Source organism: Leopardus geoffroyi, chromosome A3 (assembly GCF_018350155.1).
Source record: "Leopardus geoffroyi isolate Oge1 chromosome A3, O.geoffroyi_Oge1_pat1.0, whole genome shotgun sequence".
In the NCBI taxonomy this organism is placed as follows: Eukaryota; Metazoa; Chordata; class Mammalia; order Carnivora; family Felidae; genus Leopardus; species Leopardus geoffroyi.
The window spans coordinates 133,258,617-133,375,088 of NC_059336.1; the positions used below are offsets into that span (position 1 = coordinate 133,258,617).

General features: G+C 43.7%; 1 protein-coding gene, 2 long non-coding RNA genes and 1 other non-coding gene across 11 annotated transcripts; 2 read left to right on the forward strand and 2 right to left on the reverse strand.

The window, feature by feature from the left end:
• Positions 1-16,248: 16,248 nt before the first annotated feature.
• On the reverse strand, positions 16,249-85,284 carry TAF1B (TATA-box binding protein associated factor, RNA polymerase I subunit B). Of its 8 annotated transcripts, none has more exons than XM_045447760.1 (15): positions 85,155-85,284; positions 83,004-83,102; positions 79,695-79,782; positions 76,128-76,225; positions 73,241-73,330; positions 67,821-67,974; positions 60,851-61,007; positions 54,802-54,901; positions 33,247-33,394; positions 31,282-31,459; positions 30,668-30,714; positions 28,006-28,096; positions 23,406-23,476; positions 22,513-22,735; positions 16,249-16,688 (listed from the first exon to the last, which is right to left on the reverse strand). In XM_045447760.1, the coding sequence occupies exons 1-15, from the start codon at positions 85,170-85,172 to the stop codon at positions 16,484-16,486; spliced, it is 1,767 nt and encodes a 588-aa protein (XP_045303716.1). In that variant the 5' UTR covers positions 85,173-85,284; the 3' UTR covers positions 16,249-16,483. The 8 variants fall into 8 exon arrangements, with proteins under 8 accessions (XP_045303716.1, XP_045303718.1, XP_045303720.1 ...); XM_045447762.1 differs by lacking the exon at positions 85,155-85,284 and adding an exon at positions 84,732-84,740; XM_045447764.1 differs by lacking the exon at positions 85,155-85,284 and adding an exon at positions 84,695-84,701.
• On the forward strand, positions 56,233-56,317 carry TRNAQ-UUG. The gene has a single exon. It is a non-coding gene; the product is annotated as a tRNA-Gln (tRNA).
• On the forward strand, positions 83,057-83,473 carry LOC123581613. The gene is made up of 2 exons (XR_006703860.1): positions 83,057-83,170; positions 83,400-83,473. It is a non-coding gene; the product is annotated as an uncharacterized LOC123581613 (long non-coding RNA).
• A 22,937-nt stretch (positions 85,285-108,221) lies between the features above and the next one.
• LOC123579787 lies at positions 108,222-109,966 on the reverse strand. The gene is made up of 2 exons (XR_006702953.1): positions 109,897-109,966; positions 108,222-109,842 (listed from the first exon to the last, which is right to left on the reverse strand). It is a non-coding gene; the product is annotated as an uncharacterized LOC123579787 (long non-coding RNA).
• Between the last annotated feature and the right edge of the window lie 6,506 nt (positions 109,967-116,472).

The window sequence follows — 116,472 nt, forward strand, 5'->3', positions numbered from 1 at the left end:
GCCTGGGTGAGGACCTGCCGAGTGGCGGCGTCAGCCTCGTCCTAGCCTCCTGGTCCCAAGTGCCTGCCCCTCCCCCTCTCCTGCGCCCCCACCTCACTGCCGGCCCCCCATCACCTCTAGTCCCTGCGCACCCCTTAGCCCTCTCAGAATCCCCATCTGGGCTTCAACCCCTTCACCCCTCACTCCCCTCCCCACCCCCCCCCCCCCAGAGCTCCTTCCTGGGGCTCCATCCCTAACCCACTGCTGAACCTTCCAGCATTTCCAGCATTTCCACCCCTACCCCGGGCCCGAATGGTCCTTCTGAGCGGAAGTTCCCTTCTCCAGGGTCAGCTGGCTCGTTCAACAAGTATAGGGAGAACTCCTGTATGCCAGGCATTGTTCTAGACGGGGAGGTAGTGAGCAGATTTCCCTGCCTGCCTTCAGCATCCTAGGGGGTAACAGACAATAAGCAGTATGAGTAAGGTGTGTTGGAAACCGTGCTCATGAGACGGGCAAGTTCTGCGGGAGAAAAAGCAGGCAGCTGGAGGGCACGGGGTGGAGCTGGGGCTGGAAGGCCTGAGGAGGAAAGGGCTTCAAGGAAGTGGGGGAGGAGTGGGACAGGCACACCTTTGCAAAAGGTGTGGACAGTGGACATCAGGAGACCGGTGACCAGAGGAGGACAAAGCAGGAGGACAGGGGAGAGGGGTGTGGACTTTGGTTTTTACTAAGACAGAGGCTTTGGAGCAGAGCGGTGACCTGATCTCCCTCACGTCTTTAAGTAACCTGGGCGGTAGGAGCACAAAGATGGGAGCAGGGGGTCCCGACCGAAGATGATAGTCGCGTGGCCTCGGGGGGTGGAGTGGAGCAGTGAGAAGTGCCTGGATCTGTCCTGAAGGTAGAGCCAGCAGGATTTCCTGACAGTTGGATGTAAAGTATGAGAAGAAGAGAGTCGAAGACAGCTACAAGGTTTCCGGGTAAAAGCTGGAAGAGTGGGTTGGATGTGACTGTGGGGTCCAGGGAAGAGGGGGCCGAACGGACATGTGGGAGTCATCAGCGCAGAGATGGTCTTGAAAGCCTGGGGATAAGACGAATCTCCACTGCAGGGGGAGGACACAACAGGCGCCCCAGGGGATCCTGGAGCCCCCAGTGCAGAAAAGCTGGGAAGAAGAAGATCCAGCAGAGGGGGCCAAAGAGGGGAGATCGCCGAGGTGGGAGGGAAATGGATTCGTGGGAGCTGGGTGCAGAAAGTGAGACAGGAGGAAGGTGCGGTCAGCTGGGGGCACATGTTGCCAGGAGGCCACAAAAGATGAGGATTTAGAAACAGGGAGGCCACAGGGTGGCAATCATCAGAGTTGGCGCGGCTTGAAGCAACCCCAAGTGGGCATTGTCCCCACCTCGACTTCTCCCTCTGCTGCATTTCCAGAGGTGGCCAGAGTGAACCTTGTTAAAGCACACATTTGAGATCGTGTCACTCGAGTACACTCCAGATAAAGTGCAAACTCCGTAGCAGGGGGTGTAGATGAAGAGCTCAACCTGCCCTTTTGCTGTTCTCCTCCCGATGCACAGAACTAAGAACCACCCCGTGCCCCCAATGCCCTGCTCCTCCGCTCCCCACTCGGCCAACTTCACTCAACCTTCCAGACTCGGCCAGGACTCCCCTTTCCTCCGGTGGGGCTTCCTTGACCTCCTAGGCTGGGTTAAGTGTCCTGTGCATCCCCACAGTCCCTTCTGCGTCACCCCATTACCACATTTACCACATTCTGTCTGTATGTGATTTTCTGTTTGCATCTGTCCCCACCATAGTGGGAGCTCTTCGAGAAAGGGCGGGGGTTGTATCGCTTTCGCGTGTAAGTCCCCAGCCTCGTGGTATACACACAGGAACTATCCAGTAAGCGTCCGTTGAGCCTGCAGGCATCGGTTCTGCCTCTCTTCCCTTCTTGACCATGACCGGGGTTGATCTACGTGGCCTTCCTGAGACAGAGGACTAAAAGCCTCGTGCTTCACTCCCAGTGCCTGGGATTTGGTAGGCACAAAATAAATATGGGACAAGTGAATATCAAACCATATAACCAAAAACAAAAATAGTAAGGGCCCGAGGTTCTTAGACCCTAGAGGTATTGATAAAAAAAAAACAACAAAAAACATTGGGTCTGTTTTTATAAATTTTCATATAGGCTATTGAGCTTGTCTCCAAGAGTTCTCTAAAACAGAAGTTAAAATCCTTACCTCTGAGCTCTCCACCTATCTGTTGGTAATACCTTCTCTATTTTTTTTTTTACTATTTTTTTAAGTTAGAAAAATACTATGTGGTCATAGTTAAAAAGAAAAAAAGCAGAAAAGGAAGGGAGACATAAAGGAAAAACTACACGCAAATTTAAGTAACACAGAGGGTTTAGAGCACAGAGTGCCTCCCTCCTCCATCCAGAGACAATTGCTGTGAACGGTGTTTGGGGATCTTACCAGGTAATGCCCATGTATCTACAAGTATACGTATGTTTTCTTTTCTTACACAAATGGTATTCATACTGCGCACAGCCCAACTCTCAGCTTGCTTCCTTCCATCTGCTATGTCTTAAACATTTTCCATGTGAGCACATACACATCTACTGAACTTAAGAAAAAAATGGCTGCATGGGGCACCTGGGTGGCTGAGTGGGTTAAGCGGTCAACTTCAGGTCTGGTCATGATCTCCCGGCTCGTGGGTTCGAGCCCCTCGTCGGGCTCTGTGCTGACAGCTCAGAGCCTGGAGCCTGCTTCGGATTCTGTGTCTCCCTCTCTGCCCCTCCCCCCTCCCTCTCTCTCTCTCTCTCAAAAAAAATATTGAAAATAATTTCAAAAATAATTAAAATTTAAAAAATGGCTGCATATTATTTCTTTGTATTGATATGTGATAATGAGACTCTATGGGTGAGCAATTAGGGTTTTTCTCCTCAGTTTTTCACAATTGCAAACATTCTGCACCAAACAGCTAACTATGCACGCTGCACACTTGATTGAGTCTAAGCTTAGGCTAAATCCCTAGAATTGCACTTCTATGAAAAAGACATATGCACAGTTGCAATCTTTACGGATCTTCCCAACTCGTTTTCCAAAAGGTCGCCCCATTTAGACTCCAACCAATGGGTTATTGGGACACGCTGAATCACCAATGATGGGCATTCTCAAACTTAGCCTCGCCAGTCTGTTAGATGAAAACTAGCGTCTCATTGTTTTGATTTGCATTTTTTAAAATTACGAGTGAGGTTTAGGATCTTTTTGTTTGTTTGGCAATAATTCTTCTTCGCTAACGGATGGGGTTGTGGTTTTGGTTTTGGTTTTTTTTAAGAGAAGGAGGGTCTTTGAGGCACTTTCTCGAGTCGTGGGCTTCCGAGTAGGGAACGTGGAGGTAAGGAGGCAGAGCCAAGTAGACTGAGAGAGGTCTAGCCCAGGTTCTACTGAGCTCAGTGGAGTTCGTGCTTTCTGGGCCTCAGAAAAAGGAAGAGGTCGAGCTGGTCATCTGGTCCCTTCCAGCTCCAGGGTCTCATGACTGCAAGAATGGTCGCTAGGAGTTCTGATGTTAGCTACCCACAGCTTACAGAACTGAAGTCCAACGTCCGGAGCCTGGCATTTAAATTCCTTATCCATCTGGCCCCGATGGATACATTCTAAAGTTTGTCCCAGTTAAAAGCCCCAGGGCCCTGGACCCCATCGCCGTGTTCCCTGAATATGCCCTGCAGTTTCAGGCCCTCGGTTGCCACTGCCATTCCTTTCCTTCTCTCTACCTCACTGCCCGCATCCTGCCTCTGCTTTCAAGGCCACCTCCAAGGCCATCTCCTGCAAGCATCCTTCCCATCCTACTTGAACTACTCCTGCGGAGCCTCGGCCATCCCTCTGTTAAACTGCACATCACAAGCTGCTCTGCCTTTCAGGTAGCTCTGCATGAGTTTGAGAGAATGGCTTTAAGTCAATCAGATCTGAATTCAAATCTCAGATCTGCTTCACAGTTTTACCTGAAGCAGTCTATCTCCCTGCCAGTCCTCAGTTTTTTCATCTGTGAAATGAGGAAAACAGCATCCAGTTCTGTGGAGTTAAATAACATCACGTAGTTAAAGAATCTCCCACAATGCCCAGCTCAAAGACACGTGACAGCGGGCCTCCGTCTTCCCGGGAGATTAGGTGGTCGGGAACCTAGTCTAGTTTCTCCAGGTGCTTGTTTGCTGGCTATGCCACCTCACCATCACCCGACGAGCCATTTGCGGGGCTCATCACACGCAGGGAGCTCACTCTGATGAAACAGCCATATGGAAGGGACATCTCAGTAGTTGCAATGGAAGAGCCTTTGTGCCTGACATCCGAGTTAGTCCCACCCAGTGTACCAGAGCCATTGTGTCTGTGCTGTGTCACTGTGTGTCTGCTGTGAGATGAAAGTCTTCTACTCTAGAGATACGGGGCATAGAAGGGAGAGGATGGAATCCCCGCCCTTGCCTCCCAGCCCTGTGACTTTGGAAAGTTACGTAACCCTGAGCCTCCGTTTCCACAACTGGGGAATGGGAGACACTGATTCCTACCACCAAGGGATCCATTTGTTTTGTTTTGCGAAAAGTATCTCAAACAATGCCAGACCTATTGGAATTCAATAAATATTAAACGTCCCGACTTCCCATTGTCCCTCACCGTGTTATATAAGCCGCTTAATGGACAGAAACTGTATCTCATATATATTTTAAAAACCTCATCCTCTAGCATAGCAATAAGCATATTATATAGTATCGATAATTGTTATTCAGGGTGGTGAGGACATTAGCCTTCTTTGGGCAGTACTCATCGATCACATACCTGAGCTCCTTTGACTCTTAAAACCAGCCTTTGAGGTAGACAGGGTTATGCCCACCTTGTAGATGAAGACGCAAGGCCCAGAGAGATCAAGTGATGTTTTTTAGAGTCTCCTACTCGGGAATTTTGGGACTTGAACCCAGACCCTTGTTTCCAAATCCCACACTTTCCCTTCTACGTGGTCCCGATAGGAGAGCATCTCTGCCTGATAGTCTGGGTGCAGCCTGTGGCCCCATTATAAAGCAGCCTGGACGCTTTAAATGCGGCAGAGCCATGGCTGGGGCTTCTGGTGACAGCCTCTGGCTTCCAGGATCGGGTTTGATTATTCCCTAAATTGATCCTCAAACTTAGACAACACGGGGACTCGCAGAACCCTCTCTCCGCTTTTCGGTATCCGACGCTCTGTTTTCAGAGGTCCTTAGTGGCATTGTCCTGAATGCGCCTGTTCAGGGAGGCTTCGCCCCTTCCCTTCCACGTCTGCCCGTTCTGCCAGCATGACTGCAGTCTCAGGTGAGTCTTGTTAAATACCTGGGCCTTGATCCAGACTCTCTCCCCGTTTCTGAATGGAGGCAGAAGAGCGATGTCAGGCTGGGTGTCACCCTCTTGCTGGCAACTGGAACCCAGATATCTCACATTCTTTTCCTCTGGCTTCATGGAGATCGATCATTCCAGTGAAGGCTCAACATTGCACCACAGCTGCCAGAAAGCCCTCGGCTTGGAAACACTGGCCTTACCCTTCGGTAAACCTCCCTTGCCTGTGACTAACGCTGAGTGGGGCGGGGAGCCATCATGCTTTGCGGCCTTCTCCAGAAAGCGCTCCAGGCTCGGGAGGGGAAGGAAGGCCTGTCCTCGGCTGGCCGGCTCACATTTGCATGCTTTACTCCCTGAAGAAAAGGTTATGAGTGGTAAAACGCCTTCGTTATAAACTATCCACTTAAAATTGTAGCATCTCACCACATTCGACTACTATGAGAGAGAGAGATTGTCCTCCCTCGGTAGGAAGGAAAGATGGAATTAAGTACCTCGTCCTCTCAGTAAAAGCTCCTCGGGGCATCACAAAACTCCCAGGTGACCCTACTCTGGGGCCACTGTGGGGATCAGCAGACGGGGACACTACTCTGAGACGGGAGATCAGAGGGCTGGCTTTTAACACATACACGGAGCGAGCAAAACACAAAAAGTGCTTCTTCAAAGGCATGTGATCCCAGGGGCGCCTGGGTGGCTCGGCTGAGCACCGGACTTCGGCTCAAGTCATGATCTCACAGTTCGTGGGTTCGAGCCCCGCGTCAGGCTCTGTGCTGACAGCTCAGAGCCTGGAACCTGCTTGAGATTCTGTGTTTCCCTCTCTCTCTGCCCCTCTTGGCTCATGCTCTCTCTTTCTCTCTCAAAAATAAATGAACGTTAAAAAAAATTTTTTTTTAAAAAGGCATGTGATCCTTAATAAAGCAAGACGGATGCACCGGCACTGTATTGAAAATGCCAAAGAAGAGGGGTCCTAACAAGTTTCTGGTGGGTGGCAGGTAGAAGTCAGTTGAACGAGCCTCGTGATTACAGATTAGATGTGGGACGTCTCCTACACACGGCTCCTCTTTGGCATTGTCACCTGCATATTTTTAATGCTTGTGAGCTCTGTTTTTCACATAAGAGCTGTAGTTTCCTCCCCTCAAAAATCTCCTACCCAGCCCGCGGGTGCACGTACTCACGACTAACTCGCGGTCTGGTGCACAAGTCGCTCCTCCTGGAGACCCGGGAACATCAGCACAGATGTTGTAGATGCCCTGATGGAGGTGTGTGTCACGTGCTTTGGGGAGGACGGATTCTGCCCGGGAGAGCTGAGGTGGGGAAAGGTGGGGGGTGGCATTTGAGCAGGGTCGTAAAGAAAGAATAAGGGGTCTTCTGAGACAAGGGAGGGCATTTCTGGCAGGGAACACAGCACGGCCAGAGGCCCCGAGGTGTGAGATGTCATGGCTGTTCAGGGACCCCTCGCTTGCACTGGAGGGAGGCACACTCTCATGGGCCTCCCAGACTAAGCTATCAGGCTGTTGTCAACAGAAGCCATCGCAGGGTGAGTCTCCGAGTGGCATCAGATCTGTTTTGGCGGAAATACTTGGCAGGGGCGGGACAGATGCTTGGAAAGGAGAGTGGTTTTGCACCCACCGGGAGGGTGGTGATGAGGACCGGGGCTGGGCAGCGACTATGTTATCAGAGGATTGGAGACTGGCCAGAGAGGTCCTTGGTGGTGGAACCGCCAGGGCTGAGTGACAGAGATGTTGGATGACAGATTGGGAGGAGTTGGCGATTTATTGCTTAGGTGATTAGGTGAACGGTGCTGTCACTGACAGCCGGGGAGCAAGGAGGCCAAACAGGTTTGGGGCAGAGGTTTTGGAGGAGGGGGTGGTGAGGAAACACACCAGTCATAAACCAATGTTTTCGTCTTCGTGGTAGCTCTCGGGTTCCTCTGATTCCACGCTGACATCACCAGGGCTTGGAGCTCTGTGAGGCGGGGCTGGAAGCTGGTGAAGCCCTCACATTCCGGAGCCAGAGTGCCTGGCATTAGAACTTCTCGATGGCTTTGGGGCGCCCGGGGGGCTCAGTCGGCCAAGAGTCCGACTTTGGCTCAGGTCGTGATCTCGGGGTTCATGAGTTGGAGCCCCGAGTTGGGCTCTGTGCTGATCGTGCGGGGCCCGGAGCCTGCTTTGAGTTCTGTGTCTCCCTCTCTCTGCCCTTCCCTCTCTGTCTCTCTCTCTAAAATGAATACACATTAAAAAAAAAAAAAAAGAACTTCTCAATGTCTTTATTTGTCGAATAACACAGTACTGCATCATGGGACCAGTCAGGGGATTAGTAGAGGTGGTTCGTGTAAATTGCTGAGACCACGGCCTGGAATATTCTGAGCACTCCAGAGATACGTGCTATCTGTGTGGTATGGCCACGGGTACACCTTGAGCAAAAGAGATGCCCATTTTCCCCTTCTGTTTTAAAAATGCTTCAGGGGCACCTGGGCGGCTCCCTGGTTAAGTGTCTGACTCTTGATGTCGGCTCCGGTCATGATCTCATGGTGTGTGGGTTCGAGTCCCGGGTTGGGCCCCCGCCCCCACCCCGTGCCGGGCTCTGTTTGGGATTCTCTCCCTCTCTCCCTGCCCCTCCTGTGCTCTCTGTCTCAAAATAAATAACGAAACTCCTAAAAAAAATAAAAACACTTCTATTTGGTTCCAAACCAACATTTGCAAGGCAGACAACCAGGCGCGATAGTGAAGGGGGACCCTTGCGGTGCATAGCTGATGAGAAAGTAGGAAGGTTTTCGCGACCTTTTCCCTTTTTACCATCACTCCTTCCATCGGAGGCGTCTCCTGAACATCCGTGGAATGTAGGGTTCTAGACGGAGCATGAGAAATGGCCCCCAGTGTCAGAGGCTCACCGCCTGGCTCGGACAATAGGACACGTGCGGAAGTAGGTTTCAGACAGAGGACGTGCTGTGGGTCCCGAGGAACAAGAAGACCCCTCCCTGACGCTGTGGAAGGACCCGAGGGCCCTTTCAGACGGAGGGAGGATGAAATCAGTCTGAGGGACAGAGCGAGCTGGGGGCTGGGAGGCGGGGACCAGGTGGGAGAACAGAGAGGGGGCCGGGGGGTGCCAGGTGATGAAAGGCAGGCTCTGGGGCCACCCCACCTGCTCTGACCCTCGGGCTGTGGTGAGGAGGGGGGCAGGCAGGGGAGTGGGGAAGGGTCTGAACTTGATCAGACGCAGATCCCTGGGCTGCCCTTGGAGAAACTCGGTGGGGAGACAGGGAGGCGTGGAGAGGGGGTGACACGTGCAAGGTGTTTTGGCATCATGGCCAAGCGGTGAGTGGGGGGGGGGGGGAGACAGGGCCCAAGCAAGGTGACCGAGGACCCCAGGCGGAGGAGACCTTCCCTGGTGTGGATTTTGTCCTGGTGTGAATTTCTAAGGAGAGAAAGGTAAAAATACATGAACATGTTTATGATATTTTCTTCTCCTCCAACGTGGTAAAGAACACATTTTTCCTACTTCTGGCCCTGGAGTTAGATTCAGAGACCACCTTTTTCATTTTAGGTAATGTTTAACTTCATCACTGAATCTGAATTAATGTAGACAACAATGGTGACAAAAGGTAATTACATTTAAGTGGCATTCTAACTTAAAAATTCTTTTGGAAATATCTGTGAGTCACCCAGTTCAACGCAAATATCCATAAAACATGCACTAATTGTTCTAGAAGGAAATAATTGTAGCAGAAGGGCAAAAGGCCAAGTGAGCTGAGAAATACCAGGTTCTTAATTTATAAAGTCAATAAAAGCGCTCTTTTGTAAGTCCTCCTCAAGTCATGGCGCATTATCAGGTAAGTCTGGCACTAACATCACTTTGTGCTTAAATACTTCACAAGGACACGGAACAAGGCAACGTACCCTGAGAGCTTCTCGAAAACATTTTGTGACAGACTTCATACGGTGTGAACTTACTCAGCTTTCAAGAATACAGAGGCACTGTAAATGGAAAAAAAAAAAATGTCACTGGCTATATGCCCAACATGAAAACACACACTTTTAACTCGCTGCAGTGTATAATAATTCACAGAGCTTTGGAAATTCTACTCAAAGTTTTCCTTAAGTCTTGGAAATAATGCGCCTTCTCCCCTAAGCAATATAGCTTTCTGTGTAAATACAGGGTTGAATTAATAGTGCTTTTTTTTTCTCGGCTTTGTGCCAATGGAGGAAAAAAACAAACAAACAAAAAACAACCCAAAGAGCTAACAAAGAACTACACACTCTCCCCAGGGTAAACGTGCTGCCCCTGCTGGCCCCGGCCCTGGGCTCTCCTCCTTCCTCTGGGCTATAGAAGGCTCCATCCACTTTCGTGTGGCAATGACACGCCTGTTGTGCCCCCAGAGAAATACTGCCCTTTGGTGAGATAAACAACATTACTTTCCCATGATGATGTCGCTTTACCCAATGTAAGAGGGGCCAAGACTCCTTTCAAGTCTAACCCAGAATTCCAAACTGCCTGAAGAAATCCACGTTTTTTGGAGGGTTAAAAAAAACAAACCCTGGGGTACCTGGGTGGCTCATTTAAGCCTCCGCCTTCAGCTCAGGTCATGATCTCACGCTCTGTGGGTTCGAGCCCCGCGTCGGGCTCTGTGCCGACAGCTCAGAGCCTGGAGCCTGCTTCGGATTCTGTGTCTCACTCTCTCTCTTTGCCTTGTCCCTGCTAGCACTCTGTCCTCTCTCAAAATTAAATACACATGACATTTTTTTTTTTTTAAATACCCAAACCAAGGGAGGGAGCATGGGCCAAATGGGTAAGGGACATTAAGGAATCTACTCCTGAAATCATTATTGCACTATATGCTAACTAATTTGGATGTAAATAAAAGATAAAATTAAATTAAAAATAATAAAAAAAACATTAAATAATAAATAAATAAATAACCCAAACCAAAAATGGATGTTCAAAATTTGTGATACCCTTGTAGATTAACAAAATATTTAGGTCAATGTTCTGTATTCTCAGGAGAAAAGATTCTCATCGCACCTCCCTGAATTAATTTTTTCATTAAAAAACTTTAGAGGTTTTTTTATGTTAATCTTCTAGATCAGACTTTGAATCGCTACAGATATGGATGGATAGATTTATCTCAATATAGTAAATGAGAAAACAGGTAGGGAGGCGTGGAATAAACATACTCGCAGCTGTTTTCCACGATGTTCTGATGATCCAAGTTCGATACTCCAGACAACGAAGAACAGGAAATTCACTCAACTTCAGTACCTATATGCCGTATTTGCATGGCTACGAGCTTAGACGGATCACCGACAGACAAAACAATTTAAAGACTTTTTTTTTTTTTTTTCTTTCCAGAAGTACCTATTACATTCTATTTTCACCCCCTGGAAGTGTCTGATTTCTCACTGTCACAATAGTTACTGGAGATGAGACCACGTGAAATTTTACTTGGTTTTATTTCCCTTTAGGGTGGTCACCTCATCTGCAAAATTATATTTCGCTGTAGTGGTAAGGTATTTAATTTTTTAAAAAACATCAAATAAGTTTTGTTCATAAAAGAGATTCCACCCAAATCAACAAGTATCACAAGTCTGTCTCCTGGCAAAATAATTTATTGCTTCCCCTGAAAGGAGATGAAAAACCTGATTCCTGCTCCAGGTGGGGGAAGCCTGGGAACTGGGCACCCCTCCCTGGGCTCCCAGCCCTTCCATGCTGCCCCTGCCAGCTGTGAGTTCCTCTATGCTCCTACTGGGCTCTATTTGAATTTTTTTTTTTTTTTTAATGTGTATTTATTTTTGCGACAGAGAGAGAGCATGAGTGGGGAGGGGCAGAGAGAGAAGGAGACACAGAATCCGAAGCAGGCTCCAGGCTCCGAGCTGTCAGCACAGAGCCCGACGTGGGGCTCGAACCCACGAGCCGTGAGATCGTGACCTGAGCGGTAGTCAGACGCCCAACCCACTGAGCCACCCAGGCGCCCCTACTGGGCTCTATTATATCCATTATGGCACTTCTGCCTTATTTCCTAACCGCATACCTTTTTAGTTTAGAAATAGCTGAGGCAAGTATTCAAACAGAGCTAGGCCTTGAGGAGACCACCTCCAGGGTGTCCTGTGCCCATGTGGGGGGACTGCAGCAGAGAAGTAATGGCCGTCCACTCCAAGGGGCACCCACTGTACTAAGGCACGCCTGAGCGTGGAAGGGGTCCAGAGGCACCTTCGCTCTCCCCGCCAGAACATGGGAGGCAGCTGGGGGAGCTGAGGGCTGTCATTCCTCGTGGACACCCCGAGCCTGTGGGAGCTGAGCGGAGCGATCAGCACCCACGACCATCTGCATCAGAGAGCTGGCAAGGACCTTGAGGACACAGGTAGGGTGGGGGCTCTTTTTCCATCTCACCCTTGAACCCAGAGGCCATCTAGGGAAGGAGACAGATTGGTAAAACAGCCCTGATCACTTTACTAAACATTTATCCCAAAGTGGTCGTTTTAACCCTGAAGAGACGAAGATGTCTTTAATTGGTAAGACTAAAGATCCAAAGCTGTATCTTTGCTGCCCTCCAGCCCTACTCAACAGGATGGAGACGAGGGAAGAGTTACAGATAATAAAATCAAGTGGCATAATTTTTGTGTATTGAATGTGGCCAAATACATTTTGACTCTGTCGGGGCGCCTGGCTGTCTCGGTGGGGCGCGTAACTTTTCATCTCAGGATGGTGAGTTCGAGTCCCATGTTGGGCATAGCGATTACCTAAAAATAAAAATCTTAATAAAAAAAATTAGGCTCTGCTAATACTGTAAGCTTTGGGGAAGCAAAAGCTGTTTAAGTCTCAGGAGAGACAGTGTAGTTCAGCAATTTATTCTAGACTGTCTGTGTGACTTTGGGCAAGGTATTCAACCTCCCCCATGTCTCAGGTTCCCCATCTGTAAAACGGAATAATAGTACCTACATCACGTAGTTGTTGTGAGGGATAAACTAATAACTCATTTATTAATTTAACTCCATTAACATATATGAAAAAATACGGAACATCTAGAAAAACATCTGGCACATAACAGACCTTATGCAAGCATTTACTATTAGGTCATTCTCTAAGACTCGAACGAAGCTGGATGCTAATAGTTATAAAGCATCTAACAGAATGTCCTGGTGGTAGACGATCAACAGATGTTAGGAATTAGTTTACTCGTAATACCCTAGCATCATAGTTTGCACATATAAGATGTGAAGACTTTGAACTGGAGAGAAAAGACCGCAATGAGATATTGCTCATTGCCTGTCAGCAGGCAGTCCCCCCACCTTTCCCTGTTAATAGTACCCAAAGTTTGCTCAAATGTCAAAGCAAGATCCTTAATCCCGGGGAAGGTAGGAATGCAACAGACAGCCCGCTCCCCCGACCTTTCTCTGTTAACAGTACCCTAATTTTGCTCAAGTATTAAAGAAAGACCCTTAATCCCAGGGAAGGTACGAATGCATCACGGTCATCTAAACCAGTCATGGTAATCCTATCCCCCTTTGCTAGTTATGGTGCAGTTCTGGCCAATGGACGTAAAGAACACTCTACCAGGGGGCTTCTAGAAAAGGTTTTCTCCCCCAGAGAGACTCTTGAGAAAGTGTTTAGTCATATTCCCTCTTTGTACCAGGATTTGTCTGTGTGGAATTGTAGCATCCATCTTGTGACCCTGGAGTAGCAGGCTGGAGAACAAAAGGCCACCATGCTTCGAACTACCCGAGCACAAACAGCCTGGGTCCCTGATGGGATTGCTGCACCCCCGGACCAAATCTGGAACCACTTACTTCCAGAGCTTTCAGGAGGTGTTAAAAGAAAAAACAAATTACCTCCGATTTAACAGTTCGGGATTCTGTTCATTGCAGCCTAGAAGCATTCGCTTACCTCCCATTCCCTGTCATTTATTTTTGAACTTTACCGATACGTGATACACCTGTGGTTCTCACATTAGTGTGCACAGAATCACCTGGAAGGCTCCACGCCGAGTTTACAAATCGGCCGGTCAGGGATAGGGCCTGGACTTCTGCATCTCTAATATGTTTCCAGGTGATGTCAATGTTGTTGGTCCAAGGATCCCACTTTGAGCACCACTGTAGATACGCGAGACATTTTTATTGAAATAAATGTACAGAAATATCCACGAATCTTCTTCCTGGCAGTGGAGAAAAGAAAGCTACTGAACAACACTTCCTATGAACACAGATGCAAAACCTCTTAATAGTTCAGCAAAATAAATTCAACAATATGTAAGAATGGATGATAGATCATGACCAAGTGGGGTTTATACTAGGAACGCAAGGTTGGTTTCACATTTGAAACTCAGTTGAACTTCAAATGTGAAACCACATTAACTGGCTAAGAGAAAATGGGGACGCCTGGGCGGCTCAGTACAGTTAAGCATCTGACTTTGGCTCAGGTCATGATCTCACGGTTCGTGGGTTCAAGCCCCGTGTCAGGCTCCGTGCTTGTAGCACAGAGCCTGCTTGGGATTCTCTCTCTCCCTCTCTTTCTCTACCCCTCCCCCAAAATATATAAACCTAAAAAAAAAAAAAAAAAAAAGAATCAAGTAGACAAAAAATAAAACAAGAATTAAAAAAAAAAAGAGAGAAAATGTACCATTATCTCAAAGTTGCAGGAAAAGCATCTGGAAAAAAAAAAAAAAAACAAAAAAAAACGACTAACATTAATTCCTGATTTAAAAAAAAAAAAAACAAATTCTGCAATCTAGGAGTAGAAGGGAACTTGCTGAACTGCCAACAGCATCCATGGAGAGCTCTATCTATACAAACCCTCTAGGAGATCCCATCTGGCCTCGCAATTTTTAAATATTACTTATATTCTGGTGTTTTCCTACATTGCCATGACCCCAGACCTCTGAACCACAGACCGCCCCCCAGCTTCGTCCTTTGACATGCCTCCAGTGTCTGATCGGCATCTCAAACTCAATGTGCCCCAAACAGAACAGATTTCCCGATCCCCCCTCTTCTGAGTTCCCCTGGGGTATGCAGCCTAAAATTAAGGCCCAATACCATGTGGTGTCCTGACATCTGGTGAAACTGGGAGGGCCCCAAGTGGCCTAACTGCAACTTCCCCTCCCTACTCTGCTCCGTGGATCGGGTCCCCTAATCAAACACACCTCATGAAGAAGACCAAGGGGCTGCTGAGTACCAGGTTTGAGCTCCCAGCTGCCCATCGGATTATTCCAATAAGCCAATGACACCCTCGGGCAAGAACCAGGGGTCACTCCTTCCCCCTGATACTGCAGAGCCTGCCTCCCACGCTCCCTGGTTGTTCCCCGTTCCCAAGCGTGCCTGTCCCCCCTCCGCCTTGGCCCTATGTTGTGTGCTGCGTCCTCTCCTGGGTGGTAAGTACTACGATCCATAAACCGCTGTCAACCTCATCTATTCAATGTCAGGTACAGTGTGTTTGGCTAGTCCCACAACCTTCTAACCCAGCGGTTAACTTCCCTCACACACAGGGGGAACAGCAGGAAATTAAAGGAGCCCAGGAACCAGGACAGTAGGCTCTAATGAGGCCTCTACCTCTGCACCGTGTATTCACCCCAGGGCAAAGCGGGCCTTCTAGGACACAGGCTTGATCACATCATTCTTTTGCTCAAAATTTTCTAATGGCTTCCTATGACACCTTTGGGATCAAACCCAAAGCCCTTACCAGGGCCTTGAATGCAAATTCTTCCATTTCATGTGCTATTAATCTCCCTTTCAACCATAACATTCCAGCTGCCCCGGACCACATGGTATTCCTTGAATCCATCAAGCATACCCCTGCCTCAGAGCCTTTGCACGTTTCCTCTGCCTGGAATAACCTTCCAGGGGAAGGTTATTAAGCTCCATGGCTTAGGCCATTGGTTGTACTTCATAGCAGTTGATCTCTGCTCAAGGTCACCTCCCAGGGGCCTTCCTCAATCTCCTTTGATAAAAAGGCCCACCCTTATCACCCTTGCCTTGCTTTTTCTTCATTGTATTTCCTTAGCCCAACTATTATATATTTGGTTACTACCTGCCCCCACCCAATTAGAGTAGAAGATCATTCAAGGCAGGGACCTTGTTTAATGCTGTTATCTCCAGTGCCTGGAATATGCCCGGAACACAGAAGTTGCTCAGCATTGCATGAATAACCTGTGAACAAGAATGCCTGACTTTGCAATATCCTCACCAGATAGTCGAAACCTTTATAAATCTTTGGCAATCTAACATGTGGGAAATAGTATCTCTTTTAATTTGTATTTCTTCAATATGACCGAGGTGGAGTATCCTATCATTTTTTGGCTTGGCCTTTGTATTTCTTTTTTCCAGAGAGCTATCTTTTCTTGCTCAGTTTGTCTTTTTTCTGTTGCTTTGCAAGAGCTATTGATACGTTAAAGAAATTAGTCCTGTGTTCGTCATGTGCTGCAAACATATTTTCCTAACGTGCCATTTGCCTGTGGCTTTGTAGTCTTTCCCTTTTGGCTTCTGGTTTGGGGGCATGCTCAGAAAGTCCTTCTGCGGGGTGCCTGGGTGGCGCAGTCAGTTAAGCGTCCGACTTCAGCCAGGTCACGATCTCGCGGTCCGGGAGTTCGAGCCCCGCGTCGGGCTCTGGGCTGATGGCTCAGAGCCTGGAGCCTGTTTCCGATTCTGTGTCTCCCTCTCTCTCTGCCCCTCCCCCGTTCATGCTCTGTCTCTCTCTGTCCCAAAAATAAATAAACGTTGAAAAAAAAAAAAAAAAAAAAAAAGAAAGTCCTTCTGCACTCCAAGATCATCCAGACAGCTATACTCGTTTACTTCTAACACTGTAACGTATGTGTGGATGTAAAGGTTATGACGTTTAGATCTTTGATCCATCCGGGATTTCCTCTGGGGCATAAAGAATAAGGAAGCGATCTAGTTCGGAAAGCAAATTTAGCTTTAAAATACAATGAATACACATTTCCAGGTATTATTTACAAAACTTACTTTAATTTTGTCAAGGAACATTCATAGTTTAAAAAATAATACAGAGTTCACTTGTTTTCCAATACATGTTTTTATAAGCACATTTGCTACATATGTGTGTCTATGTAAGCATGTATATGTAATAAAATTCTACTTTCCACGATTCTCTGGAATATTATAATTTGACATTATTGTCACTATTGAGATATTTTCCCAAGAGAGTTTCGATTTCATTTTTCTCAGTATTTTCTCCCTTTCCTGGATCTTGAAGATTTCTTTTTCGTTTTACTGTATTTTGTTTTGAAAAGTCTCTTTTCAATTAAGCTCACTTCTTCATGGAGAAAAGAGGTCTTTATTCTTAGCAGGAAGGCGAAGAGGTTTATTATAAACTGATAACTCAGAGAAAAATTTGATTCTTCATAGGTCGTCACATGTTTACAATAGCTAGAAAGGGAAGAAAAAGGAAGAAGTTATCTTACAATGGCCATTTGGAAATGTATGCACCTATCCCTGACACATCCACTAAACCACCTAGCAAATATATGCGGTTCAGCTTAAAACAGTACTCTGAGTTGGGAGGAAACTTGGAACACTGGCAAATCTCCTTAATTTTAGAGGACAAGAGGTCAGCACCACCCAGAGCTACCAGGCCAGGGTACCGGACGCCCCAGAGCCAGGCCTCACAATTCCTCGCCCAGACGTCCTTCCGTCCCAGGTGAGCTGCTCTCCTTATCCGGCTTGAGGCAAACAACGGCACACAGGAAGGGATTCTGGGCATATTTTTTAAAATAAAAGAAAATAAATAATCCCTAATCCCCACCCAAAATAAGACACCAGCCTTGATAACGTAGCCCGCAATCTTGTGCCTATTACAGAAACAAGAGTTTACAAAGCAATTTCGCTTATCTTAAAAAGTAGTAGAACCTGAATCTGAGCAAATCTCCAACTACCACCAAATCTCTAATTACGGACCCCTAACTCACTCTAACTCTCCATCTCTAACTATACCAAGGTGTAGGCAATCCGGGGCACAGACGAACTAGTCTCAGGGGCTGTGATCAGCAAAATGCAGGCTATGGGAAATTATACAGAACAAAAGGCCTGGGTTCTTCAACAAGTAATTTTTCCCTGCAAGGGGTAAAAAAAAAAAAAAAAAAAAAAAAAAAAAAAAAGACATACAAGGGGAGTTTACAAACGAAAACACTCAAGGAACACCTTAGCTACTTGCAGTGTATAGGCCTTATTTGGATTGAATTCTATTAAAAATTTCGTAGCAATTGGAAAAATCTAAACATTGGCTGCGTGTTTGACAGTATTACAGAATTACTATTAGTTTTTAAATGTCTGCTTAATGCTATTATGGTTTTGTTTTTAAAAATATTATGACATTTGAGATACGCTTCCAGATAATCTGGGGGTGGGGTGAGGAGGGGGTCGGCGTGGGTGAAGCAAGTCCAGTCATGCTAACGGCAGTTAAGGCCGAATGACAGGTACAGGGAGGAGGGTTCATTAAACTAGTCTCTCCATTTTTTAATATACCTGACATTTTCCATAATAAGAAGCTTAAAAAACAAGTAAACGACATACACAGGATGTGCGCTTTCAGGATTTATCTAACATATATGATCCTCGGTTCCTGCAAGAAAGTTAATGTTTGCCCCACAAAACCCTGCCCCCATCAGTTGTGACTACGGACAACTATACTTGGTTCTCTGACCTGTAAAATAGGAAAAAGTAACAGTGCCTGCCGCCGAGAGTAGACAAAAGCATGGAATGAGAACATATATTGAGCACTTAACCCTATGGTTGGCACCTAGCAGGGGCTCAAAAATGTTCACTTCCACTATACTCCTTTAAAATTGATTTTTGTTTTCACTTAAAGTCTTAAGACTACTCGAATGATGATATACAACAAAGCCAACCTCCTACCATATTCACTAAGAGGAAATTTAAAAGCCTCAACTGTTCATTGATTGGTTTAACAGAAATCAAACATAAGCCATTTACATGAATTCTCACAAAGTGGTGCCCTCTTTTCTTTTAAATTTCAGCTATTGTGAGAGAGATTCTTTCAGACAAACAGTTACAACAAAAAGGGTTGTTACCTTGCGAGGCTCTACCTCTATACCAGAAAGATAACAAAAGGCATACAAATTATTTGCTCCCATAAGGGCTTTTATTTTTAAATTGAATCCCTAGGAATACCTTCTAAGGATTATATTCTTTATCACAAACTCAGAAAACTATCCTAGAGTTATAAGCCATCAAACTGAATATAACATACAACAGTTTGTTATTGCCAAGTATTCTGCTGGGAGAAGAACACGGGCCAACTGATGTTCCTTGATCTCTGACACGGAAAATAAGTGAGTGTGGCAAATGGATGCTCTAAGAATATGCTTACGCAAACAATTTTATGTGAAGGGAATGAAGTATAGGTTTACATTTAAAAGAGGGGGCAGCCAGTGTAAAGGTACACTTGAACTTCCTCATGAGAGCTTCCTTGAAAGAAGTTCAAATGTCTGCAAAAAGAATAGTTTCGCAAGTCTGTATACAAAGGTAAACCTGCTAACACGAGTTAATGTTTCGGTGGTCTGAAATAGGTTCACATTTGGCATGTGACAGATTTGAGTACTTTTTTTTTTTTTACTATAGTTTAAAATACTAGTTAAAATTAAAATTTTTTATTTATTTTAAAAAGTTTTTAAAATATTGACTTATTTTTGAGAGAGAGACAGACAGACAGACAGGCAGAGAGACACAGCATGAAGGGGAGAGGGGCAGAGAGAGAGGGAGACACAGAATCCGAAGCAGGCTCCAGGCTCCGAGCTGTCAGCACAGAACCTGATATGGGGCTTGAACTCATGAACTGTGAAGTCATGACCAGAGTCAAAGTTGGATGCTTAACTGAAACCCTAACCGGATGCCTCTAAAATAAAAAATTTTAAATTCAAATAAGATTTTTGTGGGAGCAAAAAAAAAAAAAAAAAAAAGTGCGTGTGTGTGTGTGTGTGTGTGTGTGTGTGTGTGTGTGTACATCCAAAGCCTCTCCATTTCCCATGGGTGGCAACTTGAAATACCATGGCTGTTCCTCTTCCTGCGGAAGGGGAGAGGAACCACCGGCTCGTCTCAGGGAGGTCAAGGGCAGACACGTGATTAGCCAGTGCCTCCAACAGGCCTTCAGACCGAGCTAACTGCCAGCAACTGGCTTACTTACAGACGGGCACTTGTGGCAACTGAGGAGTATGAAGGGCATTTTGATTCATGAAGACGGCTGGCTCCGCCTCAGGTAAGAAGGATAAACAGCCTCTCCTCGAGAGGTGCTCTTGTCCTCCTTGCCTAGTCCTCCAGGCCTGAGAGTTCGCACAAGATTTTACAGACGTGAGTCTTCCGTGTGACAAAATTCTCTACACAGCTGAAGATCTGCTCTCCTCAGCATCAGAACACTTCAACTGTGTTCTGATGCTGAGGAACACAGCATCAAAATGGTTGTACGGACACCTTTTAAAACTGAATGATTCGTGACTCGGTTATCTTAAACAGAGCACATTCAATATAATGTGTTTTAGCCTTTACAATTATATTGTTACCGGCTGTCCATTTTTACTGTAAAAATACTAGAAAATACAGCTAAGAAAAACAAACCCAAAGAGAATGCACACGGCATGTGGGTCTTGCTCTGTGTTCAAGCGGAGACCCCATCAGGCTTATCTTGTGGCGTGGAGGGACTGGACTGTGTGTCATGAATGAACTTCAGACCGCTGTAATTTGAATTCTTCTGTCTGCTTCTGCTTCTGATGCCGGCTCCTCTACCGTTTACCGGGTGGGTGTCACTTACGTTTGCTGTCAAGATGATTACCAGCACAGCCCTTTTCGGTGTCCCTCCTACTTTGTTTCTTTTGATGATGCGGAGTTTGGAAATCAGACAACTCGGCCTGACAGAAATACACCCGAAGGCAGAGTAAGCAGGCTGTGAGCGAGGGGCCGAGGGGCTTTCTGAGAAAAGTGCATCAGCTCTAGTCCTGGACCCTGGGGCATTTTTATTGGTTCGCTGAAGCCTTTTTTGCTTACCCTCTGGTTCTAGGCTATGGTCGAAATAGGCAAGGTTGACAGAATTTTGGCGCATAAAGTCACGGTATCACTGATGCTTCGTCTATAGGTTATCATTTTTAGCCTTAACAGTTGACACAGAGAGAAAAAAAATCTCCGCTGTTTCAACTCTGACTATACCAAGGTCTCTTTGTAACTGTCTTCTATCACCGTATGACATCTGTGAAGAACGTCTAGAAATACACTGCGCCACGGGAAAAGCATAAAGGTACAATGAGCGCCTCCCTCCCTCCCTCAGGACTGACCCTGCAGGTGGACGAGACAGAAGGGCGCCAGATCACCACTTCCTAACGTACTGGTCTCACGCGGGGGCTCCTCACTGGCCGGGACTACGACCTTTTCTCTTCCTTTTGATGAAATCTGAAAACCTGAAAGAGTCATTGCGCTGACCACTGCAAAGGAATGTATCACCTCAGACACGGAGCTGACCCGGGGGTCGGGATTCCAGCATTTCCCCGTTGCTGCTAAGACGGCGGCACCCCAGTCATTCTAGACTCTGCTCAGCCTTTCTTAAGTAGTAAATTTTAATGCAGATGACTTCATTTTGTTATTTACTTTTGGATTTTCTACAGCTTCCTTACCTTTGATTGATACTCAACTTAGGAAGAGAAACTCTTTAACAGAAAATTAGGTTTACTGGAAACAATGAGCATAGTTTTCATTTACTGAGATTTACTAGGTGCCAGACACCAAACATCTCATTTAATTCTCATCTCTATTTTCCATTCATTCATTCAACGAATAATTGGCGAGCACCTAGGCCCCGTTTTAGCCGCTGGGAGTTTTCATTAATTCATTAAGACAGAGTCCCTGCACTCAAGGACCTTACAGTCTATTCCAGTGTGAGAAGGCAGGCAAGTAAGCAAATATAATAACAATCTAGTCAATAGTGACAGAAGCTATAAGAAAGAAAAAATAGGCAAGGGGAATAGGGGGTGATGAGGTGTGTGTGTGTATGTGTGTGTCGGGGGGGAGGGTAGCTGGTGCTAGTTTAGACAGGATGGTGAAGAGAAACGAGAGCAAACACCTGACAGCAGTGAGCCCTTGAGGACACATGGAGGAAGACCACTCCGGGCTGGGGGCACAGAAGGTGCAAAGGCCGGCGTGGGGAGGGTGCTTGGCAAAAGCTCGAGCAACGGCCAGGAGGCCGGCGTGAGCAAAGGCAGTGAACACGGAGAAAAGGAGGGAAGCAGGGAAGGTCAGAGAGCTCTGGAGGGTCTTCGGACTTTCCTGTGAGTGAGAGGGGAGCCCCTGGAGGTTTCGAGAAGAGGGCAAAGATCGGCATCATGCACTGTTTGTGCCACGGGAAAAACAGAAGGACGTGAGCCCCTCCTTCACTCGAGCAAACGCTGGTTTTGCAACTGGGGCCACAGAGCTGTAGAGCGGGAAGTGACCTGCTCGCTGTGGGCAGAGTGGAGCCGGGGGACAGACAGCCGGCTGCACTGGCACATCCTCCTCACGGGGAGACTGCCGGACAGACAGTTTCTATGCATCAAGACTGAGATTAGTATCAGATGAGCTTGGTGTAAAAATACAAAGTCACAACGAAAAAAGTCTTTATATCCTAAAACTCTTTTCAGGCTTTGTTGAGATAGTATCCACACGACGTATGTTAAGTTCAAAGCGTGCGACGTACATGTCGTGAAAGGATTATCGCAGTAAAGTGAGTTAACACTTCCATCCCTAAAACTCTTAAATGGGACTCAATGCATAAATTCCAATTTTCTTGATTCTAAGCCCAACATCTTCTTCTTCTTTTTTTTTTTTTTAATTTTTTTAACGTTTATTCATTTTTCAGAGATGGAGAGAAACAGAGCATGAGCAGGGGAGGGGCAGAGAAAGGGGGAGACACAGAATCCGAAGCAGGTTCCAGGCTCTGAGCTGTCAGCACAGAACCCGATGCGGGGCTCGAACCCACGGACCGTGAGATCATGACCTGAGCTGACATCGGAAGGTTAACCAACTGAGCCCCCCAGTCGCCCCGCCCAACATCTTCCTAATTCCAACAAATGACCTATCTGGTCTGATCATCTGGTCCAACAAATGACAGCTCTAATTTTAGGTGACTTTTTGAATTAGAAAAGAATACTGCTTCATGCCAAATGAGGGATTTCATGATTTTTTTTTTATCCTTCGATTTTTTAAAAGCATCACATACCTTCTACAGAATTTCTGTGTACTTAGCCAGTAGAGTGAGTTCTTGGTTGTCAGTGACTGGCCTTTGTTCTTCAGGATCCCCTGGAGGCTGTGTCCGTGGAAACAGGTTCTAGCCGCGTCTCCTTCAGCCCAGTTGAACTGAAAACTCGAAGGCTTTTTTCTTCCAACAGTTGGTGTTGAATCAACCAATGTGCTAAATTGTTTTTGTAGATCCACCACCATTTCTGGAAATGGGAGGAAAAAAGGAAAGGAGTAAAATGAAAATTAATGTTAAATCACAGATACTGCCTGTAGTTTACTTGTTAGTAACGTACTAACGTCGGTTTCTGAGTTTTGATAAACGCACCAAGATAATGAAAGGCAAAAACAATAAGGGAAACTGAGACTGGATGAGGGACACTGGGGAACTACTTAAAAAAGACTAAAATGGTAAATTTTATATTATGTATTTTTACCACAATTGGGGGGGGAAATTAACAAGACAACCTAAAGGCAATTCTCCAAACCAAAGAGTTCTGAGTGTCATAGAAAGATAGGATTTCAGATTTTGGTGGGAACTTAAGTTCTGTTTTAAAAAATGCAACGTTCCTGAAATAGATTCCCATGGAGATTTCTTGCAGATGATGATGTTTCTTTGGATGTGCATTGAAACGCTTGTTGAAGAAGTAAAAAAAGCTCTTTCGGCACTCACTTTTTTTTTTTTTAAACTATTTTTATTTATTTACGCAATCTCTACACCCAAAGTGGGGCTCAAACTCACGACCCCCATATCAAGAGTAGCACGCTCTTCTGACTGAGCCAGCCAGGCACCCCTAGGCACGCCCTTTTCAAGTCAAGATATTTAGCTTTTCTACATGGTGATGCTATGGGGCATTAACAGAAACCACAACTCACCTCTTCTTTTAAATGCCACGGCTCGGTCAATGGATGAGTGGTAGAGTGGCTTTTCGCTTTTCCACAGATACCTGCACAACACAGAAAAACATGCGGAGTACGATGGAGAAGAAATGGACCTAAACACAGTTCAGAAAAGTTTCTCTGAAGCGATCTCTGAAATTCCTGCCGTTCAGTGTCGTACCTCTGCCTTGGAATGACCTACTGACACGGGTCTGTAGCACTTATGTCATAGATGTAAGTGAGGAGCGCTGAAGGTGACAGCAAGCCAACAGAATGACGTGCTCATCCCCAAACTCTCCCAGGTGTCATAAGGTCCTGAAGAAGCTATGAATTATATAAAAATGTAGAAATGGTTTCCTTTACCATAATATTCTCTTGCTGTCTGTTCTCATAAAGTGAAACCACCTAAGAAACAACTGTTCTTTGTGCGTTGGCCAACTGCCCTTTTGCTGAGGATTAAATCAGAGGTGTCCTGATTCTGGTAACTCATACGAGGTGAACAGTCAGCACCAAGCTTCTGATGTAGTGATGCAATCGATGCTGATAAGTGACAGTTTTCCTGAAAATTATGTACGAACTAAATTTTAGTGAACCATACATTTAAAATATATCCGAGAGCTTGTCATTGAAACTTATGGGAAACAAGTTTGTGATTCTTTCAAATATCTTTTTTCTTATTTATTTTCTTAAATAATAAGCGTTAACAATGTACTCGGGGGGAAAATAATAAAGAAGTTCCCTAAATGCTTTAATCCCAATCAGTGGATAAACCCGCTATTAAAAATTCCTTGTGGGGGTGCCTGGGTGGCTCAGTAGGTTGAGCGTCTGACTTTGGCTCAGGTCATGATCTCACGGTTCGTGAGTTCGAGCCCTGCATCGGGCTCTGTGCTGATAGCTCAGAGCCTGGAGCCTGCTTCGGATGCTGTGTCTCCCTCTCTCTCTGCCCCTCTCCCCACCTAAAATAAATAAACATTAAAAAATTAAGAAAAAAATTCCTTGTGATACCTAATCTAGATAGATTTTCTTATGCATTTATAATAAATGCCTCTACAGGTAGCAATTGTGCTATAATCAAGAAGGCATTATTTCCTTGGGGTCATACGCCTAGAAAATGGGAAAAGCGATGTAAAATGACATTTTAACTGTCTAAACACTCCTTCTTTAAATTTGTACTTTGCTTACCTCTTCCCCAAACTATAAAAGCTACAAAAAACAGAGGCACGTCACAAAGTCCTAATGTTTTCTGTAGGAATCCTATATGCTTCCCACCAGTCTTCCCATTCTATCTCCCAACTATTAAAACCTAAGGTATAATTTACACACCCCCCCTCCCCCCCAGCTCAGTGTACAGGTCGGCCGGCTCAGACACACACACACAGTGGCGTAACGACCACCATGGTGAGTATACAGAGCAGGCCCGTCAACACAAGGTCTCCCGTGCCTCTTCACAGACAACCCCTCCCCACGCTCCCACGTCCCTGATCTCAGGCCACGGCTGATGTTTTTCCATCTCTCGAATTTAGCCTTTCCCAGAATGCCATATAAAGGGAATCTTACTACATGTCACCTTTGGGGACTTTTATTCAGCATAATGCATTTCAGTCATTCGTATTGTGGATGCATCTGAAGTCTGTTCCTTTCACTGCCGAACAGTATCTCATTGTACAGACATATTCCGCTTGGTTTATCCATTCACCTGCTGGAGGGTATTTGGGTTGTTGCCACTTTTTGGCCATTGTGAATGGAGCCCGTACAAACATTCGAATGGTGATTTTTACGCGAAGTTATCATTTCACTTGGGTAACTATGTAAGAGTGAAATTACTACATAGTGTTATTAATGTTTAAATGTATGTTTAACATTATGAGAAACGGTCAAACTTCCAAAATGGCTGAACCATTTTGAATTCCCACATTTGGTATGGTCTTTTTTGTTCATGTCGCTTTGTTTTTGGCCATTCTAACTGGTGTGTAATGATATCTTGTTGTGGTTTTAATTTGCATTTCCCTATTAACTAATGATATTGAGCATCATTTCATACATCTTTAAAAATTTTTTTTAAATAAGGTCAGCTGCTTCTTCTTTTTTTTAATGTTTATTTATTTATTTTTGAAAGTGTGAGAGAGAGAGAGACCCCGTGTGCGTGCATAGGGGGAAGGGGCAGAGACAGAGGGAGACAGAGAATCCCAAGCCGGCTCTTTGTTCTCAGTGCAGAGCCCAACACGGGGCTTGAACTCACAAACCATAAGATCATGACCTGAGCCAAAATGAAGAGTCGGATGCTTAACTGATTGAGCCACCCAGGGGCCCCATACATCTTCTTAATAGTGAAGTATTTAGTGAAATTCAAATCTTTTGTCCATTTAAAAAATTGGGTTTTTTGTCTGTTTTCTTACTGTATGAGAATGCTTAATATTATTCTAGATACAAATCTTTTATCAGGTATGTGATGTGCACATATTTTCTCCCACTGTATCGCTTCTCATTCTCTTAACAGTGTCTTTTGAGGATAGATATTCTTTCTTCTGATGAAGTCCAACTTATGATTTCCTTCTTTTATAGATCACACTTCTGTTATCATATCTACGGAATTGTGCCTCACCCAAAAGGCTGCAAAGATTTTCTGCACATGCTTTTAAATTTTCCTCCATGTTCTTCCCAGCATCTTCCGTAACAACTGGAAGTCATGAAGACAAACTCTTAAGCTGTGATTAGGCTTTCAACTACTGTTGATTAATGTTTTTCATGATCTCATACATAGTGACCTATACTTAGCTACAGGAGACACTTTAACATTCCTCTGACAACATGGAAGATGACGTTCAGAGTAACGGGAGAAAAACTTACAAATTTACGTCAACAATAGGGGTGGGGTAGGGTGAAACAGACAGGGAACAGACTGACACACAGGGGCTGTGTGCCCAAGCACTGGTCAGTAGTGATTCACTTAGCTCGAAGCACCTACCCTATGAAGGATTTTGGTAACGGATCCCCTGGACAGTCTCTTCCCTGGGCGCTGTTCTCCCAGCCATTTTGAAGATGCCATTTTGAAAACAGACATCCTCTCTTTGGTCAGTAAATTCTCCCCTAGAGTAGCTGAAAGTCAGCAAGTCTTTGATGTGCAATTGAAGGCTGAAATATCAGTTGGGGCTCTAATGGCTATGTCTGAAGTGTGAGTCGGTGCCTGGTTTGAGCTAATAAATGCCTAGTTACCACTGAGACGCCAAGTGGCATGGCCCCGGAATACCTAGCCTCTCAGGATCGGTCAGGACAGCCCGCTGGCCCCATAAAAGGCCCGACGTCTGGTTCTCCAACATAACCTGAGACAACGGAACCAACTCCTGTTCTTGCTGCTAGCATTTTACCTGCTGAGACCCAACGACTAGGGGGCCTTCCTTCTCTGACAAGGAAGAGGAAGGACCCAGTTTCCTGGGTCCCACAGGCTGTCAGAAGAAGTTCCCGCCCCACATCTTCTCTTCCATCACTGTGTCAAACCTGAATCTCGAGAAACTGCTACACCTCTCCCCTTTCTGGCAAGGATCCTCCTCCCCACAGGGCCTCATTCAGCTCCACATGTCTGTTTCTCTATTTAAAAGCTCTCTTAAATGTAGATGAAAAATTCTACCTGTGAAAAGTGAAATTTAGGTCTTAGAGCACAAAGCAGGCATTATTATCCCTATTTCATTGATGAGGAACCTGGAGTTGAATGAATTCTCATTTTAACTCATCTGAGGAGCCTTTATTTTTCTCAAAGTATACAAAATTAGTTGATCAAATGAGGGTTATTCTAAATTTACATACAATACACAGACATTAATTTTTTCTTCAAAGTCTTGTAAAGACTCAAAGTTCTAAGAATCGATAAAAAACTCTTCAAACCAGAGATCAATAGAAATGTACTCTATGTTATATAAAATATAATGTCTATGAAAATTTACAAGCGATCCAAATTTCAGTGCACCAAGGCTAAAAAATTAAGTAACTTGCCCACGGTCACACAACTAGTCTGTATGCAATCAGGATTCAAACCCAGCACTGTCCGTCTCTACGGCTATGCTCTTTCCACTCTATCGCAGTGAACCTACATCAGAACGAGGGTTCAAAGTCAAATGGCGAGACCGACTGAATTAAATATCTTCTCTTTCAGTTTTCTTCTGTTTTGCTTTTTGTGGGGATCTTTATTTGGGGGAATATTCCAACTGCCTGTGTCAGACTGATATTTGTAGTCTTTGTGATACTGGAAAGCAGATGAAAAATGTTCAACTTCGAGAAAGGGGAAGAAGGAGGAATATTAGAAATGGAGGTGAGACTCATGCAAATTATAAAAAGTTAATAACTGAGTACAATGTGGTGCTCTGGATTGGATCCCAGGTTAGAAATAGGACATTAATGGAAACACTGGTGAAATCCAAATAAAATCTGGAGTCGAGTTAACAGGAACACAAAAAACAAAGTTGATTAGGATATATGGGCTACTATTTCCAGAAAGAATGTCACAGTGCTGATGAGTCTAACTAATGAAACTTCAGCTTTCAAATAGAAGGTAACGGACTTGGAAATCAAGTAGGTAAATCTAGAACTAGAAGAGATAACATACTTTGCCCTGGCTTCCTCCCATTCTTGTTTTTTCTCATCAATAGATTTCTTCATAACTTGGTACCATTTTCTGAAATCAAACCATGGCTTATCTGAAAGACATGAAATCCATGATTAGTAACCAAATAAGTCACATTATAACCACATACCTCGTTCATTTGAGTCTTCATTCATTGACACAAATAAACACTATGGAGTCAACATTTTGGGGATTAAGGAGTCACTGTCTCTGTACTCCCACATGATTCCTGAGCAATCCGTCACTAAGTTCCTACCTATATTGAGGCCCTAACTAGATTATACTAAAACCATCTCTGTATATGCCTGTTTCTCCTACATTTGACTATCATCTCCTTGAGAAGAGAGGACATATTTTAGCTGTCACTACAATCATGACTCTTCTTCCCAACCCAACACCCAGCATAGCGTCCGGCACACGGTGAGGCTCCGATATGTCTGCGAATACTTTTGAATTAAGGAACAAATGACTGATAAATGTGCGAAATGGCACTGTAATAGTTGACTCCGGACTTCCAGTTTCATCAGTTCCTATTCCTGTTCTTCCCAATCTGAATCCAAATCCAGAGAATCTAGAGATAAGTAAGAAAGGGGATTGTACTGAAGAGCTGGGATGAGCGTGTGCTCAAGATGTCGAGGTTAGAGAGACAACAGAATTGAATGTAGTCGAATATAAGAATTCACTCCTCACTCTTTTACTCAATCCACATGGGGGGATGGGATGATTTCAGAGGGAAAAAAAAATAACATTAAAGGTAAATCAGAAAAGAGGATTGTAGAGTGAGGGAATCAGAAGAAAGGAAAGGAAGATTATTTTAGTGTCTCTAACACCCAACATGGGGCTCGAACTCACGACTTTGAGATCAAGAGTTGCATGCTCTTCTGACTGAGCCATCCAGGTGCCCCAAGGCTGAATTTGTTTATATATTTTCTAATGAAGACAGTCTCCTTCAATGTGTACCTAAGAATCTTTTCAAATGGCCAGTATCATCATCACTGAATTCAGTATGGCATCATAGACCATATTGCCACAGAGGAGCAGGAATTACCAAAATAGCTACAAGGACAGGGAAAAACTATAGTGATTCATGCAACACAAAGTTCTGTGAACTTAAATAAGCCACAACTTCGTTAAACCTCAAGTTCCTCATCAATAATGTGGGGAGGCAGGGGACGGGGGACAGCAGAGAAGCAGAGAGAGTGGGGACGGCGACACTCGCCCCGCTGACAGCAGGGATTTATCTGGAGCATCGCAGGGCAGATGATATATCAGAGCCCTCTGTTTACTCTAAATGTCTACGCAGTCTATGATGGCCCTTTAGCCTGAGAAGGGACATTAGAAGACATTTTGTTCAACCTTCCACTCTGTGTTGAAACTGACATGAAGCAATGTACAGAAAGAAGTATTCTGCACATATTCTGGAAAGAACTCACAAACTGATTTCTACCGTTAAATCCAAGCTCCTAAAACCAATGTATGTGCAATATTGGGAGGGGAAAAAAAAGGTCAAACTCTTATAAACAGAGTAGAAAAGTAGTTTACAGGGGCTGGGGGTGGGAGATGGGGAGAGGTTGGTAAAAGGGTACAAAGTTTTGGCTCTAAGATAAATAAGGTCTGAAAATCTAATGTAAAACATGGTGAGTGTAGTTGATTACACTGTATTGCATCATGGAAATCTGTTAAGGGAATAGGACTTAAATGTTCTCTCTCTCTCTCTTTCTCTCTCTGACACACACACACACACACACACACACACACACACACACACACACAGGATTAAAATGTGAGGTGATACATGTATTAATTAACCAGATGAGAGAATCCGTTCACAGTGCCAACAAATATCAAATCACCATGATACACACTTTAAATATCTTACAATCTTATATGTCAATTATAACCCAATAATAAAGCTGAAATTAAAAAAAAAAACAAACAAACCAATGAACATAAATCCTAGTGAGGGAAAGAAGAAAGAAAGAAAGACGTGGTCCCTCCCTCTAGGAGCTCACAATCTACCTCTCTATCTTCCTATCATTTACGTTGCCCTTACTCTCTGCCAGCTTTTCTTAGCACTTTACAGGTCCTGGCCATCTACCAGGGCTAGACATACCTTGTCCACCAGCTCTAGTTCACTGTGCAAAACCTCCAACAGAAGTTTGTTCGGGAGCGGTTTGGCAGGAGTGGTAAGTTCTGATTTGGGGAGTGGTGAGGTCATGAGCGGGTGTGAAGGGAAGGTAGAATTTTGGAGAATAAAGGTGGCTTTGCCAGGGGTTGGGGGAGGAGGGGGGTAGGAAGGAAAACATTTCAGGTAGAAGGACCAGTGTGAGCAAAGGCTGAGGCGTTAGAACAGATGGCATAGTCCCAGAAGTGCCAGCATCTTCGCGGTCTAGTGAGGAGAAGCTGGGACTAAAAAAAAGCTGGCTGGTGTTTACACACAGTAGGAAATCACTGAAGTTTAGTAGCCTAGATGTATAATTAGATAATTATATGAAGAAATAATTCTGGCGTAAGGTACAATTTGTATACATGTGTGTATATGTGTGTCCTTGTATATTTTTCAAAGTTTCTTCCTTACATCTATTGCTTCTTTTAATCCATCACTTGCAATCACTTTGAAGTTGAATGACAAAAAGTTAAGTACCTTCTTTGTTGTTTTCATTATATTTCTCAGCAGTATTAGACAAAGACCTGGAAACACCAATAAGCAAGTCAATTCATTGAGAAATCACTTCTTTGAAGACGGTAGCATTTTGAATTCTTCTTAAAGAAAAGAAAAGTGTAGAACAGTACTTGGCACCGATGCCAACTTTTAATGGAGAAGCAAATCCCTACACACCCTGCCATTGTTTACGGGCATTCGGGAGGGGTGACAGTTCAAGATTCCTTTACTTTCCGAAATAATCTTTGAAGACACACAGCGCCAGGAGCCTACACGCATACAGATAAAGTGCTACACGATTCTTTAGGATCTGTGTATGATGATTTAAACTCCAGAATCAGTGAAGCAATGAGAACATGTGTATCTACCTAAAAATAGCAAGAAAACACAAGGCAAATAACTTCCTAAGGTAGAATTAAATCTCTGACAACTGGCTGAGTCAAAATTCTTGTAAGAAGTAATTGTTGCTACTAGCCCGTGTTCTACAACAACTGAGAGGCTCTATTTTCTGTGCAGATAATATATGGAATCCTTTACCTCTGATAATTAGGTAAAAACAGTACGATTTTTTCCTCATAAAATCGATATACACTTACCATTCTAAATTGTCATCCAATAAAAAGAGCAGTTTCAATACTACTACGATAACGGCGACAGCTTGTACGTCATATTTAACAGTTTTTGCCATTTTAGCTATGGGGTCAAATGTCAGAAAATCCACTTCTCCTACTCCAGTCATTTTTACCACTTGGCAGGTTAAATCATTCATTTCATCTGTTGAAGAGCAAAACAGCAAAATGTGAAATAAATTCTTTGCCTAACTAGACCCCGCTAAACTGTACCTCTGTAAGACAAGTTTTATCATCTTAAGACACGGTACGATGCTAGAACTCAGAGGCATACGTTTTGTGAAGAAAAGAAACGCAAAAATGATATCTGTACAGAAACACTAATGGCAGGATCCTGGCAAGGCGTAGCTTTTCCTATTTGGGCTTCCTAAGACATCTACTATTTATAGGACACATTCTGGTACCTAACTCACAGCCACACACTAGTTTTCTATCGCTTCATACAGGTTTCTTGTCTGTGTTTCTACAGCAATTTGTCACTTACTTGAAACTAACTCCCTTATAAGACCAAGCGCTTCTCTACGAGTATACACTCACTCGCTGGCTGACACCCTGGCTAGCACGCTAGAAGGTTCGATGCATATTGAACTTGATGTACTGCTTTCCCAAAGACATTATATGTTCAGTTTAGCCTTCACCTATCATTCGAAGCTGAATAATGTGGCACTTGAAACCAGACAGCCTAGCTAGGGCCTATATATTTAGGCTTTCCGATCATTACCTTTGTGACTCTGGATTAGTCACTTCCTCATTTGTAAAATGGGTTATGGGAGGATAAACTGAGATTAAGTAAGATAGTACAAGTGAACATACTTTGAAAACACTAAGTTACTAAACAAATTTCTTTACTAGCTAAGTACATAAGATATGCAACATTCTACTTTAACTAATTGAAGCAGAATAGCTATTATTTATAGGAGCATAATAAATTGTAATGAATTAAATTGCAATTTGATGCATGCATTCAGTCGCCATTTCCTCTTGACTTTATTTCCCTCTCTATCCAACAGCAAGCCCATGAACCAGACGCTTGCCATGAGCCGACCTGTGTCAGTTACATTTTGGTAAGCCTCTGTATTCCTTCTATTACCTGGTGTAACATTTGTGCATATATTATGTTATGACATATTTATATTTATTTTTACCGTGAAAATTACATTACACAATTTTGAATATTGCTTTGTTCATGAACATATGCATTTTCCTTCCCCATTTAAAAACTATATTCAATCACATTTTTTATATTGCTCAAGCAATAGGATAGGCACACCATGTTTGTATTTTCTCTTAAGAACATAAGTCCTGAATTTCTCACATTTCTAGTTTAGCAAGAAATTCAGGAATGGATTCCACTGGCAGATTCCATCGAGCTACCTGTGTCTCGGTATATTGTGAACAAGGCCTACCGAGGCTGTCTCCACATTTGTGTTTCATTGCCTCAGAGAGTTCACTGGGATCCTACCAGACTGATCTCCGTTTGTTTTAGGGACTAGAAATAGCATCATGTTACCAAACACTAAAAACGTTACCATAGGTGAGCTTCTGGGGTTTTTTAAATTAGAATTCATTGTGTAATAATCATGCTTCACGTAAATGACAAAGCACTGTCTTTTTTTTTCGGGAGGGGGGCACCTAGGTCATTAATAACACATATTGAAACGTTTGTTACTTTAATCCCACTCAGCAAACTTACTGTAAAACCAAGCATATCCCTCGTATCAAAACAGAACTCTTTAATTTCTGAACAATGTCCTTTTAACCTAGTTACGTGGCCTGAAATACTTTAAGAAAGGATTGTGAAATTAAGCTTCATGTTACTATGGACCCTGTCGGTGGCTCTAATAGTCAGTGATTTGAGAGGATTCCGTATTTTGTTCATTATAATTCTACCATTCGATAACAGCTTCCTCACCACATACCCCACACACTTACCAGGGAGATTGACTTCCATCAGGTATTTCATACACAAGGTGTTTGGATGAAGATAGCAGTCTTCAGTTATGTCTGGAAAACGTGGCAAATCTAAGAATTTGGCAATTTCAATCATCTTTTTATAGATATCCTCATAGGTAGGCCAAGACTGAAATAAAAGATAATCAAGGTAGCAACTTTTACAACATAAATTACTTTTAGAAAATATTTTCTGATTTTAAAAGTCATACGTATTCACTGAATAAAATTTGGAATGTGGAGAAAAGCTTTAAGAGGAAAACACCCATAAATCCTTACTATCCTCTTAGCAGTTTAAAACAGTAATAACGCTAAATAAAAAGGCCACTAAAATTCCATTTGGCTCATAAAACTCCTACTGGCCTTCCCCATGACAGAGAGACATCCTTACTTCTTGCCAGTCACAGAAGAACCTGGGGGAAGGGACAAAGCTGTGACCCAAACCGGAGTTACAGAGCCATCGTGTCTGCTCTGCTGCACGATCTCCCTCCCACACCTCCTCACCACACCCTCTCATTCACCTTCAAATTCATGGCTACCAAGTTTAGCTTACTGTTTCACTATGTTCACATGCTTCTGCGTGGGCGGTAATACCAAGGCTTAAGTCTAATAGGTAAAAATGCACAACTCAACTTCTCTCATATAACTGCATGTAAGATTCTCTTACAGAATTCAGGAAAATCTATGAGCTATTATTAAGAAATGTATGCTGTTCACTTTCAGATCACCCCCGTAGTTTAATTGGTATGCTATTTTTATTTTTGCCATTTATAAACATCTTTGAAATTAATACTACATATAATTTTGCCTCATTTACTCATCCATTCACATAAAAAATGTTAAATCTAGAGTCTATGCGAGGTACTTTGGGAAAGGTAAAGATGAATAAAACAATGCCTTCAAGGAGTTTATAACCCAGAAAGGTGTGTGAAAGGTGTGTGAAAATAACCACAGTATAAAAATAGAAAGTTATCAAGTAACTCAAGTAAGATTTTTTTTTTTTTTAAGGCTTATGGAATTTCAGAGAAACTAACATTTCTGATATGGTAGGACCCTGTTAAAATAGGGCCTAAAGACAAACATTTTGGCAACCTGGTTGGCAGTGTTAAAGTTGAACATGTGCACATTCTTTGGTGAAGCAACTCCACTCCTAGCTACATATCCCCAACAGAAACGTACATGATGTCCACATAAAGACACGTGCCAGAACATTCTTAATAACGCTATTTTCAAAAGCCCTAAGCTGGAAACTACCCAAATACCATTAACGATAAGTAAATTTTGATATAGTCTCATAAAGGAGCACTTTGCAGCGAGGAAATGAACGCTCTGCCTGCAATGACATGGATGAATCTTCAAGACATCACGTTAAAAGAAAGAAGCCAGGTGCAGTAGAGAACGATCCACGCATATAAAGTACAGAACCCAGCAACTCGGCACCAAGCTTCTACGGAGTGAGAAGTCAGGACAGTGATCACTCTGGAGCAGGGGCGGGGGGAACGACTAGAGTGAACACAAGGGTGGAGTTTCAGAGGTGCGAGTAATGCTGTCGCTCCCTGTAGCAGTGTTGCCTTTTCCGTTTTTTTCAAATGTTGAGATAGAGGATTCTACTTGTACACTGAAATATTGTACATTGTATTCTAATCTGTGAATTTAAAAGAGAAAAAAGGAAATCAAATCTCATTGACCTAGATGAACTGGTCTTTTTTTCTTTATAAAATTACTTCATTTAGAACAGTTGCTTCATTTTGCACAAGATTTGAAGTATCTTTTCAAGTTAAGACAATTTTAACATTACCGACAAGATTTACGGCAATTCTAATCCTTTTAAATAATGCAGGTAGGATGTATAATTAAGCATTTTTATCTGCTAACAAAATAAACACCAGAGCAGTGAATGTTCCCCTTAGAAAAAAAATCATCTCAAAAAACCAATTTGATGTAGGATAAATTCACGACTAGTATCATGGACGATAAGTTCATGACTGTAAGGTCCTTAATGAAAAGCAATCTGGGAAGCTAAGAAGATCTAATATATTTTCAAATGTGCACGCTAAAAGCTGGCAGGTCAAACTAAGTATCTGGTGACAAATAGGCTACCATTCTTTCACCTATGAACAGAGGGCAAAATAATTATTAATAATGCAAATCTACAGATTTATAGTTTACAATTGATTCTAGATTCTCCTAATCTCCATTCCATAGGGCAGACTTCACTTTCAAGTTTTTCATTTATTTTTAAACAGACTTTTCCTTTTTTTTTTTTTTTTTTTATTTTTAAAAAAAAAATTTTTTTTTTTCAACGTTTATTTATTTTTGGGACAGAGAGAGACAGAGCATGAACAGGGGAGGGGCAGAGAGAGAGGGAGACACAGAATCGGAAACAGGCTCCAGGCTCCGAGCCATCAGCCCAGAGCCCGACGCGGGGCTCGAACTCACGGACCGCGAGATCGTGACCTGGCTGAAGTCGGACGCTTAACCGACTGCGCCACCCAGGCGCCCCAGACTTTTCCTTTTTGACTAACACTGAAAAGCTTTCTTCAAAAGGCGGCTAGACGGTTTTCAGTATCCTTCCACTTAATGTTTACCAATCTTCTACAACTGTTACACACATAGGTTGTTTCTAATTTTTACACTACTATAAATAATGCCATGAATGTATTCTAGTAACACTTAAATTTGATTATAAAAATAATACATGCTCATTACAGAAAAGTTATGAAATATAAAATACTATAATAAAGACAATAAAAAATGCTCATAACTTAGGGAAAGCCACTGTTAGGATGTTGGAGGACTTTTCTCTCAGCCCTTTGGGGCATATTCACATTTATAACACTGGGATTTCAATTCGACAGCGTCTTTGACAACTCCACTTGAGTATCTTTCCACTGTGTCAAATGTACACGCTCCAAACTGAGTTATTTCTCTTCCATACCCCTACTTTTAGTCCTCCATTGGTATCCCTTACCAAGCCACAAAAACCCAACATTTGGAACTCGTCCTTGACAGTTCCATTTCTTACACACCACGTGCACAAAGACTCTTTGCCTCAAGGCTGGGTCTGGAATGCTGCTCGTCCCCATCCCTTCCATAACCACTACCCTCCTCTAAGCCTCCATCACCCTAGTCTGGGTTCCCAACCAAACGGTATCTCCATATCCGCCTTTATCTCTTTGAAACTAGCAGCAAGAGTGATATTTCAAAATGAAATCTGACATGTCACTCCTCTACTAAAATGTAATGGTTTACCTTGCTCTCAGGCTAAGCTCCCATCTGTCTGAGAACCTTTGTACAAACCAAATTAGCTGTATAAGTTTTGTCGCCTAAATTTTCACCTAACGTTATATTTTGTGTGTATTTTCTAATGTCATGAGATAAGTCTTTGAAAACATTAATTTAAGTCATTGGAAAGTATTCCCCTGTGAATCCAACATTTCCTTATTAATGGACATCTATGTTAGATATACGTTCCATGCATACATATTAAGCAGCTATTAAAAAGGCTTTTTAAAAGCTTTTTTCGGGGCGCCTGGGTGGCGCAGTCGGTTAGGCGTCCGACTTCAGCCAGGTCATGATCTCGCGGTCCGTGAGTTCGAGCCCCGCATCAGGCTCTGGGCTGATGGCTCAGAGCCTGGAGCCTGTTTCCGATTCTGTGTCTCCCTCTCTCTCTGCCCCTCCCCCGTTCATGCTCTGTCTCTCTCTGTCCCAAAAATGAATAAACGTTTAAAAAAAAAAAAAAAAAGCTTTTTTCATAGGCTGTTCCATGACTTAGGAAAATATTCACAGTGCAATACTGAGTTTAAAAAAAGCAAGAAAGGGGCGCCTGGGTGGCGCAGTTGGTTAAGCGTCCGACTTCAGCCAGGTCACGATCTCGCGGTCCGTGAGTTCGAGCCCCACGTCGGGCTCTGGGCTGATGGCTCAGAGCCTGGAGCCTGTTTCCGATTCTGTGTCTCCCTCTCTCTCTGCCCCTCCCCCGTTCATGCTTTGTCTCTCTCTGTCCCAAAAATAAATAAACGTTGAAAAAAAAAATAAATAAAAAATAAAAAAGCAAGAAAGAAATATGCATGTAGTCTTCAATCCTAATTTTGCAAATATGTTAATGCACATTAAATAAGACAACTAAAATATAAATGTTTTTTTTTTTTTTTAATTTTTTTTTTTCAACGTTTATTTATTTTTGGGACAGAGAGAGACAAAGCATGAATGGGGGAGGGGCAGAGAGAGAGGGAGACACAGAATCGGAAACAGGCTCCAGGCTCTGAGCCATCAGCCCAGAGCCCGACGCGGGGCTCGAACTCCCGGACCGTGAGATCGTGACCTGGCTGAAGTCGGACGCTTAACCGACTGCGCCACCCAGGTGCCCCTAAAATATAAATGTTAATGGCATCTGTGATAAATTGGATTGTGGGTGATTTTTATCGCCTTCTTTATACATTTCATTGTTTTCTACATTTCTTTTAATCATTCTGAATATATTTCTTTCATAAGAAAAAAATAAATATTCAAAAACATATTACAGTAGTCTAAAAAATTACACATAGAATGACCATATGATAACGGCAATTGCGTTTCTGTGTAGATGTCTCAAAAGAACTGAAAGCAGGGACTCTAACAGATATTCGCACGCTAACATTCACAGCAGCATTATTCACTACAGCCAAAGGTGAAAACAACTCAAATGTCCAAGGATGAATGGATAAACAAAATGTAATATTATTTAGCCTTAAAAAGCAGGACGCCTGGGTGGCTCAGTCGGTTAAGAGTCCGACTTCGGCTCTGGTCATGACCTCACCATCCGTGAGTTCGAGCCCCACGTGGGGCTCTGTGATGACAGCTCGGAGCCTGGAGCCTGCTTCAGAGTCTGTGTCTCCTTCTCTCTCTACCCCTCCCCCACTCACACTGTGTCTGTCTCTCAAAAATGAATACACGTTAAAAAATTAAGGGGCACCTGGTTGGCTCAGTCGGTTAAGTGTCCGCCTTCGGCTTAGGTCATGATCTCACGGTCTGTGAGTTCGAGCCCTGCGTCGGGCTCTGTGCTGACAGCTCAGAGCCTGGAGCCAGTTTCAGATTCTGTGTCTCCCTCTCTCTCTGCCCCTCCCCTGCTCACGCTCTGTCTCTCTGTCTCAAAAATAAATAGAAACATTAAAAAAAATTTTTTTTTAAAGAAATTTTCATCTCTGACACACGCTACCACTTGGATATACCTTAAAAACATTCTCCCATGTGAAATAAGTCAAACATAAAAAGACAAATACTGTATTACTTCACTTCTGTGCAGTACTAGAAGAGTCAAATCCAGAGAGGCAGAGTATAGAACAGTGGCTCTCTACCCACCCTAATTGGGGCTGGGGGGCAGGGTGCAGTGGGGAGCTGGAGTGTAATGGGGGCAGAGTTTCAGCTCGTAAAGATGAGAAAGGTCTGGAGACGGGGATGGTGGTGGTTGCATCGCAATGTGAGTGTACTTCATTCCGCTGAACTGCACACTTAAAAATGGTTTAAATGGTAAGTTTTAAGTTATTGTTGCCACAATTGTATTTTTTTTTTATAATTTTGAAGTGTTTTTTAACGTTTATTTATTTATTTTGAGAGCAAGAGACGGAGCACAAGTGAGGGAGGGGCAGAGAGAGAGAGAGAGAGAGAGAGAGAGAGAGAGAATCCCAAGCAGGTTCCACATTATTAATGCGGAGCCCAACACAGGGCTCAATCTCCTGAACTGTGAATTCATGACCTGAGCCGAAATTAAAAGTCAGATGCTTAACCAACTCAGCCACCTAGATGCCCCTACAATTTTTAAGAAGTATAAAAAAGGAACCTAAATAACATCTGTCTAAAGGAAAAAAAAAAAAAAAAAACAACAACATATTAGAGAGGTCATAATTAGAATTAGAAAGTTGAAGATTAAAAAAATCAATATATATGAAATCTCATTCAAAATCTATTACTACTTGCTATTTTCTACCTTTATTTTAAAATACCTTAATAATAAAATACCTTAACAATAGAACCCTACATGGGTGAGTTTATGAAGCTGTAATTATTAGATGTGTAACACTAAGGTATGGGTCTGCCTTTCCCTGAAGACAAAATTTACAGAGCAAAAAGAAAATACGGTAGCAGAATCTCTAGCTAAAAATGATCACTTAACGGTTCTAGTAGAATACGGAAAGGGACGGTCTTCTTAGCGTCTCAAACGAGGGAAGATTAGAACTGAACGTGGCCACTGCACGCCATTCCTGTCCCAGAGGACGCCATCAAAAGGATCAGAATGCTCCCCTTTGCCTCCAAAGACACATGAAGTCCCTGCAGGGCTGGGCCGTGGACTAGCCTCCCCATACAGCCGTCTGCTCCCACTGCAACTAAGGCCAGTTGGCGCGGCCTGCGCGGCTCGCTCAGCAAAGAACCTTAGGCGGAAGGCTGGAAGCCCGGCTCCACGGCACTGTTTTAGAGAATGAGACCACAGTGAAATCTGTTTGTTCCCATCCCACTGTCCTCAGCGCACAGAAGACTTAATGAATCGATCTCTGACATCCAAAGAATCTTGTGCTTTATTTTATTACCTTTTGTCAAGATTTTATTTTTTAGTAATCTGCACCCAACATGAAACTTGAACCTACAACCCCGAGATCAAGAGTCACGACGCTCCACCAACTGAGCCAGCCAGGCACCCCAAAGAATCTGTACTTTGCACAAGTTCGCCAGGATATTCTTAGGCACCCCGCACCCCCCCCCCCCAATAATAAAATGCAGTGGTTTTCCACCCTGATCCTTCCTGCAGCCTGGAAGAGTGCCTCGGATGGCGTTCCCCCACAAGCTTGAAAAGAGCAGTGCGCCCACGAATCCCAGGGCCGGTCAGGATATCGTGGGAGGTCAGGAACAAAAGAAAGCCTCCGCTGGCCTCGGTCCACGCTGTGTGGCAGCAGTGACTCTGGAAGGAGTGGGAGTGAGGGAAACTGAGAACACCTGTTCTTCTTACACTCCCCTGAGCCCTTCGGCTGCACTGAAACCCGCCAGATTCTTCTTCTAACAAAGATTGCACAAGCAATCCTGAGAGCTACCTGTGGCCTACAGAGCGAGGGGGTGCGCGGAGCTAGGGGGAAGCTGGAAGACCCGAACGCCTGCATCTGGAGCCGCTCCAGGAGTGTCTGACAGCTCTGGGCGGTCCTTTCCCTCCTCCAACCGATGGGGACCTAGTCTCACAAAGGGTGTTAAGACAGCTCGGAGGCAGGATGAATCATCTTGGCAAAGTGCCACTCAGTGGGTCTGGCTGAACTCGCATTACATCTTTTCTTTCTACTCATTCAGAGAGAAGACCAGAATGTTGCTGATCAACATTCAAAATACTGGAGATGTACTTCAGAACGAATTTCCAGTTTCCTCCTTATCCCTTCTTGCTGAGTCTAGCGAGGGATGACGAAATGCCTAATTCTTGAGAGGATTTAGAAACACTGTCAAGGAGCACAGCAGAATAACATGGGTATGACATACTCTCTGTGTAGAAACCGGTCTGTGGGTTTAACATCTAGAAAAATAAGGAAAAGCAGTGCAGAAAAGATGGACCACCCTACTGTCTCCAAGTCCTCTGCAGAATAAACAGTATAACAGAGACAGGTATGTCTAGGCCCAGCTCCAGTTCAAGCGGCGATCTGATTATTTGGGGCTCTGCATCGAGAGGGTGTCCCTGGAAGAGACTACGGTTTAGCTTATTCCACCGGGAGAACTGAGAGACTCTTTCTAGAAGTAAACAATGCTTTGAATCAGCACCGTGCTCCAGAAACGTAAGTCAAACATACAGCAGAAGAGGCAGAAGCAGAAAAAGGAGGAGGAGGTTATCTCTAAATTTATTAAATAAATAAGAGGAAAAGCCTATCTACCTGGAGTTGGGAATCACAACTCAGCAAAAGGAGACGGTGTGAAACACTAAAACTTAACTCGCACACCTTAACCTCTTCTGAGCTTTGCTCTTCAGGGAGGGTGACGGCAGGAAGAGTCAGGTGCTCCAAGTCTCTGGCTCGGAGAAAGAAAACAAACCACATCGACGGTCTCTGGGTTCTGGATTCTGTTCCCCCTGGTTTGAGTTCTGCCAGATTTGTCATTATGGGGACACAGGGGCCCACTTAAAGGCCAACGGAACAACTTAATGGAGAAAAAGAGGTCACCTAGGATGAAGGTTTAAGGGTCTTTAAAGCTCTTTTTGGGAGTGGTGGTTTGTTTTTAAGGTGTGCTCAACTGTCTAGAATAACAAAAACAAAACCAAACCAAACACAGAAGAAGAAACAGTCCCAGCAGCCCACACACGAAACACTGGCATTATCTCCAACGCCATCTCCTAGAACAATCACACCTTTTGTCGTTGCTGGTGGAGGTACAGCTGCCGAAGGAGCCAAGACTTACTGGAGAAAGCTAAGACGTGGAAGGACGAAGGAAAATGCTTCCTTTGTTAACCAAAAGCCATTTCCATTGAAAAGTTTCAACATACTACGGAACAGTGAATGCACTTTTGTGAGCAAAGGCAAAGCGTACAATGAAGAAAAGCTGTCCGTCAGTTAAATAAACAGTCATCTGAAGACATCCCAAACCTGCCCCCTTTTTCTTGAAAAAGGAGGGGACAGGAGAGAGGGAATGCGACGTATTGCCAGATGTGGCTGAAGATGCATCTCAAAGGTATAGCAATTGTGCTACATAGGGCTTCCAGAGGGATACAAATTCACTTAATTACAAGAATAAGAAATCGCAAGGTTAATATGTTTTTTTAAAAGGCCACAAAGCTATTAGAAATTCTTCTAGCATGCACTAAAAACAAAGTGCTTGGGAAAGCATTTTATTAAATTTCACAAATATTCCAGTGAGTTTATTTTCCTTCATGAAGCAATGCCTCCAGACAGGTAAGGACAAGCTAGAGTTTCTGTTACCCAACAGCAGGCTCTGGTGATAAACCTGATTACAATACCCTGTCAGAGGTGAACTTCCTGCTTAGCTATTTAAAAAAAAAAAAAAAAAAAGAGTACAGTGCCTCACCCTTACTTATTATGGTTGTTTTGAAGCAAAGATTCAGCCGAGAAAAAGCTAATGCTACATGCACCTGTTAATCCAAACTTAAAAAAAGACTTTCCATTACAGAGAAACACTAATAAGAAATAAAAGTAATGTCAGAAGTAATGACAAACACAGGAACATATCGTTGAAGGACGAAGGCTAAAATGATTTCCACGGGTAATATGATTCACAAAACGGTTCACTTTGCATTTTCAGTCTGCTAAGTGGTTGTAAATCTACCATGTAATAACGTAAAAGACTTTTTTTCTGTTCAAAGTCTAGTCTGGAAGTTTGTGGTGAACACATTACTTTATGTGAAACAGGGTCTTGGTCTGGGGGATGAGACTATTTTAGAAGTATGTCGTCAACTTGCACAAAGACAGGCCTTATGAACAAATACAAATTTATGAACTGATAACCAATGAGGACTCGCCAAGTAAATGGAAAATAGCAATCTGTTACGGGCCCAGGATGAGAGCAGGGGAAAACCTGTTGGAGTCCTCCTTCTTAAGATGTGTCTGTTCTCCAAATATTCTCCTGATTGTTGCAAAGCAGCTAATGTTCAAATTTCACATATGTGTACTAAAGAAGGTTAAAAAGCCAGTATTCTGAAAAGTAGAGGATCCCAAAATTATTTCAGTTTGATTCTGGAAGGGTTATGTGATTATTTCTACAGCAGACTGACCTTACACCCAACGTGTAAAACCTGGGTACCATTTCTCTTCTCCCGGGAACTAGCGATGAGGGGAGACCTGGGCCAAGCATGCTGGGTACCAGGGGTACTGGCCAAGGATCAAACTAAATCACAGATAATCCACGTAAGTCACTAGTTTCACACGGCAAATATGAAGGATGACTTTCCAAAAAGAAGGGTCCTCAGTGTAGCCTCACACATGTCTTTTCTGACCAAAGTAATTCATTATTGGTTTCAGTATATTGGTGAATAGTACGAATTAACTGGTAAGATTATTTATCTCACGCACTGGTTTTCATGAGTGATACTGACACACCCATAACTGGCATTTTCGATGTCCTTGTTTATACATCAGAGTTATGTCCGTCATACACTTATTGCTAAAACATTAGTAGAATGCTTTCTTATTTTTTTTTCACCAAATGCCACTATTTAATGGCCTCCTCATATTTTATGTAATAAATGCATCTGAAAGTTTCCTACTTGGGTGGAAAAAACTCCCAACAGATCAATTTGAAATCCCCTGAAATAAAGTATTTAAACGTATTCTGGTTTTAGCTATTTCAAATCATTTAATCAATAAACAAAGACTGAATCCTTACCATGTATACAGATTTATATTAGGTCTTATGGATAAAAAATAATAGAAGCATTAAATATGGCTCAAAGAATAGTCGGGGATGCAGGACACATACAAACAAACCCATGTATCCCACATTGCCTTTTATTCCTGTTTGAGAAATTCTATTTGGACAACCCTCTAGCTGCCTTTAAAATCTGAAAAATACAAAAGAATACATGTAACACATTTGTAATCTTGAAGCCTGATAATAAAAAGAACACCCATGAATCCACTACCTGACTTAAGAACTAGAAAATCACCAACACCGTTGTATCTACCAGTGTATTCCTTCCCTCCCCTTCCACTGCCTCCTCTCCCTCTAGAGGCATAACTAGTATCCTGAAGTTGCTCATCACAAACTTGCTTTTTTTTTTTTTTTAATTTTTTTAAGCTTTATTTATTTTTGAGAGAGAGAGAGAGAGAGAGACAGAGCGAGTGGGGGAGGGGCAGAGAGAGAGGGAGACACAGAATCCGAAGCAGGCTCCAGGCTCGGAGCTGTCAGCACAGAGACCGACGCGGGGCTCGAACCCACAAACCGCGAGATCATGACCTGAGCCGAAGTCAGACGCCTAACTGACTGAGCCACCCAGGCGCCCCTCAAACTTACTTTTTAAAAAAATAATATCATACACATAAACATACTTAAATAAATACATTTATTTTACCTTCTTTTTAACTTAGTGCAAATGGCATCGCACTATGTGTAGTTTTCTGAATCTTGCCTTTGATACTCAATAGAATGTTTTTTACATTCATTCATGTTGCTTGTGGCTGTAGCTGTTTAATATACCAGTGTGTGACTGTCACTTTTTATCCATTTTCCTGTTGACATTTAGATTGTTTCTAGTTTTGTTTGCTTTGTTTTTTTCATTACCTAGCTGCCTTCTTTAGCCTTTTATCACCAAATACAAAACCCCATCAATAAAGAACTAGCCAAGTACAGGGTGCTTGGGTGGCTCAGTTGGTTAAGCGTTTCTTGATTTTGGCTCAGGTCGTGATCACGCTGTGGGATTGAGCCCCACATCAGGTTCTGTGCTGACAGCACGGAGCCCGCTTGGGATTCTCTCTCTCAACCTCGCTCTCTGCCACTCCCCCTTTCATGCTTGCTCTCTCTTGCTCAAAAATAAACAAATAAATCAACATTAAAAAAAATTTTTTTTAAATAAAGAACTAGTGGGGTGCCTGGGTGGCTCAGTCAGTGAAACATCAGACTTCGGCTCAGGTCATGATCTCACTGCTTATGAGTTCGAGCCCCGCGTCGGGCTCTGTGCTGACAGCTTGGAGCCTGCAGCTTGCTTCACATTCTGTCTCTGTCTCTCTACCCTTCCCCTGCTCACACTCTGTCTCTCTTTAATATAAATAAACATTAAAAAAATTAAAAACAAATAAATAAACCGTGACATATTGTCTGGTTCAGTTCTTAGAAAAATGAAGAGTTAACTAAATTGTAGTTATGTAAAAGAATATCTCTCTTCTTAGAAAATATACACTAAAATATTTAGGGGTAATGGGCCATGATAGATATAACTTACCCTCAATGATTCAGATATAAAATTGCATAGGTAGGCAGCTAGGCAGACAGTGAGAACAGCACAAATGATAAAACAAGTGGGATAAAATGTTAACAGCAGTTGAGGATACATGGGTGTTCTTTGTACTATTTTTGTTTTTGCAACTTTTCTGTAAATCTAAAATTCTTCCAAAATAAAAAGTTTTCCAAAAAAAATGTTCTCAATATGAGCCAAAAAGGCAAAGTACAATGGTTATTGCTACCAAGACATAATCTCATATTATTTTTATGTTTACACTTTCCACCAAAATCTCTAAGAAATTACTCCCCTATCTTACCCCGTCCCCTCACTCAAGAGTAACTTAAAAACAGTCAACAAAAGAGATTATTTCTAGGGCAAGTATTTTGTGTAAACAAAAGCCTATAACCATGACCTTCCAATAACACAGTCCAGCTGGGTGATAATTTTTAAACAAAGATCATACTAGTCATAACATTCATGAATAGAAATTATAATTTTATTTAAAAATCCAAGAATGAATGAGCAGTGAGATACTTTAGGCATTCAAGTAAGAATTTTTTTAGGTAATGCTCATCTAAAACACATTTGACTACTGAGTCTACTTGTAAATGTCTACAGATTAGTATCTGGCATACTTCCATTTCCCCTCACCAAAGATTAAATACAATGGGAATTGACTTTCCACCATAAACACGGAAGTAGAAAAATCCATGAAATAACAGTTTCAGACAATGGACACAGGAAGCATAGGACTATAATCCCTGAAAGAAGAGAAATGAAAGGCCCAGTTCACTGCCTGGAGATGGTCTCCAAGCTGCGGTGCAGGGAGTGGGGAGTAAGACAGAGCCCTGTGGTCTTGCTGAGTTGAGGAGACACAGACTGGTGCTCCCGAAAGCTGAGGTGGCTATAATTTGCAGGCAGAGTACCAGCGAGGATAAAACCACACACAGAGAGAACTCTGGAGATCTGCAAAGAGGTCCTCTCAAGTCTTTGGCTGAGTGCTGATTCATGCACGCGTGAGGAAAAACCCAAGGCCAGTGGGGCGGGGATGGTGGGGTGTGGGGGGAGAAATCACTGGATTTTTTCCAATGAATCCAAATAATTCCCAGAGCTCGTACAAGGCACCAGCTACAGTAGGAAGACTTCGTAATACTGGGAGTATTGGATAGAACTTTCTGAGGGAGTATACCATAGTAGCAGGGTTAGGTTAGTCCCAGAATAAAGGCCTTAGACCAGCAATGAAAGAGCTTAAAAACAAGCTTCTAAAGGATCAAACTGATCTCTAAATTACCTAATTATACACCAAAACAAAGATCCAGTATTCAACAACATAAAATTCACAATGTCTGCATCCAGTCAAAAGTTACCAGGCATGAAAAGAAGGAAAATATGACACATAATCAAGAGACAAACCAATCAATAGAAACAGACCCAGCCATAACAGAGACAATAGAATAAGTAGACAAGAACCTTAAAATAGCTATTATAAATACTGGCAATATACTCAAGGACGTAAAAGAAAACAAGCATAACGAGGGAAATGGAAAAAATAAAACTAAAGTGAAATTTCTAGAAATGAAAATAAGAAGGTTCTGAAATCAGAGCCACACTCATTGGGTTTAACAGCAGATAAGACATTCAAGAAGTAAAGATCAGGGAATTTGAAGACATGACCATATCCAAAACAAACACACTGGGAAAGAAGACATAAAAACCAAACAAACAAATAGCCCAAGAGCCAGAAGCCTTAGTGAGCTGTGGACAATATTAAGTGGTCTAACATGGAGTTGGCATCTAAGAAAAAAATCAAGGGGAGGGCAGACAAAAATATGTAAAGAAATAATGAAGGAAAAAATTCCAAATTTGATGCAAACTATACACCCACAGATCTAAGGTCAATGAACCTCAAGCATAAGAAACATAAAGAAAACCACACCAAGCCACATCGTAATCCAACTGATGAAAAAAAGTGATAAAAAGAAAATCTTAAAAAGCAGCTAGAGGAAAAAAAGACACATTACATAAAGAATAGAAAAGACAAGAATCAGAAATCAGGCAGGCCTATATATGACAAACCCACAGCTAACAGCATACTCAATGATGAAAAGCTAAAACCTTTTCCTCTAAGATCAGGAACAAGACAAGGATGGCCGCTCTCACCACTTTTATTTCACATTATATTAGAAGTCCTGGCTAAAACAATTAGGCAGGAAAAAGAAAGAAATTGCATCAGATCAGAAAGGAAGAAGTAAAGCCATCTCCATTTGCAGATGACATGGTACTATATATAGAAACCCTAAAGCTTCCACCAAAAAACTATTAGAACGAGTAAAGAAATTCAGGAAATTGCAGGATACAAAATCACTATATGAAAAACAGTTGTGCCTCTATACACTAACAGAAAACTATCAGAAAGAGAAACGAGTTCTGTACACTGAAAACTATAAGACACTGATGAAAGAAATTGAAGACACAAGTCAATGGAAAGATATTCTGTGCAAGTGGGGTAGAAGGATTACTACCGTCAAAATGTCCATATTACCCAAAGCAATCTACAGATTTAATGCAATTTGTATCAAAATTCCAATGTCATTTTTCACTGAAATAGAAAAAAACAATCCTAAAATTTGTATGGAACCACACAAGATCCCAAATAGGCAAAAACAATCTTTAGAAATAAGAACAAAGCTGAAGGCATCACGGGTTCTGATTTCAAACTATGTAACAAAACTATAGCAATCAAAACAGTACGGTATTGGCATAAAGACAGACACACAGATCAAAGGAACAGAATAGAGGGCCCAGAAATAAACCCGTGCATATACGGTCAATTAATTTACAACAAAGGAGCCAAGAATATCAATGGGGAAAGGACAGTGTCTTCAATAAATGGTGCTGGGAAAATTGGAAAGCCACATGCAAAAGAAGGAAACTGGACCACTACTTAACATCATACACAAAACTCAACTCAAAATGGATGAAAGACTTAAATTTAAGACCTGAAATCATGAAACTCCTAGAAGAAAACATAAGGGGTAAGCTCTTTGACTTCAATCTTGGCAATGACTTTTTGGGGTTGACAACCCCCCTCCAAAAAAAAAAAAGGTGCAAAAATAAACAAGTAGGACCACATTAAACTAAGAAGCTTCTACACAACAAAGGGAACCACCAACAAAGTGAAAAGGCAAGCTATGGAATGGGGAAAAAATATTTGCAAATCCTGTATCTGATGAGGGGTTAATATCCAAAAAAAAATATAAAGAACTCACATACCTTCATAGCATAAACAAAAAAATCTGATTAAAAAAGGAGCAGAGGAACTGAACAGACATTTTTCCAAAGAAGATTATACCAGTGAACACCAGGTACATGAACAGGTGCTCAACATCACTAATCATCAGGGAAATACAAACTAAAACCACAAGGAGATGTCACCTCACACCTGTTAGAGTGGTTACTATCAAAAAGACAAGGTAACAAATGTTGGCGGGATTGTGGAAGAAAAGGGAACACTTGTGCACTGTCGGTGGGAACGTAATTTGGTGCAGCCACTAAGAAAACTAGTATGGAGTTTTCTCGAAAAACTAAAACTATAACTACCATACGATCCGTCGATTCCATTTCTGGGTATACACGCACAGGAAATGAAAACACGGGGGCGCCTGGGGGGTCTCAGCTGGTTAAGCAACCAACTCTTGGTTTTGGCTCAGGTCACGGTTCATGGGATCGAGCCCTGCATCAGGCTCTGTGCTGACAGTGCAGAGCCTGCTTGGGATCCTCTCTCTCCCTCTCTCTCTCTCTGCCCCTCCAGCGCTCGCTCTCTCAAAATAAATAAATAAACTTAAAATAAAAAAAGTACGCTGGACACCAGAGAATGGGAGCAGGGAAGTACAACACATGTAGCAGTGCACTAGTCCTTGAGGTGGACTGTGAGAAGCTGAAGATGAATGTTAGGAGTTCTAGAACAATCTCACACATACAAAGCCCACAGAGCTACAGTTAATACACTGATGGTGGAGAATAGAATCATAAAAAAAAAGTCAATTCAAAGAAGGCAGGAGAACGAGGAAAAAAATAAAAACTAGCTGGGACAAATAACAGCAAGGTGGTAGATTTAAACCCAATCATATTTATAATTACATTAAATGTCAACGGTCTAAACATAGAATTATTTTAAAAACATGTAATTATAAGGCAGAGAATATGAGACTACATAAAAAAAAATCAAGACCACCACATACTGTCTACCGGGAAGCCACTTTAATTTTTTTTTTTTTTTAAAGCACCAGCAGGCGTGAGCGTGCATGGGGGAGAGAGAGAGAGAGAGAGAGAGAGAGAGAGAGAGAGAGAGAGACAGAGAGCGCACAAGCAGGGGAGGGGCAGCGGAAGAAGGAGGGAGAGACTCCTAACCAGGCTCCGAGCTCAGCACAGAGCCAGATGTAGGGCTCAATCCCACAACTGTGTGATCATGACCTGAGCCTGGATAAAGAGCTGGATGCCCAACCAAGTCACCCATCCAGGCACTCCCCAGGAAGCCACTTTATTTATTTATTTATTTGTTTGTTTGTTTTTAATATTTATTTCTGAGAGAGAGAGAGAGAGAGAGAGAGAGACAGACAGAGCGTGAGCAGGGCAGGGGTAGAGAGACAGGGAGAGACAGAATCCAAAGCAGGCTCCAGGCTCCAAGCTGTCAGCGCAGAGACTGACACAGGGCTCAAACCCACAAACCACGCAAGATCATGACCTGAGCCGAAGTCGGGTGCTTAACTGGCTAAGCCACCCAGGTGCCCCAGAAGCCACTTTAAAAATAAAGATGTAGAGAGGTTAAAAAATTTGTTTAAGATATATTAGGCAAATAATTTTTTTAAAAAATTGAACTGGCTACATTAACACTGAACAAGGTAGATATGAAAGCAATTATTATCAGGGGTGGGAGCGGTGGGAGAAAGGACGTTACATAGTGAAAAGAGTCAATTCATCAAGGCAAAATATCCTAGTTGTTATGCACCTAGTACTTGAGCTCCAAAATACTTGAAGCAAAAACTGATAGAACATGAAAGAAAAGGTGGTCATCATGGTTTTAGATTTAAATACGCCTCTCATGGTAACTGACAGGATGAGCAAAAATTAGTCTCAGAGTAAAAGTAAAACATGCAAGTAAACATTAACTCATTTTGCTTCTTTTAAAAAAATGTTTTTAATGTTTATTTTTTGAGAGAGAGACAGAAGCGAGTGGGGGACGGGGAAGAGAGAGAGGGAGACACAGAATCTGAAGCAGGCTCCGGGCTCTGAGCTGTCAGCACAGAGTCGGACACGGGGCTCAAACCCACGAACCGTGAGATCATGACCTGAGCCTTAAGTTAGACCCTTAACCGAGTGAGCCACCCAGGAGCCCCTCATTTTGCTTCTTAATTTACAAAATATTTATTAAGTCTCAAATGATAAAAACTTAGGAGGCGCAGAGAACAGTCTAGATTTGATACAATAGTGAGAACATAATATTTCAGGCTGAAAACCCGAATCACCAGCAGATATAAACGTGGCTCTAACAGTTGCAGGCAATCCTTCCTTAGCGAAAGGCTTAAGCCAATCTTCTGGGAAACGTAAGCCACGCTGGCTACGACAACAGCAGTTTCTTGATTGTGTGCCTTATGTCACTCTTGCAGTCATTTACACATTTGGCAATAAGGGGATCTATTACTATTCGAAAGGACAAGGTATATATTTTTCAAAATAATTATTTTTTATGGAGTGAAGTTTGAGTGTCTCTGTGAGTATAAACTGAAACCAAATTTCTAAATTCAAAAGGAAATTACTGGTTAGCCACCACTCCCAAGCATATAAACTCAGCCCAGGAAGCAATATCCTCCGCAAGAAGCTGCATTTATGGTAACCAAAATTAGAAAACACTATACTGAAAAGCAAGAATCATATCCATGAACCTCCTGGCACCTCCTTTCAGAAAACGTAGAAATGTGCATATTCAAAGTGGGTTTTGTTTTATTTATTTTTAACAGAGTTTTAAGATGAAAATTTTAATTTCCAAAAATGATACATTTTTTCCCTCCCAGTAGCGTGAGGATAACTCTTCATCTTCTCCTCAGAGGAAAAGCTTTTCCATCCTGAGACCTAGAAGGTGTGTCCATTTCAACGTCTGTGATTCACCTGCACTTTGAATAGATGTCAAATAATCCTCACGAAAACCCTAATGAAGTAGGTATTTACTTATTCCCAAATCACATCTTTTCTTAGGCCTGTTTCCTTATTGAAAAACTAAGAAAAGTGGACTAAGTGATCTATAAATTTTCCTCCAGTTTTAATATTTCATGATCCATATAAAAGATCCCAGTGTCTATTTCTAAGAAGCTTATGATGTGGTTAGGGAGTTAAATACAAGTAAATAATTTTAGGCACTAGCAAAAAGTACAAATAACCTCAACCAAGCAAAATTATCGACATAACTTGAGTGGTGAATGGTTCTGAGAAATCAGGTTAAAGCCCAGTCATGGGCTTTAGGATGTAAGACACAGAACATACTGAAGATTAAGGAAGATGAGACAGAAAGGGAGAGGAGACGGAAAGAGGGGAGAAGCGGGGGGTAGGTGGAAAGAAGGGAGGGAAAGAGAAAGAGAATTTTTTATTACCCAAGACTACACCGGGGTGATTAATGCAAAAATTCTGAGTTCTATTGGTCCCTCTAGAAAAACCACACAAATACAAAGACACAGACTGAGAATTACCAAGCTAAATGTCTTTTCCTTTCAGTGGAACACTTGAACAAGGCTCAGAAAACTACCATGAACAATTTTTTCACAGTTAAATTTGAAATTACTATTTAATGAATTATACAGATTTTCAAATCAATTATTTTTTTGAGGTTTATTTATTTACTTTTGAGTGAGAGACAGAGAGAACAAGCAGGGGAGGGGCACAGAGACACAGAATCCCAAGCAGGCTCTGACAGCTCAGAGCCTGACACGGGGCTCAAACCCACGAACTGTGAGATCATGACCTGAGGTTCGTGGGTTCGAGTCCCACGCTGGGCTCTGTGCTGACAGCTCGGATTCTGTCTCCTTCCCTCTCTGCCCATCCCCTGCTTGTGTTCTCTCTCTCTCTCAAAAATAAATAAACGTTAACAACAACAACAAAAAAAGATGAAAAACCCATCAACCTTGAGTGCAGGCTAGTTCTGAAACTAAAAACTTGAGACAAACAGGGCTCCTAAGGTGGTAGGAACATCTTCTACTTTGTAAATATCTCCCTGACTTTACTCAAGTTCAGTTACTCCACCACACCTCTGGCAAATTAGCTGGGGTCTGGAGTGCGGACTGGAAAAACAGGATGTGTCCTCTTGTCCCCAGTCCTCTAAATAAATTACCACAACCCTCCAGTCACGGAATGAATAAGTCACAGGAAGAAAACGTACAGCATAGGGACTACAGCCGGTGATATTTTAATAGTGCGGTAACAGGGCGCCCGGATGGCTCAGTCGGTTGGGCCTCTGACTTCGGCTCAGGTCATGGCCTCACGGTCCGTGAGTTCGAGCCCCGCGTCGGGCTCTGTGCTGATAGCTCAGAGCCTGGAGTCTACTTCTGATTCTGTGTCTCCCTCTCTCTCTGACCCTCCCCCGCTCAAGCTCTGTCTCTGTCTCTCTCAAAAATAAACGTTAAAAAAAATGTAATAGTGCTGTATGGTGACAGACGGCGGCTACGCTTGCGGTGAGCACCGCGAAATGGACAGACGTGCCGAACCACCACGCTGTATACCTGATGCTAATGTCACACTGTATGTCAACTGTACTCAAATTTAAAATTGTTTTAAATTAAAAATAAAAATACGTGATCACAACCCTGCCCAATCGGAGAAACAGACTAACCTGCCTTTTCATAAAGATCCATCTCTCAGGAAGGCCAGAGCTGGCCGGCCAGCCTGTGCTTCGTGCCAGGACACGTGACCCACACGGGCACTTCCAGCCCAGATCATCCTCCCGTCAGACCCCCTATCCCCTGCCTTCCGGTTTCGGGTGCCATCTCCACCACAGGGCCACCTCTCGGTTTTGGTAACCAGTCCGGAGCTTCTTCGCTGCCTCGATGACCTACTTCTACTTCCTGTCCCCGCGTCTCATCCAATGCTCCCTGCGTGGCGGGGTCCCACATTTGTCTCGCTCCAAACTAAGGCTACCTTGGCCATGCTGGACTGTGGTCAGAGTGAGAGTGCCAGGCAAGTTGCCTAATAGCTCTGTGCCTCAGTTTCCTCATCTGTAAAATCAGGGTGGTAATAATATGTACTTCACAGGATTGGCCTGAATAATCAAGGAGTTCATAAAATATGTAAAACGGGGCCTGGTACATAATAAGTGCTACCACTATTATTATTTCTTCTTTGTCTCTTCCAGGTTCAGTGCTGGCTGCAACCATACCCTCCTTCCTTGTGCTGCCCGTGGACGCACACCACCGCAAGCCCAAGTGCACGAGGGACTCGTCTCCTCTCTCCTGGAGATGGAATAAACGGTGACGACACAGAGGCAGCACGGGGAACCCGCCTGCAAACTTGCTTCCTCTCTTTAAATTGACAGGACCTGCTCCTGCACAACTGGTTCTAAAGTGGAGCCATTTCTGATTTAAAACTCTAATGTTCCCTGCAGATCACTCGTAGTGACCGATATTCTAAATTCAATGCAGATGTAAAATGTTATGGTCTTGTGCAAGCTTGTTTATCTGCATTTCCAATCATCCATTCACTTCTGGCTCAATGCTTCAAAATCAGTACTTGACATAATTGTGTTTTCATAGCACCTACTTCAGTGTTTCAAAGAACCAGCGTGAAAAGGAGGGCAGAGCGGCAGCAAACAGAGCCCAAGATGACACAGTGAGGAAGAGGCTGCAAGTTCGGTAGCTCCAAGCCGGAGACTGCCGACTGTATGGCCTTGGCATTCGTTCTGTCTCCCCGAGCTGTTTGCTGAGATGTAAAATTGGGATGACAGTGAACCAGACTTATGCAGGGGTTTAGTAAGGATCACAAATGTCTCTTGAATGAAACCACAGACAATGTAAGGTGGTGAAGGTTGGGAAGGCTATAACAATAATTCCTTAAGTGGGTAAACAGAGGATGATAGTTATAGTTAGGATCCTGCAAACCTTCTGATGAAGAACAAAGAGAAGATAATCTGAGCACTATAAACAGTGATAAAGACTCCTAATTAAAGGGACAGAAGCCCTTCCACCGGAGACATCTGAAGACGGATCTAGAAAAAGACTAATAAGCAAAGGACTGAAAATTGCACCTCTTGAAACAAGATAATAACTTTCTTCTCTTTTTCTCAAAAGCAACATAGTATGCAAATAACAAAAAACATTTTTTTAACTTGAGATTACCTAAAGGTCTCTACATAACACTTCTAAAGTTCGGTCTTAACAATATACCTGTTGGCAGTATGCACACCTCACACTATAGCTGTCTTTTCAGGATACCCTAAAGGATTAGAAGAAACCACGTGAGGAAAATAAATTATGACAAACAGGCAGAACAAAAACTAGATGCCACTTTTTAAAAAACTCCCGACACCAAAGAGTAAGTCAGGAAAGGAATACAAATCACCATACTGTTTTTGTGTCTTATTAGTGACCACCAAGTAAAAAAAGAAAGTAACTTGCCTCTATAGCAAAGATTCCTTTGTCACGCCCATATAATTTCATCTCTTCTGGAAAATGCTGAAAAGCATTTATGTAAGGAATATGTCCCTCTTCAACAAATCTGTATTTTGGAAAAGAAAGCTTCAGTAAGGAGTATGTACTGATTTCGCAAAGTAGACAAAAGAGCCGAAAACATCATATTTCAAAGACAAGGTAAGACTCAGTTGAGAACGTCGTTTCTGCCACAAGATGATCAATCTGAAAATGTCAACGATTCTCTGTGCCCACGTGTGGAGAAAGCATTTGGCCAATTATCTAATGATATCTTAAGCTTCTAAATAGATTAAGTCTTTTTAAGAAGTATGTGTCCTACTTGTCAACTCACCACCAGGCTTGCAGACACGGCATCCTTCTACCCCTCGCTCCCCTCACAGGATTAGCATATGCTCTTTTACGGTTTTTTTTTTTTAATGTTTGTTTATTTTTGAGAGACAGAGGGAGACAGCATGAACGGGAGAAGGCAGAGAGAGAGGGAGGGAGACCCAGAATCGGAAGCAGGCTCCAGGCTCTGAACTGTCAGCACAGCGCGCGACACAGGGCTCGAACTCATGAGCTGTGAGATCATGACCTGAGCTGAAGTCGGACATTCAACCGAATGAGCCACCTGGGCGCCCCAGCATCTGCTCTTTTAAATCACTTCCTCAGGGAGACCTTCCTGGACCCATTTTCCTCATTAGAACAGCTCCCTTGTCTACCCTCCTGTCACCAGGACCTGCCACTGGAAATAATTAAGGGAAGGGACCTTGCCCATTTGCTTATCACTCCACCCCAATGTCCAGTACCCGGTAGCTGATCAAATATCTTGAGTAAATTATTGAGTTGAAGAAAATCGGCACATATATATGTATATAAATACACACACATATTTATTTACAATTCATTCATTAATTCAACAGAAATTTATCGAGAACTAAAACCCAGCACTATTCGAGGCTGTGGGCACATAGCAATGAACAAAACAGGAAAATAAATACACTTGTTCCCGAGGAGTTTTATGTCCCGTGAAAAGAGAGGACAAACAAAACAAACAAATGGGATCTATAGTCTGTCAAGTAGGAAAAGGTGGTAAGGAGAAAACCAAAGCAGGGATGAGCGCAGAGTGAGGCCTGGGGTCTTGCAACCTGAGCCATATATACGTATGCAACTGTTAGACTTTTAAAATAGGAAAATGGTTAAGGAAAATAAGATAAAGACAGGAATAAATTAGTATACAAATGTTTTGGGTCAAAGTCTCTGCTGTTGCTAGAGCTAACCTGACATCTAGTTTTTAGCCTTTTATGTGTTAAAGAATATTGATTCAACTTTAGTTTCAGATTAAAAATGTGATTTAACTTTTTAGTCTACTGAAAGTTGAGAATTAAGTAGTATGTAAAAACGGTGCTTTGTGGGGGTGCCTGGGTGGCTCAGTCGGTTGAGCGTCTGACTTTGGCTCAGGTCATGATCCCACGGTTCATGGGTTCGAGCCCCACGTCGGGCTCTGTGCTGACAGCTCGGAGCCTGCTTTGGATTCAATGTCTCCCCCTCTCTCTGCCCCTCCCCCACTCGTGTTCTCTTTCTTTCTCTCTCTCTCTCTCAAAAATAAATAAACATTTTAAAAAATGGTGTTTTGTGGAGTTTAATGATAAAGCAGGCTTCTTTGGCGCAGCCCTATAGGGAAAACCACCCTCACCTAGTGTTCCTTCATTTCTTTCATTTACAAAAAGTGTTTGTGCATAGTGATCAGTATTCAATTATTTTGGAACTACATTCTTGGTTTTTTATATACAGGGCATATTACATGCTTATCATTTTTATAACTATGTAGTATTCCATGATGTGAATATATTCTTAATTTATGTAGTCATCCCCGCTATGTGATAATACATTTACGACAGCCCCGGGTAAGGGTTAGTTCAGAGGGAATAAGACCTGAAGAGCCCCCACCATGGTCCTAGCCAGTACAGACAGTGCCGCAGTGCCCTACAGAGGCACACGCTCAGTGCTGTAGGAGCACAGGAAGGAATATAAACCTGACCAGGGGAAACCGAGACATCCACACAGAGCAGGTTTTGGCCATCTGGGGTTTTAACAATCTTCACCATTTATAAGAGTGCTGCTCATGACCTCTTTCCAAGTTTTGTGGGTTTTTAATTTTTTTTCTTTTAGAAAAATATAGAACTTTTCCAAAAAAAGAGATACTGAATCAAATCTCTGAACAATCTATTTCATCTTGGTAAGTATATCAGATCGGTCTCTGAATCAATCCAGGAAGCTGACGGAGGAATTGCCAGAGACCCAGAGCCTCCCATATGCCCCTCCTGACCATGCTCCCTGAAAACAGAGTCTCTATTTATAATTGGGAGGTGGTATTTTCCAAAAGTTTTAATCTGTGACAGGTTGGAAATTTAACAAATTGGTTCTCCATCACAGATCATTTAAGAAGTAATGCATCGGCGTTAAGCTGGGTCCACCTGCAAAACATCCGGAGCCCATGCACCTTGTTCTATTTCTGTTGCCACCACCCTAATCCAAACCACTGTCTCTTGCTTGAAATATAGCAAAAGATCTCCCAGTCCCTCTGCTTCCACCTCTGCCTACCTAGAATCCATTTTCCTCAGAGCTGCCCAAACGGTCAGACAACGTCTCCCTTGCTAAAAGCTTCCAGGGGCTTGCTATCACACTTAAAGGCCAAATTCCTAATGAGTGTGGGGTTTCCTTCTAGAGTGACGATTATCCTCTGGAAATAGAGGTGATGGTTGCACAACCTTGTAAATATACTCAAAACCCCTGAATTGCACATTTAAAAGGGTGAACGTTATTGTATGTGAATAATACCTCAATTAAAAAAAAACCCAAACTCCTACCCTGGCTTACAAAGATCTGGTCCCTGCTTATTATCTCCCTGTCCTCACCCTCCTACGACTCCTTCAAATTCTTACTCCCGTCACACGGGCCTCCTCTGCTCCTTAATCACACAGACCGTGCTCTTGCTTTGGGCCTTGGCACCGACGACCTCCCTCAACCTGGAGTTCTAGTATTTCTGATACTCACTGCTGCTCTACTCCCATTCAAAGCGCTTCTCAGTGAGGCCTTCCCTCAAGGCCAGTCTACAGTAGCCATCATCTGACTGCAATCTTCCACACAGCACTTCACTCATCATTTTTCATTTATTTCAATGCTCATCTGTTTCCTCCTCTGGTCTCGAACTTCACGAGAGCAGGAACTTGTTCTGTATGGCTCACAACTGTAATTCAAGGGTCTAGACTCTAGAATAACCCCTACGTCGAGTAGGCATTCAATAAATATTTGTGGAATGAATGCATGTTGGCTATTTTTATTTATTACTATTGTTATCACTGGGGTAGTAGGCAGGCTTCGTTAAAGGCTGCCTTAAGATTTATGAATTTATTCTAAGGACTACGGATGCTGCTAAAGGATTAAACCAAGCAGTGACACGTAGGACGAGTATAAGAAATATGGGTACTGGGGCCACGCTAGTAATGTATTTCCTTCAAATCAATGTTCTTTAAATACTTTTCCAAGTTTGGCAGTAGTTCTCCAGCTTTAGCATCCATGAGACTCCCCAGGATGGCTTATTAAAACAGAGGCTACCAGGCCCTACCCCCAGAGTTTCTGATCCAGAAGGTTAGAATGGGTTAGAATTTGGTTAGAATTTACATCCCTAACAAGTTCTCAGGTGATGCTGTAGCTGCTGGTCAAGGGACCACACTTTGAGAACCTGTGACTTGGAGCTCCTTCTCTGAGAAAAATAGAGAAAGAGGATCAGTGGTAACTATCTCCTTTCCTGTTGCCCCAGGTAATTAGGCTCAGTTCCCAAATTTGTATGTCCCACAGAGCAAAATAAAAGCCCTCCAGCCAACTAGATCCAATCTCCTTGAAGGTACTTCAGAAATCTCCTTTAAGGGAGGGGAGTGAGGAGGGAGAAAGAAGGAGGGAGAGGGAGAGAGACAAATGTGTAGGATCTTGGCCCCATCCTTCCAAACACATATAATATTCTCCCTAAGAGGAATTACTGGTGAGTACTATTTTCTACATCTTGTGAGATCTCTAGCAGTCTTGTTACTCCCTTATAGATTGCCCTGGGTAGCCGGACAGCCCCTTTACTCACCTGGGTAGCTGGACAGCCCCTTTATCCAACTGGGTAGTTGGACAGCTCCTTTACCCAAGTGGGTAGTTGGACAGCCCCTTTACCCAACTCTAGCGACGTGATTTGATTGTTGTTTCTGGGTTATCGAAAGGAAAATAGAGAGACTGTAGACACGGGACCCCCTTGGGAGGTTGCTAAGTAATCCAGTGGATTCCAGAGGGGATGGGGAGAAATGTGGTTTCAAGTATGACTGACAGGATGTAATGACTGACTGCAGACGTGGAGAAAGGAAAGAGTCAAGGATTCTGAGGTTTCTGGATAGGAAGAAACGGAGTGATGGTATTTACAAAGGAAGAAAACATGGAGAGAGAGCTGAATGAAAGACGAAACTCTTTCCGCCATGCTGATTTTGAGATACCGTAAAGACACCCCAGTAGTGTCCAACAGGCAACTGTATGTATGAATAGACGGGTCTGACCCTCACTAGACAAGTCTGGGCTGCAGATATAAATTTGGGCGGCGTCATCATCATATAGATGGTAATTAAAGCCTTGAGAGAAGATGAGATCACCCAGTGAAGGCATATGGAGCAAGGTGAGGTTTTTAACTTAACAGTAAAATTCACTGAATAATGGACTATCTGCATGCAGAGTTAATCACCCCTGAGAAAAGCCTTGTTATTTGGTTGATGTGGCCAAACTCAAAGGCACTATCATCATTTACTGGAGGCATTTTATTTAATCAAAGGGCCTAGTACCGATGATGGTGATGAAGACAACGAAACAATAATAACTAGCACTGAGTTCTTATTATGTGCCAGGCACTGTGGTGAGTGCTTTTCGTGGACCGCTCATTACTGGAAGTGGTTACAACTCTGTGAGGTAGATATTATTATTATTAGCTCCGTTTCACCAGTGATGAAACAGAGGCAAAGAAAATTTAATAATTTACTCAAGGTCACATATAAGTGGCATAGCCAGGATTCAAACCCAGGAGTCTGGCTCTAAATCTATGCTCTTAAAATCACTCTACACACGGATTAAACCTAATGCTATTGTTTAGAATATATATATATAGGGGGTGCCTGGGTGGCTCAGTCGGTTAAGCGTCCAACTTCGGCTCAGGTCATGATCTCGCGGTCCATGAGTTCCAACCCTGCATCGGGCTCTGTGTTGACAGCTCAGAGCCTGGAGGCTGCTTCGGATTCTGTGTCTCCCTCTCTCTCTGCCCCTCCCCTGCTCATGCTGTCTCTCTCTCCATCTCAAAAAAAATAAACATTTAAAAAAAAATAGAATATATATATAAAGCAAGAGAGATATTAACACGCTAATGATTTTGGCACATCCTCTATTTAATGAGAAAGGCTTACACACAATGCCCTAATTTACTCATTAACTATAAAACACTGTAAATTATCTTGAAAAATGTAAATACTGGCCATCTACTAACAGGTTTTCCTAATAGTTTTGTTTTCAATTTATCTTATAAACACAGACAACCTATATTTTAGCTTTTGACGGCACCAATGTATGCGTTGGAGTAACTAATAGTAACCATATTCGCCAACATAAAGGTCTTCTGTTCATCTTCTGCCTTAGAAATGCAAAATACTTAATACCACTACTCAGGTACTTAAGTGTTACTTTTCATCTTCAAAGCATTCTACTCACAGTAGATAATTAATTTTCCAACACACCGTGTAAGGTAAATACCATTATTTCACTTATATAAAGAAAGAAACCCAGGAGATGAGCCACCGGCCCCGGGAGGGTTACAGTTCGGAATTGGAACCCAGGCTACCCAATCTTTCCGTTCTCTTCCTCAATTGAAGCCTCCTTGACAAATTCAAGATATCCAAAGGCTGTCCCCCCCGTTCACACAGATAATCAGCAAAGACATCATCCTACGAGAGGCCCGGCTTACCTCAAAAGATCTGAGAGAGTAACTGTCTCTCTCTGCCACAGCAGTGACAGGTAGCAGAAGGCAAGTGTCCTCGGCACCGTCATCTTCACGATCCCCTTCTCCTTTCGTAGTGAATATTCCACTCCATCAAGAGATCCAGAACAGATGGATGCTGTTTCTTAAGAGATAAATGGAGATTTTTTTTTTTAAAGAGCAAATAACTATTTGGACAGCCAAAGAAGAAAAACCACAAAAAAATCCAAAGAGGCATTTTCAATGTCTTAAAATCAAATGATCATTGATACAATCTTTACAAAGAGCAACTGGCAAAAAAGAGCAATGATGGTTTAGAGAAAATTGGCTAAAACGGTTAACAGTTGTTGGTTCTTTATGGGAGTGGGATGGGCTGAGATTCTAAAGAGGGACTTGACCTGCTTGAATGTTTTCATAGTGAACTGGAGCAATTTTCCAGATAAGTAAAAGGAAAAACAATTACAGAGCAAAGCAAAGCTAACAGTGTGTAAGTGCTTTGGTCCAGGCCCCAAGCTACGTGTCCCTTTTGTGTGAGGGGCTCTCCGAAACACCAGCCAGGACAGCACCTCCGCCCTCTCCCATCCTCCAGGCACCCTTCCCCACAGGACGTTATCTGTCCTCGCTCCTTCCTTCAACACTCCCTCATCTCATTCTTTGTGCCCCTGTTCTAGGTCCGGGGAATGGACAGTGAACAGGGCCGCACATCCCTTGGAACTTAACATTCTAGCAACGGGAGATGGTTATTAAGGAGAAAAAAAAAAATTGCAACTGACAGACGGTGGTAAGGGCCACACAGGAAAATGGCAATGCAGGGGCATACAAAGTGATGGGAAGACAAGAGACAGGTGCTACTTTACATGGATGGTGAAAGAAGCCTCTGGGGGAAGGTGGCATCTGAGCGGCGACGTGAATACATTCAGACAGGAAGTCTTGAGGAGCTCAGGAAGAACACTGCGTTCATCAGCAGGAGTGAACTCAAAGGAGCAGCAAGGAAGCCAGTGTGGCGAGAGCACCACGCGTGAAGGGAAAGTGGTAGGAAATGATAAGGAAGAAAGCGATAGGGGCGCCTGGGTGGCTCAGCTGGTGAAGTGCCTGACTCTTGATTTTGGCTCAGGTCATGATGATCTCACGGTTTTTGAGTTCGAGCCCCATATCGGGGTTCCACGCTATCAGGAGCAGATTCTCTGTCTCCCTCTCTCTCTGCCCCTCCCCTGCTTGATCTCCCTCTCTCTCTCTCTCAAAATAAATAAATATACACTTAAAAATATTTTTTTTAAATATCACGCAGGGCTTGATAGGTCACGTTTTGTATTTTGGACATTATTCTGAGTATTATGAGGAGTTTCTGGAGAGTTTCAAACAGAGAAACCACCTGATCCCATTCACGTCTCTAAAAAGCTCTCTCAGGCTGCCGCACGAAGAACGGAGCTGTCGGAGGGCAGGAGTGGACACAGGACACACCAGCCAGGACAGAGATGACGGGCACTTGGGCTGGGACAACAGCACTGCAGGTGGTGAGAAGTGGTGGGAATCTGGACATATTTTGAAGGCAGAGTCAGAAGAATTTGTTGATGGGCTGAACACGAAGTATGAGAGAAAAAGAGAAGAGTTTGGGCCTGAGCAACAGGAGAACGGAAATGCCATCTGCTGAGACAAGGAAGGCAGCAGAAGTGCAAGCTTGATGAAAGAAAATTAAGGTTTCAGAATTACACGTGTTAAATGAAGGCCCTACTAACTGCACAAATGGAGATGTTGAGTAGGCAGATGAGTATAAAAATCTGTAGTTCAGAGAAGAACCTCGAGAGAGAAATTTCCGAGCCGTCATGATGCAGCTGGTGTTTAAAGCTGGAAGGAGGGTAAATAGAAAGCGGGACTAAGAACGACCCCCCAAAACCCCACTTTCTTGGATAAAACTCTCCAAATTACTCCTCAAAATCCTTTTTTCCAACTCCTATAAATCCTCTCCTCATAGCATTTATCAGTAACTGAACTTCTTAATGAATGTGTGCATTTATTTTCCAGCTCCTCCCACTACAATCTAAGCAGGTGGCTGACCTTGCTTGTCACCGGGTCCCCAGGGCCTCGAGCAGACCCTAAAGCACAAAGGAGGAACCCAATAACTATTTGGTGGCAAACAGGCCAGCAGTTCAAGACTGTCATCCTAGTGAAATGATTTTTAGAACATGCAAAGACTCAAGGTCAGGGCACGTTGTGGCAGGACCGTCTATAATATGAAGCAAATTAAAAACCACCTATGTGACACGAATAGAAATTTAATTCCAGGCAATGGAATACTGCATGCCAATTTACTTAATGCTTCTGTCGATGGTTCTCAAAGTAGAGTCCCTAGACCAGCTGTTGGGCAGCTCAGTCAGTTAAGTGTTCGACTCTTGATTTCAGCCCAAGTCGTATCTCGTGGTTCATGAGTTCGAGCCCCGCCTCCGGTTCTGTGCTGACAGTGCGATATCTGCTTGGGATGCTCTCTCTCCTCTCTCTCTCTCCTCTCTCTCTCCTCTCTCTCTCTCTCTCTCTCTCTCCCCCCCCTACCCCGTTGCTCTCGCTCTCAAAATAAAATAAACTTAAAAAAAAATATTTTTTTAATAAATAAAGTTTATTTAGTTTTGAGAGAGAAAAAGAGCTCGTGAGCGGGGGAGAGGTCGAGAGAGAGAATCCCAAGTGGACTCTGCACCGTCAGCATGGAGCCCGATGTGGGGCTCGAACTCACGAACCCTGAGATCATGACCTGAGCCAAAGTTAAGAGTCGGACGCTTAACCGACTGAGCCACCTAGGTGCCCCAGCAATAAAACTGTAAAAGCTGGAAAGCACATGGACAGGTGATGACTGCCCTGGCAGCGTCGAGAAAGCTGGATTCAAAACCAGCGATAGGGAAAACCATAAACCGATGTGACTTTTCCCTGGGGACCTCTAAAGAAAGCTCCAGAATCGGTTAAATCTTGGAAACCGGGTGAAGGTGGGTCTAACACCAGAAAGATTACTTGAAAGTCTGATTGAGAAGCAGTCAGACACTCAGAGTCATATGCCAACCCCATCTGGCAAATGCCTGCGCCTTCCCAATCTGGGCAGAAAATTGTTAAGTTTCTTCTCTGGAAAGAGCAAAATGAAGGGTCTCTGGAATAGGGCATGTATCAGTCATACACACAGTTGAGAGCAGGATATTATGAAAAACAGCAGGATGAACTGCAAGTGTACATATTAGGTACCGAGACAGCCCCGCCCCCACCCCACATTCCTCTCAGGCCTTCTTCCCACCCAGTTCCTAGAACAGCCAGGATTACACCCTCCAAACAGATGACTCAAAGAGATTTCTCTTGAAAATCCTATCAGCTCAGGGGGAAAAGATTTAAAGATGATAATGCTGGAGGCCTGCTAAGAAAATAATCCAGCTAGATCATGCACAGTGCAACTAGCAAAACTCACTATGGATACGAGGCTTTCACTCAATTTTTCAGTCTCTTTAAAAAAAAATTTTTTTAATGTTTTTATTTATTATTTGAGAGAGAGAGAGAGCAAGCAGGGGAAGGGCAGAGAGAGAGAGAGAGATACGGAATCTGAAGCAGGCTCCAAGCTTTGACTGTCAGCACAGAGCCCAATGTGGGGCTCGAACTCATGAACCGTGAGATCATAACCTGAGGCAAAGCCGGGTACTTAACCGACTGAGCCACCCAGGCGCCCCTTTCAGTCTCCATTCTTAAGAAGACCAGCCATATTAGCCTCATAAATATTTGAAGAAAACCTCTAATACAAGAAGCAGAGGACAAAACAAGTCAAGGTCAAATATTATCACTTATCATATCAATATCCTCAGGAAAATAAGAAAAGATGCTCCACAAAAACCAGGGAGTAAACCAGGAAAGATGAAATAGGGTCAAGGAAGTAAGGAACTTAACAAAAGGTAAGAGCATCTTCAGGATGGTGGTAAAGAGGTCCCAAAGACAGCCATGTCGTAAGTTTAGGGATATTTCATTGTAGATTAGGGTGGGTCAGAAGCTCCACCAAGACTTCTTCTGAAGATGAAATTGGTAGAATATCTAAGAAATTGAGAGATTTTCAGAACTTGGAGGAAGTGTGGGGATACACTAATAATAAATCATAGATTAGTAATAAGTAAATAGAAAACTAAGCAAGTGACAAGACAATTATCAACTCTGAGAAAACCAAAGGATCTATGAAAAGTATAATCATAGCAAGTTACATAGCTCACACTAAATGCTGGGCTAGGAAAAAATTATAATCGTATTGGAAGACAGAGAAAAAGAAATGCACGATCGTGTGCTGGTGACTACATGGGGAAGGTACAGTGAGAAAGGTGTGAAAGAGCCAAGATTTATCTTCTGTAGTTGGAATTTAACAGCTAACGTCCAAAAGCAGAAATCAAGATGTCATACTATAAGCATATGCTATAGAGATATGGAGGTTACAGGGGCGCCTGGGTGGCTCAGTCGGTTAAGCATCTGACTTTGGCTCAGATCATAATTTCACGGTTGGTGAGTTCAAGCCCCCCATCGGGCTCTGTGCTGACAGCTCAAAGCCTGGAGCCTACTTCAAATTCTGTGACTCCCTCTCTCTCTGCCCCTCCCCTGCTCACGCACTCTCTCTCTCTCTCAAAAATAAACTTTTTTTTTTTTTTTTTTGCGATATGGAGGCTGCAGAAGAGCTGAAAATGAATGTCTCTTGGGAACAGCACATTTAGGGGAATAACAGACTACAATTTTTTTCATATCAAGCATTATAAATCTATTTGAATTACATGCATATAGAATTTTGATTAAAAATTTAAAGAATGTAGAAATAGTTTACATTTTTGCAAAAACAAAATACTACATCTCCCTTTCTCTCTATGTATACATGAATAAAAAACTTTCTGGAATGATCTACACAAAGTAGTTTGGTTTTGGATGGCACAATAACTGATGATTTTCTTTGTGACGCTCTGTATTTTATAGTTGTGAAATAAAGGTTGTATTAGTAGTCACTTTACATGTAGAAACTAAAATAAAGCTCTAAGGATCACCATTTACTAAAAGCAAACACCAAAACAAAAACTCTTAACATAGAGAAATAATCTGGGGCACCTAGGTGGCTCAGTCGGTTAAACGTCCTACTTCAGCTCAGGTCATGATCTCACAGTTCGTAAGTTCGAGCCCCACATCGGGCTCTGTGCTGACAGCTCAGAGCCTGGAGCCTGCTTCACATTCTGTATCTCCCTCTCTCTCTGCCCCTCCCTGCTCGTGCTCTGTCTCTCTCTCAAAAGTAAATAATGAACATTAAAAAAATTGTTTTTTAAATAAAAAAGACATAGGGAAACAATCATGGTACTCTAAAAGGCTTGGATGACTTCAGACCTAGTCCTGGGGACAGTGGAGTTCAGGCCCGCCTGAAAACGTGGAAAGGAAACTCCAGAGATCCACCACGGCCCAACTATTCTATGATTCTAACTTCTTTGGACACAAAAAAATAACTTGTCTGAGATCTGTGTCACTGTGCAGTCCAGCAAGTAATACAGATACGCTGATAAAAGGAATTTGCTCTTTAGGGGGAACAGACTTGCAAAGAAGCAGCCCACACAAGAAATGCTTTGTTAAAAACTATATGTAATCATACAACCCAGACTTCCACAATCCCTAACACCAGACGATTTGGAAGCAATCTCCCAAAGAACTCTGTCAGCACACATCAAGATTCTAGTAATCTATAATAAGAGCCTGGTCCGTTCTCTGAGGTCTGTTTTCCACCATGTTTATTTTATTATTATTTTTTTTTTAGTGTAGTGTAGAAACAATTAAAATCATGAATAAATGTGTTGGGGAAGGTCTATACCTGTTACCTTAAATATACTCCTTATCTATTTTAACTTATGGAATTCAATCAGAAAGTGAAACACACACGATACGATAAATTTTGCTTCAGTCTATGATTAGAAGTCAGATATATCATCTTTGACTCTTACCAATCTTATCATTTTGCTAAGATCTATCATTTCTCTGCTGCAACTTTTCTTTGGAAATTCTGAGCCCACACGTACATGATCTTTATTGAGCTTCGTTCTTTCTGGAACATTTTACTCTTTAAAAATGACACAAAGGGGTGCCTGGGTGGCTCAGGCGTCCTACTCTTAATTTCGGCTCAGGTCATGATCTCATAGTTTTGTGAGTTCGACCCCTGCATCAGGCTCTGTGCTGACACTGAGGCGCCTGCTTAAGATTTTCCCTCTCTCTCTGCCCCTACCCCACTCATGCTCTGTCTCTCTCAAAATAAATAAATAAATAAACTTAAAAATTTTTAACAAATAAAAATCACATAAAAATACTCATGTGGAGACAATGTACCTTTTTAAAAAACTGCCCTAAGATTTCATTTAATTTACCTTTCTCCTAGCCATATGATTTACCAAGTCATTGCTTCTTGCTAGGCCACATTCCTTTTCTTGAAATACGAAAAGATTGGACTAAATTATTTTTTTAAGTTTTATTTTATTTTGAGAGAGAGAGTGAGAGAGCGAGAGCGGGGGAGTGAAAGACAGAGAGAGGGAGAGAGAATCCCAAGCAGACTCTGCACTGTCAGCACGGAGCTCGACTGGGGGCTTGAACTCACGAACTGTGAGATCATGACCTGAACCGAAGTGGGATGCTTAACTGACTGAGCCACCCAGGTGCCCCTGGACTAAAATTTTTTTTGTATATTTATTTATTTTTGAGAGAGAGAGTGTGAGCGAGCTAGGGAGGGGCAGAAGGAGGGGGAGACAGAATCTGAAGCAAGCTGCAGGCTCCGAGCTGTCAACACAGAGCCCTACATGGGGCTTGAACTCACGGACTGTGAGATCATGACCTGAGCTGAAGTCGGAAGCTTAACTGAGCCACCCAGGTGCCCCTGAACTAAATTATTTTTAAGGTACATTACCAGCTTTAAAATTCTAGGTAGTCTGATTCTCACTTTTACCTGATTGTGATGCTTTGCTGATGGGGAAAGGCTTCTGAGCAAGGCCATCAGGCTGAGACTCTGTTCCACTTTCAACAAAAGAAGGGCAGCTGAAGTCACTCAGCAGCTCAGGCTCGCTATCCCAGTCTGAATGACTTTGATTATCTTCTAATACCTATTTGCAAAATATACATAAAATTATTACACAGGAACTGAAAATGCAGTTAATTTCCACGAGCTTAAGCAAGTCCTGCCCATCTGAAACACCATAAGGCAAACTACTCCAGAGAACTGCAACCATCTGCCAGGTTCCGAAGACCAAAAGACCTTACCCTCCACCAGGTGTTCCCTAGCAGCTCCTGGCGGTGCTCCCAGAGAAGGGCTGCAGACAAGGCTAAGCAAGGAAACAGGTTGCCAGCAGACACATCAGGCTTCCTTCTCCCTGTGACCAACATCTCCCTTGTAGCTCTAGCAGCTACACCAATGGACACGTTGATAATGACCCCATGCACAATGCTGGCTTATCTTCACTGAGCCTACCTAGGAATTTTCGCTTTGGATCTACGATAATGCCATTTCTCCTCCCTGGACTATCCTTTCTTCTCTAGCTCTCCAATCCGTTATTTACTCTATCATGCTGTCTCCCAACCAATTCTTCTTCTGAAGAGTTCTTGATTCCCTGAATTCCTGTGGCACTTTACTACTTATAACACTTAACTGACAAGGATATACTATCTCGGACCGTTGTTTAATTTTTCACACACGTATTGTTGAAATGTGGCTGGCTATGTAAAGGCCTCATCAGCTGACATTACCTTGGGGAAACTGATCACAGTCAAAAGGCCACATTATCAGTTCTGCAGACCAAGAGACTCAATCTTAGGAAGAACAGGTAAGACTCATGTTAAGGAAACTCACAAGAGAATAAAGCAAAATCAATCAATCAATCAATCAATCAATCAGGGATGAGATGCTTGTGTCCTCTGTTCTGCATTTCCCCTCTCTACAGGTAAGCATGAGACAAGGTACACAATAAAACTGGCAGATAAGCATGGACTCACTGAGAAAACCAAAGCAATCAGAAGACAATGTCCACAATCGTATGCAGGCGACCATCTACCAGGAACTCGACTCTCTGTCTGATTCTTCTGGCAAACTATCCAAGCTCCCATCTAAAAAGCCAGCTGCTCCCTCTGGGCACCCAATTCCACCCCGTCCACTCAAAGATTATCCCTCACTTCCACTGTCTCTCTCTCCATTGAAAATTTCTTGTCTCCTGTATCATTCCTATCAGTACACAAATATGCTATCATTTATCCCACTTAAAAAAAAACACACAAAAAAACCCACCTTTCCTGGATTCCATCTACAACATAAATTCTTTATACTTTGCAGCTAAATGCTTTGGAAGAGTTATCCAGACTCACTGTCTCCAATTTCTCTCTTCCAAGTCTATCTTACACCTCATTCTTGTCATTTTTTTTTTTAATTTTTTTTTTTCAACGTTTATTTATTTTTGGGACAGAGAGAGACAGAGCATGAACGGGGGAGGGGCAGAGAGAGAGAGGGAGACACAGAATCGGAAACAGGCTCCAGGCTCTGAGCCATCAGCCCAGAGCCTGACGCGGGGCTCGAACTCCTGGACCGGGAGATCGTGACCTGGCTGAAGTCGGACGCTTAACCAACTGCGCCACCCAGGCGCCCCCATTCTTGTCATTTTTAAACATCTTTTTTTGAGGGAGGGAGGGGCAGAGGGAAGAGGGAGAGAGAGTGGAGCCTGATGTGGGGCTCGATCCACGACCATGAGATCATGACCTGACCAAAACCAAGAGTCCGCCGCTTAACTTTCTGAGCAACCCAGGCACCCCTTAAGATTTTATTTTTGAGTAATCTCTCCACCCAACGTGGTGCTTGAACTCACAACCCCAAGACCAAGAGCTGCATACTCCACAGACTGAGCCAGCCAGGAACCCCTTTTATACGTCATTCTAATCAAACTTGTGGTCCCGCTACTCTACTCATCAATTTTTAGCCCTCTTCCTTCCTGGCCAGGCAGCAGTATTTCTCACAGTTGATCACTCCCCTCTTCTTGAAACTCTTTGTTCTTTCGTTTCCAGAATGCCCCCTCACTCTCCAACCTTCCTCCTAATTTACCAGTTGGTCCTCAGACTTCTTTGTTGATGTTGCTTTTATCCCAAACATCTTAACCCTAGAGCGGGCCAGAGCTCAGTCCTTGGTTCCTTTCTCTGTCTTTACTCCTCGATGATATCATCTGGTCTTGTGGTTTTAAATACTACCTACTATATTGTTTTTGATTCCAAAATGCTCTTCCCTTCCCTGTGTTTTAATATCCCTGGCATCGGGGTGTTTCTTACAACCAATGGCATGTCACAGTTTGATTTACAGAATTATTTTCTTTCTCGGGGATATATAAAATAATGGTGCATCTTCCAAATAATGGCATTTTAGATTTGATGATTGTAATACATATTGAGAACGTCCAGGGGAACCTGGGTGGCTCAGTCATTTGAGCGTCCGGCTTCGGCTCAGGTCATGATCTTGCAGTTTGTGAGTTTGAGCCCCGCGTCAGGCTCTGTGCTGACAGCTCGGAGCCTGGAGCCATCTTCAGATTCTGTGGTCCCCTCTCTCTCCACCCCACTCCTGCTTGTGCTGTGTCTCTCTCTGTCTTTCAAAAATGAATAAACATTAAAAAAAAAAAAGAGAGAGAGAGAGAGAACGTCCAAATTTATATCTCCAGCCTAGACCTCTCTTCTGAATTGAAGGCTTATAAATCTAACAGTACCTGCAGTTTCCTCTTGGACGTCTAATAGGTGTCGCAAACGTCACATGTCCCCAACTGAACTACTGATTTTCCTGTTCCACCTGTAATTTCAGTTGATGGCAACTCCTTCCTTCCAACTGCTTAGGCTCCAAACTTAAGTCATCCTTGATGACTCTTCTCTTTCTCTCACACCCCACATCCAATCCGTCAGGAAATTCGGTCGACTCTATTCCAAAGTTTATCTAGGATCTTACCACTTATCATTTCCATTGCTACAACCTGATCCCAGCCACCATCACGTCTTAATCTGGAAGAGGGCTTTTCAAACCTTCGTGTGTGTAAGAAGCACCTAGGAACCGTGTTGAAATGTAGACTCTGACTCAGTAGGTCTGAGTCAGTCCTGAAATTCCGCATTTCTTCCCCTAGATATCCTCATGGCTTACTCTCACCTACGATTCCTCATCAGGGAGGCATGGCCTTCCCTGATCACTCCATCTCAAATAGCACCCTTTCCTGCCACCCCCTTTGCTATTTCCCTTACCCTGATTTATGCAATTGCTTGTTTGCTTTTTCTGGAAGTTTTAAGTTGCTTATCTTGCCCAAGATCACACAAGTCACAAGTAGTGAAGCCAGGATTCAGATGCACTCCTCTTACTATTCTTGGCACAGTCACATTCAAAGCATGAAGCAATTACTGAATATTTGAGGAGACTAAGCTTCTAACTTAAAAGTACTTGGTCCTGGGGCGCCTGGGTGGCGCAGTCGGTTAAGCGTCCGACTTCAGCCAGGTCACGATCTCGCGGTCTGTGAGTTCGAGCCCCGCGTCAGGCTCTGGGCTGATGGCTCAGAGCCTGGAGCCTGTTTCCGATTCTGTGTCTCCCTCTCTCTCTGCCCCTCCCCCGTTCATGCTCTGTCTCTCTCTGTCCCAAAAATAAATAAACGTTGAAAAAAAAAAAAAAAAGTACTTGGTCCTTTTTCCTTTCAAAATCGAGTATATTCAAAATAGGTATACTCTTCAGTAAAAATTATACACCAACTTGCATATCAGGTTAAAATTCTGCATACGCTTATTTACTCACCAAGAAGATTTTACTGTGATGAGAATATTACTTTAGACTTTAGACAGGTGTTTAGTCAAGTTAACAAAAGTTTTTACAATATCTATTTTTTTATGTTTGTTTATTTTTGAGAGGGAGAGAGCACGAGCGGGGGAGGGGCAGAGACAGAGGGAGACAGAGAAACCAAAGCAGGTTCTGTGCTATCAGCGCAAAGCCTGACGTGGGGTTTGAACCCACAAACCGTGAGATCATGACCTGTGCCGAGATCAAGAGTTGGGTGCCACCCAGGCACCCTAAACCTTTTTAAATACCTTAAGTTAAAGCAAACCGTAAGAGAGTCTTAAGGACTGAGAACCAACTAAGGTAGATGGGGGGTGGGGGGGAGGGGAAAGTGGGTGATGGGCAGGGAGGAGGGTACTCGTTGGGATGAGCACTGGGTGTCATATGGAAACCAATTTGAAATAAATTATATTTTTAAAAAATCAAAAATAAATAAATATCTTAAGTTCCCCTAAACATATTAAAATGTCAGAGAGAATTCCAGGTTCTGATTCAAATTTTCTATGTAGTAGGTAAAGCCCCAGTGTACAAATATAACCAACAAATACTTTAGCGGTGTAATTCTAAAGATCAGGTTCTTAATAGTCTGGATGGTTCTTTCTTTTCTCTTTCAAAGTGTCACCGTAGAACCACATAGTATCTTTTGCTTTTCTTGAGAAGTATCTGCCTCCTGAATCAAGAGAAGATAATGTTTCATAACTCTATCATTCAAAAGTATTGTCCGGGGGCACCTGAGTGGCTCAGTCAGTTGGGCATCTGACTCTTGATCTCGGCTCAGGTCATGATCTGATGGTTCATGAGTTCGAGCCCCACATCAGGCTCTGCTCTGACAGTGTGGAACATGTTTGGGATTCCCTCTCTTCCTCTCTCTCTGCCCCTCCCCTGCTCGTGCCCACTCCCCTCTCTCTCTCTCTCAAAAATAAATGACCATTAAAAAAAAAAGTATTGTCTGTTCATGTCTCCTAAGGCAAGGGAAATAAAAGCAAAAATGAACTATTAGGACCTCATTAAGATAAAAAGCTTCTGCACAGCAAAGGAAATAATCAACAAAACTATAAGGAACTTACAGAATGGGAGAAGATATTTGCAGGTGACATATCAGATAAAGGGTTAGTATCCAAAATCTATAAAGAACTTACCAAACTCAACACCCAAAAAACAAATAATCCCGTGAAGAAATGGGCAGAAGACATGAATAGACATTTTTCCAAAGAAGACCTCCAGATGGCAAACAGACCCATGAAAAGATGCCCAACATCACTCATCATTAGGGAAATACAAATCAAATTTCTTAAAAGAAATTGCTTAAACTTCTACTTAGAACTTAACTACAAATTTCTTTGTTTCAACTAGTCAGATAAGAAATCCAAATTAATTCCAATGTCTAGATCAGTGACCTTGTCCTTCTGGACGATACCAGAAACATCTTCACTGACGATTCTCTGACAAACATCATAAATCCAGATGAGGCTGAACCTGTTTTCATCTCTACCTCATACTAGAAATGTCTCTTAATCCTGCGTTTCAGACTTGTGACTTACCGTAACTTTTCTTCTACAAACTGGGTTTTTACAATAGGCCTGCTTGCTCTTCTGAAGGTAGCGCTTCCAAAAATTATGTAAAACTTCATTCTAAGGTAGAAGGGAAGTGAGTGGTAATTCAGGTAACGCCAAACACACCGGTACATCTCTACCACATGTACTTCACATACTGCCCTCCATTCAAACATGTTCTTACCTTCCTTACCTACTTTCTTGAAAAAGAACGATCATCACAAAATCTGTGTACCAGTATATGGCAGGTATACGGCAAACACTGAATAAATTCTTCATTATCTTTGATCTTAGAGAAAGAAGAGACTAATTCTGTAAAGGTCACCTAGTTGACCCCTTCCTTTTGCAGGTTAAGTAAATTAAGAATCAGAGAGGGACACCTGGGAGGCCCAAGTTGGTTAAGCATCCGACTTCGGCTCAGGTCATGATCTCACGGTTCGTGGGTTCGAGCCCCGCGTCGGGCTCTGTGCTGACAGCTCGGAGCCTGGAGCCTGCTTCCGATTCTGTGTCTCCCTCTGTCTCTGCCCCTCCCCGCTCGCACTCGGACTCTCTCTCAAAAATAAATAAACATTAAAAAAATTAAAAAAGAAAAAAAGAATGAGAGAAAGCAAGCAACTTCTACATGACTACACTTCTGGTTAGAAGCAGAGCTGCTATTGGGTCCAGGCAGAAGTAAAATAGAACAGGACAAACAAAACAAAACAACTTCTCTATTATTCAGCACCTACTAGGCATGAGGCATCCGTTAGCTCTGATACAACACTGCAAGACAGCCATTATCTCCATTTTACCGCTACAGAAACTGAGTAAGTTGGCCAAAATGACCCAACCACTGAGTGGAAAAACCATGAATAGGATTTGGAGTCAGTTTGGATTCCAGAGCCTGTGTTCTTAGAGTAATGCCGTTCCTATGCCATTTAAATGGTCAGGTCTAACGGGTTATGCTCATTGGCTAACTTCAGACAAACTGTTTTCAGGATTAACCCCAATGAAGTGGGTAGAAAACTATATAGGAGTAAACCCTACTGTATCTATTTGGTATAACTATATGCAACTATAAATTGAAAGCATTTGTACAGAGGATGGCTTGAAAGAAACCAGATTCCCAAACCCCCAGACTGCCAGCAATCTTCCCTAATTTAATGACCACCATGGATGCCATCTGGTCTCTCGTGTTTTTGGATTTTTAATTCCTATAATACTTTTCAGGGTAGGCCCAGGGTCCTTTTAGGCTACAAACTGATCTAGAGGGCATTCTTTTTGGCTTGCCTCAAACACTGGTTTGAACAGCAAAGGCTCCTCTACAAATCTTTCCTTGGTGACTTCAGTCCACATTGATCTTTCTCCCTTCTCTTTTTGCCCTTAATGTCATTTATGAGCACAGCATTCTATCGTTTCATTTTTTTTTTTATGAACTATCTTTTTTTTTAAAGTTTATTTATTTTGAGAGAGAAAGAGAGTGCAAGCAGGGGAAGGGCAGAGACAGAGGGAGAGAGGGAATCCCAAGCAGGCTCAGAGCCCAAGGTGGGGCTTGATCTCACAAACCAAACCGTGAGATCATGACCCAAGCTGAAATCAAGCGAGTCGGATGCTCAATCAACTGAGCCACCCAGGCGTCCCTCCACCACTTCATGTCTACTCATGCCACATGTGTGAAACGCTCTCTCCAACTAGGCTGCATCTCTTAGTACCTGGTTTCCAATAACGGGCACAAAGCAAGTGTATAATAACTGCTTGTTGCTAAATAACTGGCTTTTAAAGGAATTCCTGAAATGGCTTCAACCAGATGAAGAAACGTGAAATTCACGTAACAGTAGGGATTGTGGTACTCTGGAGGAACGGCAAGTCCAAGTGTGGTCCCCGGACCATCAGTGTCACCTGGGAACTTGTAAGAAATGCAAATTCTGGGGGCACCTCATGGGGTTCTGCACTTGGGATTCTCTCTCTCCCCCTCTCTGCCCTTCCCCCACTTGTGTGCACTCATTCTCTCTCTCTCTCAAAATAAATAAATAAACATTAAAAAGAAAAAAAGAAAAGAAAAAAAAAGAAATGCAGATTTTGGGCCTTACTCCAGACCTACTGAATTGGAAACGCTAGAATGAGGTTTGGCAATCTGTGTTTTAATCAGCCTTCCAGGTGATTCTGGTATGCATTCAAGTTTGAGAAGCACTGTTTTAATGTATCACTCCCCACAGTGCATTCTGAAACTCAAGTCCTGATAGATACACACACTAGAGGAATTTCTCAAATTGTAAATGCCACAGACTACTTCCCCTTGGAAATTAAACAATCACATTAACACAGAGAAGGCACCAAAAAGTCTGCAAGGTTATTTGTTTTACTTTATTTAACCCAATGTTTCCTAAATGCTGAAACTAAATATATTTATACTTACATATATTAATATTTAATATTGAAGACTAAAACCTTTCCTTTTAAGTTTATTTATTTGAGAGAGACAGAGACAGTGCAAGTGGGGGAGGGGCAGAGAGAGAGGGACAGAGAGAATCCCAAGCAAGCTCTGCACTGTCAGTGCAGAGCCCGACGTGGAGCTTGAACTCACAAAACCACGAGATCATGACCTGAGCCAAAACCAAGAGTCAGACGCTCGACTGACTGAGCCACCCAGGTGCCTCTGAAGACTAAAACCTTTTTTATTTTCTTTTGGATGCATTGCTTATTTATATTCTGTAGAGCACACTTTGGAAATTATTGGCCTAATAAAAAGATTAAAGAAAAAACATCAGAAAAAATGATTCTTTCAGTAGCCCTAGTGTCATTACTGATAGCCCTACTTTTCTCCTTAGTTTCCCTCCAAATCCTACTGGTATTCAAACGAAGCATCAAGCTAGCCTCTAGACGCAAATGGACTCACCTTTAGTTCTGGGCCCACTCCAAGGGTCTTTAAGGCTTCCGCTTGTTGATAAAGTATGTGCTGAAAACCTTCACACACATACCAATCCCAGCCTCTCTCTAAACAACAAATAACATGCTTCAGACATGTGCATTCCTATTTACTACAGGCTACCACATAATTACAACTAGGTTTTACACATTACAGCTGGAATTTTTTTGTATAGCTGAGTAGGAATACTCTCTCTTGTTTCCAATCTGGCAGATACGTACTAAATGCTAAAGCTAAACCCCGTTTTTATAATTCATCAGATTTTAAATATTTTAAGTTATCTACAATTTTTCTGAAATACTCATGGAAAAGGCAGAAAAATGAGTAGTCAACATATTAAAATATGAAATAAGCTTTAAAAGTATATCCTGAACCCCAAAATGTACTGTACTGGACAATACCCGGCAGAATCCAAAAGGAAAGAATGTTTGACACTCAGCCTTGGCTTCTCCAGGCCTCTGTCCCGGTCACAAAGAAAGGGAACGGTGAGTATTTGGAGAATGAATGAACAAAAGCCAAGATGCGAAGGTCTAGGAGTGCAGAGAGTGCACCAAGAACATTCTAAGAAAATAAAGTGCTCGATGGCATTCTGCTTTTCTGGAGACAGTTATAGGTTGCAGGGAGAAAATGGAAGCAAGGAAACAAATACTTCCTGAACCCCGCCTTGGCACCAGGTATGTGCTGAATATTTGAAATATATTATTTTCTTTAATGCTCAAAACAACCCTAGGAGATTGTGAAGAAATCTGCCTCCACAGCAGACAGAGCTACATGTTTAAATAGAACTACCAGTTAAAGAAAATATTAAAATCGGTTAAGACCCTAATGTTTTACTCCTCTCTGCTGGACAAATATCCCAACTCTATGGAAAACATGTTATCGGCACCTTTTACACATAGTTTATGAAGTCTGTTACTAGGACTCCAGGCTCCCCTCTCCCTGCAGAATGTCACAGGACTCCTACTCCCCACCCTGTTGACTAACCCAATTTCTGGAAAGGGTCTTGGGTTGTATATGAGTGAGAGAGAAAGCCTCTAATTTTGATGCATTCTGAAACTGAGGGAGTTTAAGCTCTTAAAGCTGAACACGTGCGCATTCTTCTTGCGGAACACCATTCTTAGAAAATGGTAAAGTCGTATTTAAATTCTGAGTTCCTATTTTATAGAACAAATGCTATTACCATTCTCATTTTACTGATGAAGAAACTATGTTGGGTCAAAGAAGCTGAATATAAGACACTTGACACCTAATTTGAAGCATTTAAATCTCCTTCAGCAATTTAAGTTTAAACTATACATATTTTTTTTTTTAATTTTTTTTTTCAACGTTTATTTATTTTTGGGACAGAGAGAGACAGAGCATGAACGCGGGAGGGGCAGAGAGAGAGGGAGACACAGAATCGGAAACAGGCTCCAGGCCCTGAGCCATCAGCCCAGAGCCCGACGCGGGGCTCGAACTCACGGACCGCGAGATGGTGACCTGGCTGAAGTCGGACGCTTAACCGACTGCGCCACCCAGGCGCCCCCATATTTTTTTTTTTAAGTAGGCTTCATGCCCAGCATAGAGCTCAGTGTGGGGCTTGAACTCACAACCCTGAGATCAAGACCTGAGCTGAGATCCAGAGTCGGACCCTTAACTGACAGAGCCATCCAGGCACCCCTAAACTATACATTTTATCTACTTAAGTAAAATACAGATTAATCAAGTTTTATTATAATAAAATTTAATTAAAATTAATCAGCTTTTAGCCTACTAAAAACAGTTACTATTAAAGGTAAAACAGAAACATGAGTTAGCATTTAGGCATTCTCTCTGTTATTCATCTAAGAATATCAATGTATTTCATATAGATGTTTCACGAATATTTATATATCTACATTTCATGCATGTGTGTCCTTAAAGCTACCTTACAACAGTGTACAAGAATCCACTCTTACCATTAGCTTGGTTTCAAACTGGAGAATCTGGCCCTGGGTAGTCACAGAAATAAAAAGCATCAGACTTGGGGCGCTCAGGTGGCTCAGTTTGTCAAGTGTCTGACTGTTGATTTCAGCTCAGGTCATGATCTCACAGTTGGTGGGATTCAGCCGCCTGTCGGGCTCTGTGCTGACAGTGTGGAGCCTGCTTGGGATTCTCTCTCTCCCTCTCTCTGCCCCTCCCCTGCTCGCAAGCGCACACACTCGCTCTCTCTCACTCTCTGTCTCAAAATAAATAAATAAATTCAAAAAAATTAAAGCATCAGACTTTACCTCAGATTCTTCTCAGTAATGGTTAATTATATATACTCACTAGATTAATGAAATAGGTCACCTTTCAATGCACACCTATGCTGAGACTATTTTAAGGAAAATGATGTTCCTATTTTAGAAGGGTGTGTTCAAAATTCAGTGTGAGAAAAGGATTTCTAAAAGATGAATATTATGTTTAACTCACCTATCCTGACAATTTCATAGTTGAGTCATTTCAGAAAATAAGCATTTTTCTTTAAAAGCACAGAAAATCATATTCACAATACATGACATAAAACAGAGAAACATATGCCAACAGATAAGAAGAAATATACTCCATTATCCTTTTTTGCACAATAGTTGCTCCACTGGTTACCCCTGTCAGAATGGCTAACATTAACAACGTCTGTTGTTACAGATGTTGGCGAGGATGCGAAGAGAGAGGATCTTTTTTGCCCTGTTGGTGGCAATGCAAGCTGGTGCAGCCACTCTGGAAAACAGGATGGAGGTTCCTCAAAAAACTAAAAATAGAACTGCCTTATGACCCAGCAATTGCACTACTAGGCATTTATCCAAGGGATACGGGTGTGCTGTTTCGAAGGGACACATGCACCCCCATGTTTATAGCAGCACTATCCACAATAGCCAAAGTATGGAAAGAGCCCAAATGTCCATCGATGGATGAATGGATAAAGAAGATGTGGTCTCTATATACAATGGAGTATGACTCGGCAATCGAAGAGGATGAAATCTTGCCATTTGCAACTACGTGGATGGAACTGGAGGGTATTATGCTGAGTGAAATTAGCCAGTCAGAGAAACACAAACATCATATGACCTCACTCATATGAGGACTTTAAGAGACAAAACAGAGGAACATAAGGGAAGGGAAACAAAAAGAATATAAAAACAGGGAGGGGGATAAAACGGAAGAGACTCATAAATCTGGAGGACAAACTGAGGGTTACTGGAGGGGTTGTGGGAGGGGAGATGGGCTAAATGGGTCAGGGGCATTAAGGAATCTACTCCTGAAATCATTGCTTCACTATATGCTAACTAACTTGGATGTAAATTTTAAAAAATAAAAAATAAAGTTAAAAAAAATAGCTGCTCCACTGGAAAACCAACTCACAACAATAAGCAGGATAAAACAGGATATGCTGTTAAGACATTTACTTCCGATTTTACCATCAACAATTACCCACTTTAATTCCACTTTGGATGAGCCATTTACAACTCTGGCAACTTGTCTAAAATCCATTTAAAATTCCATCCCACATCTCCAAGCACATATGAAGAAAAGGCTTACCAAGTTTTCTTTTTCTTTTAAGTCCCCGGTTGATGGCTTGTATTTTCGTATTAGGAATAGCCCCAGTGTTTATGACTTCCTTTGATCTCTGCAGGAAACAGACAGACCATGAAAAAGATGGTTTTACATCTCCCTAAATGTATTTCCAAGCATCTCTGGGAAGCATAATGAACCAAACTGGGAGTGCCAGGACCAAGGACAGTAACATTTCGGGAAAATTATATCAACTGTAAGATTTTGGTTAACCTTTAGGTTGCTTTTTCATTCCAGATTTTTTCACTACTTAAAACAGTACCTGGAACACAATAAACGCTAAATAAAAGTCTGTCAAATTAATAAACATTTATTTTAAATCACTTTCTAATTTTTTCAAATGAAACCTAAAGTCAAACTTCCTTTTCTCCTCCATCCAAACACACTCTGGAATGAAGAGAGCTGTATTTGTTGTAACCAGCAATGCCTACACTGCATACAGATTTGTTTCATCCTGCTTTTCTACGTATTTGAATAATACAGCTTTCATTTCTGAAATTATAAAAGTACTACTTTTTATTTTTACTCAAACCTACAGAATTTTAGCGTGATAAATAGTGAGTAGCATAAATGGTGAGTGTGACTCATCCCATAGTCTTCAACTCCAAATGCTCTCAAGGGCTGGTACCTAAGATTCTGCCTTTCTCACAACCAAAACATAAAAGCATTAAGTCCTAATGATGGGAGAAAGGTGAAGATTTTTAACCAAAAGGCAACATTTATATATGTCTCTAAACTTAGAGATTGGAATGAAGTTTATCGGCAGCCTTCACTAAGAGTAAAAGAAACACCTTTAACGATAGGATTTGGGGAACGTATTTCCTGTAGCCAGAGAAACCGTATTAGTGGACTGGGTTGGCCACACTGAAAACAAAGATCCATCAGAATACATACCAAAGCAGTTACCCTACAAAGACAGGTACAACTTATAAGGAGTAGGCAGGGAGGAGCGCCTGGGTCGCTCGGTCTGTTAAGGGTAAGCGTCTGACGTAAGCTCAGGTTATGATCTCACGGGTTCCTGCGTATGAGCCGAGCCCTGCATTGGGCTCCGTGCTGACAGCTCCGAGCCTGGAGCCTGCTTCGGATTCTGTGTCTCCCTCTCTCTCTGCCCCTCCCCCGCTCATGCTCTCTCTCTCAAATAAACATTAAAAAAAAAAAAAAAAAAAGAATGCTACATTTTTTTTTTTATTTTTTTTTTCAACGTTTATTTATTTATTTTTGGGACAGAGAGAGACAAAGCATGAACGGGGGAGGGGCAGAGAGAGAGGGAGACACAGAATCGGAAACAGGCTCCAGGCTCTGAGCCATCAGCCCAGAGCCTGACGCGGGGCTCGAACTCACGGACCGCGAGATCGTGACCTGGCTGAAGTCGGACGCTTAACCGACTGCACCACCCAGGCGCCCCAAGAATGCTACATTCTTGACAAGTTACTCTACACAGGTTGTCTTTCAAATGTGGAACTAGATGGTGTAGTGGTATTAGGATCTTTCAAGTTAAAGTAACTACAGGTTTTATCAGACAGAATCAAATAGGAACATTATTAAAGACAGAAATAAAAGACGCAATTAGTTAATGGAGTTTAATTTCTACGAAAATAGCACGCTGACTTCATCTGCCAATGACGAACCGTCCAATTAGACGCAATCTTCTTTCGCTGTGTTGACATTTGCACGGCCGCTGCAGACACAACGGTGAGTAAAACTGCTAGTGCCTTCCATGCACCCGAGCAAAGAGTATCACACCGCATCTATTTAAAGTGAATGAGTTGACGTGTGTACATCCGTATATGCATGTGTAACTACACGTAGAGATACATGTATAAACATCCTCACAAAACCATCGCCACCACCAAGATAATAGCACATATCCACCCCCTCCCCAAATTTCACTGAGCTGGCATTTTTTTAGCTGTTCCATGTGACTTAAATGGGCAGCAGGCATAAGAACTTCAGCTGCATACTGGAAAACAATGACTGCTTCAAGAAAAGCTCTTGCGGGGGCGCCTGGGTGGTTCAGTTGGTTAAGCGTCCGACTCTTGGTTTCAGCTCAGGTCATGATCTCACGGTCTGTGGGTACGAGCCCTGCATCGGGCTCTGCGCGGACAGTGAGGAGCCTACTGGGGATTCTCTCTCTTCCTCTCTCTCTGCTCCTCCCGTGCTTGCTCTCTCTCTCTCAAAATAAAAACATAAACTTAAAAAAAAGAAAAAGAAAAGAGAAAAGCTCTTGGGTGAGCTACAAGGTAAATTAGCCACTTTCCTCAAGGGAAAAAGTTGTTTTTAGTTGCTTTACATATTTTGCCCAAGTTGTTAGCTGTTTAAGGTAGGAAGATAAATCCGGTCCCTGTTACTCCATCTTGGCCCAAAGCAGAAGTCTACACAGTTACTTTTCTCGGTCTCAAATCTGCTCTTCTTAAGTCTATATGGTGAAGGTAACATTTGCTCCTCCCCAGCTCTGTGGACTTGGAGCACATCCTCTTCCAGAGAGAAATCCTGGCACATTTGGCCTGTCCAGGGGCAGACTGCCCACACCTTTGATCATTTTGGTTACAGTGGCCCGAATGTGTGGTAACTAGAACAGGACGTTGCACTCACAGTGTGAAGAGGCCTCACTGACCAACGTTACACAGGACAGTATGACAGTCTCTAGCGTAAGAGGCAGGTGCGATGGGGTAAAAGGAACACTGTAGTCAGAAGACTCAGGTTCACGTCCGGGCTCAACACTTTAGACTTGTGCGACTTGGGCACACTCACTCAGCTCGTGAGCCCCACTTGCCCCATCAGGGACCGTATATCTCACAGGTGAAAATGAGTATTAGGAGAAAATGAAATAGTGGATAAGAAAACACTTTGCAAGTCTGTAAGGTATTAAACAGAGGTAAAATGAGAATGCAGCATATTCAATATTCCCAACGGTCCTCAATCTAACATTCCATCTTCCAAACCTCAAAGCTAGAACACATTAAACACTCTTACAGAAGTATTAAGAAGAAATGCATCACCTTCTAAGTACAATTTTAATTATTTTCCCTTACACAACACAGTCTGAGGCATGATATCACTTGTAGATGAGGCCCAACATCACTTCAAAAACCCATCCTAAATGTGATTTACACGTTCCTTAACTCATGGAGAAGCAGTGAAGATTAACATTCTTGGAATCTGCCCACGGCAGGAGTGACAAAAATTGATCGATTACCTGGGCACTATGCCACATAACAGGCTAAAACTGCAATTTTCAAAACACTGGCAAATGCATAAATGATGTCTGTTACTTACTTCTGTAACGTTGTGGCAAGATGTGCAGTAATATTTGCCTTCATCAGTAAGACCCCAAGAGACAGCAGCACACTGAGTGCATCTTTCTTTGAATTCTTTCTACAGGAGCAGATAGAAAAGGGGTTACTATCAAATCATATTCACCACATTGCATTTCTACAAAGAAGGTTCGGGGCGCCTGGGTGGCGCAGTCGGTTAAGCGTCCGACTTCAGCCAGGTCACGATCTCGCGGTCCGTGAGTTCGAGCCCCGTGTTGGGCTCTGGGCTGATGGCTCGGAGCCTGGAGCCTGTTTCCGATTCTGTGTCTCCCTCTCTCTCTGCCCCTCCCCCGTTCATGCTCTGTCTCTCTCTGTCCCAAAAATAAATAAACGTTGAAAAAAAAAAATTACAAAGAAGGTTCCCTGGATTTTACCCTATAGATTAAAAAAATCATAGACGATAAAACAATATATCAGAGAGATTATCTATAAGAAGAAAAGCCGTTCAGTCTTTTGGACAGTTTGAAATGGAATTAAATTATTTTTAAAAGTTTCTAAAATATGCAGTGGGTGAGGGGAGAAAAAGAAGAAAAGGTGATGGGGTAAAATGTTAAAAAAGATGAGTAAATAAAACTCCTCGAAAGTGCTGCGAGGAAAAAAGGCGACAAGATTTAAGAAAAGACTTTAAAAATAGAAATAGGGGCCCCTGGGTGGCTCAGTTGGTTGAGCGTGCCACTTCAGCTCAGGTCATGATCTCAGGGCTCATGAGTTCAAGCCCGTGGGGCTCTGTGCTGACAGCTCAGGGCCTGGAGCCTGCTCCTGATTCTGTGTCTCCTTCTCTCCCTCTGCCCCTCCCCCACTCGCGCAAAGTCTCACTCTGTCTCTCAAAAATAAATAAATGTAAAAAAAAAGAATAAGAAGAAATAGCAGGCCATTTGCAACGTCCTCCGTGGCACTAAAACCACTGATGACAAGAGAATCAGATTTTTATTGGGGTTGTTTCAAGTTTCGATTTATTCATTCAGCAATATAAGGAGTATTACCCATGCATGTCCTAGGCATTTAACTAGGTGCTGGGGATTCAGTGGTGAGCAAAACAGGATCCCTACTCATGGCAAATACAGGTCAGTGGTGAGTTATAATGATCAATTATAATGGTGAGTTAATGATCAATTTCATTCACCTGGCATTTACAGACGTTAACCATCCATCATTCAATAACCATTTATTGAGCATCTATAACGACTAAGCCCTTCTACCACATGGTGCTTCCGTCCATACATACACTGGCACTAAATTCCTGATCCCCAGCGTTTAGGTCTTTGACCTTGTCGTTGATCTAGCTACCGAATGCTCCTTCAATAGGGCCAAAGGGTGCAGCATTTCATGTAGCGAGTTAGAAATGAACGCCGAGGGGCGCCTGGGTGGCGCAGTCGGTTAAGCGTCCGACTTCAGCCAGGTCGCGATCTCGTGGTCCGTGAGTTCGAGCCCCGCGTCGGGCTCTGGGCTGATGGCTCAGAGCCTGGAGCCTGTTTCCGATTCTGTGTCTCCCTCTCTCTCTCTGCCCCTCCCCCGTTCATGCTCTGTCTCTCTGTCCCAAAAATAAATAAAAAAACGTTGAAAAAAAATTAAAAAAAAAAAAAAATGAACGCCGAAATCATTTCAACAAGTCGGTAAAGTTTGCAATGACCCCGTACTGAAAAGCGGCATCACCTCGGAGCGGCCCGAACCCGAATTTGGAATCCCTCACCCAGCCGGCGGCGAGGATTCCCAGAGACACAGGCAGGGGTTACGGAGGAGCCGGCGGGTGCCAACCCGACCCTTCCCACGCCCACCCCCCCCAGCAAGGAGAACCCGTGGGTGGCCCCGCCGGCAGGGGACGCGCCACGTGGGTGGCCACCGCCACAAGCCCCACAGCTTCGGCCTCCCCCGGAAACACACCCCTACGGACTAACGCCCCGCCCTCCCTTCAGCCGCGACCTCACGGGGCCAGAAACGCCAGCCGCACCCCGGGTCCGCCAGCCCCATCCCTTGCCCCGCCCCGCAGCCTTCCGCCCGCCCTCCTCCGGCCGGCGGCCGCCCCCACGGCCGGTCGGCGTCCTCCAGCCGCTTCCCTCGGCCTCCCTCCCCTCCCGCCCCGCCGTCGCGCCCCCAGGGCGCCCGGCTCCCTCACCGCCTCCTCCAGGTCCATCGCGGCGCCGCGGGGCCCGTTACCCGGGCAGCGAGCGCAGCTTCCGGGAGCGCCGGGCGGAGCCCGCCGGGCGGAAACCAAGACCGCGGCTTTGCATTCCGGGCGCCAGGCGGCTTTGCATTCCGGGCGCCTGGGGCTGCGGGGAGGTCCCCGCCGGCTCCGGGAGGGAAGCTCCGCCAGCCCCGCGGCCCCCTCCCAGACTGCATTCCTCTCCTAGTCGTCGTAACTCGAGCCGACCGGGAAGAAACGGGGCGGTGCCTCACACCGAGCCGATTCAGTCCCGCTCCGCTCGCTGCAGAACCGTCTTCCCACTGCGCGCGGCGAGGGAGGCGGTGGCGCGGCCGACGGTCCCCAGCGTGGACTCGGAGCGCTCCCGGGTCTCCACTCCGCGCTGGCTTTGCACGGGAGAGGCCTGGGGTTCTGGAGGGAAGAACACGTTTTCGCGGTAGACCCGGATTCAATCACCGTTTTCTGTGCCTCAGTTTCCTCCTCTGTAAGAGTTCGATACTAAGTGTTAGTCTGTATATTTTTTTAATGGTTATTTTTGAGACCTAGACAGAGCGCAAGCAGGGGAGGGGCAGAGACGGAGACACAGAATCCCAAGCCAACTCCAGGCTCTGAGGGCTCAGCATAGAGCCCCACGCGGGGCTCGAACTCACGAATCCTGAGGGCCTGACCTGAGCTGAAGACGGAGGCTTAACCAACGGAGCCACCCGAGCACCCCTACTAAGTATTAGCATTAAGCAAGCATTTTACTTGGAAGCTGTTGGAGGAGTTACGCGATCTGACTTATGTTTGACAGATCAGTCTGAGCCTTCCGGGGAGAAGACACCGATGGGGGCAAAGGTGGGAGTTGAGAGGCAAGTCAGGAGAGTCTTAAAATAATCCAGACAAGAGAGGAGGGTAGCTTGGACCCGGTAAAAGCAGTGGAGACAGTGAGAAGTGCTAAAATTCTGGAAATACAGATTTTGAAGGTAGACCTAGGATATCTTGAAGGTCAGGAAGTGGGCGGTAACAGAAAGAAAAAAGTCAAGGGTGACTTCACGACTTTTGACCTGCAACTAGAAGGGTGAAGTGATCATTGACTGAGTAGGGGCAGACTGTGGGTGGAACAGTTTGGGAGCGGGGTAGAAAGGAGCCCGGAGTTTGATTTGGGACCTATTAAGTTAGAGATGCCGGTAAGACATCCAGGGAGGATGAGAAGGCAGTTTGTAGCATTCACAGGCTACTCCTGGACTGGAGACATACACTCGGCAGTGCTCTCTGTCTAGATGGTATTTAAAGTCATGAGACCAGATGAGATCACCAAGCAGGTGGCTCTTTATTCACTCGCTCCTTACTTCCCTGTCAGTTCACTTATTTCACAAAGTTGTTAAACACCCACTAGCTGCCGGGCACTGCGCCAGCAATTGGGAAATAAGAGATAAACAAGACAGACTCCCTGCCTTCAAGAGACTCCCAGGCCAGTGGCGCAGCCCATCTCGTTATTTTTTCATGGCACCGCACAAATGTTCTGTCCGGTTGTGTCACCCGTGGCATTTGCCAGGCTTGGCTCTGTGCAGCTTCAGACTCTTTCTGAAAAATCTTACCTATCGTTAGAGCATTAAGGGTCGTCGTATGAACAGCTAGATCATAAGCCTCTTATTTTCTAGATCAGCCCTGATTTCAAATGTTGAACTGTTAGGACAAGAGGGCAGCACCGAATGCTCAACTAAATAGTTAATGTATTGAACTAAATATGAGATCAGGAATCTTTGTCTTTTTGTTATTGCCGTGTATCCAGGGCCTAGAACAGTACTCAGCTCATAGAATGTGATCAATAAATATTTGTTGAATGGATGGATGATTTTGTAAGATTTTCATGTATACGCAAAGTAGTTTAAACAGATGACATATCTTGATTGGAGACTTTGGGCGTGTGGTTGCACAGAAATGAGTCACAGATTTTTCCAGCCATTCCTTACCAGAAAGTTGTTTTGAGCAAAGCCAGCCCTTTGGAAGATGTTTTCATAGACTGTAAGAATTAAAGGAGTGTGTGTTCGAACAGAGAAGCTTTAGTATGCAGTTCTTAAAACTCTGGCTCGGGTGCCCTATTTGCCTGTCAGATTGGCACAGATAATTTGAATGGACTCTGCCTTATGCTGCAGGTGAGCGTGAATGTGGGTGTATTTCTGGAAAAAAACGTTGAGCTACATACAGGTAATGTTGTGGGGCAACAATGAGGTAACCCCAAGAAGAGGAAACAGGGAAATAAAATTAGAATTGAGATAATAGACCCTTAAAGCGTCCAGGGAGTCTCTGGGCCAAGATTTGATTCAACATCTTGACGGAAGGTATTAACATATCTAAAGAAAGAATGTGTACATCAGAAAGAGATACATTTAGCCCACCTGGTAAAGGTGGACCTAAATTTCCGCAAGGACCCCAGCTGTGCTATTATGCACTGGCAGCTGCTATATGTGACATTCCACGTAAGTGACAGCCGGTGGAACCGACACTAACCGCTACTCAATTCTGCCAATAACTCTAGGCTAATAACTTTGCAATTTTGATGAGATGGACAAATTCCTAGAAAAATACAAGTTACCAAAATGTATGTAGAAGAAATAGGAAATCTGAACAAGTCTATATTTATTCAGGAAATAGGTACGCTGTATAAATAAAAAACCTCACACAGAAAACCCCAATCTCAAAGGAGTTAAAGGTAGTAAATTTCTACCAAATGTTCAAGAAAGAAATAGTAGGGATGCCTGGGAGGCTCAGTCGGTTAAGTGTCTGACTCTTGATTTCAGCTCAGGTCATGATCGTGAGTTTGAGTCCTGTGTGAGGCCCTGTGCTGACAGAGCAGAGCATGCTTGGGGTTCTCTCTCTCCCCATCTGTCCCTCCCCTGTGTACCCTTGCGCTATCTTTCTCTCTCTCTCTCTCAAAATAAATAAATAAAGTTAAAAAAAAAAAAAAGAAAGTAGCACCCATCTCACACAGACTCTTCCAAATAACGGGAAAAGCACATCTTATGAGGCTAGCATAACTCTGACATCAAAACACGGCAAGAATATTCAAAGAAAAGTAAAAATTGAAGTCCATTCTCTCTCAGTAACATAGATGAAAAAATTCCAAACAAAATACCAGGAAATTGAATGCAAGTCCTTTGTTATATTGAGCAATATATAGAAATAGTTTAATAAATCAAAACCAAGTGGAGTTTATTCTAGGAATGTAAAGTTGGTTTAAGTTAGAAAATACATAAGTCAAACAGTAGTGCAAGAATAGACCAAAAGAGGGGTGCCTGGGTGGCTCAGTCAGTTGACTGGCCGAATTCGGCTCGGGTCATGATCTCACAGTCCGTGAGTTCGAGCCCCGCGTCGGGCTCTGTGCTGACAGCTCAGAACCTGGAGCCTGCTTCAGATTCTGTGTCTCCCTCTCCCTTCCCCTCCCTCACTCATGCTCTGTCTCTCTCCCTCTCTCTCTCAAAAATGAATAAACATTAAAAAAAAAATAAAAAAATAGACCAAAAGATCAATGGAAGAGAATAGAAAGTCCAGAAACTGACCCTCCCCCCCAAAAAGTAAGATAACCCGATTTACAACAAAGGTGCTACTAAAATTCAGTGGGAAAGCAGTTTTTCAATAAAAACTATGATCAGTTGAACTTTCGTATAAAAAAAAAATACCCCTACATCACACCATATACGAAAAAAAAATTTGAAGTGTATCATAGCCCCACGTGTAATGATTAAAGCCGTAGAGCTTCTAGGAAAAAAACCAGAAGACATCTTTCTGACTTGAGATAGATTTCCCAAAGAGCACAATCCTAAAAGCACTATCCGTGAAAGAAAAGATTGTTAAATTGGACTTGATTAAAATTAGGAACTTCAGTTCATCGAAAGACAGTGTTGAAGCAAACCAAAGACTGAGAAAAGGTGTTCTCAATGAATGAATTCAGCAAAAGACACCTACAACAAATAAATTCCTACAAATCAGTAAAAAGTAAATAAGTAGACAACCCAATTAAAAAAATAGGTCAAAGACTTTTTTTTTTTTTTTTAATTTTTTTTTTCAACGTTTATTTATTTTTGGGACAGAGAGAGACAGAGCATGAACGGGGGAGGGGCAGAGAGAGAGGGATACACAGAATCGGAAGCAGGCTCCAGGCTCTGAGCCATCAACCCAGAGCCCGACGCGGGGCTCGAACTCACGGACCGCGAGATCGTGACCTGGCTGAAGTCGGACGCTCAACCGACTGCGCCACCCAGGCGCCCCAGTCAAAGACTTTCACAACAATTTCAGGATAGTTAAGAGATCAGTAAATAAACAAAAAGGTGCTCAACATCATGACTCCTTAGAAAAATGCAAATGAGAACCACAGTAAGCTACTACAACTGGCTAAAGTTAGACAGTATCGAGATTTTGCAAAAACCTGGATAAATAGGCCTCTTCTACATTGCTGATGGGAGTATAAATTGGCAGCAATACTTTGGAAAATTGCTTGGAAGCAATGCTAAATATATGCTAAGACCCAGCAATTCCAGGGGCACGTGGGCGACTCAGTCCATTAAGCGTCCGACTTCAGCTCAGGTCATGATCTCACGGTTCTTGAGTTCGAGCCCTGCGTTGGGCTCCGTGCTGACAGATCAGGACCTGGAGCCCACTTTGGATTATGTGTCTCCCCTCTCTCTCTGCCCCTCCCCTGCTTGCCCTCTGTCTCTTTCTTTCTCAAAAATAAATAAACATTAAGAAAATTAAGAAAAACAAAAGACTCAGCAATTCCACTCTTGTATACCAAGAGTGCATAGATTCACCAGAAGGTGTATACAAGTATTTTCATTAAGCATTCTTTATAATAGCCCCGAATCACAAGCAACCAAATGTCCACCAAGAGGAGAATCGATAGCAAATTATGATGGCATCAGACCGTGGGATAGTATACAGCAATAAGAATGAATACCTGCTACCTACGACAACGTGAATGAATCTCACAAAGTAATGATGTGCAAAAGAAGGCTGTGGTGGATTTCAGATGGGCTTCAGTTCTTTGCCACTCTTCCCATTAAAAGATGAGATCCAACTCCCCGCTCCCCGAATCAGCAGTGATCTCGTGGCCAGCTTTGAGCAATCGAGTACTGAGTCAATGATGTCGTATAAATTCCACACGATGTCTGTTCGGCATTTGCTTTTCCTCAGATGTGCTTTTCTGAAAGCCAGCGGCTGTGGCAAAAAGTCCAACTCACTTGGGACGGCCATGCTGTGAGGAAGCCCAAGCGAGCCACGTGTATTGGAGAATCTACACAGAGGACTGAAGTGTCAGACATGTGAGTGAAGCCTTCTTGGATCCCCCAGGCTAGCGGGGGTCGTTAGCTCTATGCAGCTCCCCCAGCCCCATGCCAGGTGGAACAGAAAACCACCCAGCCAAATTCCTGACTGACAGAATTCTGAGTCAACAAAAATGATTGTTTTTAAGCCAGCAAATTCTAAGGTAGTTTGCTACACAGTAATAGATAAGCTACAGAAATTGGTACTCGAAGTAGGATGTTATGTAACAAGAACCAAAAACACATGTCCAGATCCTATCCTATCCAAACACCTCGTCCTCGAGACAGCAGCCTATCAGAAAATAATTTTGAGGAGCACCTGGGTGGCTCAGTTGGTTAAGCACCTGACTTGATTTTGGCTCAGGTCATGATCTCACGATTCATGGGATTGAGCCCTATGTTGGGCTCTGTGCTGATAGCACACAGCCTGCTTGGGATTCTCTCTCCCTCCCTCTCCCTTTGCCCCTCCCCCCTGCTCGAACACTCTCTCTCTCTCTCTCTCTCTCTCTCTCAAAATAAATAAACATTTAAAAAAAAAGGATTTTGAACATTCAACCCCACTATACAGATACATACTTTTGTATAAATTATATATATGCAGGACTGTTCTAGTGATGTATATTATAGGACACCCATAAATATCAAAATAAGCTAAAAATACAAATTATTAATGTAAATAACTTCCCTTTCAATGAAAATATTAGTAATATTGTAATTAGAGTAATCTTGGCTTAACACTATGTGATAAGGAGATTTTGTAGTTCTTGTCCTAAATGCAGTTTACTTTAATACTTCTTTTTAATGGTGATCATAACAGAAACAGATGCCTCACAAAGATACAGAAGCCAAGTATTTTTATACCAGTGGAAACATCTGCAAACATTTATTCTCAAAATGCAATCTCCATAGCACATATGTCTTCCAAAAAAACGGTTACTTTTTCATGCCTTAAACGAAGGAGTGCCTAGCATGTGCCAAACAGTGTTTTAGGCACAGAGAATAAAGCAATGGACGGAAAGAAACTTTACCCCATGAAGATTATGTTCTAGCTGGCAGAGTCACATAACAAATACATATGTAAATCATTATGAAACCATAATAACATAAGTAAATATTTCAGGTGGCAAAAAAGTCTTCCATGAGGAAAAAGAAAGCAGAATATGAAAATAGACAGGCGGAAAGGTTGGAGATCAGAGTTGCTATTCTGGACAGTGGTGGGGAAGGCTTCTCAAATAAAAGTGACATTTGAGAGAAGATTTCAAACAAGTGGCAGGGGTGGGGCGGTGGAGCGCCTGGGTGGCTCAGTCAGTTAGGCATCCAACTTTTGGTTTCAGCTCAGGTCTTGACCTCACTGCTCACGAGTTCGAGCCCCATATCGATAACCTGTCCGTGCGGAGCCTGCTTGGGATTCTGTCTCCCTCTCTCTCTGCCCCTCCCCGGCTCGCTGTCTCTGTCTCTCTCAAAATAAATAAATAAACTTTTTTTTTTTTAAGTTGAAAAGAAGTGGGGGGTGGGGGATACTGAGGCATGCAGACATGTGGGGGATCAGCCCTTCAGGGGAAAAGACCTTGCGACAGTGAGGTGGCCTTGAGTAAGCAAGGAGATGTGTGGCAGAGGCCAAGAAGTTGGAGGCCAGATCATGGATGAGATCTTGTGGATTACAGGAAGGACATCGGATTTTATTCTCAGTGAGATGGAAAGCACGAGAGTGACAGCAGCTGATCCATAGTTTAGAAGGGTCCCTCGGGGGGGGGGGGTGGGGGGTGGGTATGGACGATAGGTCGTAAGAGGGCGAGGGGAGCAGGGAGATCACTTGGGAGGCCACTGAAATAGCCCACGTGTGGGCTAAGGGCAGGGCGAGGGTGCAGACACCGAGGAGAAACAGTCAACTTTGGGGTAGATCTCAAGGGCACAGTCTTCCTGGTGGATCGGATGTGGGGAGCGAGAGAGAGAAAAGAGTGACTGCAAAGTTCTGGATCTGAACCCACGAAAGAATGCAGTTGCCATTTTTGGAGACCGGGCTTATGATAGAAAGTCCACGTATGGGCTTGTGATAGAACGTGGAGGAAAGAATCAGGAGTTCGCTGGGATGTTTAAGTTAGTGTTGCCTACTCAGTATCCAGGTGGGGGTGCTGACTACGCTGTTGAAAAGGTGAGTTTGATGTTCCAGAGAAAGCCATTAACTGGCAGTAGGAATCCGGGAGTCCGGAGCCTGGATACAGTCATCAAGGGTTTGTGGATAGAAAAGTCCAAGGACAGAGACCCGACCACCCCAACACACTGAAGTAAGGAGCAAGAAGAAAGATCTGGAAAAGGAGGCTGAGGGTGAGTGCCCTCGAAGTAGAAGAAAGTCAAGAGCATAGGGTACCCTGGAAGCCAAGCTAAGAAAGTATGTCCAAAAGGTGGGAGCCATCAGCTTCGTCAACGGCCCCTGAGAACCGCAGCAAGGTGAAGACCGGATCTGACATGGGGTCATCAGTGCCCCTGACAAGAGTGGCTCGTGTTGGGGCTGAAACAGGATGGGTTCAGGACGAATGGCAGGAGCGTGCAGACCACCCTCGCGAGGCATTTCTTGGTGGAAGAAATGGCAGCAGAAGTGCCATTGCTGATAAGCAGTGTCAAGTCAGGGCAGATGTTTGCTTGGTTTCGTTCCTTTGCCTGCTTGTCTAAGATGTTGGGAGAGAGGGAACGATGTCAGGGGCTCCCCCTGAGCTGGGGAGAGGGATGGATCCAGACCTCAGGCAGAGGGATTGGCCTTGGCATAGACGGTTGGTTCCTCTGTGTCAGGACCATAAAGGAAAGGCCCGTGGCAGGCACTGGTGGGGACGTGGGGGAAGGACCCTTCTGACTGTCCCTGGTGAAACAGGAAGGAGGTCGTGAGCTGAGTGTGACAGTCCAGGGTTGCTGGAGGTCCAAGGAGAGGCCAGGGGTGTAATACCTCGGGGGCATGGGGGCGCTGAATCGGGAATCTGGTAAAGCGTCAGGGGCCCCCTGGACGGCTGAGATTAAAATATGAGGATAAGGCCAGTCAGCACACCATTCAGCTGCTTACTTTGTGGAGACATCCCCTTTGCCCTGGAGGGACAAATTAAGTGTATTCATGATTTCAAAAACACCTGCCAGGCAGGTGACAGCCACTGGTCACTGCAGGAGTATTTACCTTTTTGTTTAACAAGAGAAAAGATAACTCCTCTGTGAGTCTGACAGGTCTCTTAAGTATTTTGCCACGAGATATACAACAGCCTTCCGTGTGGAACAAAGGTCTGGCGTGGATATTCGGCTCATTACAGGTTACGGTGAGGCTCCCATGACATCCGAGAGGTCCCGCGTGTATAGAATCATCTACGCCCTTGGCCTCCCACAGCAACGCTCACCAGTCTGCCTGCAGCCTTCGCTGCTGGAGAAGGGGGCGGTGGGTGGATCTCCCACGGCCTCACCCCAGTTCTTCTGTCATTGTGGTCAAAGCAGCTGCTCCTTCAGGGGTTCCGTGGACACTGTTGGATGGCCAAGTAGCTCTCGAAGAAAAGACATGATTGACTGTGGAGAACATTCATTCTCTGATGCATCTTCCCACAGACGGCCCCTCCCAGCGGTCCTTTCCACGTCCCATGACTGAAGTGGAATCCAGTGACTGCCATGAGCAAGGACTCATTGGAAACATATTTTGGGAGCCTGGGTGGCTCAGTTGGTCGAGTGCCCAACTTCGACTCCAGTCATGATCTCACGGTTCGTGAGTTCGAGACCCGCGTCAGGTCACTGCTCTCATCCCGTCGGGGCACAGCCTGCTTCAGATCCTTTGGTCTCCCTCTCTCTGCCCCAACCCCACTTGCGCTCCCTCTCTCTCAAAGTCAAAAAACAAAAACAACACAAAACAAAAAAACCCCCACCTAAATAAAACATTTAAAAAAATAAACACTAATAAAAAAAAGAAATATCTCTATTTCATGCATCTGCCTAGCCAACCTTCAAATCGCAAACCTGTGTCATTCTAATTCTTGCCTCTTCTAAGTTTTCAGCCGTTTCTACGTCTTGCAACAGCATTTGTCATCTGCCATTTCTGCCGTATCTATCATGGCCCGGTGATAGAAAACAGAGAAATGCAAAGTATAACTTTGGGGAGTGAAACGTGCTCGAAAGCCACGTAAGTATACGGGGTGACTGGGGTGGGGTGGGGTGAGGTGAACAGAATTTTTATAGGGTCGCCGGGAAGTCTTCCGAGAAGAAGGGCCAGTTGATCGAAGATGGGAATGCAGAGACAGCCACGGAGATGTGGGGAAATACATCCCAGGGAGAGTGAAAAAGGCCCTGAGGCCGGACTAAGCCTGGTGTGCTTGAGAAACAACGGGAAGCCAGTGTGGCCAGGATAATGGGTAAGAGATAGAGCCTTAAGCCTCAGGCTGAGCACACTGGGCAGGGCCCTGACTGCCCACGGGTCTCCTGGACACACAGTTTGGTATAGGCACTACAGCCACAGTCTGTCCGACACATGGTGCCAGATGTCCCCAGTAATCCCACCTCCTGGCTACCATCGTTGGCTCCCACCAGGGAAGGGAGAAGGGGGAAGAGGGAAGGGACACCTTGGAGATCAACCGGGGGCGGTCAGCAGGTCGTGGCTGCCTCGTACTTCCCCCTTAACCCGCGCCTGCCTGTAGGGATGATGGCCTTCATGGAATTTTTGCTCAGAGAGAGCTGGGGATGGCCTGGGGCAGTAAAGTAGGGGTACTAGCCAGGCACTTGAGGCTTTGTTGGAATAGCAGTAGTCCTTCAATAGGAAGAGGCCACGGAGGAAGGAAGGGGCGGAGGATTCCAGGGTGTAGCTCCCACTTTTCGCCATTCTTCCTGAATTTCACCCTCACTTGAGGGCATCCATTTGTTAAAACCCACCACACGCCTTCTAGTCAAGGGCATTAACAACGTGGTTTCCTTAGTAAATTGAGAGCTAATGCATATCTACCATTTTCTGAGCCAGACACCATTCTGCACGTGTTAAGTCGCCATCAGCCCCATTTTACAGACAAGAAAACTAAAACAGAGAGGTTATGGTGGTCTGAGCCAGGAGTCAAAACTGAGTAGCCTCGCAGAGCATGCAGTTTTGGCTGCGATGCTCTAATCCTCTTGGGAAGGACTGGGCTCAACGTCATTAAACATGGCACTCTGCAAAAGATTTCCATGAGTTAGCCAATAATGAGATCTTGAATATGTAAGAATCTCGGGTAACCCTGTAAGGATCAGAAAACATTTCAATATAATTGTTCTTGGTTGTATAGCAGCTGAGAGACAATTCATTGCCACAAACAATATCGTTATTAAGAGAAATTCTCTGGGGCGCCTGGGTGGCTCAGTTGGTTAAGTATCTGACTCTTGATTTAGGGTCAGGTCATGATCTTATGGTCATGAGACTGAGCCCTGCCTAGGGCCCCCTGCTGAGCATGGAGCCTGCTTGGGATTCTCCCTGCCTCTCTCTCTTTCTCAAAAATAAATAAATAAACATTTTTTAAAAAGAGAGAGAAATTCTCTATTTGAGACTACAAGCCAACCTAGTGGCTACTGATTTCTTGGGGATGTTATTAGAAAAGTTGGATGCACTTCCCTCTGTCAAATCATAGCTCCAATAGGGGTGTTATTTAATTAGTGAGAACACGTCAAAAGATCACGCCAGGAATTTCTGAAAACCAACAAATGACCTAGAAATTATTAGACTGATTCACTGAACGCTCTACGTTATAACTGACATCATTTTATTGGCAGTTTTATTCTATAAACAGAAGTTTGACTTATTTAGAAAATAAAAGGGAATACACGTTTTTAAAGTTTATTCATTTAGTTTGAGAGAGGGAGAATGCACGAGGGGGGAAGGGGCAGAGAGAGAGGGAGAGAGAATCCCAAGCAGGCTCTGCACCATCAGCACTGGGCCACTGCGGGGCTCGATCTCACCAACTGTGAGATCATGACCTGAGCCAAAATCAAGATTCGGGCGCTCAACCAACTGTGCCACCCAGGCGCCACAAAAGAGAATACATTTTCAAATTTTGATTTATATAGACTTTTGTATATGAATATATGATTGAAAATGAGTATATATATTATTATGGTATATGTATAATATATATCATTATGGGTATTAATAGTATATAGTAATATATATTATTACAGAGATTTTGAATATTCCTTCTGAGGCCATGGTTAGGCATTTCAATTTAATTCTAAGTGTGCCGAGAAGTCATTGAAGGGTCTTGAACAGAGGAGTGGCATGGTCTGATTTACTCTGAAGTGTTGAGCAGGCCTCCGCGGGGGAATGGACCTCAGAGGAGAAGGGGGAATGGAGGGGACTCATCGGGAGGGTCAGCGCTTGGATTCAGGTGCCAGAGTGGGCAAGGAGAATAGATACACTTCGAAGGTGGAGCCAACAAAGGACTGGGTGTAGTTGTGAGAAAAGGAGAGAAATCGATGATGAGGTCATGGTACAGCCTTTCACTGGGAAGGTTATGGGCAGATCAGTTTGTGGGTCGGGGGGGGGGGAGTACCTAGAGTTGGGACATGTTCAGTGATATAGCTGTAAGAAATACAAGACGTGGGGCGCCTGGGTGGCTCAGTCAGTTAAGCATCTGACTTTGGCTCTCTCAGGCCATGATCTCATGGTTCATGGGATGCAGCCCCACAGTGCAGAACCTGCTTCAGATTTTCTCTCTCTCTCTTTCTGCCCCTCCCCTCCTCTCAAAAATAAATAAATAGCTTTTTTTTTTTTTTTTTTTTTTATTAAAAAGAAAGAAACACAGAGGCACCTGGGTGGCTCAGTTGGTCAAGCATCCAACTCTTCTCTTGATTTCAGCTCAGGTCATGATCTCACAGTTCCTGGGGTCAAGCCCCACACCAGGCTCTGCACTGACAGCACAGAACCTGCTTGGGCTTCTGTCTCTCCTGCTCTCTCTGCCTCTCTCTCTGTCTTTTTTTTTCTCTCTCTCAAAATAAATAAGTCAACATTAAAAATAAAAATAGTAATAATAATAAAAGAAATACAAGGGAGATATTGAATAGGAAGTCAGACAGAGGAGTCTGGAACTCAGGGGAGGTGTACTGGCTGGGGATGTGAACTTGGGAGCCATGGTGTAAACATGAGATTTAAAGCCCGGGACTAAATGCAGAGACCTACGGAGTGAGTGTAGACAGTGGACGAGGGGAAAGGGGCCAGGGGCTGAGACAAGGGCCCCGCCGCGGGTAGAAGTCAGGCGGAACAGAACAATCCAGCAAAGGTGGTAGAGGGAGACCCAGTGGACGGGGGTGACCAGAGCCACATGGAAAGGGCTTCAAGAAAGAAGAACTGTCAAAGGCTATTAAGAGTTGGGTGAGCCTAGCTCGGGACCCAGCAAGAGAGTCGTCACGGACAAGATGATTTCAGGCAAGCGGGAAGGGTGGAAGTTTGGTTGGCATGGGTTCGAGGCAGGACAGAGAGGAAAGAGTAGACAGTAAAGAAAGACAAGGCCCATGGGAGTTTTGCTGAAAAGCAGAGCAGAGCATCGGGGGACCGTGCAGGGTGACACGGTGGTGCTGACATGGGCACATTTGCAGCATGTCTGTCTGCTAATGAAATCTCGGCTGGTGGGAGAGAGAGGGGAGCTTACAGGCAAAGTCCAAGCAAAGCCCTTGAGTGGGTGAGAGGGACAGATCTGGCCCCCGATGAGCCTGAGGGGCTTCAGAATTCTGTCCTGACAAGGCCGTGGGAATTCCGGGAATGTGACCACCACTCCACCAGACAGGGGCCCTGCTCCGGGGCCCTGGTGGCCACAATAGAGCTGGTCCCACCGCCTCACTCCCCACCCCGACTTCCTGATGCTTCTAACAGCCCAGGGATTGGGAGCCAGCACACATCAGCTGAAAGTTCAGTTGAGGAGTTTCCACTAAGTGCGGAAATAGCTAGGTACTATTTCTTCTTCTTTTTTTAATCTTTTTTCATGTTTATTTATTTTTGAGAGACAGCGGGTGGGCAGGGGAGGGGCAGAGAGGGAGACACGGGATCCGAAGCAGGCTCCAGGCTCTGAGCTGTCAGCACAGAGCCCGATGCGGGGCTCGAACCCACAAACTGCGAGATCATGACCTGAGCAAGAGTCGGACGCTTAACCGACTGAGCCACCGAGGTGCCCCGCTAAATACTATTTTAAGGAGGCAACAGAGCAGAGACTGCCATAAGGAGAGTCCATTCGAATCCGGGCCCCGATCCTTACTGGGCCGTGTTGCGTCGTGACCTGGGCAGGTCGCTTCTCTGGGGTTCTCAGTTTTCTCATCCACAGTATGGGGATAATAACTTCAGCAAAATACTAAATAATACTAAACACTGCTGAGATCGTAAAGTACAAATGAGATGGTGGAGGTACAAAGGCTTTGTCAAGGCTTTGGACGTTGGAAAGCGAGAACAAATGCCATAAACTGTCATGAGGCTGCATTTACTAGATCATTCCCCCCCCGTCTGCCTCACTAAACAGGCGCAGCTGGTAGGCAGAGGCATTGCTAAGGACACATTCCCGTGTCACTCCTCTCTGTAGGTTTAATTTTCATAACTAGACTTCCAAGGTTTGTTTTGTGCTGTTTTTTAAGATAAGAGCAAGTCTTGGCTCCTTGTAGGAGCCTCCCAATTTCATCACAGACATAAGTGTATCACTTGAGGATCGTTGGTTGAAAGGGAAGGGCGGAGACATATTATTAACTTCAAAGCTTTCTTGGAGCCTATTAAATGTTAATCACAAAGCACAGGGATAGTCCTGAAAGCAAACACTTCTCAGATGCCTGAGCCTTCCTCCTCGGGCTCCCATCAACACTTCTGCTGCAGGGAAGAGAGAATCTAGGACATCCCCCACCAACGGACCTTCTGGGGGCCCCAAGGCCTGGCTGTGGCCTGGTGTGTCCACAGCCGAAGCCGAAGTCTTCTGCGGTTTGCCTGGCGCTGGGAAGAAGGCTGAAGGAACGAGCACCTGCTGTTCACATTGTGTGTCAGGTGCTGCACCAGGCCTACCACACAGGTCACCTCGTCACTGAGCTGGGAGACCATCCTTCGCTTCTCATCAAACAGGAAGGAAAACTGAGGCTCGGGAGGTCAAGTCGGGTCATGTAGCAGGAAGAGCGGGAATCTTAATTCAGTTCTGTCTGTTCCAAAGAGCTCACTCGTCCTGCTCACAGAGTGGGTGCGTTCTTCAGGGAATGAGTAGATGGAGGAGTAAAGTCCCCTGGATGCAAAATTGCCTCGTCAAAGGACATCAACAGCCAGAAGGCACAGCCCCAATTAAACAGAAGCAAAACAACGTTCTAAGATTATGTGAGGTACTCAGAGTTTGCCTTAAATAACTCAGGAGTTTCCCAGACTCTTGAGTGATAAGATCTCAGGTAAGTTGCAGAACCTGTTGGGGGCTGGCTTATCCATTTCTGGTCCTGGGGCCCTCCGCTCCATGCCCCTCCCTCCTTTTCAGGAAACCGACTCAACAGAGCCATAGCTCTGGCTGTGCTCTGTAAAATCCTTGAAAGAGTCCTGGCGGGTGACCATCCCCTGGCCAAGACGACCTACATGATCCATGGGGCCCCACACAGAACGAAAATGTGCCGCCCCTCGTTCAAAAATTAATAAGAATTTCAAGGTGGCCACAGCAGAGCATTAAACCAAGCTCAAGGCCCTTCAGAGTATGGGGTCCTGTGTGACTGCACAGGCCGCACCCCCCATGAAGCCAGCCTTGCTTGTAGCCATTGACTCGGGACAAGGGGAGAAGAAATCTTCAAAGGGGGTTGGTAGGACATCATGGGAGCACCATAAATAAGACAAACAACATAACTGTGAAGATTGGGTTCTGGTTTCTCGGAACATACAATTCCAGAATATAAAGTTTCTGAAATTCATCTAGAACTACTCTTCCATTTTATAGATGAGGACATTGAGATCCAGACAGAAGCAGTGACTTGGGGAGTCATGGGATACCACAGAGAAGGAAACCCCTCTCTGAATTACAGTCTCCTTATCACTGAAACAGCACTGAACAATGCATTATCTCCTTTCTTTTCTCCCCAGCTCCCACTAAAATAACAGTCCCATAAAAGGGTTAAGTCCACAAGGACCAAGGAAATGGAAGAGAAGGCAGGGGTAATTAAAGAGGAATTTGAGAGTGGGTGGGTGGGGTAGGAGGCAGTACAGACTGGAAACAGGGGAACTGAGTGAAAATCTGAATACTGCGCTTAACCTCTTTTCCAGAATGTCAGTAGCAAGTTTTACATCTCCTCTGGCAGGAGATGAGAATCTTCTCTCAGTGTAAATTCCAGAGACTACCATTTGGTATTCTTCATAGCGAACTGGTTTGAACTCTGTCCTATCAGGCAGAAGCCCTAGGGCCTAAGTCTGGCTTATGTACGAAGAGCTTTCTAAGCTGCTAAGTGAGAAAGGACGGCCAGCCACCTCCACATGTGGGGGAAAGCTTCTAACTTGAAAGACAGAAAACAAAGAAGTGGTAAAAAGAATTGGGAGGAATCAGACAGCTTCAAAGCTGACAGTCTCCCTGAAAAGTGTGAGGATATTGTATCCATGAAACAACCAGAGGGCTTTAAAAAAAATCCTGAAAATAAGGAAAACCTCTGTAAAGTTAAATATATGAATCAAAATAAAAACTTAATATTAAAAAAAGTTGGAGAACATTCCAGAAGATAAAACAAAAAGACAAAGAACGAAAGAAAGAAAGAAAGAAAGAAAGAAAGAAAGAAAGAAAAGGAAAATAGCAGAAACAAGATAAAGCAAGAAGAAACATCTACAAGGTTCAAAACCAACTGCTAGAAATGCCAGAAAGAGAGCCCAGGGGATAAAATTAGCAGGGAAATGATATAAAGAAATGTCTCAGAGCTAAAGCACGAATTTCCAACTCAAAATGGCTAGAACAAGGAGCGAAAAAGACTCAGAGTCAGGGACATCGCTGTGAACTTTTTGAATATCAGGGATACAGAGAAGATGCTATAAATTTCTAGAGAGAAAAAGAAAAGAATCAGAATCCATGGACCTCTCGACAACATACTGGAATCTAGTGGACAACGGACCAATGCCTCCGGTATTCTAATCTACACCCTGCATTTCTATATTCAACCAAATTGTCTATCAAATAAGGGTAAAATATTTCAGACATGCAAGAACGAATATCATTTACTTCCCTCGTACCCTTTCATTGTAACTTTAGTAGAATACTAGAGGTAATGATCCAATAAAACAAGGGAATAAACCAAGAAAGGAACCCATAGAATCTAAGAAGCAAGGGATCTAAAGCATAAGAGGCAATGTGAATCCCCACAACGATGGCAAATAGAAATTTCCAGATGACACCTGTACAATGTCCAGTCTAAACTGAAGAACGTGGAAGGAAGGCTCTGCTCTGGGAGTCGGATGCATATGACTTATTGGAGATTATGGGAAACATGATTGATAAAATGGAGGTAGATTTTACTGGGACATTAGGAAAAATCAGTGATGTGTACAAAATCAGGCATGTGGGAAGAAAAGGAGGAAATGAGTAACTCGAGTAAAAGTGAAGGACTGAATAAGAAATTTGGTATGAATACAGTGTTAACTTTGGTTCTCTAGTCGACGCCATTTGTGCAGTCATGATCGAGTATATATTGACTATCGATATAACTAAAATTGTTTTATAACTATGTTGGAGGGATAGGGAAGGGGAAGAAGTAGGGATGTGTAGGATATCTCAGACCTTAGTCATCATTTGGGAACTCAGGATAGTGTCTCAAAATTGAAGTAATAAATTAAGAAATATGGATAGCTCCAGTCCCGTGGTTTTAAATGTCATCTATAAGACTTCCAAGTTTAAGATGGTGAGGGGAAGGGGTGCCTGGGTGGCTCAGTCCGACTCTTGATTTCAACTCAGGTCATGATCCCAGGGTTGTTGGATGGACCCCCGAGTTGGACTCTGCAATGAGCATAGAGCCTGCTTGAGATTCTCTCTCTCCCTCTGCCCTTTCCCCACCCACCCCCACCCCACCCCCACACGTGTGTGCTCTTTCTCTAAAAAAAAAAAAAAAAGGTGAGAGATGATGAGGGGAATATTTTCCTACATTTCTTTCTCTCAAAATTACCTCAAAACAACAAGGAAAATAACAAATAGAAACACAAACTCTATCCTTGACGTTAGAAGACATTGCAATTCTGAACCCCTGAATATGAAGCTACTAAGTTGGCTGGAAGGATGACAAATGACCAAAAAAAGTAAACAAAGATGAATCCAAATGCCAGTAGAAGTATAATTTATTTATAATGAAATTCGCCAATTTTAAGTATACATGAGTTTTGACATATATATATACGTTTTATATATATATATACATATATATATTACATTATATATATATACATATATATGTAATATATATATATACATATATATGTATATATATATGCAACCACTATTAAAAATGCGATTTAGAACATGGCAGTCAGTTTCCATCTCTAAGCCCCAAACCTCTAGCCATCACTGATCTGCTCTCATCACCGTAGACTTGCATTTTCTAGGACTTTTCTGGAACTTCATATAAATACATACAGTGTGGAGTCACTTGTATCTGGCTTTTTTCACTTAGTAATGCGTTTGTGATTCATCTATGGTGTTGCATGTATCAGTAGTTCATGCCTATCAATTGCTGAGTAGTATTCCATTTACATATAGATTTTTCTTTATTTATCAACTGATGGACTTTTGGATCGTTTCCAGTTTGGGGGCTACTCTGAACAAATCTGCCAGGAGCCTTCATGTACAAATCTTTGTGGCAGACATATGTTTTCATTTCACTTGAAAAATAGCCAAGAGTAGAATTTCTGAGTCATATGGTAAGTGAATGTTTAACTTTGTAAGTAAATGCTAAAGTATTGCTTCACATTGTGGCCACAATTTGGCCTTGTCAACATTTTAAGCACTATCCATTTCAGTGGGTACGTAGTAGAATCTCCTTTTGGTTTAAATTGACATTTCCCTAATGATTAATGATGTTGAACATCTTTTCATGTGCTTGTTTGGCATCTGTATTTTTGGATAAAATGCCTACTCAAATCTTTTGCCTACTTTTAATTATCTTGTCTCATGATTGAGTTGTGAGAATTCCTTTATACCTTGTGAACACAAGTCCTTTATTTTATGTATGGTTTGCAAACATAGTCTCCCGGTCTGTGGTTTGCTTTTGCATTTTCCTAATTGTGCTTTCAAAAAACACACATCTTTGGGGCTCTTGGGTGGCTCAGTCAGTTGAACATCTGACTCTTGATTTCAGTTTAGGTCATGATCCCAGGGTTGTCGGATCAAGCCCTGCATGGGGATCCATGCTGAGTGTGGAGCCTGCTTGGGATTCTCTCTCTCCCCCTCCTCCTCCTCCTCCTCCTCCTCTTCCTCCTCCTCCTCCTGTGCTCCTCTCCCCTGCTTATGCATGCTCTCTCTCTCAAATATTTTTTTTAAAAAGCACACATTTTTTATGTTGATGGTCCAAATTATTGATTTTTAAATGTGCCCTATTTAAAAAAATTTTTTGCTTAATGATGATTAAGACTTTCTGTTATTTTTTCAAAATAAAGTCTCTAGTTTTAGTTCATTTTTGTGCATGTAGCCAACCAGTTATTCCAGCACCTTTTCTTGCAGACATTATCATTTTCCCTAATTTAATTGTCTTGGCATTTTTGCTAGAAAATCAGTTGACCATATTTTTGCAGGGGCCTATTTCTGGACTTTCTATTCTGTTCCATTGGTCTATATTATATATCAACCTTTACTTCAAGACCATACTATCTTGATTACTGTTAGCTTTATGGTAGGTCTTGGAAATAGATTGTGTAAGTCCTCCAACTTTTCTCTTTTTCAGTATTGTTTTGGCTATTCTATACACTTCCCATTTTCACATACATTGAAACATTTTTTTAAAGTTTATTTATTTTGAGAGAGAGAGAAAGCACAAGTGGGGAAAGGTCAGAGAGAGAGAGAGAGAGAGAGAGAGAGAGAGAGAATCCCAAGCAGGCTCTGCACTTTCTGTGCAGAGCCCCATGTGGGGCTCAAACTCACAAACTGTGATATCATGACCTGAGCCAAAGTCAGACGCTCAACTGACTGAACCACCAGGTGTCTGTCCACATACATTTTAAATTTTGCTTACTGAATTTTAAAACAACCCTGCTAATAGTTTTCATGTGACTGTGTTTAATCTACAGATCAATTTGTGGGAGAATTGGCATTGGTGGGAGGAGGGGGAAAATTGGCATTTTGACAATATTGGCTTTTCCAGTCCATGAATATGGTATATGTCACCATTTACATTCATCTTTAATTTCTCTCAGTAATGTTTTGTTGTTTTCAGAGTATGGTAATTGCAAATATTTGTTAAATTTATCCCTATTTCATAATTTTCTCTATGTAAGTGTATGTGTGTGTGTGTGTGTGTGTGTGTGTGTGTGTTTGAGAAAGAGGGAGGGAGAATGGGAGGGAGTTTTCTCTATGTTTCCCAAAGTTGAGCAAAAGAAAATTGGCTAATTAAGGATTGTGGTTAACTGAATTCCAGTTAAGTAAGATTTTACTGTATTTGGCATTCACACTAACACCTCTGATTGTGTCACACCCGTGTTCAAAAACCTTCATTGGGAAATAATTATGGGATATGCTCAAAGAATGTAGTATCAATTTACAAAGGGAGAAATTGGAAACAACTGAGCAGGCCGATTAACTAGATGATGCTGTATTCTTACCACGCAACCATAAAAATGACATTATGCAACAGTGGTTTTCAGAATGGGGTCAGGGTGTCTTATAGGGTCAAGTAGGCGTCAGGGCCTCCACTCATGTTCTGATCACAGTAGCCTTTTTTTTTTTTTTAAGTTTTTTTTAAAGGTGTATTCATTTCTTCAGAGCCAGAGAGACAGAGCGTGAGCAGGGGAGGGGCAGAGAGAGAGGGAGACGCAGAATCTGAAACAGGCTCCAGGCTCCGAGCTGTCAGCACAGAACCCGACGCGGGGCTCGAACCCACGAACTGTGAGATCACGACCTCAGCTGATGTCTGATGCCTAACCGACTGAGCCACCACTGTAGGTGCCCCTATAGTGTAACATTTTTTAGGGAGAATACAAATTCTTCAAGGCTCTCCACCATCTAACACTGAAGGTCTCTCTAGACTCTGGTAGACTCTCTGTGCCACTCTACATAGAATCACCAGGTTAGCCTCGAAGAATTAACTTCCCATTTGCTGAATACGTCCTGCCTTTTCCTGTCCCACGCCTTTTCCTCAGGCAAGTTCTTAGCACAGAATTCTCTAATCACACACCCTCACTTCCTACTGGAGTTCAACCTGTTCAAAGTGTATGTGATAAAATATAAGGCAAAGAGAAAAACAACTCAAAACTATACCGAGAGCATGATTTCAACTAGTTAAAGAAAAAAATGGAAAGAAAGAACTGGAATGTGATTTACAGCAGCAGCACCTATGTATTAGGATTATCGATCTTTTGTTCATTTAGATTGGTGGGGTTTTTTTGCATTTTATTACACTTTCCAAATCTATAATGATTTATTCACATAGTAGAAAAGGAGAAAAAATCCATACCCATTTTAAATGTGTATTTATTTTTGAGAGAGAGAGCATCAACAGGGGACAGGCAGGGAGAGAGAGAGATAGAGGATCCGAAGCAGGCTCTGCACTGACAGCAGAGAGCCCCATGGGGGATCGAACTCACGAACCATGAGATCAGACGTTTAACTGACTGAGCCTGCCAGGCGCCCCGATACTCGTTTTAAAACCTGTATCAAATGTTAGCACCTCCAAGAGCCTTTTATAAAGAATAACAATTAGGGGCGCCTGGGTGGCTCAGGTGGTCAAGCATCTGACTTGGGCTCAGGTCCTGATCTCGTGGCTCGTGAGTTCAAGCCCCACGTCGGGCTCCGCGCTGACAGCTCAGAGCCTGGAGCCTGCTTCGGATTCTGTGTCTCCCTGTCTCTGCCCCTTCCCCGCTCTCACCCTGTCTCTGTCTCTCTCAAAAATAAATAAAGCATTTTCTAAAAAATTAAAAAAATAATACTAATATATTTCTTAAACTCTCCGGCCTGTGCGTGGCGCATCACTTCACCTCTCTGAGCTTCTGATTCCTCCCAGGGCTCTAGCAACGATTAACGGAGACCACGTGACGATGCCCCATAAACTATAAAGTGCTTTTCCGGTGTACGTCGCATCTGATTCCCCTATGAGGCTGCGGCTCAGTCACCCCAAACTATCTACCAGAGGTGACACTCACCAAACGGCTATTGACTTAAATCTCCCAGCTGTTCCAAAAATGGAGCAAAAATCTCTTTGTATCCTGAAATGTCACCAGTAGACCAGGACTGGATAAAGGTCTGTCCTCCCGGGAGCCTATGATTTTCATCCAGATTTGATTTTCCGTTGCTGTTCCCCAGGACTCGGGGCCCTAATAAGCCATCTAGCACTGGGCTAGCAATCACTGGGCTCCAGCACAGCCCGAGGGTGCTCTTCTGTGTTATTAAAAACAGGAAATTACAGGCCAGAGCAACATTTACACGGAAGATGGCTCTGCAGCCATGGCCTTTATCAACTGGATGGGTTGTGGGAGAGACGGGGGGAAGCCACCTGAGCGGTGCAGTCCAGCTTCTCGTTCCTCAGAGGGTTCTCGAAGCCCCCAGAGAGAAGTGGCTTGCCAAGGGCACATCCTAGTTAGCAACAACTAGTTAGCACTGGAACTAGAGTTTACATGGCTGTTATTTGATTCGGCTGAGATTGCTCTAAGAAAGCGGGAATCCCCACTCTACTCCACACCCCTCAGCACTAAGCAGAGCCTGGCCATCGCTGGTCCTCCATGAGTGTTCGGGAACACAGCATGAATCAGCACGTCTCTTTCCTTGACATCCAGCTACTGACCTCAGAAGAGATTCTTTCCGGACTAAGAAAGACAGAGCCATCCATTTAGGACCAGGGCTCTCTAAGCTCTGGAGTGATTTACAAACATTGGCCATCACGGTTCTATTACAGGTAGAAGCAACCGTGGAAGTCGTAATGATGAGAACCAAGCGACAGACAGACCAAAGAAAGACCTGCTAAACAGAGAGAAGATTCCAGTCTTTCCAGAGCTTCCAGATTTTTAAAAAAAAAATTTTTTTAATGTTTATTTATTTTTGACAGAGAGAGACAGAGCCTGAGCCGGGGAGGGGCAGAGAGAGAGGGAGACAACAGAATCCGAAGCAGGCTCCGGGCTCTGAGCCGTCAGCACAGAGCCCGACGTGGGGCTTGAACTCACGGACTGTGAGATCATGACCTGAGCCGACATTGGATGCTCAACCGACTGAGCCTCCCAGGCGCCCCCAGATTTTTTTTTTAAAAAACAAATCAGAAATTCTCACTTTTACAGAAGTCTCTAGACTTTAAGATGCTGATTTAAAATGTTTGACGACAATCTGAGGCCAAACAAAATAATTTGGCACAAGGGGGCCCAGTGTGTCTGCTGCTTCCAGGATGGACGTTCGCCTGGCCAACGGCGAAGGAGTCTGGGTTCTCGAGGCCTCTGTGGTCGGGGGGAAAGACGCTTGGAAGTCAAGTACTACTGGCCGAGTGACTAATTCATCTGTCTAAGGCTTCAGGTCCTGATGATGGAAAGCATAATACATACCTCGTGGATTTGTTGAGAGAATTAAATAAGATCGTACAGGAAAAAGTACTTTGTAAACAGGCAACATACCAGAAGTGAATGTACAGATAATAGTAATATGTAATATAATCTCTTTAAGCCACCAAGATTAGGTGGTCCTGAGTTTAAGGCACATAACCAACCGCAGGCATTAACTCCTTGAACTGCGTTCGAGACCCTAACCGAGAATACTACAGAGGGTGAAGCATTTGTGTGCCCGGAATGAATACATCTAGATCACAGTCAGCACCTCTTGGAATGTTCATTGCAGCGGCAGGATGTGGGAGAAGATACAGAGTTGCAAACCAGAATTCCGCCCCAGTGTTGCCACCAGGGCCCTGTGTCCCTGGGTAGGTTCTTTCTTCGCTCTGGGCCTCAGTTTCTCCATCAACAATGTGAACACACTGGACCAGTTTCCTTCCAGCTCCAGGGTTCTTAGATTTTAACATCCCCATCAGCGCTTTTAAGGATTGGGATGCCTGGGTGGCTCGGTCAGTTAAGAGTCCCGCTCGATCTCAGCTCGGGTGTTGATCTCAAGGTCACGAGTTCAAGCCCCGGGTAGGAATCTGCACTGGGTGTGGAGCCTACTTAAAAGAAAAACAAAAGACTAAACAGGATCGAGGCAATAGATGCCAATGAGCTCCTTTCACGGCCCATTCTGATATTTCTGGATTTCTGGGAGGGAAGGAAAGAGGAGTCCCTGACTCCTACCAGCTCAGCTTTCTGGTGCCCGAACCTGTACCCTGCTGCGGGGGCTCTGCCTGCGGGGGGCCCTGCCTGTGCCCCCCCTGCCTCTGTGACCTGGTGCTGTCACATCATAGCCAGATATCAGGCAGGCCCTTCAGACCCACAAGGCCTATGTTCTAGAAACTTCTAAAAGTCTCAGATTCACAAACGCCAACAGAGTGAACAACTTCTCCTAACAACAGGTGCCAGACACTAGAATTGAAGACATTCACAGGCACAGCTTAGCTACAGAGGCCTGGGAGCCCCACAGCCACGCCGGGGTCACGGCGGGTTTGGGCACCTGTCCCCAGCTCTGTGCTCAGCCACCCAATAGTGTGTCAGGAAAATGGCACCGTACCGCGTGTGGTGGCTTCGGGACAGCTCGCGTGAAACAGAGACTCTGAAAGCGGGACATCGCAGGGGAGCCTTTGGGTTCTGAAGAGTGACAGTCCACGTTCCCTGCAGCCGGGAAGACTTTTTCAATATTTTTCACAGTATTTCCATTACTTCCCACGTCTTTGAACTCTTCCCTGGAAAACGCTGCAGATGACAAAAGACATTCTGGGGGTGCCTCACCAGCACCACGTGAACGGGGCGGGGGGGGGACGGGCAACAAATGAGCTTCTTGTCGCCGCACATGAAACCGAGAGCGCGGGACACGGGGAACAACGCAGCGGGCGCGACAGCCTGTCTTTTATTGGTGTCTGCGTCCCGCAGAAGAGGGAGATGCTTTGAGATGAAACGCCAGCCACCAGGTCTGGCTGTCTCACAGCTCAGTGCCTGCCGGTGTGACAAACACTTGTCACCTGCTTCTGTCCTCGCGACTGGGTGCAAAGTCCCTGGGGGAGCCACCATGTGATCCTGGATGGGGCTAAAAGTGGCTAGAATTACTGAGTACCTGCTGGGTTCCCAGCGATGTTAGACGCTTTTCGTGTCAATGATGTCATCGTCATGCCACCTTAATTTGATGTCATCGTCATGCCACCTTAATTTGATGTCATCGTCATGCAACCTTAAGAGGCCGATTATGGTCATTCCTGCTTTTCGGAATGAGAAAATTAACACTGGATAAGAGGAAGCAGATTAGGGGCGCCTGGGTGGCGCAGTCGGTTAAGCGTCCGACTTCAGCCAGGTCACGATCTCGCGGTCCGGGAGTTCGAGCCCCGCGTCGGGCTCTGGGCTGATGGCTCAGAGCCTGGAGCCTGTTTCCGATTCTGTGTCTCCCTCTCTCTCTGCCCCTCCCCCGTTCATGCTCTGTCTCTGTCCCAAAAATAAATAACAACGTTGAAAAAAAAAAAAAAAAAAAAAGAGGAAGCAGCTTGCCCAACATCATACCACCAAGAGAATGGGCAATCCAGAATTTTGACGCATTTCTGTGTGTCTCTGAAGTCTGGGAATGAGTGAAAAGGAAAGGGTCATTTTCTGTAAGTGTAGAGAAAACACTAGAAAGGAAACACCAACACGTTAACGATGCTTCTTTCTGGAGGGTGGGGCCACAGGAATTTTTTTGTGCATCGTTGTGCTTTTTCCCTCTTTACCTTTTCTCCTTCCTGGGCCTCAGGTACAGCGGATGGCATTAATCCACTCCTCGGTCTGTGGTAGGCAGTCATCTGTAGTCTTTAAAATAGCCTCTCTAGGGGCGCCCGGGTGGCTGGGTCGGTTAAGTGTCCGACTTCGGCTCAGGTCATGATCTCGCGGTCTGTGGGTTCGAGCCCCGCGTCGGGCTCTGGGCTGACGGCTCGGAGCGTGGAGCCTGTTTCCGATTCTGTGTCTCCTCTCTCCGGCCCTTCCCCTCTCGAGCTCTGTCTCTTTCTCTCTCAAAAATAAATAAACATTCAAAAAAATTTCTACATAGCCTCTCTAGCATCATTTGGGATTCGAAATAAGTCAGAGAAAGCAAACACCACATGACTTCACTCATGTGTGGGATTTAGGAAACACAACAAATGATCAAAGGGAAAAGAAACAGAGAGAGAGGCGAATCAAGAGACGGATCGTAACTACAGAGAAGAATCCCTCAACCAGAGGGGAGGGGGTGGGGGATGGGTGAAATAGGTGGTGAGGACTAAGGAGGGCACTTGGCATCGTGAGCACCGGGTGTACTGGATGTAGGTGTGGAATCCCTATATTATACACCTGAAGCTAATATTACACTATATGGTAACTAACTGGGATTTAAATAAAAACTTAAAAAAACCCCACTAAAACTAATTAATTCCCTTTTCCCTCATTTCCTACTGTTGCATTTCCTACTGTTGCATTTCCTACCGTTGCACGTTGCATGGTTGAGCGTCCGACGTCGGCTCGGGTCACGGTCTTGAAGGTTGTGCGTTCGGACCCCACATGGGGCTTTCTGCTATCAGCACAGAGCCTGCTTTGGATTCTGTGTCTCCTTCTCTCTCTGCCCCTCTCCCACTTGTGCACTGTCTCTGCCTCAAAAATAAACATAAAAAAAAAAAAAAAGAAATCTTAGAATTATTAGGTCAAGGAATTCAATTAAAAATTTCCAGATCACTCCAGAGGATGGCTGCACAAATTCACACTGTCACCATGCAGAATAAGGGGCCTTTCCCCACTTCCTGCCCCTTCCCGGCACCTGGTTTATTCAGCCCTGTGGTGTGGGAAACCAACATTTTGTTGTTCTGGTTTCCTTTTCTCTGATTACTGATGAATTTAGCAGAGTACGTTTGCCTGCCTTTCTGGGTTCTTTCTTGTAAAATGCCAGGCTCTCTTTAGAAAAGATTATATGGCGTTAGGTAAGAACCGGTTTTTTTCTCTGTATGAGGAGCCAATTTTTCCAATCCATTTATCTACATAGATAGAGATAGGTAGATAGATAGATAATCTTTTCCCTATTGATAATGATGCCAAATTCTTCTTTTAAGCTGCTAAATATTCAGGGGTCTGTCTGCCCCGTTCTTTTGCCTGGGTCTGTTGGTCTGTTTAGTGCTATTTTTATTAAAATGGCTTTAGAGCCTGTCTTAATTTCTGGTAGGGTCAATCTTTCCTTTCAGTTTTAAAAGTTAACTTAGCTGTTCCAGGAGCTTTTATACTTCTAGGTAAATTTTAAAGCAAATTTATAAGCTGCTGTAAAAAAAAAAAAAAAAATCTCGTTCTCTTAACCTGGAAATGTTTCTCAGCTTTTATCTTTCATGACACCAACATATTGAAGGATACAGACCTGCTATTTTTGAGAATGTCTCTCAATTTGCATTTATGGGATTGTTTCCTCAAGATGTGACTCAGATTACATTATTTTGGCAAGAATGCTACCTGACTGACATTGTGTTCTCCAGGCCTTATACCAGGAGGCACGTCACGTCAGACCGTCCTGCTGTATTCATGTTTACTTCAAGCACTTGGTGAAGGTGGTGCCCTCCAGATTTCTCCATGGCCAAGATCATGGTGTTTGTCTCTTTGTAATTACTGAGTAATCTCTGGGGAGATGCTTTGAGACTGTAAATATCTGGTACCCAACACTCTTTCACTCCATGGTTTTAGAATCCGTGTTCAAATCAGTTATTCAGTGATGGCTGTGAAATGTTTCTTCTCGAGCTCCCGTGTGTCTGCATCTGTCGTCTTTCTGCTGCAAAGAAAAGCTTTCCCATCTCCCCCAACTTACGTGTATGTTTCATTTTTTTAGAACTCGTGTGCTCTTGTTGATTCGATGTGCCATCATCCATGGCTGTTGTCATCCTTCTTGAAGCGCAAGTTGTCCCAGGTTTGGCCAGGGACATCCTCTCCAAGCGGACGTGCTCACTGAGCTTTTGACATGTCCCCACCATTTGTACATCACTTCCTTTACTCTCAGGCGTAGCAAAAAGCTCCAGTCTCATCTTGTACTTTTCCTTTCTCAGCTCTGAAATCACCTACTTCCCCAAGAAATCCTGGTCCCTTTTAATGGAGAATGGTATTTAAGAACCAAAATCTGGACGTTGTGGTGCTTGGTGCTGCTGAGGTGACATAGAAGTTGAGCGTGGAAATGGATTTTTTTTTTCTTAAAGTGTAAGCTCATTCTAACACTTCTACACAATGCCATGAAGTTTTTCACCACTGTTATGGGTTTATTTCCCCCCAAAAGATGCTTGAAGTGCCGAACCCCAGTAGTGAATGTGACGTTAGTTAGAAAGAGCCTCTTTGCAGATGATCAAGTTAGTATGAAGTCACTAGGGTGGGCCCTAATCCAATATGGCTGGCGCCCTTATATAAAGGGGAAATGTCAACACAGACACAGAGAGAATACCGTGTGAAGAAAGGAATGCTTCCACAAGCCAAGGAATGTCACAATTGCCAGTACACCACCAGAAGCTGGGCTAGAGACCCGGAATAGTCTCCTGCTCTCAGCCCTCAGAAGGAACCAACCCAAGCTTGATCTTGGACTTCCAGCCTCCAGAACCGTGAAACAGTAGATGTGTACTGTTTAAGCCCCTCAGTCTGTGGTACTTCGTTCGTGCCTGGGAAACAACCCACTGACCTTTCTCCAGTACTTACTTATGTCTCTCTTCTCCCACAGTGAAAACTGGCTCCCAATATCAACATATGGACCCGTTTTCTCCGTCTTAAGATACACAGAAATTGTTTCAAAATCATTCCACTCATGTCTCTACCAGCCACAAAATTATTAAGTAAAGTTCAAGATTTTCTTTTTTCCACTTCCTTTTGTGTTTAGACTGAGGATATAAAGTACTGTGTTCAAAGTTATTTGAATTAGTTCTTTTTCATGTGTGGTTGTGTTATCCATGTGATACATAGTTTAGTTTTGTCGTTTAGGCTTTATTCAATTTTACAGATGACCTCCCCATTCATACTGACTAGACTTTATTTACTGAACATGTTACATGTGAACAAGGTTCCAAAGTTTGTCAAAACTATGCAAAAAAAGATGCAATCAGAGAAATACCATTCTCTCTCCTTTCCCTTTTAATCCATTCTCACCGACTCCTTTAGGTTGTTTTGTTAGTTTCTAGTTTACTTCTCCCGTGTTTCTTTTTTGCAAAAATAAGCAGATTTATGTATATCGTCTCGTTTCTCTTACACAAAAGATAGCATGTCGTATATGCCCTTTATTTTTTTTCTACTTAATATATTTTGGAAATCATTCCATAACAATTTTTAGGGCTCTTTCACAATTTTTTACAGCTGCCTACCACCCCCCATTTTATGGGTGTACCACTTCTAATTCACGCAGTCTCAGATTATGGGCATTGGGGCAGTTTCCAATAATTTGCTGTTACGTATAATATTACAATGAATATCCACGTACATACATATTTTCATGGTGTTGGAAACACATATTCGGGATAAATTCCTGGAAGTGGGATTGCTAGGGCAAGGGTTGGGCTAGGGGAATGCGTGTCTAATTTAGTCTGGTTTTGTCAAGTCCCCGTAGGGTTTTACCGTTGGATTTCCACTCGCAAGGTACAAGAATGCCAATTCTTCCACAGCCTCTCCAATATGGTGTGTTGTCAAGCTTTGGAATTTTTGCCAATCTGATGGGTGACGGTGCCATCTTAGTGTCGTCACAATTTGTATTTCTCTCACTATGAGCGAGCATGTTTTTCATACGTTTCAGGGCCATTTTCTTTCATTGTGAATTATATGTTTGTGGTCTTTTGGCCCAGGTCCCTATTGGAATTTTGGTCTGTCTTCCAAGTGTTAAAGAGTTCTTCAAATATCAATCATATTAGTCTTTTATCTTTGATGTATATTACAAATATTTTCCCTCAGCATGTCATGTCGACATTGAAAAGCTTCTTTTCTTTCTTTTTTAACTTTTATGTAGTTGGATTTCTGATTTTAGTGTTGTCTATTTATTTATTTTTTATTTTAAAGAGAGTGTGCATGAGCTGAGGAGAGGGGCAAAGGGGGAGAGAGAGAGAGAGAGAGAGAGAGAGAGAGAGAGTCTTAAGCAGGTTCCATGCTCAGCACTGAGCCAACGCGGGGCTTGAACCCACAACCCTGGGATCATGACCTGAGCTAAAACCAAGAGTCAGACTCTGAACCAACTGAGCCACCCAGGCGCCCTAGATTTATCCGTTTTTAAAACTACATCTGGATTATGTTTGAAGTGTTCAATCGCTAAGCATTAACAGCATCCCAGTTAAATCCTTCACCAACAGAACACCGGCCTCACTAGATTTTGTCAAATGCCGGTAATTCTGGACTGAGCTAATCTGCTCCTCTTTCTGAAACTATTACGGCAAATAACAGTAAGACTTCTTCTTACAAAGGCAGATATATATACGTGTATATATATATATGCATAGATATATATATACATGTGTATATGTGTATATACCATCAGTCTCAGAGCTAGACAGACACAGTTCTGAGCTGGCTGTCATGGTTTATCACAGAACCTTGTGTACCTGACTTCATCTCACTGAGCCACAAGATGGTCCCTCACTCTGAGTTCAAACTGTAGCCACCTTCCAGTTTCAGTAAAGGGATCTGGGACAGGGCAGAGCTGAATGCTAATACCAGACCAGCCGGTCAACACGCCGTCCCTGTGAAAGAAGCAGGAGACGGCCTTGAGCACCAGATAAAAGTCCCACGGTCAAAGGAAACTGATTTTACTGGTTATCACAATGGGCCTATTTCTCTGATATGATTTGAGGCACTTCAGAAGGCTCCCCCCCCCCCCCCAACATACTTGGTCATCTTCAAATATGGGCCTGCCATTCTGCCTGAAATTCACGATGGGTCACAGCTTTGGACTAGGAGGTTCCTGTTAAAACCCCTACCGTCACCAGATAGTGCTGTGTGCACACACGTCACCTGCTAATACAATACTGGGGGCGCCTGGGAGGCTCAGTCAATTAAGCGCTGGACTTTGGCTCAGGTCATGACCTCACGGTTTGGGAGTTCAAGCCCCGCATCGGGCTCTGTGCTGACAGCTCCGAGCCTGGAGCCTTCTTCGGATTGTGTCTCCCTCTCTCTCTGCCCCTTCTCAGCTCACACTCTGTCTGTCTCTCTCCCTCTCTCAAAAATAAATAAACGTTAACAAAAATTTTTTTTTGTTTTTTTACAATGGTACAGACTGACGGGCAGGCTTATCCGCTCTCTCTTAGCAGAGTTTTGAAAGAATGGGACATAAGGAGGATACACGTTGATAGGAAGACAGAGCCTGGGCTCAGGGCTGGTACAGGGCATTGATCTGGGAGGACGTGTCCTTGGGTGGCCATCCAGAAAAGGATGTGGAGCTAGATAGCGAAGGCACCGGGCAGACCAAAGGCTTCCGAAAAAGGGACCGTGGTAGAGTCTCTACTAACTTCCTCTCTGCCCAGGGCCCTAGTTCAGAACACGGCCTCTTCCCTAGTCACCTACCTGCCTTTTCTTTCCATCCTTCCCTCACACGTAGCCTTTCCGTGGCTCCCCGTGTCTTCTGAGTCCTGAACAAACTCCTTATCCTGGCTTTTAAGGCTTGACTCTTCAGAAACCTGTCCCTCCAGTTTCGCCCACAGACCTACCCGTATTCTCTGAACAACAATATTGGGGCGTGTGAAATGACAAGAACGAGGTATCGTGACAACCGGGGAACCGTGATTTAAAACTAAGACCCTTCCCACAAATCCAGGCTCGGGCCCAG

Excerpts from the sequence above, each read along its gene's own strand:
- TAF1B (XM_045447759.1), bottom strand. The coding sequence starts at position 84,188 with ATGGTTAACGTCTGTAAATGCCAG. Across the intron at positions 33,395-54,801 it reads AAGGAATCTTTGCTATAGAG|TCTTGGCCTACCTATGAGGA; the intron begins GCAAGTTACTTT and ends CTTTTATTTCAG. Across the intron at positions 30,715-31,281 it reads TTGGATGACAATTTAGAATG|GTCTTTGTCTAATACTGCTG; the intron begins GTAAGTGTATAT and ends TGGTGTTTCCAG.